Source organism: Gigantopelta aegis, unplaced genomic scaffold (genome assembly GCF_016097555.1).
Source record: "Gigantopelta aegis isolate Gae_Host unplaced genomic scaffold, Gae_host_genome ctg1905_pilon_pilon, whole genome shotgun sequence".
In the NCBI taxonomy this organism is placed as follows: Eukaryota; Metazoa; Mollusca; class Gastropoda; order Neomphalida; family Peltospiridae; genus Gigantopelta; species Gigantopelta aegis.
In genome coordinates this window covers 1-105,282 of record NW_024532804.1, presented here as the reverse complement: position 1 = coordinate 105,282, position 105,282 = coordinate 1, and the positions used below count along the sequence as shown (strand labels likewise).

Sequence of the window (105,282 nt, the reverse complement as noted above, 5' to 3'; positions counted from 1 at the left end):
CTCTGAAATGTTGACTCTAATTCCCTGCACCGAGCAGAAGATGTCTTATGTGTACTGGTATGTAAAATCCGTGTGTCGATCTTTGTTAGGGGCGGGATGTAGCCCAGTGGTAAAGCGCTCGCTTGATGCGCGGTCGATGTGGGATCGATCCACGTCGGTGAGCCCATTGGGTTATTTCTCGTTCCAACCAGTGCACCACGACTGGTACACCAAAGGCCGTGGTATATTTTATCCTGTCTGTGGGAAAGTGCATATAAAAGATCCTTTGCGGCATAAGGAAAAAATGTAGCGGGTTTCCTCTGATAACTACATGCCAGAATTATTACCAAATGTTTGACATCCGATAGCCGATGATTGATTAATCATTGTGCTCTAGTGGTGTCGTTAAACAAAACAAACGTGTGTTTTTTTATCTTTGTTAGTTACGCGTGCGTTAAAGGGACAGTCCTGAGTTTACAACCATTATAAAATGTTTCCGATCAGTAGAGCCTTTTCGATGACGTAACATACGTAAAGTACGTAAAATGACATAACGTACGTAAAATTAAACACATTTTTTTCTTTAAAATATCAGTGTCTGTATTTACAAGGTGTTTGTTGTAGTCCTAATGCTTGTAGTAGTCCAAACCGAATTTTACCTCCCAATAATTTCGTACGAAAAAATATACATCACGAATTATTTAGTAAAAACTGAGTGCTACAGACAGTAGTATACGACCGCAAAAACATTTGATATACAGACATTGGTATTCTGAAACAGAAAATGTATTTAATATAAAATAGTAGTCGCCAACAAGGCTCTGTTATCGCAAACATCTTACAATGGCTACTAACTCAGGACAGTCCCTTTAAATGTTCGATTATTATTCGATTACAAGGAAATCAGAAGTGTCTGTCATCTTTGAAACACTTCGGCTGGTTATATATTCCGTAATCGTTTAATCAATTCATCCATTCATTCATTCATTCCTACATTAATTGGAATAGGAGTGTGGGGCTAAGGATCTCTCTGTCTGTCTGTCTCTCTCTCTCTCTCTCTCTCTCTCTCTCTCTCTCTCTCTCTCTCTCTCTCTCTCTCTCCTCCTCTCTCTCTCTCTCTCTCTCTCTCTCTCTCTCTCTCTCTCTCTCTCTCTCTCTCTCTCTCTCTGTGTCTATTCTCGTTCCAACCAGTGCACAACAACCGGCGAAAGGCCGTGGTATGTGCTTTCCTGTTTGTGGGGAAGTGCATATAAAAGATCCCTTGCTGCATAAGGAAAAAATGTAGCGGGTTTCCTCTGATGACTACATGTCAGAATTACCAAGTGTTTGACATCTAATAACCGATGATTAATCAATGTGCTCTAGTGGTGTCATTAAATAAAACAAACTGTCTGTAGCGGGTTCGGCCGTCTGTCTGGACTGTCTGTCAGTTTTACCAAGTCTCTCTCATATAATAACCGAATCTCTCTCTCTCAATGTGCTCTCTCTGCTCTCTCATTCTCTCTCTCTCTTCTATTCTAATGTATTTCTATATATTTCTCTCTGTCTCTCTCTGTCTGTCTGTGCTCCTCTCTCCTGTCTCTGTCTCTCTCTCCCGTCTCCTCATCTTCTCTCTCTCTCTCTCTCTAATTCTGTGTCTATTTTTTCTCTCTCTTGATTTATATTTCTTCTCTTGTCTCTCTCTGTCTGTCTGTCTCTCTGTCTGTCTGTCTCTCATCTCTCTCTCTCTCTCTACTCTCTCTAATCTGTGTCTCTTCTCTCTCTCTCTCTTTTATTTGTCTCTCTCTCTCGTCTCTCTCTTCTTCTGTCTCTCTCTCTCTCTCTCTCTCTCTCTCTCTCCTCTCTCCCTCTCTCTCTTCTCTCTCTCTCTCTCTCTCTCCCCTCTCTCTCTCTCCCTTAAGGACGGATCTAGGAAATATTTTGCGATAGCCTATCGCAAAATGCAGGGGGAACTAACGGTAAAATGAGGGGAAAAAGAGACACTTGAATTTGTTTATGTGGACGGGTCCCCTGATCACCCCTGGATCCGCCCCTGTTTCTCTCAGTATTCCTATTCCAGATCTTGTTGTTCTTTTTTTGTTTTAAACAAACAGTATTTATTTTTACCTGTCGAAGCAAATGCATGACCAAAATGAAACATATATATATATATAGCTTCATTTACACACACATAAAACTATATCTCGGGTGACCCACTTATCCAAGAGCTATTTCATCTTATCCATAAAATATTCTTTCACGTATTTTATCTGTAAAATATCTTGTCACGTTTAATTATCCACTGATATTATACTTACAAAGAATCTTGCTGTTGGAAACGGAGAACTTGCCCTGCAGCTACTTCGCCGTCTGAAAAGACTGTTCACCGTATCCTTCCGCCGTATGCTTCTCGACAATAGAAACGCATTAAAGCTGCTCTCTCAGGTATATGTTAGACAAAAATGCTCCAAAGATTTGCAAGTCGTACGTTCAGCCCATTATTGCGCTAAATGTATTATTTGATGAATGGATCATGGACATTAAATTGTGATGATCTCGACTTGTTTAGATGTGTTTATAAAAAAAATTCTATTAGAGTTATATTTGCGGTATTTGAAGTATGTTTACAGGAAATAAAACGCTTTGTGTAATGTTTAATGTGTTAAGACATTTGGGTGCTATGACGATTTTTCTTCTTGAAACTAATAAATGCTTGTTCATTCTAAAAGACATTTGCAACAAAAGAAATTAAAGAGGAAGATGATGAAACTTACACACACACACACACACGCGCGCGCGCGCAGAGAGAGAGAGAGAGAGAGAGAGAGAGAGAGAGAGAGAGAGAGAGGAGAGAGAGGAGAGAGGAGAGAGAGAGAGAGAGAGAGGAGAGAGGAGGAGAGAGAGGAGAGACAGACAGACAGACAGACAGAGCGTGTGTGTGAGAGAGAGAGAGAGAGAGAGAGAGAGAGAGAGAGAGAGAGAGGAGAGAGAGAGAGAGAGAGAGAGAGAGAGAGAGAGAGAGAGAGAGACAGACAGACAGACAGAGAGAGAGAGACAGACAGACAGACAGACATACACACACGCACACACACAAATACACACACATATACACACACACCATAATTATATACAGCACACACATACACACAACATAGCACACATACATATAACACAATACACACATACATATGCATACACGCGAGCGCGCACACACTGACAAACGCACGCGCGCACACACTGGCAAACGCACGCGCACACTTACAGTCTGCTACTTTAATATTATATCTTAGACTTATGTTCACGCCACTCGGTCCGACAAGGATGAAACCAGCCGTCACCACATTGTCTAATTCTACCAACTATCAAACAGGGCAACACATACCACGGTCATTTATATGCCAGTCGAGGAGTATTGTATCTGTAATGTCGACAATACTCGATGTTCTGTCACTGTCGACAATACTCGAACACTGTCGACAACAAATGGTGTTGTTCGAGAGCTCCATTTTACGAAACGATCTTAGCGCTAAAATCACCTTAAAGTCATAAAGTTCGATAGTAGAACGTAGTGACTTAAGGTGAGTTTAGTGCTAAGATCGCTTCATAACACGGGGCCCCGGTCAATGTCGGAAGAGCTCTCGATATTCTCGGTCACTGTCGACAACAGTCGGTATTCTCCGTCGACCATTCGTTCAAGTACTCGCCGAGCCCATCATTTGTGAACTTTGAGTATCAGTGACATGGGCGTACATAGGATTTTGAAAAGGGGGGTTCCAATACATAGGATTTTGAAAAGGGGGGTTCCAAAATAGATTGCAAAGATATTGGGCATATATTTCTATGTTGAGTAAATATAATAATGTCAGATATCAATGTCAGATATATTAAATTATAAAAAAAGCGATTTCGGGGGGGGGGGTTCGGTCGAACCAATCGAACCCCCCCCCCCCCCCCCCCCCCCCCCCCATGTACGCCCATGTAACGTGGTTGTTTCGCTGTGGCATATATCTGTAACCAATCATTTCCGTACGATCTCAATATTGTACAAACTGCAATAAAATACACGTGCGTTTGATAAATCGGCTTTGCAAGAGTAGCTCCGAGTTTCGCATATGTGATACCACGCGCCACGCGCGCGCATTTGGGGAGTCTGCACGTGCATGGGAGGTACAGAGGACGCTGAACACCCAGCCAGAACTTAAAAGGCGGGAAAGACCACCAATGAAAGTCGGTACACCAGACACCAAAAAATCACATTCCTATCAGACATCCGGACGGTTCTACAACACTGGAACCGAAAGTGTTCACTCGCTGAAAGCTAAATTAGACCAATTCCAGAAAAACAAGATGTAAAAAAAAAACCCAACAAAAAAACAGTATTCTCGAAACGTTCGCTGATAATACCGACGTATGGTGTTATCAGCTTAGTCAGATGATTCGCGATTTGGAATAATCAAAACCCGAAACCGTGGCTGATAAAACACATGGACACATTTTGCAGAATATATCTATATTTAGTAAACGTTTTCACTGCAATTTAAAGGCAACCGCTTAACCTCGCTATCTTTTTGGCCTGTAAAGTATATTAAGGAGCGCCTTTATTAACAACCTGTTGAAAGGAAGTTTGAACTTCAGTGAATGTAAATCAGGCGAACATTTAGAGTGTGTTAGGAATGCACACTTGTTCCCCCGAACTTAGAAATGCTCCGAGAATCCATTATTTATAAATAATAATTACTAGTGGTAAGGCCACAAGCTACTTATTTGCGTGGGTGTGTATGCTTTGCTCTAGGTTTTTTTTTTTTTTGTTATGTATAACTAGAAGCGTTCTAAGATATATCTAGAAACTATATTTTCTATATTATTTGAAACTAGAATTGAAAAATATTCCAGTGTGCGGTAAAGACATTACCGTCCACATTACTCCACACACCCCGGTTCCGTAGCTGTTTAACGCTAAGCATTGCAAATACATTCATATTAATAATTATAAAATATCTTATTCCATGTATTAGCTATTTTCAGGTTTTTCTTCTTTTTTTACCGTTAAATTAGAGATTATTTGCAATTCCTTGCTTGAATTGTAAATTTTTGCACATTCATTGTGTTTTTGGTCATCCTAATTGTGGCAGTCCAAAATGCATTTTATATCAAAATGAAAAGCTACATACCTCGTGTAACAAGAGTTAGTGACTTTAACGTATTATGTTATAACGTACTTACCTTCCGGAGTTCGACCATCAATAGTTAACCCAACGTTACGTCTGGTAACAAGAAACGTGATTACTATTCCAATACACCTCCTTGCACGAGTGTTTATGACGTCACAATGCTGTTACCTTTAACCTGGGATATCGTCATAGATAATTTGTTTGTTTTGTTGAACGACACCACTATAACACATTGATTTATTAATTGTCAGCTATTGGAAAAGTTAAAGTTTGTTTTGTTTAACGACACCACTAGAGCAAATTGATTTATGAATCATCGGAATATTGAATGTCAAACATTTGATAATTTTGACATATTGTCTTAAAAAGGAAACCTGCTACATTGTTTTCATTAGTAGCAAGGGATATTTTATATACACCATCCCACAGACATGACAGCACATACCACGGCCTTTGCTATACCAGTCGTAGTGCACTGGCTGAAACGAGATATAACCAAAAGGGCCCACCGACGGGAATCGATCCCAGACAGCACATTAAGCGAACATTTACCACTGGGCTACGTCCCGCCCCCGTCATATAATAGATAAATTTACATGTAAAGTATTATATATATAAATAGTATGAATGTATCATACAGGGGCGGATTTACGAGGGTGTTGCTATGGAACGATTACAGGGCCGTAACCAGCAGCATGTCAGGGGGGCCAGTGCCTTCCCTTCAAATATACGAAAACGTGCCCCTATAGTCTGAAAACACCCCTCAAGGTCTAAAGACGACAGCGCACGATACGAGTGTCTCGTACGATAATAGCTGATTGTGACACACGACTGGTATATCAAAAGCCATGGTATGTGCTAGCCTGTATGTGGGATAGTGCATATAAACGATCACTTGCTACTAATGGGAAAATGTTGCGGGTTTCCTTTGTAAGAATATATGTTAAAATGACCAATGTTTGGAATTCAATAGCCGTTGATTAGTAAATCAATGTTCTCTAGTGGTGTCGTTAAACAAAACAAACTCTAGCTGATTGTGACAAGATAACATAATGGTTTCATCGGTAGCTATGACATCACCTTAACTGGATTCTGATTCTTCTTCCTTAAAGGGGCGGGATTTAGCTCAGTCGGTTGAGTGCTCGTTTGAGGTGCTGGCGTCGCAGGATCGAACCACCTCGGTAGATCCATTCAACTGATTAGGGTTTTCTTGTTCCAACCAGTGCACCACAATTGGACAAAGGCCACAGTATGTGCTTTCCTGTCTGTGGGAAAGTGCATATAAAAGATCCCTTTCTGCATTAGGAAAAATGTAGTGGGTTTCTCCTGAGGACTACGAGTCAGAATAACCATATGTTTGACATCCAATAACCAATGATTAATTAATCAATGTGCTCCCGTGGTGTCGTTAAACAAAACAAACTTTTTAACTTTTCTTCCTTAAAAATCGTTTTTGTCTTCTCTTTTTAAAGCCCCTGCGCGTGCTGTAACCTCACCGTGGTGCAGGGGCGAACCATTCTCTTTGAGAATGGCCAATACAGCACAAATCCCGGTGGGTTTTTTAGATATACATAATTTAAATTTTGAGTAAAAGTCAGTATCTATCTATTATATTTGTATTCTTGCACAGTTCTTTACACTGTTTTTACTTAAATTTTGAATTTTTATATTGATGTTGATCATCACTTTATTTGTTTGCATTACCATAGTTTGACACCCAATAGCCGATGTATTTTTCGTGCTGGGGTGTCGTTAAACATTAATTCATTCTCTTTTTAAAGATTTGACACGTCCGTCCGTCCGTCCGTCCGTCTGTGTCTGTGTACATATGTCAGGTGATAATTAGCCAGCGAGCGGTGAAAACCAGGATGTTGAGACTGTGTCGCCGATTTATTTCTGTGTTCTTATATTTTCCTTTCTTAAATGTCTGATGAAAAATCGGGTACTTTTCTCTTTAGTTTAGTTTTGTCTTCGTTTTTGTTAGTGGGCAGGACGTAGCCCAGTGGTAAAGCGCCCGCTCGGCTATTTCTCGTTCCAGCCAGTGCACCACGATTGGTATATATTATGTGGGATGTACTACCCTGTCTGTGGGATGGTGCACATAAAAGATATTTGCTGCTAATCAAAAAGAGTGGCCTGTGACGGTACATGCTCTTAATTTCTTTTCGCCTGTGGCGATATTAATTGTTTTAGAGGGCCGTGTGCAGTTCCAAATGCACTTAGCTAGATGGGCAACTTGTTACGTGATACCTTTGCGCAACGGTCATCGAGCTTTTCTAATACACACCCAGCGCAGGTGTGGAGGCCATGTGGCTAGTAGTTACGTAATATCTCCGGTAGTGCTGTTTATGGCCAGGGGATTGCTCGCGGATGGCGACAGCCAGTCTGACGATCAGAGAAAAATATGCCGGCGTGGTTGTTGTGGAAAATCCACATGATACGTGAGGTACCGCTTTGTACCCCCAGGCGATTTTCGCTGTCTCTGAGAGTTTTGAATAAATAGCTAGGATTTAGATATATCGAGGAGAAACATTTGGAAGTATCCGAGGGGAACGGTCGTCGTCCACTGATCGATCTATATTAGTTCAGACGGGACTTTGGTAAATATATATTTCTGCTCTGTGTATAACCTTGATGTGATTGATGTGACTTTAAACATGTTAATACTGTATTATACCAATATTATTTAGACGGTGCTGCCGGTCATCTGACGCAGTAATCTGTAGGCTCACTGTCCTAAATAATTATATAAAGCTTAGCCAGTCATCCTAGAGGACTGTAGGTTATTGTCTTTATTGTGATAGGTACCAGTATTAATTCTGTATTACAAGGTTATTGAATGAGTAGTTAGGGTTAATTAAAAATTAACCAATTAGGAATAGTGTTGTAATTCCTCCATTATCGCACGTGTGTGTGTGTTAGCGTTTCTCAATTATCACACGTGTGGGTGTTGTGTCACGGTGAAGTGATTAGCATATTGTGTAAACTAGACACCTAGAGATTAACTAATTAAGTGATCAGTTCTGGGTTGTTATTATTGTTGTTATTAATTATCTACTGCGGCAGTACATTTGTCAGCGTAGGTTAATACAGATTCCAAAGTGTATTGTGTTTTTGTTGTGTTTTCTAGTGAACTAAACGTGCTATAATAATATATACTTTGTATAAGATCTTATCTCTGATCATACCTAGAGACGAGCCACAGCGGGTATAACTGCCTGTTACAGAAAGATCTAATAGAGATATTTGGACAATCGTGTTTTATTCAGTTACGGGTATTATAGAATCCCCGTGACATGGCCCATGAAGTGGCGACAGCGTGTTTCCTCTCTCAGTATCTGTGTGGTCCTTAACCATATGTCTGACGACATATAACCGTAAATAAAATGTGTTGAGTGCGTCGTTAAATATACCATTTCCTTCCTTATTTTTAATTTGCCTGCCTTTTTTGTTTTTATTAGCGTATTTTGTGTTAATAAAGCTGTAATGAGATTAACTGAAACATGAATTGTATTGCAAATAGTATATATAATATATTATGCGTATGTTATGGTCGCAAGTTACCTGACGACTGCAACCTTTTAAAATTAATAATATAGACAGTCACAAAATTATATAACTTACGAGACCCTCTCCTATTTACAATATACTATAACAATATCGGCGACCGCAAATATTTACTATTAAAACTACTGACATCCAATGAGTTGCGGCTATATCAGACACCCTCCCCCCTCCCCCTCCCCCCTCACCGTCCCCCGACATCAATGCCCATGTAATAATTTATAGGACAAATTTCCTGACAATTGATATCATCATTTATTCAAAATGCAACAAAGATAATCAGAAGTAACTTGTTTCCGCAGTACCTAAGTTGTTGACAGCGTCAAGGTGTATGAATGAGTCACTGGTCCTACTGATGTTGATACGCCGTTAACATGACACGTGTCAAAATATCATTTTAGAAAAAACTGACAAGCATGCAGTATCCAGACGAAGGAATGTTCCACAAAATAATCAGACAGGGTGTGTGGCAAGTAATATATTTTAAAAATCAATCACCCTCGGAATAAAATAATAATCATATTAATAAAAGACAAAAAATTATATGTTTTGCCATAAACATAATAATGGAGATATCTTTTTAAATATCAGAACTATTGTTTAAATCAACATAATTAATTTCAGTGTGTCCTACTTCCCCATTTATTGAAAAAGTTCATAGGAATGTTGTGCATGCCTAGAAACCGGGGCGTAGGATGACACTTTTATAACTGGATTAATTTTTGGCATTTGTAAAAAAATCGATTCATAATGGTTGCGACAAGGGGCGATACTATCGGTGACGTCATAAATACAGTTAACAAACATTTTACGAATGGGGGGTGGGGGGGGTGGGGGGGTGGTGGGGGGGGGGGGGGGTGGGGGGGGGGGGGGGGGGGGGGGGGGGGGGGGGGGCAGTGGCAACTCCGACTCTGATGCTGAGATGGCCAGGATATGGATTGCTCCCCAGTTGCAACACGACTCCCTGCCAGCCATATATTGATGTTAACGTCGTGAACTGTCGGTGTTGTGGGTTCGAATCTCATTATACTTTTTCTTCTTTGTTTTATTTTGTTTGGTTTTATTATTTTGTTTGGTTTTAATATTTTTATTTTCTAGTTTAGTTTAGTTTAATTTTGTTTTAAATTTAAAAAATATATATATATATATTTATATTTTACTGTACTCTACCACAGTGAATAGGTTTTTTTTAGCTAATGTGTTATCCTTCAAACACACTTCAGATATCTTGGTTGTCTGTCCAAGACAGAATTGAGTGGTTGTTGGAGAATTCGTTTTGGTGAACCTAAACACAATTTGCGCATTCGTTCTGTATTAGACCGGCCTCGGTAGCGTCGTGGCAGGCCATCGGTCTACAGGCTGGTAGGTACTGGGTTCTGATCCCAGTCGAGGCATGGGATTTTTAATCCAGATACCGACTCCAAACCCTGAGTGAGTGCTCCGCAAGGCTCAATGGGTAGGTGTAAACCACTTGCACCGACCAGTGATCCATAACTGGTTCAACAAAGGCCATGGTTTGTGCTATCCTGCCTGTGGGAAGCGCAAATAAAAGATCCCTTGCTGCTAATCGGAAGAGTAGCCCATGTAGTGGCGACAGCGGGTTTCCTCTCAAACTCTGTGTGGTCCTTAACCATATGTCTGACGCCATATAACCGTAAATAAAAATGTGTTGAGTGCGTCGTTAAATAAAACATTTCTTTCTTTTCTTTCATTCGTTCTGTATTAGAGTATGTGGCAGGATGTATCCTGATGCACGGTCGATCCAGTTGGTGGACCCATTACACTATTTCTCGTTTCTGTCGCTGCCCCGCGATTGATGCAAACAAAGAGGCTATGGTATGCAATATCCTGCCTGGGGTGGTTACCTTTTATTTTTAGAACGACCATCAAAATTGCGCCGAAATTCCATCATCAAAATGCGCACCGTTTCTCTTTGGTTTAATCCTGCGGGACATTCCAAATTCCATAGCACCATACCACCCTCCGCCTGTTACCGTCTACGGTCGGGCTGCTGGTGCTCCCTTGCACCTGCCAGTGCAGGCGGTCCCTCCTCCACCCGCCCAACCCTTTCCTGTCCTGGACAGAGGAGCCGGCTGAGGCCGGCACGTGTGCCCAGGACAGGCGTGCGCTACAACAGCTCGCTCTGAATGTGCACGTTAAACAATTTTCCTTCCTTCCTTCCTTCCTACATGAAGTGGCGGCTGCGTGTTTCCTGTCATTATTTGTGTGGTCCTTAACCACAATATGTCCGACGGCATTTAACCACAATTAGAATGCGATGAATGAGTCATTTCTTTGTTTGTTTCATTTTGTATTAAGCCGGAGCAGGTATACAAAACCACAACCTTCCAGCTTAACCAATCTCCATAAACATTTATCCAGTGCATATAAATATATAACACCATAAAAAGTGCTGTGTAGTTTGTTGAAAGGTAAATATGTATATTTCAACCGCATATTTGTTCTGCCAGATTTACATACCACATGCAAGAATTACTGTAATTATGTTTGACTCATACCAGCCACTACTTTAAGGGTAAACATTTGTTTTGTTTTGTTTAACGAAACCACTACGGCATATTGATTAATTAATCATCGGCTATTGGCATTTGATAATTCGAACATGTGGTCTTCAAAGGAAAGCCGCAAAAATTTTCCATTAGCAGCAAGGGATCGTTTTTAAGGACTTTCCTTCAAACAAGACAACACATACCACGACCTTTGATATTCCAAATCTTGAGGAATTGGTTGGGACGGAGGAAAAAAACATTGAAAAAATGAGACCACCTAAAAGGATTCAATCCTACGACCAAAGCACCTCTAGCCATTACTTAAACAATGTGCTGGGGTGTCGCTAGGCAACAATTCCTTTCTTCAGAAATAAAAGTGACTCTGTATAGCTTTGATAGAGAGAGACGACAAGACGAGTTTGTTTTAATGATTTTATTTACACCTCTGTGATTGACATACCCTGATAGTTCTCTTGTGGAGGAGGCCTAGGAAGTAAAAAAACTTGTGCCTAGTCCAGTTGTTTGTCAAAAGCAATAACATATGTTTCAATCAGTTCGAAATAGAGGACCGAACTCTTTAAACCACTTGTGTAGTTTTTTTTAAGGAATCTAAAGTATAAACTGTTGTTATAATAGGCGTTACGAATACCGGGCACTCTTGTTTAGTGTACCAAAAAGAAGCAAAAAGGAAATGAGTTCACAGTGCTTAGAATGACAAATAAACACACGTAATACCGCTAGAAATATGTGATTTTCATTAAATAATAAATTTAATAAATCGTTTAAAACGTTTTGCCCTAGTTATTGGAAGGTGTAAAATATATTGATGGGGATCCCCAAACAAACATTCACCCTAAAATGGCATATTAGGATTGCAAGATAGGCCAATATATAAAGTAGCGCTAAAACAAAATAATACAAAAGAAGAAGAAAAAAAATATATAAAAAATATAAAAAAGAACATGTTTGGGGGACCCCATAAACCCATGACTATGTCAATGATCCGAAGACTCGCCGACACCATGAACCTCCCCCAAATAATAACTTATGTTTGTTGTATTTTCGTATATACTCGGAGTTTTACGAACATTTAGTGTGACCGCGTAAGTAGTAGTTGTATGTCAGTCTCTTGGACTTTGGATCATACCAATAACTTCTCTCTCTGTTCAGCAATCCTTAACCAACAGGCATTCTAAAGTATTGTTTTCTTCTTTTTTTTTTGATTCCCGAGTCACTTCCAGGTTTCAATGCCGCTGGTCATATTTTAAAAAACGCAAAACTGAACAAATGTTGAACTCCCCCCCCCCCCCCCCCCCCCCCCCCCCCCCACCGCCACATAAACATGTGTCTAGATACAGAGACCCAAAGAGCTTAAAGCCAAAATAAAAGAAGACGCTCTTCCCCGTTTGGTTAGCCACAGTGGATGTAATGAAGGGAGAGAGAGCACTGTGCACTCCCGCACTCCAAGTCATTCACACTCCCCCGAAACGTATCCCATCATCACTAAACATGATTTTCATGCCTTATCCTTGAGACCCCATTGTCAAGCCTCTGCCCCATCAAACTGTTGGTAGATGTATTTACCTACAAGCCTTTGCCAGTCGTCAGTGTTGAGAAAGGTATAATTATTCAGATCGACAGTCACCTAACGACAATGAAGGAACTACTATCATAGTACAGGAATTTAAGGTACATGAATAGTATTTTATATAAATTGTTTTGATTTTTGCATTATTTTTGTTCGTGTATGGCCATAGATTATCATTTATAGTCCCTAACTTCTGTGGATGCCCATGATTATTGGCAAAATCGAAAGCTATGTAAACAGACCCTGTTATCCCTTCTTCTAGTTTATTTACAATACATCCAATAATATTATTTATATTACTTTCTTTACAATGGAATTGTGTCTGCCATAACCAAACATAGTCGTTACAAAGGGATACAAAGGAATACATTTAGGGATAACAAATATTAAAGACCAAAATCATGTTTTCAGTGACAAAAAATATTTAATACATTTTTATTTTTTTTGCTAAAGAGAAGAAAATATAAATATTACAGACAAAATGTTACACTTAATTTTGTGCTTTTCATTTATATATTCGAATATTTTTCACATGTATTGCGAAAATAAACATTCAGTATAGAAAATTGTTTTTGACAGAGAAATATTTCTGATTTTTTTTAAACGTAAGAAATAGCTTTAATTGTGTAGAATTTGAATAAAGCCAAATGATGCGACACAATGATCTGCTAATCACAATCTTTCCTACAGCAATGGAACGAGTAATACCAGTATTAGCTTTATTCACCTATGATAATCGAAGTATTGAAGCCTAGAGTAGTATTTCATTTATCACTTTTTATTCAGATTACTTTAATTATAATAATGTAAGTATCCGCAACAGGCTGAATTTTAAAACATATGATACAATAAAAACAAATGCCTATCTGTAATCCCACACTTGAATGACGAACACACCAGGTTTGTCGAACACACCCGAGTATTACCGAACATATCTGAGAATTGCCGAATAAATTGCTGAATTTCCTCAGCTTTTCTGCAACTACAATGAGTTCTTTATTCTCACTATAATTAACAGAACATTTATTCTTTTTTCATTATCATTTTCATGGGTTATTTTTCTTTTTAAATGAACAAAAGTATTGCGACAACTGTATATCGTTGACGATCACAATACCTGTTTTTATTGTACATTCTTTGTTGAATAAAACTGATATTTTTCAGTCTATTGTAAAACAGCACTAAGTTTGTTTCTCAAAATAATATTACATCATTTAATGCGTTTACTAAAATATCATATACATGTACATCAAATATATATAACAAACAAATGACGTAAAATTCAACATAGGTATCAACAAAATTCAGTCACAACAATTCAGGCCAATGAATGTCAAATAACAAACATTTTTTAAATAAATAAAATTTACAAATCAAAAATTAAAATCCTTATAGGCAAAATTAAGACTTACAGCAGTGTTTCCATCAAGTAAGCAAGAATCTATTATAGTTAAAATCGATATACAACTAACGGGCTAACTACGTAATATCCTAAAACACTTCAAAGTACATTGTCCCTTTTCTGGTCTTTGATTATATCCACCAATTTGTTTCAAAATTTACAAAACCACGTACATAAATGGCTTTTTTGCCCAAGAAATTGCTTGACCAACCAATAGATAAAACAATATACTTCCTTTCGTTTACTTTGATAAATGGCTCGTATTTTCGTAGGGTAGATCAGAAGGTAGGGTACACTTTTATCCCGCAAATACATGCACTGAAGGTTCACGGACTCAGACCTCACTAGTGACTGCATATTTTGGTTTGTCGTTGTCCTCGTCCGTTTCAGACATCGCCAATGACTGGGTCCAGGACGAATATATACATTCGCAGGCGCTTGTGCGAGGGGTGAGGGTGGGAGTGGGGGTCGAACCTCCCTCCTTCTTAAATAAATAGTTAAAAAAAAAAAAAAAAAAATCCAGGGGAACATATTTCGACCCGACCCCGCCACCCCTATAAACTTCGCTCACCACGGTCTAAATCTCCCCATGCTAAAATTCGCGCCTGATTAGCTTTGTACACAGAAGTTTTATAAGGAAACTTACAGCCCAGTGGATGATGCTCATACATAACAGACACCCCCTCCCGATCCGCCACTGTTACTAACCGGATCTGACCTACAGTATCTACTGGCTCGAAAAGATATTGTTTGAACACAAAAGATATAGTAAGTAGTACTTTAATCTGATGGTCATAATAACTATTTGTGCTAATACAGACTTAAGTTGATTAACTATTATCTCCCTTGAATTAGGAGTTCAAGCAAACGCTTATTGAATTCTGAACACATTCCATGTTAAATACCAGTTGTAAAATTGTCTGTATTGTTGTGATTGAAGAAGAAGGGAAAAAAAGAGTTATATATACGGAAAACAAAATTTACTCTAACAAAATAATACATGTACATGAATGAACAAGATGAAAATAATAAACGATGAACATGAATGCTTAAATAATAATTATCATCACGTGTATGTACAAAACATATAACAACAATAAAAAAAAGTTCAAAAGTGCCCCAGACGAAAGACTCGTAATATTGTGTCGATTATCATGTACAACCTGAAATATTCAGTTTCATTGCGTATATTTATTAAAGGCGTAGTCGCCGCACGGTAGTTGCCGTTTAAAGGGAGAGTCACACTGTTTATATAAATTATGCTAGGCTCAGACTACGAACTGTCACGGCGGAGCTGGCCAACTCGCCGATCTTTCGACTTCTACGACTATCCAGTTGCTAATCTGAGCACTCTGACAATTCGATGCTCGTCGTATACAACACCTACAACCGAATAGTCGTTAAACTGAGCGTATTCGTTGAAATCTACGGTGGGGGGGGGGGGGGGGGGGGATTACAACACAACTGTCGAGTTAGCCAACCACGTCATGACAGTTGATAGGCTAAGACTAGCATTTGAGGTGCTATATCACAGTTACATGTGCCATAACTTGCTAAAAAAAAAATATTAAAAAAAAGAAGTTTTTTAATAATGTTTTTAAATTTAAACAAGTGACTGCAAATTAATCGAATAAATAAGTGAGGAATATCGAATTTGTAATGCTTATACGCCGTTTAGACTAAGTCGCGTTCAGTATGATAATATTCCTGTCTTATCACTGGGGAACAAATGTTATGAAATTGGGTAATCCAAACAAATCTGGAAAGTTGGCTGGATATGTCTGGCAGGGACAGATGAATTGCACAAAGACAATACATATGTCGGCTTCATCCGCCTGACATAACGTGACGAAATGTTCGCCTCAAACGAACGCTCACATTTCCATCGGTTGCCCACTGAAGAAACAAACATATTTTTCTACAAGTGAATTAAATTATTTAGTTGAAATATTTTACCGCTATGTATATATAGATTAAGGTGAAAAGCTTACATTTGAAAACAAAAATTAATTTTTAAAAAGTTAGCAGGAAGCCGCCATTATGCAACTGTGAGATAGCGCCTTTAAATTAATATATGCACTGTTATTAGATATTAATTCGTTTAAATATGCACGGTGTTTATGTTTCTCTTCAGTAAACACCCGCTATCATAAACCTTGACAGCTAGCGATAGCAAAAATGAACCTGTTTTACATGTATCACTACAAAGCCATATTTCAAATATGTAACACAATATCGACAACAAATGAGATATGAAGATTATGTACCTGGTTGAATAAACTACTTTTCAGGACAATGTAAATGTATATATTATTTTCAGGTATTACTGTTAAACCATTTAGTAGGTCAAATACCGTGCGACCCAACCTTTAAGAATTGTGAAATAAAGTAGTCAGACTTGTTTAACACTAAATGCTGTGCTGTCGTGGTTTAACATATACTTTATTATGACGTCATATTAATATAATTTATTATGACGTCACATTTCCTATTAAACAATACCAACTTACAACAATATATCACAAAGTAAATAAATATTCTAGCATGTCCTTAAAATGCTATGAATATTTACATATTAGATTAAGTATAAAAAAAAAAGGAACATAAAATCTCACAAAAATTAGATCTACCGGTACAGTAACTAATTAGCATACGACAAAGACACTGGAAGCATTAAGTCAGTTATATACTTGACAACCAATGTTACCTCTGAGATGAAATACATTGGATAATCCCGAGTTCAAATGTTCCTTTCACCAAAATGCTACACAATTTGTATACTAACAAATTTATTCGATATTCATATTATTACTATAAATATTTACTTATTTCTTCATATAAGATAACATTTTATTCTCATTGTTTTTACAAAGGGAATTAAGGTCCTCTCTTTATTATCTCATTATTACTCAAATATATACAGATTTTCTTTGATTTTAGAACAATCCTGTTATTTTTCTAAAAAAAATAAAAAATAAAAATAAAAATCACAACCCCCCATCCCAAACCATCAAGAGTATTGTTTTTGGACAGAATATTTTCGAACGATAGTAAATTATGTGCAAAAGTTTTTTTTTTACTAGCCGCCAGGATTCGCCATTGGAAGTATTTAATTGCCCGACGGTGTAAAGCACTAGCCACGGGCGTCGGTCTACCGTATTATAGAAGCCCTGGCAAAACAAAAACTCTCTTATAGAATACACATGTCCAGCAGTTTTTAACACTATCGATTGTCGAACGCTGATTTCTAGTTTACTTTTATATCGTCTACTCGAGTTCTACCGCTGAACCAAACCACACATTAAAGAAACGAGATATCAGAAGAATTAACACCATCCCTACCGACTCCATACTATCATTTAATGAAATTTACTAGACAAACAAAGAAACTCTTCAAAATAGACTACCCTTCCCCCGATATTATGCTACAACGAACCTGAGATAAACTGACATAATATTTAATATATTATATTTATATTTTTAATGGGCCAAGTATTTAACTATCCATTCTACTGTTAATTGTTGTAATGAAGCCTACCCGTTCTCGTAAATTATCGTATTTAAGTTCATCCCTGTCTTCAAGTCATTGGCTTTAAAAAATAATTTTAAAAAAAAGAAAAAAAAGTAAGCTTAAATATAAATAAAATGTTTGAAATGGCCTCTCACTACAATATCCCTTACGTTTGATGGGGAACATGAAAATGTGCAGAAATATGGGTGAAACCAGATCTTTAGCGATAACCAAATATTCTGTATGCACTGTTTGTGACAAATACAATTATGGACAATAAGTAGTAATTACATTCTTTTAAAAACAACAACCCTATAATGTCTCTTTCCGCTTTTATGACCACAGCTTAAATTTGGACATAGAGAATACCCAACAAGCTACGAGGCAATACCCTTTATTTTGCACGAGTAAATTGATGTTGTGCTTTCCCGGGTGCAAGATAAACGGTACTGCCGTGTAGCGAGTTGCGTATTTTGTTTATTACCCATTATCAATCTTTATAATTTTATGGAAGATTTCCAAACGATACTGTTATTGAAAACAAATTTGCAAGTTGAGAACACGACACAGCGTTGCGTCATAGCTGTGACGTACATATCGCTGATGACGTAAATTAGTTATTGACATGACTACCACCATGGAAACTAAGATGTCAAAGCCTAAACTGAAGCACTGATTACGACGTCAAAACGTATCTTGGGGAAGAAATGGATTTGTTTTGCTTCCATAGGGAAAGATAATTTTTCTTTCCCCACTTCTAGTAATAAAAATAGTTCTTCTCTTAAAGAAAGAAAAAAAAATGCAGTTAAGCATAGTGCCTAAATACAAGAATTTCTAGTATGGAAACGATTCACTGGAAACGACGACAATGTAGAAAGGTTATCTAAATAAACAAATTAAATCTTGGCTTCAGAAAATTCGAACAGATATCTTCAGTAACAATTAAGTAAGTTGGCACCAGCAGTGCTTTTGGGGCCAAATGCTTTGAGTTTTCCTTAATGAAGCATCAAAGATGCGAGTAAAAGGGAGAATAGCCAGATTCTGAAATTAGTTCGGTGTGGACTGGTTCGGAACCGATCTCAGGTGTTCTGTTGCGCAATGTGGTTTGTCTTCTCGGTGCAGGTGGGAAACAGCTGTGGATATAATAAAATTCACTGCTATTCCCGATATACATAACTTAATTACATCAACCAAAAAGTTCCAGTTCCTTAAAGGAACCATTAAACATGCTGAGACATATTGAAGCCTGTACAGAAACCGTGAACAAAAAATACAACGTCTTTTCTGCCGAAAGCTGTGTCACAATGATTTGCATCTAGTCCGGAAGTTTACAAACTTGACAGCATGCATAAATACAATATTGCTTATTACACCCAGCAACAAAATATATGGTCCAAAACGAATGTTTTCCCACTCATCTGTTAGTTCTCATTGGTATGTCACAGCTGTGGTTTTGGGTTTTTGCGGTCTTTTTTGGGGGTCAATTGACCTCACATTGAATAAACTGTATTTTCAGAGCCGTTGTCATCACCATAATATCATTATTTAAATTTTACCCTTTCATCATTATAAAGATGTTCATGTCTGCTGTTAAGGGTCTACCATATCTATTCCTTCAAGGAAAATATCAATTATAGCCCTAAGGTTGTAATGCTGAGACTTCTGGGAGTATATACTATTTATTGTACTCGTTCCACCTCCAAAGAAGTTGTTAGCTACGACCCTGGTTTCTGTGATACAGACAATCCTCAAAGAAATAACTACCACTACCTCGATCCTTCAAAGCACAACGAAGTAAAGCCACCCAGACAACACCCATCAAAGGGCAACTTACATCCTAGAGTTTGAAGTGACTCCAATGTTTGTCGAATGTATCACCTCGATGTTGGCGTTTTTAAACAGGACATATTAAATTAAATCTTCCAATCCTCACACGAATTGTTAGCAGGATACACGGTGATTTACCGATCTATATTTTCATGATTTGGTTTCTCGTCTTTTAGCTTGAGTATGCTCTGTTGCTTTTCCGAAATTGTTTTCCTTGATGCAAATTCATTGACAATTCCCATACGATCGATCTGAACAGCAATTCCGCAGACATTGGAAAAACAAACTTTCCGTGTCACCAATTTAAAAAAAAAGGCTGACACTGAATATAAAAAAAGCTTCTTCGATGTCTGTGGGAAGAATATTGCTGGTCTGTATCAGTGTATGTCTGTCTGTCTGTCTGTCATGTTGTACGCACAAAACGATTACGTCATCGTGACGTCATGAGATTACAAACCCTGCTACTTGCACGTATGAACGTCCACAATCCGTTCGCAAGTCTTGCACCGTACATAACAACACCAGTAAAACTTACAGTTACACCGTTCTACGAGTTTTCTCTTGAACGTGTTATAGCCACGCCCACAGCACATTAACGTGCACCCGTCCATGCCCTGCGAGTTCCTGTTACACTCCCTCCCCAGCGTGCCCACGGACCCCGTCTCCGGGTTCGACTCGCAGTAGTCGGGGGACTGGTCCAGGTAAATCATGTCCTCCTTCGAAGCCTTGTTGTATTTTTTGTTCTTGCGCACCAGCTTGGTGCCGCGGCGGTTGAAGCGCACCTCCGTGGCGGCGTCGTAGCGGTCCTTGAGGCGGTTGCCTACCTCCCTGAACGACGGTAGCTGTTGCCAGCAGGTCTTGAGGCTGCACGAGCCGGACACACCGTGACACTTGCAGGCCACCTTGGCGTAGTTATACACAGACTGGAAAAGAGTAAAAAAAATAACAAGTGAGTAATATGGCAAGATAGAACAGATTAAAAACTATCGTCACTACTCTTGCTATCGTCACTACCAACAGTAGTACACAGGAAACCAGGGCCCATATTTTTGAAGCAATCTTAACCTACCATCGTAAGCTATGACGTCACTATGACGCGTGTTGTGGTCTTATCACAGCTTACGGTGGTTTTACGATTTCGTGGGGCTAATATAGCTCCGAAAATATGGACCGTATTGGGGGGGGGGGGGGGGGGGGGGGGGGGCGAATAATACAAAAGTATGCCATTTTAAAAAAATTCAATTGTTCAATTGTTGTTCTTGAAATATGTGCAGGTGACACTAAACGTAGAATCGCAAGTTATACGAGGGACTAGGATAGTGAAGGATGCGTTCTGTTTCATCCACATCTGAATTAAACATCCTTGCTTAAGTGGTTGGGTACACAAACTCCATTGGAACAACTGTTAGGATGGTATGTTGCGGTTATCAACACGGTGGATATTCGGTCTGAAAGTTTTTTTTTACAGAACCGTTTGCATTACTTTCAGACTCTACATTCACCTTGGTGGTGACCCCCCATAAATCCCCCTAAAAGCTGGTAGCCTGTAACCATTGACATTTTTCTACCCGACCAATTGTACCAACTCCTAAAATAGGCATATTTGTCAGGTTTGGCTGGTATAATACCATTTTCTTTGATTAAGGTTTAGAGTCAGGTGTTGTAGAAATTGTATCTATTGTGTATAAAATTAAACGGTTACATGCCTTAAGCGACATATGTCCCCAGTATCTTTTATGCGAGTTTAATCGAGCGCAACTCACCTCGCATTGGTAAAATAAATATGGTGTCTATATTACCACATTTATTCAATATTCTGTAATTTAAACCCAACACTGATTTGTTCTGCCATTATTTTATAGTTACTAAGCTCTCCAACCAAATATACCACTAGAACATTTAACCTCTTTACTCCTTTTGAGAACACGTTGCAAAAACTTTGGCACAAAATGTATCATCAGCCACAATAAATTCAATGGCCACCAAAGACTAAAACGATATGCTGAATTGTACTTCACTCCTTCCCCAATTTCCCTCCTGTCTTGGGCAGAAGAACTGGCCCATGTCAGGACCTGAACCCGTGACAGGCGTGCCATGCGACAGCTGGCTCTGAACGAGCATGTTAAATGATTTCCAAGTCCAAGTTCAATTGTATTTCAGCATTAAGTAGCTTATGGTAATCTGATTTGAACTTAAATACATGCTTGCGTACAATAGCAGCCCTCGAAATTCGCAATGACAACCAGCAGGGCCGCCGCAAAAATTCGTGGCAGAATTGATATTGCAACAGTATCTTATCATTATCGGATATTTACTTCGTTATTACTTGTACAAAATTGCCATTGCAGGATGATCTGGATTTCGACGGATGTAACAGGGACCAAAACACAAGTATCCCATATAAAATAAACAGACCGACTTTAGATGTAACGTCAGTCACAATTTAAAATGCACACTGGTGTATTAATTTAATTTTAAAATGTGTTAGGATATACATGTACTCCCAGAAGTATGTTTTTAAACACCGTATAATAACAAATCCATAAAGAAAGCAAACTGCTACCCATCCCTCGTCTCCCGGACCCATCCTCAAAACCCCTCCCAAACCGAAAAGAAACAAAAGATAAAAAAACACCCCAAGCATCAACAATAGACAATCGAAACTTGTAAAACATACGCAAACACAAACGACTTTGCACACCTGCCACAAACAGAATGATAATTTATTACTTCTGGTTGACTCCGTCCACTGGCACATGGCTAATCTTTTAGAGTTATCTCCCTTTGTATACCAAGTCCATCAAACCTATACAATTTTACAAATAAAAAAGTGAGAAGATAATCACCGCGTTATTCAGATTTGCACAATGAAGAAACAAGAAAAACTTCTGGAATTCAGTTACTACATTTAGCCATCTGGATGATATCCATCCGATATAGCAGTGGCCGAATGGAAGTATTCCGCACCAGTTATCTCCATGAAAGGGACAGCTTGTGGACTTCAAAGGTTTCGCTGGCACGTTATGAACGCGTGGGTTCCCCCTGATCCGATTCTCAAGTTGTGGGGCTGAGTTACGTGAGGATTGCGCCGTCCCGAGCGCTCCCACCAGTAGGGTGTTGATTCAACCGTGTTTTAGTTTGTTCCCAGCAAGAAAAGATTACAAGTCCAGTTCGCAACACAATCTCGAAGATCTGCAAAATATGGGCCGATCGTTTGCGTCGTTGATCTGCCTGTCAGATATGCAAGCCGTGCCAGGGTTGTGGAAAAACAAACGCAAATACAACATGGTGATAGCTCGTAAGAGCATGGATTTTTATCAACAGATCCATAATGCTTCGTGTTTTCGATTTTTAGGTTATTTTGTTCTTTTGATTATATGGGTATTTTTTGTTTGTGTTTTGTTTGTTTTTGTTTTTGTGTATTTTTTTGTGTATTTTTTTTTGGGGGGGGGGGGTGTTTTTGGGTTTTTTGTTTTGTTTATTAGCCACCATAATAGAGAATATAAATTATTATACTGTGTTCGTTTTATTAAAATCAAATTAGTTACATTATTTGATAAAATTCCAAAGTGTGGTACCTCACATTTAATGACAGGTATGGTATTTAGGAGATTTTATTAAAACAGGTTTTACTGGTTGTACCCTGTACTGATTTTAAACCTAGATCCATTGACAGGTGTACACTAACGTCGTCCACAACGTTAAACATGCTTTAACTCGTGAATGTATTATCTACTATTCCAGATAGCCACCGTCTCGTCAGCAGCATCGGCCGACGTTGTACTGCTGTCAACATGCAATACCAAGTTGCCGAGACACATTACTGACAATTTTTAGATTTTCGTGCATGGACCCCAAAGCACATTTTAACGACGTGACAGTCACACATTTCATTTTGTATTGAAAATCTCCTGTTACTTGTACTGGTGTCGGCCCGGGACGTAGAAAATCCTATTTTGTGTAGTACCGGTTTGCCGAATTACGAATGTCCCGGGAAGTAGAAGGAACTAATTGGTTAACATGTTCTGCATTGCAGTGTGAGCCGTGTTTTCTTTACCAACGAAATGAGAAGCGTTTATAGTCTAGCATTACTGTTCGGGGTAGCAATTGAGCAGGCGCTTGTGTGTGTGTTTTCTTTTCTTATATTGTTATTTCTTCTTTTTGTCCTCAGTTTTGTTTTATTTTGCAAGTATTGGTCTCTACTGTTTTAAAGGATTACTGTCCTGGGTAGTATTGTATATCTGCTCACAACGCTGTACGCACTATATTCCCCACCACCATATGAACTAAATAAATATATTATTTAATACTATTTTTTTACGTTTTGACGAGCCCGACTGAAAATTTCACCAGCTAAGTTAATGTTAAATTCATATCCTGAAATATTTTTTTTTTTTTTTTTTTTGTGCATTCTAAACTAATTAATTGTTTAGTCCCCCACTCCCCCCCCCCCCATTACCTTTTGGACTATGGTCATACCATTAAAATTTTCCAAATTGTCCCCATCATCTTAACTGCTCCCCTCCGCCCCCCCCCCCCTCCTGCCCCGGAACTGGCCACTGGCGATGTCAGAGACTAGATCCGGGGTTGGCGTGCCTGAACCTTTAAGAATTTGGGCATGTTAATAAGAGTTCCCAATCCCAATTCCCCACCACACGATTGAGAGGCTGTTTTTTTTTTTTTTTTTTTTTTTTTTTTTTTCCATTAAACTCAGTGTATTTGGCGTTGTACGCGCAAAAAGTAGGACTAGCATCAGAATATATTGAATACGATGATGTATAAAAGGTGGTAAGGTGTGCTTCAGCCCTTCCGATGGTTCCGCTGGACAAAGTTGAGGACGTTTGGGCTGTCACAATTGCTGACAGTCCCCAGAATGAAAAGGTAACATTACTGATGAACTACATCACTTACACCTGGATAGAAGGGGCATGGACTCCAGAAATATGGAACCACTTTGGCAATGACAGCCATCGGAGCCGTTAAAACTTAGGTTGGAGTCGATATTATTGTGTATCATTTTAAAAATTATTTTATTTTATTTATTTGTAATACCTACAACATAACAAATGACACGAATTCTTAGTGCACTGTGGTACAGAATTAGTTCGTTGTTACCTTTTGACTGCACACACCGTCAACCAGGTAAAAAGGCAATTAACGAGTACCGGGACGTAGATAGATCCTAATTAGTACACATCAACAAGTCCCGCGACGTAGAATGTCATGTCATGTCATAGGGTTTTACGTGCACATTCAGAACAAGCTGTTGTAGCGCACGCCTGTCGTGGGCGCAAGAGCCGGCCTTGGCCGGCTCCTCCGTCCATGACAGGAAAGGTGGGGGGGGGGGGGGGGGAGGAGGAGGGACCGCCTGCACTGGCAGGTGCAAGGGAGCACCAGCAGCCCGATCAAATCGGTAGCAGGCGTAGAATTAATTTTAGGACCATTTATACAAGTTTATCTACTTCCCGGGCCATAACCCTTGTACTGACAAATGATGCCTCAATTAAATTAATAAGTTTTCTCTTATTTAAACACATTTACCAAATTGCTAAACCATTTTGGCTAAGTATACATAATTTTATCCAGACAAATAAATAATATATAGATAAATGTAGTGGTGAATGTAATATGTCAGAAGCCGACGTTCACTAAACATTTTCTGCATATTCCCCAATACACACAATCTATTTAAGTCATAACAAAGGTGTATTAGGTCGTTCCTGATACAAGCCGGAAAAAGGTGTCAATTTGATTGTCTTTGATAAGAAAAAACGAAAGCTAAGCTGTCATAGATGAGCAATAAGAAAGTTATACTGTCAGTGTTGGGCAATAAGAAAGGTAGACTGTCAGTGTTGGGAAATAAGAAAGGTAGACTGTCAGTGTTGGGAAATAAGAAAGTTAGATTGTCACTGATGGGCAAATATGGCGGCTAAATCAGATGCAGAGAGTGTACCTTAATGTAAACGGCTGCTGGTCGTTTTATATAATTCAAAGGAAATCTATGCAACACTGCTAGACAAGGTTTGACGGGCAGTGAAATATATACAGACTGACAGTCCTTTGTCAAAGAAGGCATCAATCAAATGGATTTCCGTAAGGAAAACGTGCACGTAGGTTATGACAAGAAGACAAAACCAAGAGTATGTAAAACGTGGATTTTTTTTTTGTCAATACAAAAATACAATGTACAAAGAAATGATATAATAAAAAGGAACCAGTAAGTTACATAAGAATAATATACAATGGATTATTCAAATGATATATATTTGTAGTGCAAAAGAAGAGAGGTTAAAAATGCTAAATTCCTCTTTACTTATCTATACTGGACAACAAAAGATACGCGAGAATATTAATTAATTAATAAATTTAATTTATTCAGTTTGAATCCTATTAATATTTGTGTCTGTTAAAATGTTCAATGTCTTGTGCACATTTTAGGCCCATTTTGACCGTATATTTACCGAATTAACTGTATTATGAAAACAATTTATATACACGTATATATTAATATATTCGAATTTCTTTTGTTGTCTGGTATAGATCATAAGCGTTACACAACATACGTCGATTAAACACACATGTCCTACCCTTGAGAATAATTTATGTATATAACAAATCAATCATCCCTGGTAGCATTTGAAAAATAAAGATACAACTCACAGTGGTAAACCTGGCATTAGATATTGTTCCAAGACATTTCATTTCAACTTATGTTCATGCTTATAATCCAATTAAGGTTCAAGCACGCTGTCCTGGGCACACAACTCAGCTATCTGGGCTGTCTGTCCAGGACAGTGGGTTAGTTGTTAGTGGTTAGTGAGAGGGAAGAGCGTGTAGTGGTCTTACACCTACACCGACTTAATAGTCGTTAAAACTCGCTCTAGGTGGGAGCCAGTACCGGGCTGCGAACCCTGTACCTACAAGCCTTATTTCCGATGGCCAAACCACGACACCACCGAGGCCGGTTGTTTCAATACAAATTGAACATCACATGTGAGACAACTTTTAAAACGGAAGTTTGTTTTGTTTAACGACACCACTAGAGCACACTGATTAATGAATCATCGGCTATTGGATGTCAAACATTTAAAGAATACTGATACTTATAATATAAGTTTCGCAGAAATAACAGTTACATTCCTTTGTACTTTAATCGTTATCGTTATGTTTTTAACATGCTCCTATACCACTAAGGTTTCGAGCATATCCACCCCGGGTTCGACCTCTGGAAGCTTTAATCAAATATCTTTTACTGTGTACTATCAATCTTAGTGCACTCTGCAATGTAGTGAAATCAGATAGCAGTATCTGTACAAATATCCAATATCCTATCACTACCAATCAGAGATGCACTTATTTTCGCTCCTTACAGATTTTTCCGTACATCCCGAACTATGACCCGGAAGTATCTGATTAAATACGATGCAACCTAGCACTTAGAAGCAAAGTAAGTGTTATGTCCTTTCAAAGTTACACAGTGCACCCATTCACTGATACTGTAATCGCAACTCTTATTAGATAATGAGATTAATAACTTTATTCTAACTACATTGAAGTATTCGAGACCTGACATAAAATGTTTCACAACTCGTTCCGGTTCATCGGAAATCCCCGTCCCGTAGCGAAATAACAGCCATTTACTTCAAGGGCTTTTGAAAACTTTTCGCCTAGTTAAAGAACTAAGGCCATTATTAGATCGAGTGCGCGCTAGTGTAAAGGAAACCAATATTGGACGTGTTTTGATATAAATCCTTTCATTCATGCGCAGGGTCAACTGAGTGAGTTCCATGTTAAAAAACTAGAATGGAAGCCTCGGGTTTGCCCATGCTCTTTGATGTATAAATGCCCTTCTCGACCACAGCACAAAGTAAAGACTTGATTGGGGCTTATACTTAGACAAAAAAGACAACAGTTGCTGGCACAAAAACAGCATTTTCCAAGGCAGGACCTCCCAGTAATGTATGAGAAAACCTCGATGGCTCATTGGAGCAAGCTAAAGGGGTTTATGACCGCGAGGTTCTTGGTTCGCGTTACCATCCCGACTCCAATGCAGACTGAGGACGCATCTTAAAGAGGGAGGTGTACGACCAATAACGACTTGTCTCATCCATTAACAAGACACGCCTGACATAGATACCACAACTTCGATTGTTGAGGTTAGTGTCAAGAACGGCGAAAATGAAAATGATATATTTACAAGAACAGAACTGCCGTCGGTCCACTTTGCAAAACATCTAGTAAATAACTTTTTACGTGTTGTTAGAGAGCACCCCCACAAAAAAAGAAAAAAAAAAAAGGAAAAAACCCACACAACCAACAATAGTAAAACACAAAAAATAAAAATAAAAGAAAATCAACAACAAACAAGCAACAATAAAACATAAAGACGAGAAATAGCCAATATGTGCTTGGTCAAGTGCTGTTTGATTACATTAACAAGATTGTTGTTTAAACACAAATACCTTTTATAAATGATTTATTCCTTCTTTTTTTTTTTTTAAATATTAATATCTGTTATACGTGGTTGGCAAATTGACTTGGTCACCACCACAGGTGGTAGGTGTTGGTTTTGCGATAATGAAGATTCCACCGACTAAAAAACCTAACTGCAGGTAATTTTGCAATAAGTAAAAAACCCCTAATATGTATATATATTTTCATTGTTAGGTACTAGGTTTTACAGCGGACGACAGAAGACCTCCCAAAACAAGTATGTGTTTCGGGTATTCAATACGATGACAGGTGAAGCTAATTCCAAGTTTCTGCGAAAAGACGTCTGGGAACTAGAGCTATACGGCACGGAGGAGAACCACAGCTATTCGAGGCATCCAATGATGGAATGGTTGCGGTGCTTCACCTTCACAGCTAGAGAACAAAGAATGCTAATAAACCCATAGGACCAAGATTCCAGCATAATGGAGCCGCGAGACTACAAATGAGTGGGTCTCTTCGGCAGGTTCCGGGACAAACATGCAGCTTTGCGGCGTCAGAACGAAAGGTCGAAGGAACGAAGGAAGGAAATGTTTTATTTAACGACGCACTCAACACATTTTATTTACGGTTATATGGCGTCAGACATATGGTTAAGGACCACACAGATATATAGAGAGAGGAAACCCGATGTCGCCATTTCATGGACTACTCTTTTTCGATTAGCAGCAAGGGGTCTTTTATATGTACCATCCCACAAACAGGATAGTGCATACCACGACCTTTGTTACACCAGTCGTGGTGCACTGGCTGGAACGAGAAATAGCCCAATGGGGACACCGACGGGGATCGATCCTAAACCGATCGCGAAGGAACTAGTCTGTGTCTGTAAAACACACCATTATTACTCCACACGCTGGAAATAAAACAGGATTGTGGCGTGTGGCCTGAGCACTTTTTAAACATTCTTGTCAAACGTCTTAGCAGCTGGAATAGTTTAAAGTTTGTTTTGTTTAACGACACCACTGGAGCACATTGATTAATTAATTAACCATCGGCTATTGGAGGTCAAACATGTGGTAATTCTGACTCGTAGTCATCAGAGGAAAGTCACAACATTTTTCATAATGCAGCAAGAGATCTTTTATATGCACTTTCCCACAGACATAAAATCACATACCACGGCCGTTGTCCGGTTGTGGTGCACTGGTTCGAACGAGAAAAAAAAAAAAGAGAGAAAAAAGAAGAAGATAAAGTTGAAAGGATCCACCGAGGTGGATCGATCCTGCGATGTAAGCACCTCAAACTCAATTGACTGAGCTAAATTCCGCCCACCACCATAAGTGCAAACATAATATTTAAGCCCATTTTTAGACTTGGTGTAATGTAGTGTTGGGAAAATGAACATGACACGCGTGTGTTTTACTTGTCAAAACTGTCAAAATTAGGTCATCATAGACTAGCGGTGATTAATTGATAATATATCACTGAGATCTCACTTGTCAAGATAAGAATCAATGTAAAAAAAAGAGAGAGACAAAAAAAAAAACACCCAAAAAAAGACAAAAAAAAAAAAAAAAAAAACAATGACAAAAAAAAATAAAGACAAAAAAAGGACAGACAAAACTATCCACTACGATTCCGCCGACCTATGGAATGATGGACATGGCGGAACAGAACATAACACAGCGTTTACTCAGGAATGGATAAATGACAGAAAGTTTATTGCCTTGAACGAGATGCTCAGCAGATAGACGTACCCTTCCATTATGAGACCCGTGTCTGGAGCAGGGTCGTTCCTTCTAACAAGTGGTTATGACAGAAGATATCCCAGTGTCATATGTCAGGCGCACGAACAGCAGAACCCGGTCTGAAAAGGGCTCTAGAGTGTTCAGTATTCTTTAGAAAGAAACCAGATTGTCCATAATAGTTTTGACACACATATGACAAAACTCGTTCCGGTTAGATAAGGGTCTAAGGTGTACGGTGGGTATCCCCTAAACACCGGAAGGTAAGCGTATCCAGGTTGGCAGGTCTATTGTCCTCGCCGACTTAATTCAAATACAAAAAAGCGAAAACGACTCATTTTAGTGGGTTATTATATTCTTTTTTTTCATCGACGCGGTTTCAATTTTGTCCCTTTATCTACGTTCTTATGTCCAGTTACGGTTCAAGCACGCGGTCGTGGGTAAAACAGCTATTTAGGCCGTACTGAATCGGAGCTATAGTAGTGAATGAGACGTTGGTATAAATGGTCTTACACCACCTCACCCTCCCCCCACCCAACCGCGGAGCCATTAAAATCTACTTTTAACCGATACTGGTATTCGAACCCAGTACCCACCAGCGTTTATACTGAATGCTTAATTACGCCACCGATGCCGGTAGCAGAAATGTGGTGACCTGTTACAGCTAGCCTATATCAGTCTCCAAACTCTTGGTTTTCATTGATACCACCACAGTTGAAGGAAACAGATACACAATCTCCTCGATGGGGATTCAGCAGCAAATATGTGTCTTTCATAATGTAATTGAATTACATTCTGTGAAAGAAGAAACCCACTTCCGAAACATTAGTTACGGGTTTTCGGCTAGGAACTGAGGGTCTTTCATAAGCACATTTTCGCAGTAGTCACAAACCAACATACGGTAATCATACCCGTCGTGGGGTATCTAATACAATGGAAAAATAAACCTCATTGTCTATCACATATCTATCTACTATCACACATACACCAAGAAGCGATGCCCATTTAAAACCAAATGCTGAAATAATTCTTCAGCGCTGTATTCCAAGAGCGTGGTTTTTGAAGCGGCGCAGGCGCGGGTGAGGAATGCAGACAGTGAGCACATAAAACAGATTCATGACAAATCTCATGACAGAAATTAGTTTCTAATCCGCCACGCCAAAAACCGCGCACGTGGAAAACTGCCTTTAAAGCTGAACATTCTGCATCATGCTCAAGTAAATTAATTTCTCAGCAGGTCAGATCATATCCAGTTGACTTTGAGAAGATTATTTTATTATGAAAAAGTTGAAAAATCACATCCCTGAGAAGTCGAGGAAGAAAACCTGGATGAAAATATTTTAAATGTTTTTGAGATCTGTATTACGTTACAGAGAGAGAGAGAGAGAGAGAGAGAGAGAGAGAGAGAGAGAGAGAGAGAGAGAGAGAGAGAGAGAGAGAGAGAGAGAGAGACTTTTTAACATGCCCCTATACCACTAGGGTTTAAGGCAGTATTATGTGAAGCCAGATGTTTTGGATGTGTGCGGTAGGCCTATATCTGATCCACTGTTACGCTGGAGATAATTTACAACAAGGTGCAAGCCAAGAATCAATCCAGACGTTGATTGATTATAAGCTGTAAAGAAAATTTTGCGTAAAATTGAAATGGGGAATATGTCAGCGAAACAAATATTTATATACTCGAGAGTGAAAAATCCATTAATTTCAACTTTTGAGACTGCCTCTGAAAAATCCATTAATTTCAACTTCTGATACTGCCTCTGCAGGACAGATGCGTTGGCTTGGGGGGGGGGGGGGGGGGGTAGATGTGTGTGTGTGTGTGTGTTACTGTTACCCCATGATGTCATTCGGAATACCTTTTTAGAAGCTATTTAATGAGAAAACGTATCCTATATCGACTGTAAAAAATAAATAAATTACAATTACAGTAATATAGATGAATAGAAGTATCAGATGCATTCATATTTCTTTCAAATTCCGTAGCGTACAAGACCGCAAGAATGTCTTTTCATGGGCTGTTTCAGTTGAGCGAGTTTTCTTGTTTTATCAATAACAGATTAATAACTGAACAAACAAAACCCGGGGCCGACAGTCTGTGGGTTTTGAACCCAATCACCAGCTTCTGGCACTGGCCACCAGATAATAAATGAAAAATCTATTGATTTCGAAAAGCGTTCATATTGTCGCTGACCCCTCCGTTTTAATGCGGCAGTAGCTAATTCTTGACTGTAAACATTCTGAGGGTGAAGTAATTTTGCAAAGTCAACACACGTCCGTCAATTCTGACAATAACGTTGAAAGGTCAGCGTTAAAAATACAGCAGTTTATGCAAAGCAGCCAGCACTGGTTGCCTTCTGTGTGGCCCAAACTGAGAAAGTGGGGCTTAGAATAATCGTTAAAACGGCCATGATTTATAAAAGTTATTAAAATAGACGTTAAAACGGCCATGCTTTATAAAAGTTAGACTTAGAATAGTCGTTAAAACGGCCATGCTTTATAAAACTTAAGTTTACAATAGTCGTTAAAACGGCCATGCTTTATAAAACTTAAGTTTACAATAGTCGTTAAAACGGCCATGCTTTATAAAAGTTAGGCTTAGAACAGTCGTTAAAACGGCCATGCTTTGTAAAAGTTATTAAAAATAGTCGTTAAAACGGCCATGCTTTATAAAAGCTATTAAAATAGTCGTTAAAACGGCCATGCTTTATAAAACTTAGGTTTACAATAGTCGTTAAAACGGCCATGCTTTATAAAAGTTAGGCTTAGAACAGTCGTTAAAACGGCCATGCTTTGTAAAAGTTATTAAAAATAGTCGTTAAAACGGCCATGCTTTATAAAAGCTATTAAAATAGTCGTTAAAACGGCCATGCTTTATAAAAGCTATTAAAATAGTCGTTAAAACGACCATGCTTTATAAAACTTAGGTTTAAAATAGTCGTTAAAACGGTCATGCTTTATAAAAGTTAGGCTTAGATTAGTCGTTAAAACGGACATGCTTTATAAAAGTTAGGCTTAGAATAGTCGTTAAAACGGCCATGCTTTATAAACATTAGGCTTAGAATAGTCGTTAAAACGGCCATGCTTTATAAACATTAGGCTTAGAATAGTCGTTAAAACGGCCATGCTTTATACAAGTTAGGCTTAGAATAGTCGTTAAAACGGCCATGCTTTATAAACGTTAAGCTTAGAATAGTCGTTAAAACGGCCATGCTTTATAAACGTTAGGCTTAGAATAGTCGTTAAAACGGCCATGCTTTATAAAGGTTAGGCTTAGATTAGTCGTTACAACGGCCATGCTTTATAAAAGTTAGGCTTAGAATAGTCGTTAAAACGGCCATGCTTTATAAAAATTAGGCTTAGATTAGTCGTTAAAACGGTCATGCTTTATAAAAATTAGGCTTAGATTAGTCGTTAAAACGGCCATGTTTTATAAACGTTAGGCTTAGAATAGTCGTTAAAACGGTCATGCTTTATAAAAGTTAGGCTTAGATTAGTCGTTAAAACGGCCATGCTTTATAAACATTAGGCTTAGAATAGTCGTTAAAACGGTCATGCTTTTTAAACATTAGGCTTAGAATAGTCGTTAAAACGGCCATGTTTTATAAACATTAGGCTTAGAATAGTCGTTAAAACGGCCATGCTTTATAAACATTAGGCTTAGAATAGTCGTCATGTCATGTCATAGGGTTTAACGTGCACATTCAGAGCAAGCTGTTATTGTCGTTAAAACGGCCATGCTTTATAAACATTAGGCTTAGAATAGTCGTTAAAACGGTCATGCTGTATAAAAGTTAGGCTTAGAATAGTCGTTAAAACGGCCATGCTTTATAAACATTAGGCTTAGAATAGTCGTTAAGACAGCTTTATAAACATTAGGCTTAGATCAGTCGTTAAAACGGCCATGCTTTATAAAAGTTAGGCTTAGAATAGTCGTTAAAACGGCCATGCTTTATAAAAGTTAGGCTTAGATTAGTCGTTAAAACGGTCATGCTTTATAAAAGTTAGGCTTACAATAGTCGTTAAAACGGTCATGCTTTATAAAAGTTAGGCTTAGATTAGTCGTTAAAACGGCCATGCTTTATAAAAGTTAGGCTTAGAATAGTCGTTAAAACGGCCATGCTTTATAAAAGTTAGGCTTAGATTAGTCGTTAAAACGGCCATGCTTTATAAAAGTTAGGCTTAAAATAGTCATAGAAATTACAATGCTTAGAAACGCAATCTTAAGTGAACGCATGACTTTGTTTTAGGAAATTGGTTGAACTTTAAAAAAGAGCGCATACTAAGTTATATTATGTTTACTAGCAGGCAATCTTCCACAGAAACGTGCCAAGATATCATATCTTCCCGCTAACAAGCAATACCCCCTCCCCAGCACACGTTTCTTGGATTCGCGCCTGAAACGATTAAAACAATTTTAAGAAGGCTTCATTCACATGGAAATGACACACAGATTTATTTCACTCCGGGTTTTATTATGAAAATAATTTAGAATTTGCTTTTAATTTTTGATATTTATTTTCCTTTCAAAGATGATATGATCAGAAAAGATCGCAAGCCACTCAACAGAGCCATTGTCACGCTGCCTTATTAGGGTTTTGAATAGTATATTTCAAATCTAAAACATGGTGAAGTATATAGCTTGAACACAGAAGAAAAAGAAGTAAATAAAAATAAAACCCAAAACTTGACACTTTCTATCATTTTAGTATTGTTGTAAAACGGGAGGGGGAGGGGAGTACGCATACCACGCATCCCAAAACTTCCACCATCGAAAAAAGAAACATCCTATGCCGGCGCATATCCAGCTGGAGATCGAGAGGGTCAAATTGTGGTGCACTGGTTGGAACGAGAAAAAACAATCAGCTGAATGGATCCACCGAGGTGGTTCGATCCTACGACGTAAGCACCTTGAGTGAGCACTCAACCGAACAGTAGACAAGAGTATTCCTATTATTGCTTAGCAGGACGTGTAATGCATTTTGTTTTAAATATAGGCTTTCCCACAAACAGTACAACACATACCACGATGTTTGATACACCAGGCCCGGAGCACTGGTTGGGATGACCAGTGAACTGACTGGTATTCGTCAGTACCTGGAGGTTTAACGTCAACAATAATAATGAGCAAATTAAAGTACGGGGAAACCACCTTTTTTCCGCGGAATAACAAAAACTACATAAGTGCACAGTTAAACCTGGATTTATTTTTTGGCGCATTTATACATTGCCCAAAGCTCGTGCATACCTACAAATGCTTAGATCAAACGTGTTTTGTACTTCAACACATACCTCTTTAATTCGGTCCACAATCCTGCAGTGCAAAAGCAGAATCGTCTGCGTGCGCCACGGGTTTCGCGCCATAAAGCAAATATTAATTCTACACTCAGCATGTCAGATGCAACTTCCGGTGATGGTTTGTTAAAATTAATTCAAAGCATCTTTCAATGAATATTTTTTGAAACTTGCCAAGTACGAACCAGCTGTTTTGAAGAATCGTATTGCGTTTTAGTTATTTACTCACCAATAAACGGAAGTCTACCCTTGATTGTTAGTGCATATGTTATCACTACTTCTACTACTACTACTACTACTACTACTACTACTACTACTGCTACTACTGCTACTACTACTGCTACTACTACTACTACTGCTGCTGCTGCTGCTGCTGCTGCTGCTGCTGCTGCTGCTACTACTACTACCACAACTACTACTACTACTATTACTATTACTACTACAACAACAACAACTACTACTACTACTATTACAGCTACTACAACTACTACTACTACACTGCTACTAAAACTACTACTACAACTACTATTACTACACTATTACTAAAACTACTACAACTACAACTACTACTACTACTATTATAACAACAAAAACTACTACTACTACTACTACTACTACAACAATAATTACTACTACACTACTAAAACTACTACTACTACAACTACCACTATTGATGATGATGATGGTGATAATGGTGGTGGTGACGGCGATGATGATGATAATTAAGTTGAGATGATGATGACGATGATGATGATAATGATAATGATGATGATGACAATACAGCGCATCTGCACCCAAAGCGTAGCTAACTATATAAGTGTAACACCGCGGCGTGCTATAAAATACCTATCTTGTTGTAAGGTCCCTCTTGTACCCAGTTTTTTAGTCACTTGTCATACTCTTTTTATTATCAAAACTACTTTTTTATTTTAAATAATACAAGTAGTACAATGTTTTGTATAATCTTAACTTCCGGTGTACGGTAAAAAAAAAAAATATATATATAGAACCAGCCGGGTAGCTTCAAAACACAAATCTCACTGAAAGCAACTTTTGAAATGTTCAAGAAAGAAGAAGAAGAAGGGGGAAAAAAGAAGTAAAAAGGAAAGGATACAAGACCAAGAAAGGAATGTGGCAATGTTTAAATGGATCTATAACTCGTGCTTCTTTCATAACAAGTTGACTTTGATTTTTATGTTTGTGTATTTCATTAGCGATTTCCAACGCGAGACGTCGAGTGTCAAAGTCCTGACAGACCGTGATATTCGAGGCAGAAACGCGCCTTTCTCCGCAAAGTGTTTGGGCCACTTTATTAAGCCGTCAAGTCATTGTGCGGCCGACAATGGCGAAGAAAGGCTTCCTTCGGTGTCACATCGCTCTGTGGTGAGCGGAGATTTCGACGTATGAATGCGCCATTCAGACTCGTTTCTATAGCCCAGACTGCGCTCCCTCTACCCGATTCATTAGCAGCGCTTGCCTTTCTGTCCATTTTCACTAACGTTATTATCGCCCCGACTCGGTACGAAGCACTTGTGACTCCGCCCCAAACACCCTCGTATATTGGCGGCGGCGTCTTTGACTTACAACTTGTTTATATGTTTGTGGCTGACTTACATACAACTTGTTTGTATGTTTGTGGCCTATGTGTAAACATTTTTTTTTATTATTATTAAAAATTACTTCTTTATTTTAACCATCATAAGAAAAGGTAAATGCTGGAGTACGTGTGAACGCGATATCTTGAACAACAATTCTAGAAGAAGTCAGAGATTGTTGTCAAGGCAGGCGTGCTTAAACAGTTCTCTGATGGAAGCACGTAAAGTATATGATGTAATCTGAATTTAAACACCATAGACCACATACTGGTATGCATCATTTTGTAAATGTTTTAGGAAACCGGAGTCTAGTCAAGACAAAGAGAAAATATCAAGGAAGGAAATGTTTTATTTAACGACGCACTCAACACATTTTATTTACGGTTATATGGCGTCAGACATATGGTTAAGGACCACACAGATATTCAGGGAGGAAACCCGCTGTCGCCACTTTATGGGTTACTCTTTTCGATTAGCAGCAAGGGATCGTTTATATGCACCATCCCATAGGATAGGACAAACCACGGCCTTTGATGTACCAGTTGTGGTGTCCTGGCTGGAGCGAGAAATAGAACATGTAAAGGTTCAGTAGCTAGCACAATGAAATACGCATGCAGCATATCAGAGATGATGAATTCCATAATTGTATTACAGCACACTAACCTTGGATGGCGAATCAATAGACATATCACGTGTGCGCATCAAAATGATGCCACTTAGTCATAGAGCGACATTGTCTAGTCATGTTTGATTGATTTAAGTCTTTGTAAGTAACAGTCGTCTGAGTTACTCAATACACGAAACGATTAAGGACACATCAGCAGTGATAAACTGAGGTTATTTGCTGTATCTCGGTCATTTTGATACCGAATAGCCACATTCACATCGAAACATTTATTTATTTATTTCAACTTATTTTCGTGCTTATATGAAATTAAGGTTCAAGCAAGCTGTCCTGGTCACACACCTCAGCTATCTGGGCTGTCTGTCCAATGGCTTAACGACGACACCACCGAGGCCGGTATCTTAACATTAGCTTTACGGTTAAAGGGGTTATCCCTAGTTTGCAGCCACAGTAAAATGTTTTCGACATATTCAATACATTTTAAAATATTTTGTTTAGAATGCTAGGATCTGTATATCCAATGTGTTTGCTGTCGTAAGCTAATGTTTGTAGCAGTCGTTAAGAACAATTCTTCGTAATATACAGTGAAACTCCTCTAAATCGGACACCTTAGTAACCTAGTACACTATCCAGTTTTAAGAGGTATCCGGTTTAGACAGGTTAATTTCTGTACTGATTTTTTTTTTAAAAGACTGTGAAAAATGTCCGATTTATACAGCCACTGCTATTCTAAACAAGAAAATATCTTTAATGCGTAATTGTGGTCATCAAAAAGGCTACGTGTGTCCTAAGTATGTTACAAAGGCTGCTAACTTAGGACAGTCCCATAACAAGCGTACGTTTACAAGTACATGTATTTCGTGTCTATTAATCGCAGAAAGTTACGTGTACTTCCATATGGAAGATGGGTCACGCTAAGGACAAAAGAAAATTCTTTAAATATATATTGAACTGTAATATTTGTAATAGGGCAGGACATAGCCAATTGATAAAACGCTCGCTAGATGTGCGGTCGGTCTAGGACCGTCTGTGGACCCACTGAGCTATTTCTCGTTCCAGCCAGAGCACCACGATTGTACTCTCCTGTTACTGGGATGGTGCATAAAAAAGATCCCTTGCAACCAATTAAAAAAATAAAGCGGTTTTCCTCTCGGAATATGTCAAAATTACCAAATGTTTGACATCTAATGGCCGATGATTAATAAATCAATGTGCTCTAGTGGTGTCGTTAAACAAAACAAACTTTTTTTTCTAATGGCCGATGATTAACAACCAATTATGTTCTAGTGGTGTCGTTAAACAAAACAAACTTTAAGGTTTTGGGCGGGATATGGGAAAATCGCACCCCAGGCATGCATTCTACAACGCAGTTACATACCGCCGCAAACCACGTTTCTGTTTGCACGTTTTCCGTATACGTATTGTGTGAACCCGCAACTCTGTGTCCGTGTTGAAAGTTTCCATACACCCGCAATAAACCGAGCGCGTATACACATCTGTCAAAATGCACCGACAGAAAGGACACGATAAGAACATCGGTCAGTTTCCCATACAAAACAGCTTTCAGCACATTGGTGCTGGTGGTGGTGGTGGTGGTGGGGGGGGGGGGGGGGGGGGGGGGGAGCGGCGTAGTCCATTGGTATAGCGCTCGCCTGATGCGTGATCGATTCCCATCGGTGGGCCCATTGGGCTATTTCTCGTTCCAGTCAGTGCTCCATAACTGGTGTAACAAAGGCCGTGGTATGTACTATCCTGTCTGTGGGATGGTGCATATAAAAGATCCCTTGCTGCTAATCGAAAAGAGTAGCCCACGAAGTGCCAACATCGGGTTTCCTCTTTCAATATCTGTGGGGTCCTTAACCATATATCCGACACCATATAACGGTAAATAACATGTGTTGAGTGCGTCGTTAAATAAAAACATTTCCTTCCTTCCTACAGCACATTAAGATATATCAAAGTTTAGAAGAACTTCTTTATTTTCGTTTACATAAAAATTGTGTTTGTTTCCCGTTCCAGCTAGTGCCCCATGATTGGTATAACAAAAAGCCATGGTATGTGCATATAAAAGATGCCTCGCTGTTAATGAAAGAATATTGGTGGTTTTCCCCCAAGATTATGTTAAAATTGCCAAATGTTTGACAACAAGTAGCCGATGATTAATACATCAATGTGCTCTAGTGGTGTCGTCAAACAAAACAAACTTTAACTTTGAAACTGAATCTGACTCTGATTGTAAACAGAAAAAAAATAATTCTAGATTAAGAACTATGTTTCGTTTCGTTTAATTACAATTACCTGTTTTAGTTCTGTCCTTAACCATATGTCTGACGCCATATAAACATAAATAAAATGTGTTGAGTGCGTCGTTAAATAAAACATTTCCTTCCTTCTTGCAATATGTTCGAACATTACACGTACTCAGATTATGGACCAACCTGGACTTTTGTATCTTTTTCTTTTCAACGTGTAAAGCACGTTGAAATAGTGCTTCTTGAATTAACGTTTTGTACTATACGATCACGTTCACTGTGATAATGTTTAAACGACCGCTACCTTTCGTTTCAACACAACAAGTTGTGATGAAGTCAAACCAAATTACAATGTGTAAGACTAATTTGTCAGCGACATTTCCAAGAACACTGAAAAATGGTCACTACAAAATTGCACCGTGTCATCGCACCTTTAAACCGTTGTACCTTAATGAAAACTTTGCACCTGAGAAACAATTCAGTCATTCTGACTTCAAAGCCTGACAATGCGGTCTAAATTACGAGACAGCAAACGCGCCCAACTTTGATGTGTTTTCAGACATTGACAGTTGTCTTTAAAACATCTTTCGCGGTCAAGAGAGATTTGGGCAAGTGTGACTACCGCAACGTTTGCGTGAACTCTTGAACTTTGGCTAAAATAATGTACTAGTTAATAATATCGTGTCCCGTTTGTCGTTTGTTTCATTTGAAAGAAGATATCTGTATTAACACCATGGGTCATGACATCTGATTTACTACATAACTGGTTATTTCTGTATACCACGGCGGTTATTCAGACCTGTCCAGCAGTGACTTCCGTTGACAGTTATCGATGCAGTAGGTCATGCCAAGCCATAAAAATCTGAACGACAATTTAAAACTGTTAACCGCAATCAAAAATCGTGTCTCTGCAGAAGGCAGAGTCAACTGGAAGTCTGTTACTATATCCCCGCCATTAAATATTTTTCGATATTGCCGGAGTGCAATGTAAATATTAAAGGGACATACCCTAGTTTCAGCCCATGAAAATGCACACTAAGTTTAATATACAAACCTATAAAACATTTGGATAAAGTTACAGTTGAGTGAAACATGAATCTGTGACTTTGAAATGGTGAAATACCCTCTCAAAATAGTCTAGAACTCGACTCTATAACTGTTGATTCTCAGGCGCACGTGCGTTTTTAAAAATATGAGAAATGTATTTTGTGATATTAGAAACACTAGGATCACCAAAAACACTTCGAATGTACGGAAATGGATAATATAAACAATAAAATCTAAGCAAAGTATGATTTTAGTTATTAAAAACGGCTCTAATAGTCAAAAATATTCCGTAGTGTTTAGAAACTAGCGTTATGTTCCTTTAAGATCTTGTGTGATGTACTGGTTGGGTATATTGTTTTGTCTACCCGACATTATTACCAGAACGTGAAGTGTACAAATTTAAAGTTTGTTTTGCTTAACGACACCACTATAGCACATTGATTGATTGATCATCGGATATTGGATGTCAAACATTTGGTAATTGAAAGTCTTCAATGGAAACACGCAGCACTGTTCTGTTATCAGAAAGGGACCTCTAATATACACTTTCACACAGACAAGACAGCAGATATCACGGTCTTTGATTTACCAGTCCTGTAATACTGGCTGGGACGGTAACTAGACAAAAGAGACACCTTAAAATTAAAAAGGGAATTTTTCGTAATTTTGGGGTTGGGCTGGGTGGGAGCAATTGCCCTGTCTGCTAAATACGATCCTGGATATGAGTTGGCTATAACATTATAATCAACATCTAAGGTACTAGTAGTGTACGAATAACGATGTTCCTACACTTTAGTCACATCGCTACCAGTAGAATGTGATGTTTCCTAAAATTGTAAGGTATGCTTTGAATTTATTAGAACTTGAGGTGTAACTCGTGCTGGGGTGTCGTTAAACATTCATTCTTTCTCTCTCTCTCTCTCTCTCTCTCTCTCTCTCTCTCTCTCTCTCTCTCTCTCTCTCTCTCTCTCTCTCTCTCTCTCTCTCTCTCTCTCTCTCTCTCTCTCTCTCTCTATATATATATATATATATATATATATATATCACACACACTCACTCACTCACTCACTCACTTACTTACTTCATCAATTCATTCATACATTCATACATTCATTGAGGTGTAGTTCTACCATGACACATGAGGACTACAAATGATGATTGACTGTCCACTATGAATTAACTGTAACCAAACATGAGAACTTGCTACACTCTAACATAATCACGGGATCGTCACAACTGATGATACTATGTCGTGACCATTGACTACGCATTCGCTGCATTACTGCCATTAACACCTGCGGTGTATACTAAACAACATCTCAAACCCTTTAACTTCGGGTCAAATAACGTACTAGGTAGTATCTATCATCCGCACCACAGCTAAATAATACTGCATTGCACTGAAGATGTCAAAACTTAAGATATCATTTCAGAAACAAATGACTTGTTTTTCCGACAACGAAAATGAAAACTCTCAACCTCACAAATACGGAGCCAACATGAATAGTTTCGTATTTTTGTTCTGGAACGTACACGGTTTTTCGATATGATGTACACACATCAAAGTTAATCAAACATTAACATGCCGCGCTGCATTACAAAGACGATTACCGGGTTGCATTAGGCACGGATGGATATCTCTTAATCGTCTGTTGACGAGAGTATCCGTCTATTCCCATGTCATAAACAGGTGTGACATTTTTCTCTCTCTGAAATGCGACTAAGACGAACGAAAAAAAAGGAATGAAACGTACGACTGTGACTAAATGCAATAGAGAGTTGACATCAAAGAAGAATGGGGGTTCACCAAGGGCAGTAAGTTATAAAGAGTACATGGCTGCTAGATTATTTGTCGAGGTGTCGACTTACGGGTCAGGTTTCATTGCGCAACCAAGGGGTAAATGAGCTAATATTTATTATGTCTGTGGGGTTTTAACTCTTTGTTTATGATGTAGGGCAAAAGACATACCAGTGGTTCGTAAGGTTCACAAACGAAATGTTGTTGTTCATCAAAGTAAACGTTTATGTTTGTGGGGTAACTCGCCATGCATCAACGTGGTCGTACAATGATTGATAGAGCATTGATATAATGAGGTGTTTGAGGATGGCAAATTGGACTCTGATGCTCCTATATTAAAACATTAGTACATTGATAAAAGGAGGTGTTTGAGGATAGCAAATTGGACTCTGATGCTCCTATATTAAAACATTAGTACATTGATATAATGAGATGTACGAGGATGGTAAATTGGGCTCTGGTGCACCTATATTAAAACATTAATACACTGATATAATGAGGTGTACGAGGATGGTAAATTGGGCTCTGATACTCCTATATTAAAACATTATTATACTGATAAAGTGAGGGGGACGAGGAGGATAAATTGGGCTCTGGTGCTCCTATATGTAAACATTAGTACATTGATAAAGTGAGGGGGACGAGGAGAGTAAATTCGACTCTGATGACTCTGTATTAAAACATTTTAGATACAGGAATAATGTCCTTTCCCGCTCCTAGTTCCCCAACTCTGATATCACTCTGTGCTGAACTTGTAATTCTTGGTTATATTAAAATCATTTTTGACAAATGCTCCCCGTTTTATTTTCATTTTGACTTGATTTCTGTAGATATGAAGTTATGAGAGATTATATAATTGAATCAATGGTCTGTTGTTAGTGAATAGTGAGAGAAGGCGGTGTTGTGGTCTTACACCATCGCTAAAACCCAGTTATTGTAGCGGATACCAGGATACAAACCCATCACCTACTTAACATCTAAATCGATGGCATAACATAAACCAACATGTCTCCCTTGGACTAGGGGCGAAATGTAGCCTAGTGGCAAAGCAGTCGCTTGGTGCTGATGATTAACAAATCAATGTGCTCTAGTGGTGTTGTTAAACAAAAGAAACTTTAACCTACTAACATTTAAATCGACGGCATAACATAAACCAACATAATATATGTCTCCCTTAAGACTAGTCAGTGTACTCTAGTGGTGTCGTTAAACAAAACAAACTTCCCTCAGACTAGGGACGAAATGTAGCCTAGTGGCAAAGCACTCGCCTGATGCCGATGATTAATAAATTTTAACTTTACTTAACTTTACTTTACTTTACTTTACTTTACTCTTATATACTGTGCTCTCCAATTCATTGTGAAAGACCAATTTCGTGAACGTCCTCGTTTCGGACATGGCTTCTATAACGCATGCTAACGATGCTAAATGACATGGTTCTTTATTCATTTAAATTTATTTTCGTGCTTATATCCAATTAAGGTTCAAACACGCTGTCCTAGGCAGACACCTCAGCTATCTGGGCTGTCTGTCCAGGACAATGGATTAGTTGTTAGTTGTTAGTGAGAGACAAGAGGGTGTAGTGGTCTTACATCTTCCTACTGAGCCCTTAAGAACTCGCTCTTGGTTGGAGCCGGTACCGGGCTGCGAACCCTGTACCTACCAGCCTGTGGTTGGATGGCTTAACCACTGCACCACAGAGACTGGTTGCGCTCGGCAATTCATTGTGAACGACCAGTTTCGTGGACGTCCTTGTTACGGTCTTGGCTTCCATCACGCATGGGGAGCTCGACGTGACAGGTTTAATCAGCGTGTGGATTTCCAGGGGAACTTAACGATGCTAAATGAGATGGTTCTGCATTGTCCCCTGCTTTCTCACTCGTTGTTGAGCGCATCACCCGATACCCAGAAAGCCGGAACAGAGTGAAAATAGCTTAAATCCTCCTCTAGTGTGAGGACCATCACCCGATACGCGGACCGTTACAAATATCTGACAGGGAGAATGACCCAACAGCTTAATCTTGGGGCAATTTTCTTGTCACATATTCATGATGTCTTGTGAAAATTGACAGAGCATCTTCGCCAGACGTTGAATATTTTCTTCTAGAAATACGACTTGGTTATGGAACACAAAAACATAACAGAATGCGATACTGCTTCAGGCATCGAGTTTTGTACTTGAGGTATTAACACAAAATTTAACTGAAAAGTGTAACCGTGCATACAACTTCGAAAACCTTTTTTTCTAAACAAAAAAATAAATAATAGCCCACCCAGATTAAGATGCATGTAAAGTATTATAGTGTGTGGAGAGAGAGAGAGAGAGAGAGAGAGAGAGAGAGAGAGAGAGAGAGAGAGAGAGAGAGAGAGAGAGAGAGAGAGAGAGAGAGAGAGAGAGAGAGAGAGAGAGAGAGCGAGAGAACGAGAGAGAGGTATTAGTATATCTATGTGTGTTGTATGGTATGTGTGTATGCGTGTGCGTGTGTATGTATGTGGATGTGCATATGTTCACGCAACAGATATCGTATAATCGCTTCCTGATCCAGTGGTTTCGACTTCCCAAGCATTTCCTGTAACCATTGTCACGGATGTCTTAACATGCAATTTAAGATGCCATACCTCTGTATGCCAGACTCTACTTTCACCTACGTCACTGCAGGAGGTGGATCCATTGTCCTCTACCTCTATCCTCTTTTATATTTGAGGATAGGACTAGAGCCTATTTCGTGTTGCAAACTGTCAATTTCGACAACCAGATGTTCGCAGAGTATTGTGTCTAAAATGCACACCGTTTTCTAAATCCCATGTCACGGACCTCTAGTCCGATCATTTTCCGAGTTCACTGATGCCATTAAAGCTACATGTTGATGACTAGTACAAACGCTACAAGAAGAAACCCGACACACCTATTAGAAACCTACTGACTCTATGTTTCCGACAGAGGTTTCGGGTTTCTTCTTGTTGACCAGCCTCGGTGGCGTCGTGGTTAGACCATCGGTCTACAGGCTGGTAGGTAATGGGTTCGGATCCCAGTCGAGGCATGGGATTTTTAATCCAGATACCGACTCCAAACCCTGAGTGAGTTCTCCGCAAGGCTCGGTGGGTAGGTGTAAACCACTTGCACCGACCAGTGATCCATAACTGGTTCAACAAAGGCCATGGTTTGTGCTATCCTGCCTGTGGGAAGCGCAAATAAAAGATCCCTTGCTGCTAATCGGAAGAGTAGCCCATGTAGTGGTGACAGCGGGTTTCCTCTCAAAATCTGTGTGGTCCTTAACCATATGTCTGACGCCATATAACCGTAAATAAAATGTGTTGAGTGCGTCGTTAAATAAAACATTTCTTTCTTTTCTTTCTTCTTGTTGCGTTTGTATCGGTCACTAACACTAACTCAACACTAAGTACTAACGAGTGTTATCACCGCTTATAAACAGGATACAAGACGTTGCATCATCGGTCTTCGTGGTGTAGTGGTTAAGCCGTCGGGCATGAGTAGTAGGTACTGGGTTCGACTCCCGGTAAAAGCTCCCACCCAGAGCAAAATCATCGGCTATTGGATGTCAAACATTTGGTAATTCTGACACGTAATCATCAGAGGAAACCCGCTACATTTTTTTTTTTCATACAAAAGGGATCTTTTATATGCACTTTCCCCACAGACATGAAAACACATACCACGGCCTATGACCAGTTGTGGTGCAGTGGTTGGAACGAGAAATGAATGGTTTAAGCAAATTTCACAATGTAGCGCTTAATATCTTCATTTGATATGGCAGTCAAAAAATGTCCCATTTGGAACATCTTGGACTGGTGCTCGGTTCGGAACGTCCCAATTGGAACATCTTGGGCTGGTGCTCGGTTCGGGATGTCCCAATTGGAACATCTTGGGCTGGTGTTCGGTTCGGGATGTCCCAATTGGAACATCTTGGGCTGGTGTTCGATTCGGGACGTCCCAATTGGGACATCTTGGGCTGGTGTTCGGTTCCGGACGTCCTAATTCAAACATATTGGGCAACTTGGACATTTTAGGCTGCTACACAACACAGATAGTTGAAGTGTGTTCCCAGGACAAAGTTTTTGAACCTTAATTGGACATAAGCACGAAAATAAGTTGAAATGGGATGACGATGCAACACCACTTATGGGTTATATATTCTCTATTAACGTGCCTATATGCAATTAAGGCTGAGATACACCTAGCCGGGGCACCACTCTTGACTTCACCAGTAGCTGTGCTCGGATCCGGAACTCGAACAAATCACATGGTTATTAATGAGATTCGTGCGCTAATTCCTTCGCTACACGGGGCCACACATAACTATGACTATAACGAGAGTGAGTTACCCGAAACACAACGCCATTCTCGTCTCTTGAGATATCTCCGTCACTCGATTCTCTTACACCAATGTCGTGTTCAGGGGGGAGGATGCTCGCGATCAGTACAAGCCTATCATATGTTATCATGTCACATTTTATTTAAAGAGCGACCAGGAACGCTCATCATCCTGAACATGTCTCTATTATTCGTTCAAATAGTTTGTTTGTTTAGTTTAACGACAACATTAGAGCACATTCATTAATTAATCATCTTCTATTGGATGTCACACATTTGGTATCATTTGGTTAGTCATCAGACGAAACCCGCTACATTTCTTTCCTAATGCAGAAAGGGATCTTTTATATGCACTTTCCCACAGACAGGAAAGCACATGCCACGGCCTTTGATCAGTTGTGGTGCACTGGTTGGAACGAGAAAAAACCCAATCAGTTGAACGGATCCACTGAGGTGGTTCGATCCTGCAACGCAAGCACTTCCGGCGAGCGCTCACCCGACTAAGCTAAATTCCGCCCCCGCTTGCGAACAGTACCAGTCTATCATATCGCGAACGCTTACCATCCTGAACATGCGTCAGTTATTCATTTAACTAATGTGAGCGATATATGGAGTTATCAACCTCTCAATTGCCGGGTGTGTGTGTGTGTGTGTGTGTGTGTGTTAATGCGCTTAACGTAAAAGGCATACTGTCACGGATTTAAGGACCATATTTCTCTAAAAATGGATAATAAATAAAAATTATAGCAATTGTTGGAAACCAAATCTAGTTATCGCATCACCTTAACTGAACCATGATGGAGTGAAATCCATGTCATCCCTCTCGGCAATTTTAGTTTTTGAATTATGGACCATTGCCATAATTAAGTTATTTTTACAAATGTCATTAATAAATGGAGTATGGTGGTTATGAAGATGGTTGAATAAAGTACATTTAGGGAGAAATCAAATTATTTGTGTTGAGGTAATACTTTGTTAGACCATTAAATAGGTCAGTGGTCTGTGACAATATGCCTTTAAATGAAAGTTAAAAGTTTGTTTTGTTTAACAACATTAGAGCACATTGACAGGGCTCACCCTGGATCAAAAATACCTGTAGCCAAAATATTAGCCAAATGGAATTTTTATTAGCCATATTGAAAATGCTTAAGCCAACTTTGTTTTACTCAGTACTGTATAGAGTATTTATATATGAATATGAAAATGTATCTTTTTCAGCTAATTGTGTACAAACTGGAATTAATAGGAATAACAAAACCTTAATGGGGATAGGGGCAGTTAATATATTACTTCGAGTTTTTTCAGCGGGGGTGGGGTTGGGATGGGGTTAAGCAATATCTTCAGAGTCTGAAGCCAGTACCCCATACACCCACCCCCACTTCTAAGGCCTATGACATTAAATTAACAAACATACAGAAATATGGGGGTGGGTGGATGTTTATGAATGGTGTTGTTTTTCCTTTCTTCCTTTTTTCCCAAATAAAAATTTGAGAGCTTTCTTTTATATATATATATATATATAGAACTCATTATTTCTTTAAATAGCAATCTTTATGTTAGTTTGGATAACTTTTATTATTATTTTTAATTATTTTTTTTAAATGTTTTAAGTGACCCATCAATTCCCCACCCCAAACGACTTCATAATTTGTGCCATGTTGTTGCTGTTGATTTCAGCGTCGTGTTAAATGCTTGTTGTGATTTCTGCTTACAAAATACCTCAGCTAAGAATGCCGACTTCACCACAGTATACTCCATTTATTAAAAAAAACCCCAATAACAAATCCTTTAATAAAATTAAAATTTACGGTCTTTTTAAAATCCAGCTAACTTATTAAATGTCACCTCACAGTCTTACAAATTTATATCTAAAATTATCTAACAAATATGATTACTGTAAACTAATTTTATTCAGTGTACATTTAACTGCAATTTGTATAATTTAAATACTGCATGTTCATTTCCGGCGATCGCGATCTGCATGCGTGGTCTCGACCATGGGTACGAAACTAACAAAGACAAAGGAATAAACAAAAACTGCAGTTAGGTATTCATTGATGCGAATAACTATTGTTTTTCTGCAAATTTACATCAAGATTTACTTTTGCGTAATCGTATTGTTTAATGTCCGCAGCGATGTCTCTTGACACACGGGTGTCAGCTGACTCTGAAGCGTGACGTATATTCGCACCAAGAGCTGGCCTCAGTTCAGCTAACGAACGTTCTTCCTAGCGTTTACGAACTATTTGATTGGTGTTCGTCGTGTCCATTTGGTTTAACGTGAAGCGTACAAACCAGTCTAGCGAACGTTTTGTTTTCGCTCGGTCTGACTGAACTCGGCCCTTGAGATGGCCTACATGTCTTTTGGCCCTGAAATGGCATGTGTATTCAAATTGACACGCATTGTCGGTCTGTTTTTATTACTTTGATTCAAAGATTTTACAAAGTAAAAATAACAAGTTACAGATCTTCCAGACATTGCTGTCATACATGTTGAATGCATGCCGTTAAAATTAATAACTGTGATTATTAAAATAAGCAAACATTATAAGGCCTACGCTGTATTCTGCATGACACCGTTTGTCGTTACCGGTCGCGAGATCGCTATTACGCTAATTGAATACTTGGTAGTATTATTGTGTTTGAGGTGTCGGATAGATTATGTAACCGTTTGATTTAATAATCATCGGCTATTAAATGAATGCCAGGAAGCCTCAACAAGCAGTTAAATCGTTAGCACCCCACAAGTCAGTATTATTGCACTCGCAACAAAAGAGCTGTGTACGGAACGCAACCTAATAGTTTTCATGAACAATGATGATGCAATACGTTTGTTCCTGCAAAATATTCGGTGAGGGAATGTATATCAATGGTTATGTCCAAAATAAGGTTTAAGCACGCTATCCTAGACACGCCTGAAGTCACTGTCCATAAGAGAAAGGAGAGGAATGTGTGTGTAACAAAACCTACGGCTATTGGGTGACCATTTCTACACCTTAGACGTGACAGCACTTGCCACGGATGTGCTATACTAGTATCAAGCATGGAATAATGGCTGGAACAGAGTTTTAGGACAGACCCGGCATGCCTTTCATGGGGGATATATCATACAACCGATCGCTGCCCAGGCGAGCGCGCTCCTGCATGTGAAAAAGGTTAAAGTTGGAATTAAAACAATCAAATCGTCTATAAAGAAAATAGTTTCTTCTTCTTCTTTGTCGTCGTCGTCGTCGTACGCTCAGACAGGGACCCCCAGTGGCTCGAACAAAAGCTGCTGTATTCCGTAGGTTCTCCAAGGGGCCAAAGAAAATAGTTTTATTCAAAATGTTTCAAAAATCACTGCTAAATACGAAACATCTAATATCAGGTGTTCGAAAAAGGGTGAGGGATGGTGTGTGTGTGTGTGTGTGTGTGTGTGTGTGTTAGTGAGGTCAACCCCCCCCCCCCCCCCCCCCCCCCCCCCCCCAAGTGCTGGAGCAACTGTTCGCATTTGGGCAAAAACCACCGAGATGTACGGGAAAATTTAGCTGGCCTGAACACTTTTTACCATGTAATTCCATCATTCTACTCATAATATTATAAAGAATCCATGTAAAAATGCGTAGTGATTCATTTGGAACCATATGTAGCTGCTTGGTAGTAATGAATGAATGAATGAATGAATGAATGAATGAATGTTTAATGACACCCCAGCACGAAAAATACATCAGCTATTGGGTGTCAAACAATGGTCTGTTTGGTAGTAATGCAAATTGTAATAAATGTTATTACCAACATTCTATCATTTTGGTTTTTACCCCCCCCCCCCCCCGAAAAAAACCCAAAAAACCCATCAGCCTCCACTCTACAAATATGCAGGCGCGGCGGAGCAGGAGGGTGGGGCTGGGGGCTTCTAACCCCGCCCGCCCCAATTATTCTGAATCAAAAATATTATTTGGAGTAAATCTTAAGGCAGAGCATTTCAGGACATCTAGCGTTGAACATTTTACGGGGGTGCATACCCCCCGAACCCCCTATAAACTTTGCTTTGCGTCCTTGACCTCAGTCAGCCGCCCCCCCCCCCCCCCCCCCAATGTCTACTTGCTTTCGCCGTACTTGATACGGGAAGCTGTACGCCTATGCATCTGACATACTGTTGTCTTAGCCTGTTCTTAATACCTGTAAGATTACACCACAGCGTTGTGGGGGATGGTGCTCGACATTTTATGGAGGAAATATGATTTGTGTAGGTTTAATACATGTAGGTTTGTGTTTCTTGTGTTGATATTTTTTTGTAAGAGTGCAGCTTGTACCTGGTGGGGGTAGATCGCAGCACTGTGATAAATGACCGTTAAAAGTAGAAAACAAGATAAAGCAAAGACCTTTGATCAGATCCCATACAACATATAGTGCCATAAAACTGCGGGCTGTATTCCACTATAATGGGTCGCGGTCAATGGATTAGCGTTTAAACCACACGTAACCTCACATCCCAGAATGTCCGGATGCGATCCCATGGGATAAACGAAAATACGTTTCAGAGTGACAGCTATATTTCTCACCGAGACAATAATGTAAAACAAGCTTGTTCATGTATGTCGGCTTGTTTTTGGTTTCTTGTGCATTATGCCCAGAATATGTTTTCAGTCCTACACACTGAGTTTTACTTTAACAATATAAAGATTATATTGATGCAAAGAATTCATTCATTCATCCATTCATGCATGTGTGACAAATAAAGTATCAATATGGAAGGTGGGAAAAAAAGATAAAGAAAGAAGTATTTTTTTTATTGAAATCGCACTCAACGTAATCAGGGACATATGGCGACGGACGTGGTTAAAAACCACTCCATGGGCTACTCTTTTCGATTAATTGGCAACAAGGGAACTTTTATATGCATTATTTCACAGACAGGATAGTACAAACCATGTTACACCAATTGTAAAGCACTGACTGGAACGACAAATAGCCCAATGGGCTCAGCGACAGGTATGGATCCTAAACCGACCGCGCATCGGGCTAGCGCTTTACCACTGGGCTACGTCCCATCTCCAAAAGTGAAAGTAAAAAAGAGACAGATAACAGCCTCGGTGGTGTCGTGGTTAAGCCATCGGACATAAGACTGGTAGGTGCTGAGTTCGCAGCCCAGTACCGGCTCCAAACCAGGGCGAGTTTTAACGACTCGATGGGTAGGTATAAGACCACTACACCCTCTTCTCTCTCACTAATCACTAACAACTAACCCACTGTCCTGGGTAGACAGCCCAGATAGCTGAGGTGTGTGTGTGTGTGTGTGTGTGTGTGTGCCCAGGACAACGTGCTTGAACCTAAATTGGATATAAGCACGAAAGTAAGTTGAAATGAAACGAAAATCAGTATGCCATATACACCTTTGAAATAAAATTAATTTGGAATTATTTACGTCAAGTGTAGTCACGTTAAGTCGAGTCAAATCAAGTGACAAGTCAAGTATCGAGACAAGTAAAGTAAAAAAAAAAATTTTTAAAATACAAATAAAAAATCAAATAAAATAAATTAAATCTATTTTTATTATTTATCGGGTTTTTTCTCTCACAATATTATCAGTCTAGATCCATCTACAAACATTAGACCAAGCCCTGAGCAAAGAAACATGCGAACTGCCATAAACTGATATTCGTCTGATCTCAGTGTGGAGCTTTGACCCCATAAAACCGTATAAAGGCAGTCGACACCGCCATAAATTCACACGTAACTTTTACTTAGTCAAAGTTTTCCCTTGCTCGCCTTACACAATGAGAGAAGGAAAAAAGAGGACCAAGTCTCGACAGGTAGTCTGAACAATTTTGACACACGAGGGAATAACCGAGTGAATATGGAACAGTCGACTTTGCACCGCGGCACCCACGATGTGTTGTGGCGCCATTGATTTCAGATGAGGTTTATTGCGCCATTAAATATAGACGATTGATCAGGCATAAAATACTGGATTGCATCAAAGAGTCCAGAGTATACAGATCGCGACGCGGCTTGTGATTTTACAGGGCTTGTTTTTTTTTTTGTGTCCAAAGAAAACCACCCCGAATCAGAAATGTTCAGTGTTGGCGAGTCATCATACATACTTTCCGTTTTATGTTTGTTTGTCATCAGCTTTTAATCCCAGCGGTTTGAAAAAGTCTTGGGAGGAAACAGCGATTAAGAATGAATTAAAAGGGTGAGATCGTTAACCTGCTATGCCATGAATGACGAACGAAATGTCGCAATGGTGATGTAAGGTTTTTTCCTGCCATAACATAGCACTTATAGTTGAAAATAGTTTAGAGAAGTCGTCTGTGTAGGACGGTTGGAAGAAAAGTTTCCAATCACATTCATCCATGACTAACATCCTTCTTGCTGTAATCCACCATTTCTTCAGGATATTTATATTATTATATGTTTGTACTAGGTGGGTTTGTCGATTATGAATATAGAAAGCGTGTTGCGGAACACAATTTTAACAACACAATTTTATTTAAAAATGACTGTTAAAAACAAGTCCCGAATAAACACAAACACTTCTTCTAGGTTAATATCTGACCGCAGTGGCAATTAGTTGGAGCTTTATTTTGCCACAATATTAGCACTGGAATACGGCAAGGGTGTGTTTTATCTCCAACTCTATTCGGTAAGTTTGTTAATGTTTTATAAAATCACATACGGCTAGAGTTAATTAATTCCATTTCTATCCCAACTGGCTGATTATGAACCATGCAACCCAGAGTAGAATATGAAACCATTACTATCATCGTAATCGCAAGAATACTAAGATCTTATTCATATTCGTATCTATGTAGATGACAAAATTTCAGGAGAAATGATATGTAGTGACCTTGATGAAAAGACTGCTTGCCATAGTGAATGTGTGAGCACCTCTTTGCTACTGACGCCAAAGGTTTAACTCTTTTGTTTGTTTAAAAAGAGGATCTAGTAGAAGAAAAAAAGAAGAAAAAAGAGAAGAAGAATATCTCACATTCTTTAAGAATGTCAAGTTGTACATTTATTATGAACACACACAATAAGACGCGTTATCGACTCATACGCACAGCGGCACTAGACGGGCCCATTCACTGGAATAAACAATTACTCCGCCCATAGCAATAAGGGAGAAGCCAAAATGTCACCAAGGTCAGTGCCAATGTCAATTATTTAGCACACCCGTCAGAGCACTTGCGAAGGTCCGCCACCCTCTTTACTCCTTATTAAGCACAAATAAATTTCCTGTTTCGCAGCTAACAACAGAAGATAATTACACTTGAAAATATTAGCTTCTGGGCAAGATTATGACAAGAGTGGGTCCCCCATGGACCACCAACACACGACAGTCATATACTCTGAAGCAACAACTTAACGGAAACCCGAGATGTCTCATTTGGCGTGACAACTTTACAAATTATACTTCACGCAACACAAAAGTTTTAAAACTTGAAGCAAAAAATCCTTGTTCATAATGGCGCCTTGGCGCTCACAACATCCGTAGTAAGTATGGCCTAATTTTTTTCTCTCTCTCCATAAAACATTTGTACAGATTTCAAAGTCAATTAAACGTGAGCAGAAGAAAACATTTCGAATGGGCAAGTCAGTGGGATATCCACATTTGGATGTGTGAGAAGCGGCGACAATGTGTCGCGAAAGGTGATGTCGTTTGTTCTGTTCTGTAAAAAATGTCGAGGACGCGGGGATTAAACGGTGAAAAGTTGTCGCAAGAGTTGTCAAAAAAGAGAGCCTTTTTGGAGGGGGGAATGTGATTGCATCGTAGGATCAATGTCTCTAATGAATATTACTCGTCGCTTATCTATGTCAGAATTAATACGCCCTTGCGATATCGCTAAAAAGATTCCGGGCCCCCAATCGTTCAAAGAGCTTACTTTAATGCCCTTTTTTAAAAACAATAATCATCCACAATATCCAACATTAAACTGTCATGAAAATGCATTTTTGAGCATCTTCAAAATGTCCAGGATGTATGGCCTCGAACCCACCCGCTGATCTCGGGAGCTTGGCTTATTTGCCTAAAGCAAAATCAAACTTGCCCTTTTCAGAAATGTGACTCCAACGAGCTCCTTCCCATGATTATAGTGTTCTACGTAACATTTACATACGATTGCTCCGGAAATTATCACGCTCGAAGATATTTTTTGACAATACCTACCACCTTGAAAATAAAGGAACGAAAAGAAATGAATATACGTGTAGGCCCTACGTGTAATGATCCCTCTGAAATTATGGGTAGTGGTCCCTTTTTCGTTTCTAATTTACCTAAAGGTGTGCAGAAAATAGGTTTTTTTTTACTTAATAACCTTTATCACCACTACCACAACCAACTACCAAGGAACACACGAAATCGTCTTGAATCAAACATATTACTGGTAGTAAATCTTAAGGCAGAGATGAATTTTACTTGTAGAATACAGGAAATTGCATTTCAGGACATCTAGTTTTCAAAATTGTATGGGGGAGTATACCCCCCCCCCCGAACCACCTAGCAACTTTGCTTTACGTCCTCGATCTCAGTCAGCCACCTCCACACACCCCTCCCCCAATGTCTACTTGCTTCCGCCGTGCCTGATCATATAATAAACATCACGCTAAATGCAAGTAATCCTTGTTGAAGTTAAATTCTAACACTAGTAACAGCGGTAAATGGACAAAATTCTGTGCGTTAATTCTTTAAAACAAGCGTAAACAATTCGTTCTGAAAGGACTAAACTGCTCCAGACTGCGCTTCCGTGGTTATCACTGCGGGCTAGGCAATCGAGACTTAATTGCCGAGATGTGTTATTCAGACGGGCGCTATTAGAAACAAGAAAAGGAATGGACTTCTACTTAACAGTTACAAATTGTTGGCGATGAAAGAGCAGATAATAAGAGGAAGCACTGAAATTACGGGGGAAATTTCGCGATAATTGTCACTTGAAAACTCGTGTACGAACGAACCTCTTCAAACAATCACCGAATCGCCCGGCGGAGTTTGCCGATTATTTGTCCTCGGTAGAAGAGATACTTAATAATCCAGGATAATTGCATGAGGTAGTGTTAAAGGTATAGTCTGCAAGTAATTATAGGAGACAGTGAAAGAGAGGTGCCGCCATTCTAAGAGAGAGTGGGACGAGCATTACTGCTTCTTGTAAGGCGAAATAGGTTAAGAAAGTCTACATGTTTGCAATGTCCTACCTGACATGGATGGAAACAGTTAATCAATAAAAACACAAGCACACGCTCTCTCTCTCTCTCTCTCTCTCTCTCTCTCTCTCTCTCTCTCTCTCTCTTCTCTCTCTCTCTCGCTTTCTCTCTGTGTGTCTCTATGCGTGTGTGTGTCTCTCTGTCTCTGTCTCTCTCTCTCTCTCTCTCTCTCTCTCTCTCTCTCTCTCTCTCTCTCTCTCTCTCTCTCTCTCTCTCTCTCTAACTACCAAATAACACAAAGCAACAACCACGATTAAAAGAAAAACTTTATATAACCCTTTCTTTGTAAATTGTGTTTACTTAGATGTTTAAATAATAATAAAAAAGTCATATTTACTTTTATAATCTTGTATTTTTCTTATTTACTAAAACAAAATTATACCCGTATTTTCTCTGTTAATATTTTGAGACTGAAAACAAAAACCACTTTTGAAACAACACAATACCCCTCCTCCTCCCCCCCCCCCTCCCCCCACACACACACCCGACACACACACCTTCCATCGTATATACAAAATGGACAACACTTATGTCAGTTATGTTCACTGCAATGGCTAGGACCTCTGTTTAACCTCTTGACAGCGGCATGTTAAGGTTACACACAAACTCATATACACGCGTCTCAAGGCAAGTGCAATGTATATTTCAACAGTATCAACCATGCCTCTCCGCTTTAAGTATACATACGCAAAGGCTTTAGGTTCAATATCCAGCAATCGTAAATATTTGCTAACCACTTGGCACGGGTCTGTAATATAAACTACGTGCTGGGAGTATAAATCGCCGTTTATTGCTGGAGAATGTTTTAATAATATCTGCAGTGTAGAAAGCAGTACTGCTAAAGAAAAACCCTACAAATAATAAAATACATTGTATATAAATAAAATAAAAGTTCACGAGCGCTAACGGTCAGGTTGGATTGGCGACGTTGGAGCACTACTATTTGAGGTGTAGAAAGTAGTACTGCTAAAATAATAATAATAATAATAATAATAATAATAATAATAGAAATAAAAAAGACCACGTGCTAACGGTTAGGTTGGATTGACGACGTTGGAGAATGTTTAATAATACTAGTATTTACAGTGTAGAAAGTAGTACTGCTAAACAAAAACAAAATAAATAATAATAAAATTTTAAAAAAAAAAAGACGTCAGGATTGGCGTCAGGTCAGGTCAGAGAGTTTAACGTGCACATTCAGAACAAGCTGTTGTAGCGCACGCCTGTACTGTCGACGTTGTTGGAGAATGCTTAAATAATACTAGTATCTGCAGTGTAGAAAGTAGTAGTACTAAAAACCGGCGCGAAAACGGCCCGCTTGGATTGGCTACGTCTGACAATATGATGGCGTCCTTATCGTGTTCGGCTGCCACCGCTACACCGAGAACAACATTAACAGGCAATAACAAACTCTATGACTGTCGACGGCTATCTTTAACGTCAGTAGTTATTATCAGTTAATGGACATTTGTCATGCTTTATTGGCTCCAAGTTTGTTTTTTTCCCCGTTTAATCCTACAAGCTTTTTGTAATAATATGGCAAGAATGAAGGCATGCGACAGACTTGTAATGGTTGGTACAAATGAGTGGATGTACCGTAAACAGTTGTGGTTGTAATTATTTAATTAAAGTTACAAAAAGCCGCTATCTAAATGGCTAATCTATATCAGTGAGCATTAGTTTATTTCTCGATATATGTAACGGAAAACACCTTTCAAAGTACATGTGGATATGTGGAATCGGGTATTTATTACTTTTATGCATTTATAAACAGTAATAAACCAAAGTTAACAGTATATATATAATGAAAAGCTTAAATGATACTTCGGTTTATTTTGTTGCACGTTGTGTAACAGTACTTAACAGTCAATTTACTTTTTAACTTTGCAGTCGTTAAACTACTTATTTAGCGCATTATTGGGTATCAAAACTGCGTTATAGTGTATAGATCGAATACGAGTCGTAAGTACAACGTACATAATGTTTTGTTAATTCTAATTTAAAAAGTATCATTACCACTGATTTCCCGTTAATTGTGTTAGACTTACAGCTACGAAGTTTATTTTTATTCACAACTCTATACATTCAAAATAATTATTACAATTATTTCCATAGATAAAAACAAATGTTTTCTTAAGCGCTTATTAAAGGAACTACCGTGAATTTTCTATCTAGAATACATTTTGTTTAAAATATTATTTTCTGTATATTGAATGTCTTTCTGATCGTTCTAATGTTTGTAGTAGAACAGGTTTCATTTTACTTTCTAATATAAATGTTTTTGTACGTACGAAATTATTTTGAGATAAAATAGTTTGGGGCTGCTACAAATATTTGGAAAACAAGAAATACAATACATATACATACACTGACATTTTAAACAAGAAAATGTATTCAACATCTACCTTTGGTTGCTAACTATGGGAGAAGAAACCTGTTGCTTGTCATCAGCCAATAATTCTGAATCAAAAATACTATTGGTAATAAATCTGAAGGCAGAGATGAATTTTACGAGGAAGCATACTCCCGAACCCTCAAGAATTTTTTCATTGCACCCTCGATCTCAGTCAGCCCCCCTCCCCCCAATGTCTACTTGCTTCCGCCGTGCCTTGTCATGACAGACTACTTTTGAATAGAAGTAGAGGATCCCACAAAGACGATGACATGGTTGTAAATAATGCAATCATTATATCAATAAAAACAGATCCTGATACATTAGACGATGCTGATAGATGTTGCACATAAACAGTGAATCTGTATCTCCATGCTAAAGGTAGAAAAAGTAAAAGTTGGTTTTGTTGTTGGACGTTGGATGTGCTGCCATTTCCTGTTTACCTGTGCACAGTGGGCTTTTACGTCATGAACCCAGTTCAATTAGCTGCCAAAAGCTGCATTCATACCTTTACGTTCTTGCTGATTTAGCACAATAACGTTTGATATTGGTTTAAGCATTTCATTCTCTTCAAAACATACGGAGATTGTTCGACAAGCGTATAAGCTCAGAGGTTTATACGTAAATCTTATACCAGATTGAATAAATGTTTGTACTAAATTACGTGATTACGTTCAAAGAAAGAAATGTTTTATTTAACGACGCACTCAACACATTTTATTTACGGTTATATGGCGTCAAACATATGGTTAAGGACCATACAGATTTTGATACAGATACAGGGGCTACTCTTTCCGATTAGCAGCAAGGGATCTTTTATTTGCGCTTCCCATAGGCAGGATAGCATAAACCATGGCCTTTGTTGAACCAGTTATGGATCACTGGTCGGTGCAAGTGGTTTACACCTACCCATTGAGCCTTGCGGAGCACTCACTCAGGGTTTGGAGTCGGTATCTGGATTAAAACTCCCATGCCTCGACTGGGGTCCGAACCCAGTGCCTACCAGCCTGCAGACCGATGGCCTAAACACGACTCCACCGAGGCCGGTTGATTACGTTCGAAGAAAGATTGGTATTCCCACCAAGTACTGTGCTGATATTACTACAATACTAGTATTTATTTAACAAAAATAATAAAGAAACAAAAAATAATTTCTAAACGTTTTCAAAACTACATACTGTATTTAGATTTCCCAAACAATTAAAAAAAAATTAACCGGTTTCAGCTAAACCAATTGTATTTCCAAAATGTAATTACCAAAATGAAATGTTCTTTTCAAAACTACCTATTTGTGTTTACATCTTACGTTATTTTCAAAGTTCATATGTATATCAAAATCAAACGGTGTTTTTATTTCTGACGAGGACTACATTGCCTGACCAAAATAAAAGAGAGGTTGTTTGTTTTCTTTTATGTTTCGAAAACGAAATATTTAATAACATACATTTTTAGAATTTTATTCAAAATCAAACTAATTTTATCCAAACTATATACATGTACTGTATTTACTATTTAAACTGTTCAAGCATAACAAAAACGGTTGTCTGTCAAAAACCCCACAAAAAACAAACAAACCAGGAGAACAAATATTTCCAATTTTCCCCCATCTAAACAAAAAAACGTTTATTTTTAACTGCCTACTGTATTTATAAAAAAAAACCCCCAGAGGTATGGTACCATTTCTCCAAACTAGGAGTGAGAACTTCTTTAACAGGAATCATTTTACAAAACATATAATCAGAGTTTATATTGGAACCAAACTATCTACACTAAATCTAGATGTTTAATTCCTGACCATCTTGTATTTCCAAAAAAATAAAAAAAAAGGAAAAAAATATGAGGAAAGTGAAATCTGGAAGTGACCCGGTTATAGCAATACCCGGTGGACATCCATTTAAGATGACCCTGAAAGGATCAGGTCGGAAGAAGCCTGCCACAAAAGCCGTGGATACAATTTGTAAACAGGACAGATAAAAGAGAAAAGCTCGTTAAACAGAAGGCAATGTCAAAGTCAATCTGCCTTCTCAGCTAAAATAACTTTTAGTTTGTTGTTCGCTTATCCCCGTCGAAGGTGGGCATCCGAAATTCAAAACCCCGCATGATAACACATCGCCAGATCCATTAGCCGTACAGAGAAAGAGAGAGAGAGAGAGAACCATACGTATGACATTGCCCACGGGGAAGTAACTGGACAGAAGGGCTAATTCGCATGGTGGTTGGAGGTGGGGGGGGGGGGGGGGGGGGGGGGAGAGAGAAGAAAGATGAGGGCACGCGATAGGTCCAGAAGGATTAAGAAGCCCATTGTTGGGAAGAAGACCAGAGAGAGAGAGAGAGTGAAATTTGACACGCGGCCGTGACTGACCGCCATCTCTTCACAAGCATTTCACACCTTTGCTTTAAACACCTGGACTCTTCTCAGGGCAAACTCAATGACTAGGGGCGGGACGTAACCCAGCGGTAAAGCGCTCGCTTGATGCGCGGTCAGTTTGGGGTCGATCCTCGTCGGTGGGCCCATTGAGCTATTTCTCGTGCCGGCCAGTGCACCACGACTGGCAAATCAAAGGCCGTGGTATGTGCTATATTGTCTGTGGGATGGTGCGTATAAAAGATCCCTTGGTACTAATGTAAAAAAAAAAGTAGCGGGTTATCATCTCTGAGACTTTATGTCAAAATGACCAAATGTTTGACATCCAACAAACCATGATTAATACATCAATGTGCTCTAATGGTGTCGTTAAACAAAACAAACTTTTACTTCCACACCTTTGCCGTAACACATGGACGCTTCTCAGGGCAGACTGAATGACCGGACCAAAAACCTACTCAATCATATTCTTTTTGGGTCAGGAGCTTTTCTCTTCTTCTTTTTTCTTCTTTTTTTTGCGACCAGCGTTGCGGTGCTGGCCACAAGACGTAGAACCCTTCATAATAAACTAGCTTATTGATGCTTGATACACGATCAAGTGCTATTGAGCCTGTATTCGAGTGCTTGTTAATATTGCTTCAAACGAAATCGAGTGGGCATTACTTATGGTTTGAAGTGTCCATATTATTGCTTTTGTGTGAATGGACAGCGTGTACATTGCTTTTGTTTGAATTGATTTTATTTCTCATACAGTCTTTGTTTGATTTCGTACAATTATGAGCGCTGCTTTGGTATGAATTGACCTCAGTGGTTATTGCTGTTGTTCAAATTGACCGCAGTGTGTGTGTGTGTGTGTGTGTGTGTGTGTGTGTGTGTGTGTGTGTGTGTAATTTATTACTGGTGTTTAGGTTGACCTTAGTATAATATTGCTGTTTGAAATGAATGAAATGAATGAATGAATGAATGTACACATATATACATTCACCTGGAAATTAGCTAAACACCATCTAAATAGTATTGCAGTCAAAAGATGCCCAAAAGAAGTTGTGCGTACTTGAGAGATTTAAACCTGATATTGAGATATTTTATATATTCTGTATCTACTGAGTATTTACAGAAATGACGTGAATAAATTACTTAAGAGAAGCACATCAGTGTGATTTCAGCTCCATAGTTAATTATCATACCCTTTCAAAGCATATTTAGGGTTTTTGTCTTTTTCAATAAAGAATTAATTAAATATTGATATAACGGCAGTGTAACTTCATGTCTATTTTAAAATTTCAATATATTTCGCATATATATATTTCATAGTTCAGTATTTTATATCAGAAGGGCTTTTAGAATTTTTATAAAATCCACCAGCCATGGGATCAGTGATTAAAAACAATTACTAGCCACAATTAAAAATTCACTAGCCCTACTTTACTTTAAGTTAATACAATTTTACTAAATAATAGTTATAATCAGATGTCACCTAAAGAAGTAGATAGAGCTTAAAATCACTAACACGATAATCAGATGTCACCTAAAGAAGGAGATAGAGCTTAAAATCACTAACATTATAATCAGATGTCACCTAAATAAGTAGATAGAGCTTAAAATCACTAACACGATAATCAGATGTCACCTAAAGAAGTAGATAGAGCTTAAAATCACTAACACGATAATCGAATGTCACCTAAAGAAGTAGATAGAGCTTAAAATCACTAACACGATAATCAGATGTCACCTAAAGAAGTAGATAGAGCTTAAAATCACTAACACGATAATCGATCACTAACATGATAATCAGATGTCACCTAAAGAAGTAGATAGAGCTTAAAATCACTAACACGATAATCAGATGTCACCTAAAGAAGTAGATAGAGCTTAAAATCACTAACACGATAATCAGATGTCACCTAAAGAAGTAGATAGAGCTTAAAATCACTAACACGATAATCAGATGTCACCTAAAGAAGTAGATAGAGCTTAAAATCACTAACATTATAATCAGATGTCACCTAAAGAAGTAGATAGAGCTTAAAATCACTAACACGATAATCAGATGTCACCTAAAGAAGTAGATAGAGCTTAAAATCACTAACACTATAATCAGATGTCACCCAAAGAAGTAGATATAGCTTAAAATCACTAACATTATAATCAGATGTCACCTAAAGAAGTAGATATAGCTTAAAATCACTAACATTAGGGGTTTGGGGCTGGGGCAGGATATTCATATTTACAAACATCCGACACATTTTTTCACTTGTCGTCGGGCATGGCATTAGTAGTTATGTACTAGCCCAACATTGAATATCACTAGCCATGGGAGTGGGGCTACCATAATCTAGAAGATGCCTTGTTTATTATTATATTCATGATATGGTCAGAGGTACTTGCTAAGTATAAGTCACATGGTCAAAACTAGGCGGTGCTAAATTAATTTCCAGCTGTCTATTACTGCTGTTGTTTGGGCTGACTGTAAGTTGTATCCCACGGATCTGGACACCTGTACCATTGGTTTGGCTTCGTGCACAATAAATATAACTATCACATCGCAAATTAGGCTTCACAGTCCATTTTTTTTTTCGTAAATGGTATCGTTGTAGACACATGCAAAGTGTCTTCACTGGCAAAGCTAAAACCGCGGTTGATTTGAAGGAGTGCGTTATATAATTATGTAGGTTAAAACTGCGTAACAATATACAAAAATAAACAAGTCTTGCTTTTATAGGAACCACTAACATTAAAAACACATTATGCGCACGACCTGCTGTATTCTCGCAACCACAATACAAGTAGTGTATGTCGAAAATGAGGGACTTTGGAGTATAAAGAAGGTAACATTATTTATGCACACTGGATGGTTACACACACGTAATTATATGTTGCAGAAATCTGCTCGATCCCCGCGGCTAGAGACGTGGCCAAGGTAAGCGGCTTTGATCTAGCCGAGGCGCACAATTAAGAGAATTATCGGCCAGAATTCCACCTCTAATGGCGTAATGGCATGATCTTGCTCAAAGTTCGCAACATTATTAAGGGAGTCAGTCACCGCGATGACAAAAAGACACCTCAAGTGGAAGAAGGACCGGCGTTAAGTGTTTTCAATCCATGTCGTACAATTAAAGTTGGCGGGATTAGAGTGAAGGGGGTAGGTGTAACGGGGTTTGTTTTATGGAACACTGTATTTTTCAGTGGGAAGAATCGCCACCACACACCATGACACAGCAACACTGGTCGCAAACAAAAAAGAGATAAAAGATTCGGGCACAGGATGTAGACAGAAAAAAAAAAGGAAATAAAGTGGAGAGAGAGAGAGAGAGAGAGAGAGAGAGAGAGAGAGAGAGAGAGAGAGAGAGAGAGAGAGAGAGAGAGAGAGAGAGAGAGAGAGAGAGAGAGAGAGAGAGAGAGAGAGAGAGAGAGAGAGAGAGAGAGAGAGAGAGGTTTTAAAGCTACATATTTCCATTAGTTGTAAGAGATCTTTCATATACACTTTCCCACAACCTTTCATATACCAGTCGTGAGGGCACTGGTTGAGACAGGAAAAACAACTAGCGTGTCCGCCAAGGAGGTTCGACCATACGACCGGAGGAACAGAGACAGTAAATCAGACAGATACGTTGAAAAACAGAGCCAAAAACCCCTCCAAAAAACAATAAAAAACATAACAACAATACTTAAATTTTAAAGGGACTGTCTCTACCATTGTGAGATGTGTTTCAGACTATCAGAAAGAGAGTAAAATTACACATTAAAGAAATGTTTTATTTAACGAGACAGGAGGTCAGACAGACAGACTGACCGACAGACAGACGTGTTAAAGAGGCAGACCCTAGTTTGAACGCGAGAAAATGGACACTAACTTGGTTATCTACAAACCTGACACATTAAACATTTTTTAAATCAGAGTGAAACAAAACTGTGAGTTTAAAGCGGGGAAATACCATTAAAATAGACTACAATGTCATATCGTCTTCATAACCGTTACTTCTCAAAGATAAACTGATATACACATTAAGATATGTTGCTGTTAAAGTCGCAGAGCCTTGTTTTAGCAATCTACAAACCTGTTACACATTTGGATAAAATTAAAATAGAGTGAAACAAAAGCTGTGCCGTTGAAACGGGAAAATACTTTTTTTAAATGGACTACAGATCGTCTCCACAACCGTTATTTCTCAGAGGTACGTGCGTTTTTAAAGATATGAAAAATGCATTTTGTGATATTAGAAAACCCATGATGACTAGGAACACTTCAGATATACGGAAATGTATAATCTAATCTATAATGTTGGATTTCAATGATAAAAGACGGCTATAATACTGGAAAAAAAACGCTATTTAAAAACTAGAGTATGTCGCTTTAAGAATCAAATTTCGATACAACAGCATAAACATGCTATGTTCTTTCACGATCTGCTAGTTTACACGTTGCACAAATGCAGTTTATGTGAAATCCATGTTTTTTTAAAATGGAAACCTTCAATGTTATCTTTAGCTTAATTACTTTTACACATTTTTTGCATATCCACCAGTGTATAATCAAATGCAATTACGCGTATTAAATGCATATGAAAGTTAGAAATGGGCTAAACAGGGAGTAATCACGTTGTCCCGACTAAGGACATAAAACATGCGAAGTCCCCAAAGGACTTGCGAGCACTTTGCGCGAACCAGAAACTGACGGTTGTGTGTCTGTTGTGGGCATTAAAATACACATGTTTACAGCAACATGGTTTCCACTGCATGTGATAAATATGCTGTTAGTAAGAGATAACTTACAAAACGTTCGTGAGACCATCAGGTGCAAATTTACACCTGGGACCATGATGATGATTTCGATGATTTATTTTCGGACTCATATCTAGTTTAGTACAGTGTCAGCTAAGCAGTTTCGGTTGGATTAATGACATAGTGGCTTAGAGATACGAAAATAAATAAACATAAAGTTTGTTGTGTTTAATAACAGCATTTTGGGAATTCTGATATAATATACTAGTAGTCCACTTTTTTCATTTGCAGTAAGGGCTTTGTATATGTATTTGAGAGAGAGAGAGAGAGAGAGAGAGAGAGAGAGAGAGAGAGAGAGAGAGAGAGAGAGAGAGAGAGAGAGAGAGAGAGAGAGAGGGAGAGAGGGAGGGAGGGAGAGAGAGAGAGACAGACAGACAGACAGACAGACAGAAAAAGAGAGTAAAGTTTGTTTTGTTTAACGACAACACTAAAGCACTAAAAGGCTATTGAATGTCAAACATGCCAGATATATTATCTTTATTTATACATAGTAGGAAAACCCAGAACATTTTTGTGGTACTGTGATACCCGCCCTTCCTCTAACCACCACCCCCGATTCCCACAAAGAGAAACACCCTTTCTCAAATGTCCCAAATATCAACAGTGGAAATTTTTATTTTTTTATTTTTTTAGTTGGGTTTTTTTTTTATTAATGTTCAAAATTATCCATAATTAATGTAAACTCCAACATACTGTAAATCCTGGGTGGTACCAGACAATACGACGGTTCCGAGTAACATCTTAGTCTGTTGATTTCGGTAGATTCCGACGGATACGAGTTTGCCAATTCCACTTAAGCATTGCTAATCCTGATGTAATCACGGGCGGGTGGCACCTCTCTGTAGAGCGAGACGGGAGATTTGCAGGGAGGCCAATCATTCATCCCATAATCAAAGAGAGATCAGAGAAAGCAGCACATTGTGTTGGTATTTTCATTCTGCTAAATCGAAATAACTCACATAATTGATAACACATGTTTTAAACAGTCCGCAATTACAGCAATTTGCTTCAACGCCAAAGCTATGGGCATATTTATTCAATTTAAGTTTACGTTCTATTTTTTTTCATTAATCTAATTGATAAAGACAATATATTAAACATGCTTTAAAAATACTTAAAACATGTTCTGGGTTTTTTCTATTCATGGATAGCTTGGGTTAGGTGTCCTTGACATTGGATTCCTCACATAGAAACAAAAATCCTCCGGATTATTATGGAATTCCGGATTATTATGGAATTCCGGATTTTTAATGCTACCCGAAAATTGTTCCCGTTGATCAAAAGCTCGGCAAACCTTCTGCTTTACCAGACTCAACAAAGTATTTGTTTGTTTGTTTGTGGTTGCCTTTTTCCAAATCTTTACTTAGAGATTTAAATCTGATGACAAAATAAAAAATTATTTTAAAGACGCTAGTCAAGTCCCATAGTAAAAAGAAGAAGAAATAATTACCGGGAGATGATGCTGTAGGGAGGGGGGGGGGGGGGGGGGGGGGGGGGGGGAGTCGTTAGACAGATTTATACGCCTCTCAGCAAAATCACCATAGCCAATTTCTAAACGTTTCTGACGTCTTCACGTTCGTTGACCACACAACCATTTCACACGTTCTGCACCCATTTTTTCTTTCCACTTGACACAACACACACGTGTTTCATAGTCGTATTCGGTGATAGATGGATTCGGCGATGGATAGAATGTTAACAAATTGTACAGTTAAAAGCCTTATGGCTCGACATATTTACTAGCACTAAAATAAACTATGAAAGAATGATGTTGAACATACCAACCATTATTTTTGAGAATATATCAGAGAATGGTCAATTATTCAATTTGGCTGATATTCATTAGTGAATAAATTGAACTTCTTTCTTTTTGGTTAATTTATTTATTAATTAAAAATAACCTAAGGATGGTGTCGATAAATTATTTCTAATTTGGTTTTGTGTTTTGTTTTTTTTCTTTTTTCTTTTCTTTTGTTTTTTTCTTCTTTTTTTAATTTACATATCTTTCTATCTGTCTTTCTTTCTGTTTTCATCTTTCAATCTTTGTCTTTTTTCTTCTCCATTCTTTTTTTTCTTTTTGTGCACTTTAATTGATATTGCAGATTGCAACTCCAAAGTACAAAATGTTTTAGGGTTTTTTTTACAACTAATCATTATGTCCGAAAATAAATATATGTGAAAGGATACAGGAGGAAGACAGCTGCAGTCGTCTGATTGACAGGAAAACCTTCACAACGGATCTCGGAGGAGGTGCGGGGTTCCGCATTCCTCCCTCAACCACCACCAATGACACGGGTGAAGGTCACGGGTCTGTCTAGACGAACGCCCGGGAGAGGGTTCAAACATTGACGCTTCTCAACGGAAACTCTTGTTCCGAGAGGAGATGCTGTAAATATTTTTAGGTGATCGGAATTTCTGATTGTGTCAGGATACGTATATTTTTTCTCTTGCTCTCCCTCGAGGAATAGTTTTGTTAAAGTGATTGTACTTCCACGTGACTCTCACTGAGAGTTGAAACTCATCTCTGGGTGGGAGGCGGTACTGCAGAAATACGGTCATGCTTCTTCGTGTTCCCGGAAGTATATATTCGCGCCGCTTTATCAAGGAAATTAAAGGAATATTTTTAGCGACACCTCGTTATGTTTTTGAACTACAGAAAGAAAGAAATGTTTTATGTAACGACGCACTCAACACATTTTATATACGGTTATATGGCGTCAGACACATAGTTAAGGACCACACAGATTTTGAGAGGAAACCCGCTGTCGCCACTACATGGGCTACTCTTTCCGATTAGCAGCAAGGGATCTTTTATTTGCGCTTCCCACAGGCAGGATAGCACAAACCATGGCCTTTGTTGAACCAGTTATGGATCACTGGTCGGTGCAAGTGGTTTACACCTACACATTGAGCCTTGCCAGCACTCACTCAGGGTTTGGAATCAGTATCTGGATTAAAAATCCCATGCCTCGACTGGGATCCGAACCCAGTACCTACCAGCCTGTAGAGCGATGGCCTAACCACGATGCCACCGAGGCCGTTGAACTACAGATATTCGGTGTCCAATATACTGTTATTAGGCCTACAAGATTTTGGGACAGATAGACAGACAAACAGAAAGAAAGAAAGATAGAAAGAGAGGTGGAGTGGGGGGGGGGGGGGGACACAAAGGGAGTCGGTGTAGAGACCTCAAACCTCCCTGCTGAAAGTTAAATGGGTGGGAGTCGGTATTGAGACGAACTTTACGCTCATAGAGCAAACAAGTCTTATGTAAATGTTTATTGCTACCGTTGTTTTTTTTCTTTCGTTTTTTTTTATATTATTTTTTTTTTTTCGGCCATGCTAGATGTCCTGTTATTTACCATTTAGCCTACCTATTAACAACAATTCGTGTTATCCGTGACTTATTAAAAGTACTATCCTGAGGTTGTTGCCATTTAAGAAGGTTTTCGGCAAAAGATTTTTTTTACATTATTAAAATGAATGTTTACTAATTGTTTTCATGCTTATAATATTAATATCTCGATAAGCAATGACTTTCTGGACATCGTGATGTAATTGTTTTGTAGTATCGCAATATAGACTTTTCTCAAAAATAATATTTTACATACGAATTTATTATTATTTCGTCAAACGGCCAAACGAAATTTGAAATAATTCAGCGAACATATGTATTTATAGGTACACGTATAATGGTTTATATCTAATCATGTTACGGTAAGATAGTTTAAAAACAAACAAACAAAAACAAAGAATCAAAACAAAAACAAAAACAAAAAGCAGGATGTATGGTTATTTGGTGTGTGTGTGGGGGTGGGGGGGGGGGGAGATAAACCGGAAATCATGTTAAGGCTGAAAGAAAATTACCTACATGCACTTAAAAGTAACAACCACTTAAAGAATGTCTTAACATATTGCATGAATATGGCTTCCAGCTCCATCCAAGAATGAATTGTACAAGAGAAAAAAACCAAGAATCCAAGACAAGACACACGTTGATATACGTGATGACTGGCGATTACGTAATAAAGACAGGGCAGCGCGCTGTGTACTTGGATGAGGCAGCCACTTCCCCAAGCCTCTCCAGACACCTCTTAAAGTATTCTTTTAATAAATAAAGTCTTACTGACAGCGCAGTTGTTACATGGCAGCCCAGTTATTTGCCGCCGATTCACCGCCGGCGCCGCGTGATGTGAGTGCTGGGTGTCAGAGTCGATACATTTTTACCTCGTCGGCGCTGTATGAAGGAAACTTTCTAAGAAAACATGGCTTTTTTCTTTTATAAAGAAAAAAAAAAGCCCCAAAACAAACAAATTAAAACAAATTACCCCCAATCCCTCAAAACCCCCCACCTGCAAACAATTCCTTCTCCCCAATTTAAAAAAGAAAGAATAAAAACAAAAAAACAAACAACAAAAACAACAAAAACAAAGACAAAATATCTTTAAAAATCGTCATGATAAAATTATGCATGGCTCAACATTCTTTCATAAGCTCCTTTCTTTTATAAACAAAAAAGAAAAGCCCCAAAACAAACAAATTACCCCCAATCCCTCAAAACCCCCCACCTGCAAACAATTCCTTCTTCCCAATTTAAAAAAGAAAGAATAAAACCAAAAAAACCAAACAAACAACAAAAACAAAGACAAAATATCTTTAAAAATCGTCATGATAAAATTATGCATGGCTCAACAGTCTTTCATAAGCTCCTCTCCATTTTCTTTGTCTTGTGCCGTCTAAAATGAACTTGTCCCACCCTAATGTTTCTGTTGAAAGTTAATGTTTTTTTGTTTAACGACACCAATAGAGCACATTGATTAAATAATTGTCGGCTATTGGACGTCAAACATTTGGTAATTCTGACTTGTAGTCATTGAAGGAAACCACTACATGTTTTCATTAGCAGTAAGGGATCTTTTATATGTACTTTCCCACATACAGGAGAACACATACTGCAGCCGTTGACCATTTGTGATATACTGGTTGGAACGAGAAAAAAACCCATTCAGCTGAATGGATCCACCGAGGTGATTCGATCCTGCGACGCAAGCACATCACGCGAGCGCTCAACCGACTGAGCTAAATCCCAACCCTCTGTTGAAAGGGTCGAACAATATGTATGTTGATTATCAGTTGTATTGTCCGGTGGGACAGTTTGTTAGATTACTTGACTTGTTGTCCTACACCCAAAACCATTTGTCTCAGGCAAGCAAGCACGAATGAATGAATGTTTAACGACACCCCAGCACGAAAAATACATCGGCTATTGGGTGTCAAACTATGGTAAAGGCAAGCAGGCAAGCACCTCATTGACATGTTTCGACAAGCAGTGGAATATTTCAGAATCCATTTTATGAATTTCGAAAAAACCCAACTAAATTATATATAAAACATCTTGGGACCCCACTCAACTATTCCGTAATATAGATGCTAGTATCATTAAAAAAACATTTATTTATGTGTCAGTTGTATACTCCTACATGATATAAATATCGTGAAATCTCAATATACCGTCTCTGCTGAGTGAAAACAACACCTGTTTGCATATCAGAAAAGAAGAAGACCATATGTTGTACCGAGCAGAGAATATCGCACTAAATCTTCTGATATAGGCACAACAAAGAATATATAGCACATCCCCCCACAAAAACACATTAAAGTGGCCCAGTTGATTTAATTTAGTAATCGTGCCTGCTAAATGGGCACAAACTCTAAGCAGTCAAATATCATACCGTCTCAAATTAACATAGTATAAACGAATGGAAAAGTTAAGTTACAGTTTGCTTTGTTCAATGACACCACTAAGACACATTAATTTATTAGTAATCAGCAATTGGTAATTCTGACATAATAATTAGAAGATACCCGCTACATATTTCCACAGTCAGCAAAGGATCATTTATGTGACAGGACAGCACATACCACGGACATTGATATACCAGTCAAATGACATTGGTTGGGACGGAATCATCCAATGGTTCTACGACCTCAGACGAAGGAAGATAATTAAATGTTTGTTCTCATCTTTAAAGTACGACTATCTGGTGTTTGACGTACAGGTATTACTGCACTTGATCCAATGTTAGGGAATCCGCTACGGCCATATACGCTACAATTATCGAATAGTATATATTTAAAAAAAAAATTATATGAGATTTCCAACAGACAGGACATCACGCACCACACAAAACTTCAACAACCCAGTCACGAGTCGGTATAAATGGATGTTTCTCAAAGATGGTTTCTCAAGTCGGTTTTACTGTATGCTTATTTTGTGAAACACCAAGGTGATTGTACTGGTCTTTTGGGTTGGGCGGGCAGAACAGCCCATGTATAAGAGATTTGGTTATTCCAACAACAAAATATTGTACTAATTTAGACTGTGATTTGTCGTCACACATTAGAGACGCAAGAGTTGTTGTGATTCCTATCGACGATGCATCACCAAAGAATCACCACACCCAAAATACTTGGCTTTGTTTTGCATATGACCATGCACTGTCAACCATGATGATCATTTGTATTATATTCGTGCTCGCAAACAATAAAATTGCAAAGTTAAAAATGTTGTTTTGTTTAACGACACCACTATAATACACCGATCGATTAATCATCGGCTATTGGATGTCAAACGTTTGGTAATTCCAATGTCCCTCCTCCGCTGTATATTAGCAATCGGGCGATCGATTCCGTATCGTACCATCGCTTGGTGGTCGTGCGTCATGCGACGAGACCATCAAACCATCATGCCACGCTGGATTCCAATGTGCAATTCAGAAATCATCTCCCGCTGCACGACGTAAATGGACCACAAAATAGTCATGTCCCCCAATCGATTCTGTCGCATGTCGTACGATCGCTTCGTTTAAAATCGTTTTGAAGCGATAATCGTTAATAATTAGATGATGGCTATAATGCGAAGTATTCAGACGAAACCCAATCAAAAATAAATGTTCAATACCAGCAAGGGATCTTATATGCAGGATAGACTGAAACATGTTTGATTGTTGCTTAAAACCCCCCAGTTGGATTAGAAAAAGTAGGAAGGAAGGAAATGGCTTACTTAACGACGCACTCAACACATTTTATTTACGGTTATATGGCGTCAGACATATGGTTAAGGACCACACATATATTGAGAGAGGAAACCCGCTGTCGCCACTTCAGGCAAGTGTTCAATCGACTGAGCGGAATGAATGAATGAATGGATGAATGTTTACGACACCCCAGCACGAAAAATACATCAGCTACTTGGTGTGAAACCCGCTTGAGTTAAACAACGTCCTTGTATCTATTGTTAAAGTTAGGGTTTTGTTTAAAGACACCACAAGAGCACATTGATTAACTAAATCATCTGCTATTGAATGTCAAACAGTTGTTATTTCCAACACGTGCTCTAAACGGTGTCGTTAAACAAAGCAAACGTTTTGTTAATTCTTACAGGCAGTGTTCAGAAGAAACCCGTTACTAGGTGTGTCAACAGGAAGTGTAACGGGGGTGGGGGTGCAGGGTTTAGATTGTGGCGACTGAAGTTTGTTGCAAGGGGGAGAGTCGAGTCAAGCTCTCCCGGAAAATATATTATAATATTTTTATTTTATTGATTGAGCATGGAGTGTGGGTAGGCCCCTGACCCCCCCCCCCCCCCCCCTGCTCTCGCGCCTGGTTACATTCATTATTCCATAAGCAGCAGCAACTTTTAACCATTGATGATGCACCACAAACACACCACAGCTCTGACATACGAGTTTCTTCCATCAATTGACGTCGAGCATGCACAGTTTACGGGGGTTAAAAGCAACGAAGGTACAAATACATCAACATCTGAACAGATATCGTGGTATGCCACGATCTCTTTCGCGAGCACAAAGGTGTCTCGGGGGTTATGCGAGGACTTCATTTGATGTGTTTTCATACGAAATGTGTCGCTGGCGAAAATCGCCTCGCATTGTGGCCCGGACCAGGCGACAACACGTGGCGGAGGTAACGTATACTCTTGAGGCTCGGACAATCACATTCTGACAATTCTAAATACGTTGTGCTTCAATGAAACAATTCGCTTTGATCCGCCTAATTTGCACTGGTCATCTCTTCCCCCAGTAAACAGCTATAGTGAAGATGGTGTTTGCAGATCATGGTGGCTTATATAGTGAGATGCAGGGCGCGTCAGCCTCAGTTTTAAATATATATACATGTATTTTTTTTCTTTAAAAATTAAACAGAAAAAAGTCCACCACACCTACGATTTTACTACGTGATATATCACAAAATTATGAATAATATTAAACGTAGGTGTTTATTGGAAATACTGAATTACAAATATTTCATTTCTTCGATTAACAGTATGCACTTAGCCCTTCCGGAAAGTCACCATGGTCCTTTAAAAGTAAAACAAGAACATTCCTGTTTTCATCAAAGGCTTACGCCCCATTTTTTGTAATGTTTTTGGGGTACTCTAATCGCGAACCAGGGCATAAATAGCTATTTTCAAAAACAAATTTTACCCCGTCTGAACAAGATTATTCTAGAGTACCTAGGACCGGGGATTTGTGTGGGGTGGAGGGGAGGGGGCGGCATTAAAACATAATAATAATAAGTACAAAGTAATATAGTCTTCTCCTGCTAAACAAAAAAGGCACTTTTAACTTTTAAACTAATGAGACTTTTTTTCTGTATTCTTTCTGGAGAGTGTAACTGCCCTCTGCACCTCCGCGCTAGGTTCGGCCATATACAGTAGAATCTCGTTGGGTCGAACTCAGAAAGGTCGAATACACCGCAACACTCGAACCAAAAACAAAGTCCCGAGTTACACTTACACGATGTTGTCCGAAAGGTTAGGTTGAACTACCCGATGGGTCGAACACTTTCTCGAGCACCGACGGGATTCGAACCAAAGGGATTCAGCCATATTCTGAATACGCTCCTGGGACCCATTTCACTAACATCGTAAGTTTACGTCTGTTACTAGCAGCGTTTGGCATCAATTTCACACAGAAAATTACATCATTACGGAACCTGGAGTATTTTAAAGATAAAAGAAAATGAAATATGTGTTCTTCAAACTATATTTGTTTAACTATAACAGTAATAAAAATTGTGGTTTAGTCGTAGATTTACGTTTACGTACAAAACTAGGCTTACGATGTTTTGTGAAATTTGGGCATGGTTATAAATGATAACGCAAAAAAACACAAAAACAGAAAGAAGAAAAATCAACACCAAAGGAATAAAACAAAACCAAAACCACCCACCCCTAAATACAAAATGAACTTACCCTCCTGCCAGCCTCGTTGTTATGGAGATTCATCATCATCCTGGCGAGCCCCCTGGAATGGCGCGGGTGGTTCTTCTCTTTCTCCCGGACGTCGACGAACGCCTTCGAGAACCTGTAGCCGTACTCTATGTTGTCGCCGCACCCTCCCCATATCCAGTCCCTGTGCAGGTTCTTGGGCCGCCGCGCACGACTGCAGCCACAACTGGCCAGCTCCCCGTCACGACACGACCTGCTGACAGCGTGCACGACGCCGGCCGCCGATATTGCATGAGTAAACCCCGCTTCCCTGCTTGCTGTAACAGAGAATAAGAAAATACATAATATAATAAGTTTTGTCAAAACAAAAACTAAAAAAAAAAAAGAGAGAAGAAGAAGAAGAAGAAGATAAACAAGAAAAAAAAAAAAAAAAAAAAAAAAAAGAACAAAAGAACAAGAGAAATTCAATATGAATATAGTTTTATATAGTTTTATAGTGTGGTCGTGTGTGTGGATTTCTTTTAATGGTTTACAGTATTTTGTGATTTAATTCAAAACTGAAATCAGTTGCGGATTCAGACAGTGGCCCAAGGAGCCCAGGACCCACTATATTTGCTCAACGACTAAATATTACAGAATACACATTATAATTATCCCGTCCACCTGTTAAAAAAGTTTATTATGAAAAACAACGGGTTTTGGGCCCCTCTATTAAAAAATCCTGGATCCGCGCCTGGAAATAATTAATTATTGATAAGAAACTAGTTAAGGAAAAGCACGAAAAGTCTGAGTCACCCCCACCCACGACCCCGTACATTATTGGTGTATGCTCCCCACTCCTGTGAAATGAGAAAGTAAATTATACATTTTGGTTTGTTTATTAACTGTATTATAATTTTCCCCACAGCTGCTTACACTGTGGTTTTACATAATTAATATATAAATAATATTTTTATATACTTACTATTTGAGACACCCAATAGCCGATGTATATTTTTGTACTAGGGTGTCGTTAAACATTCATTCATTCATTGTTAAAGTTTTTATTATTATTATTATTATTAGTAGTAGTAGTAGTAGTAGTAGTAGTAGTAGTAGTAGTAGTAGTAGTAGTAGTAGTAGTAGTAGTAGTAGTAGGATTTATTTATTTACTATTAATATATATATATATATATATATATATATATATATATATATATATATATATATATATTTTACAACATTCACCCCTACGTGTCCAGCAAAAATATCATTTAAGTATGTACTCTTTTTACGTACAAATTAAGTTTAAAACATCGGGGAGGTGTGTGTGTGTGTGTGTGTGTGTGTGTGTGTGTGTGTGTGTGTGTGTGTGTGTTGGTGTGTTGGTGTGTGTGTGTGGGGGGGGGGGTGTCTATGTAAATGGTATATATAATGATTAACCCAACCAATCAAACAGCTAAGTGTCGAAGCTTACGCTGGTATCGTCATGACGCCATAAACGAATGACGTACGTGACAATTGTCGTTGACGACAGATCTTGACATATGTGTTGACGTTACTTTTTCGAGTAGTCTCGTTAAGTTTATAAAATATTTTGTAGTGAGAATTTCACTTTTTTGATTTACTGATTTGATTACTGGCACCATAAAAGGTAAGAGCTAGCTTAATACAGACACGGATCCAGGATTTGTTGCAAGGAGGTGTGTGTGTGTGTGTGTGTGTGTGTGTGTGTGTGTGTGTGTGTGTGTGTGTGTGTGTGTATGTGTGTGTGTGTCTACAAGCAATGCAAGATGTATATTAGCGGTGAAAACACCTTCAACTCCTCCTAAATCCGCGCCTGTACTATAACATAATTTGCTTGATGATTTTATAAAGTCATCAAAACTGATGTTTTACAGCACTGTTTCGTGTTAATTTTGCTTAATCAACTTTATTGCTAGTTGTGGCTTCGACAGGTAGACAGGCCTATTATTTTTGATGGAAAGAAATGTGGGATCCCATAAATAGTAAAAGCAAATAGTTATTGCATCCAAAACCCTCAAATGTTACGCGTTTTGCTGTCTGTCAATGTGACATTCAGTCCCATATTACAATCTTTTTTCCTCCTGGTGAATTAAATTTTGTCAACAATTCCATATGTTGGCTCATATATTCAGTGTACAATCCTCCTCTATTAGATAATGGTAAATTCATTTCATTTATAGCAATTTTGCTTATATCCAATACGCTGTCCTGCGCGCACACCTCAGATATCTAGACTGTGTGGCTAGGGCAGAGGGTTAGTGGTCAGTGGTTACATAGTGGTTAGTGAGAGAGAAGTCGGTGTAGTAACCGTAAACCTACCCATCGAGTCGTTAAACTCGCTCTGAGTGGGAGCCGGTACCGGGATTCGAACCCTGTACCTACCATCCATATTTCCAATGGCTTAACCACTACACCACCGTGGCCGGTGATGACACATTTTCAAAGGGAAGGGAAGGGAACTGTATTAACGTGCCCACATCCTTTCGGTTTCTGACCTCGCCAGTGGCCGATTCCATGGCGGGGAGGGGGGAGGGAATTTGGGAGGAGGTAGTATGATGGGGGCATTTTTGAAATTTAAATGCTAAGACCAGGTTCAAAATTAATAAAAAGAGGGGATAAAGAAATATATATATATAATATTTCAGAAGCACCACTACAATTTCAAAGGACGCCTCGATACAGGATTATAACCTATATATGATCCACTTGTTTTAATGCGGGAATAATTAACCAATTAGAGTCATTCACACGGGCCAAAGGTGTTAGGTTTTTTTTATGACACTATACATTCACCAATTAAAGATAAACACTGTTAATGAATGTTGGTGTGTGAATTTTAAAGCTATTCTGTTAGGACGTGGCAAATCAATTTAACCATGACTTATTATTCTGCGACATAAGTCTGTAGACATAATAGGGGTCATGGGGGTCAATAACCAGGGCAGAATAATAGATTACTAGGGGCATTGGGTACATATAAAGGGGCGGCGGGTACATATCGAAAGGGGTGTAAGGTTGACTACAAAATGGATACCCCTTGTATGATGAAATATTTTAATAATAATAATAATAATAATAATAATAATAATAATAATAGCTGTTACCATACCGACAAGGCACCCCTTGAGTGGGTCTATAATCAATATCCGTAGGTGGACCCATTGGGCTATCTATAGTCTGTGGGATGCGTATAAAACATAACTTGCTACTAATTGAAAAGAGTTGCGCATATAAACGTAGATAACATGTGTTGAGTGTGTCATTAAATAAACAATGTCTTTCTTTCTATTACGATACATATTGTTTATATTACTAATTTAACACTAATATGACAGTTTTGTGCGTCATAGAAATCTATGACGGAAACGGATTCGAAACTCAATTTTGACATTTCAGTTACGAATCTACGGCTGTTTTGAGATTTTATATCGATAGGAACTAATAGCACCCCCACGTGTTGCTTTAATGATCTAAAACTTCCAAATCTACATTTTCTTTCAAATCCACATTTTTAATAATTGGAGAGAGAAAACCCCCACCAAAGGCTTTCCTCAAACTCAATACAGCCTGCACGCGCACGACTGGAAGTCAGTTCTATGTGAGCGCGAAGCAACAGCAGCGCGCGCGCGAGAGAGAAATCCATGCAGCACGCGGGTTCTCGCGGAGCAGACGAGAGCATCTACAATTTGTCATCAATGAAATCAGAAGTGGCCCCGAGTGTCAGCATCTAAGGCATGTGTGTTTAGGCTTTCTCCCGCTGTGCAAAACGTTACGAATTTTATTAGCTTTATCGCGCCAGATAATCACTCCACCCAATCTCTTACAGGTGGACACAGTAGGCCCATAATGTTAGCTGGCAAACGGTCTAGTTTATCGCTCTCCCATCGGCGAAGACGTGTTGCGAAGCGCCGCAGGTTTTCAGATGCCTTCGTATCATCAGCCAGGATCTTTTTTTGTGCAATTTTTTTTTTCTTTTTTTTCTTCAGAGTTTTGATAAAGCTATATATATGTATACAATCTGATGATCATTTCGGTTCAGAGATTTATAGATTAATAAAAAGCGTATTCGTGTCGAGGTATTCAATACATGTATTTAATAGTTTTATTATTGTAGTACTCTGTTGCATAACTGACTGTTACATATTAATTGAGGATTCAAGGGTCGGCGTTGGGGAGGGTTTTTTTCTCCCAAGTTTTGAACATATAAAATGTCATTTCATTGGACCTAAGATTTTCACATTTGCAGGCTGTGATTAAACCGTTATGTTCTTGGGTATTGTCAACAATGATATCCATTTTCTTGTTTTCTCGTTCCAGCCAGTGCACCACTACTGGTATATCAAACTGGTATGTGTTATCCTGTCTACGGGGTGGTGCATATAAAAGACCCCTTGTTGCTAATCGAAAAGAGTAGCCATGAAGTGGCGACAGCGGGTTTTCTCTGTGTGTGGTCCTTTACCATATGTCTGACGCCATACAACCGTAAATAAAATGTGTTGAGTGCGTCGTTAAATAAAACATTTCCTTCCTTCCATTAATGACCTGTTTTTGCGTTATATTAACGCCCAGTGTAGTGGATAAGCCATCGGGCTTAAGACGGGTAGGTACTGGGTTCGAATCCTGGTGACCACGCTACAGTTTGTTTTTCGCCAATATTTAAAAATCACGAGGGCAGAGAGAGACGCTGACTTCTGCCTCAGTCAACTTTCTTGTAACAAAACCAACTCGGCGGATGATCCTCTTCTTCCCAACACCGGAATGCAACAATCGCGACGACCATAGACGATTGTGTTTGTGGCAAACAAACGCGAAAAGCACCCGAAAGGAGGAAAGTAAACAACATTATGGGCTTAGGACTTGAATACGGTTGAATGACAAACGCAAGAGTTCCCTCCGGGGCATGTTCCGCGGTCTAACAGTTTGAGCGCGGTTCTGTCACGTCTGTGTCCAGCCCATGCTAAGCTTGGCGCGACCAAGGAGTCGGATTTTTTCCGGGGAAGGTGTGAGTGACACGAGTGTTCTATCGAGGCAGTCCGACAGCCTAGCGCACTGTCATCACACACTAATCCACGCCGAGTGTGGCTAAGGCACAGAGTTCTGCATGCCTCTCTGACACACAGCGTGGCTACTATGGAAGCCGTTTTCTGGCACAGTTGCTACTGATATTAACAAAATCGATCTGTAACGCACCCGCACCGCGCCAAGAACCGTGCTCATGGGGAAAACGGTCCTATAATGTGGGGTGGGACTAGACGTCGCCCTAAGGTGAAGCGCTCGTTTGATGCGTGGTCGGTCTAGAATCGACCCCCATTGGGTTGTTCCTCGTTCCAGCCAGTGCTATACAACTGATACAACAAAGGTCGTGGTAGGTACTATCCTGTCTGTGATATGACGCAAATGAAAGATCCTTGCTGCTAATCGAAAAAGGGTAGTCAAGAATAAGTATTCGTCAAATTCATCTTCAATTCGCATTTGGCGATTTGCCAAACGATACGTCATTAAACCCAGCAAGGTCTCAACGATGTCTACTGTGATTAAAGAATAAGGATTAAGATCCTGCATCCTGACCATAGCTACCATTCTGTTGTGGAATGGGGCCATAGTTCATATGTAGGAAATCGACAGTAGCTCACATATTTCAGCGCTCTCTCTCTCTCTCTCTCTCTCTCTCTCTCTCTCTCTCTCTCTCTCTCTCTCTCTCTCTCTCTGACTAAACCAATAAATTTGTCCTGAAGAGAGTATTGACACTTTACCTGAACAAAAACACGAAATTAAATAGTTCTTTTATGTTGGTGTTGTTGTTTCTGTTAGTATTGTTGTTGCTGTTGTCGTTGTTGTTGGGTTGTTGTTTAGGTTTTTTGTTTGGGGTGAGTGGGTGGGTGGTGTCTGGTCGACCTAATCATGTTTCTAGCAGTGGTTAAATATACTGAGCGATGTAAAGCATTATTATCCCATTTGCTTAACTGAAAACGACAATCAATCATTTTATCATGCGTGTTATTTAAATAAAACAGTTTAATGATATAAACATAGTTAATCGGCATGACTGATATTGGATTTTATAGCAATTTAATAGTCGATTAAAACATGTTTTATGGCTTTTTTTTAAAGAGAGTTATGCAGTTTGTTCAGTTAAAAAACCTTATATTATGTTTGTGCATGCATTGTATCGACAAGGCAACGCGCGCCATGTGATATAAATAGAAAAGAATACTAAAGATTGAAGAACGAAACTTCTATATATTAATAGTGTTGACAAGGTCAATTTATTTAGTATGTCAGAGCCTTTCATTAAATTCATTGGAAAACATAATTAATAAAATATATCTTCATTCGACAGTGAAATCATTAGTTAACACCCCCCCCCCCCCAAAAAAAAACCCAAAAAACCCCCACCAAAACCCCCAACAACAAACCAACAAAACAAACTAACAAAAAAAAAACCCCACAACAAAACCCCACAAAAAACCCCAACCCCAAACACAACAGAAAAAACAATATTACGAAAAAGTTATTTATCTTGCCTTGTTTTTGGTTTTTATAGGCTTTGTTACTGGAACATTTACACACGAAGGAAGGAAGGAAGGAAAGAAGGAAGGAAAAAATGAATGGAAATATTTGTAAACAAAGTAATCGGTAAATGCATAAATTATTGAATCAGAAAATATCACCGAATGAATGAGAATGAGTGTAAGTGAATGAATAAATAAATGGAAAGGTGGGTGGATGGATGGATGGACGGACGGACGGACGGACGGACGGACGGAGGAACAAGTGAATGAATGAATGACTCCAGTGGATGGGTTTGTTGCTTGATTAATACGTTTTGGTTGATTTTAGAAGAGAGAAATGCTAATACCGGATGATTGAATCAGTGAATCGGTGAATGAATAAACCTCAATTAATACATTTTGGAGTGAGTGAATGAATGAAATAAGCTGAACTGATAAACGACGAATGAATAAAAGATAAACGAAAGAAACAAAAGAAAGAACAAGTGGCACTGTGAAATAAATTTTTAAAAATATGTCACGGTTCTATAAATTACACATAGAAACACCTAACATGGCCCACAGTAAACACATGACTTGTGTCTGCACGGTGTTCCTGAAATGTGAGAGGGGCTGTTACCGATTTCACAAGTCATTTATTAACACGGGGCCTGCGCGAAAGACAAGTGTCAGAAATTGGAATTCCTCTTGCCGCGTTACTCGCACCAATGGAAGAACGTCACTGCAATATATTTAATTTCAGCACACCCTCGCTTGTACCGTTTCCAGATTCGTGATGGTCTAGGCTATTCACCTTTAACAACAAAGGCTGTAGTTAGTGATGATCGCGTAATAATGTAGAAATCATCAAACCAGCAATGACAATCCATCTTCATTTAAGATTATTTTTTAAATCACTATGTAAACTCAGGAAACATAAAATGTTTACTCGTGGTTCTTTGTAAGGCTAATTCCCTTTAACGCCTTATGGGAGTAACGTTTCTTGACTTTTGTTTAACAACATCACTAGGGCACATTAATAATGATTAATCATCGGCTACTGGTTGTCAACTATTTGATAATTCTTACATTTAGTCTTAAATGGAAACCCTTTATATATTTCCATTACCACTAATAGCAGACAGGATAGCACATATCACGGCCATTGATTGATATGCCAGTCGTGTGGAATTGTTTGGAACGAAAAAAACAGAAAATCATACAATTTTTTATTTAATTCTGTTAACAGAGGTCTTTTGGATTTAATGTTCATTACACCAATTTTAGAACCATAACGACCACTAACATCATTTTTAATCATTAAAGTGGATAACAAATTTAAGTTAGATGAAAATGTTGTTTATGAACAGGTGCGTAGGCACTGGGGGGTGGCAGGGCCGTAGCTAGAATTTTTCGTTGGGGGGGGGGGGGGGGGGGCAACTGAGTAGTTAATAGCCTAAATCATTTCTTTCAATAGTGCAATACTAGGTTAATTGTGTAGGTGTCCAGAAAAAAATGTAAACCTAAACGTTCACTATGTTTATATTTGACTCCCCCTCTAGATCCAAACTACGCTACGCTCTTGATTAACCCAATACCTAATGCGTAACAGGACGCATGCATTTGACACTGAAACCACCACGACTGGTGATTCTCTTGCAAATTGCATTGGAAATTGGGCAGGAGACATAAACGTCTTGCAACCAGTCAGGTTGGTTTTCGTCAAAGTAAACGAGCGAACCCCGAGCACGCGGTTTGAACACAGCAAGTAGTTGATACATTACGCCAATGGCTGTTTGGACCACAGGAATTTTAATTTGGAATCCCAGTTATTTCGGTTTCTAAAACGATTTTGGCCATATGTTCCCCCACCGACATGTAGCAAGATACACGACTTGCCACTGCGATCCCTCGCAGTGTGTGTTAACCGGTTTCTGGTCCAACACGATTTAACTAGGTATTACTGATTTATAGACGTTTCAAAAATGAGCATGGGTTGGTGGGCGATAGGCGCTTTAATTATTATGGTTTGGGGTGGGTGGGAGTTGTGACGCTTTAATTATTATGGTTTGGGGTGGGTGGGGGTTGTGACGCTTAAATTATTATGGTTTGGGGTGGGTGGGGGTTGTGACGCTTTAATTATTATGGTTTGGGGTGGGTGGAGATTGTGACGCTTTAATTATTATGGTTTGGGGTGGGTGGGGGTTGTGACGCTTTAATTATTATGGTTTGGGGTGGGTGGGGGTTGTGACGCTTTAATTATTATGGTTTGGGGTGGGTGGGGGTTGTGACGCTTTAATTATTATGGCTCGGTGGTGGGTGGGGGTTGTGACGCTTTAATTATTATGGTTTGGAGTGGGTGGGGGTTGTGACGCTTTAATTATTATGGTTTCGGGTGGGTGGGGGTTGTGACGCTTTAATTATTATGGTTTAGGATGGGTGGGAGTTGTGACGCTTTAATTATTATGGCTCGGTGGTGGGTGGGGTTGTGACGCTCTAATTAGTATGGTTCGGGCGTGGGTGATGAGTGGGTGTGAGGCTCTGATTATTATGGCTGTGAGACTGTAAATGGTACAGGCCATTTTTAACGCATTCATATTAAGCTATTTCATTTTATGAATGGATAGTGCTATGGGGAAACAATTCCACAAACAGCCCAGTGGTAAAATGTTCGCCTGATGTGTGGTCGGGCTGGGATCGATCCCCGTCGGTGGGCCCATTTGGGCTATTTCTGGTAACCGTGGTATGTGCTATCCTGTGTGTGGGATGGTGCATACAAAAGATCCCTTGCTATTTCGAAAAATATAGCGGGTTTCTTGTCTAAGACTATATGTCAAAATTACCAAATGTTTGACATCTAACAACCGATGAATAATACATCAATGTGCTCTAGTAGTGTCGTTTAACAAAACAAACTTTAACTTTAATCACGTTACGTTATTTTATTTTACGAATGGATGGTGTTAAGTGGAAACCATTTTACATCACTAAGTATGATCATATTTGGAATTGATCTTTAACGAATTGGTTTTTCACACTTGTTTTAAGCAGACATTTAAGACAGTATTTAAAATGTCCTATTGCAGGTGTGGTTTTAGTTGGGTTTTTTGGAAGTGGGTGTGGCAGTACTTAATGTGAGGAAAACCTATCTGAACCAGAAAGAAAGAAATGTTTTATTTATCGACGCACTCAACACATTTTATTTACGGTTATATGGCGTCAGACATATGGTTAAGGACCACACAGATTTTGAGAGGAAACCCGCTGTCGCCACTTCATGGGCTACTCTTTCCGATTAGCAGCAAGGGATCTTTTATTTGCGCTTCCCACAGGCAGAATAGCACAAACCATGGCCTTTGTTGAACCAGTTATGGATCACTGGTCGGTGCAAGTGGTTTACACCTACCCATTGAGCCTTGCGGAGCACTCACTCAGGGTTTGGAATCGGTATCTGGATTAAAAATCACATGCCTCGACTGGGCTCCGAACCCAGTACCTACCAGCCTGTTGACCGATGGCCTAACTACGACGCCATCTATCTCAACCACAACATATATTTACGAGTATGTAGATCGGACTCATATTTCAACAAATTATAACAGTGACATACATGTAAGTACTAGGAATGCTTGCAGTCTGCCATATTTTGTGAAAATCTTAACTGGAAACTGGAAAGAGACATCTTTATTTATTTATTTATTTATTTATTTTAAAAACACGACTGCTTTGTTTTGTTTTGTTTTGTTTTTTTTGTTTTGTGTTTGTTATTTGTTTCTCGTTTTTTCCCCCTTATTATTATTATTTTTTGTTTGTTTGAGGTCGGGTTTTTTATACAATATGTCGAGTGACCTGGATGGGTTCGTACACCCTATTTGAGTAACAAAGGATCCTTTGTGTACACACAAATTCAACTGACACTGCTTCAGTGTGTCTTTCTCGCATGACCATTTTTTCTTCTCCACTGGTGCGGACATTATCTAGGAGACACATGGTGAACCTGTCACTCTGGGTACGGGAGGTTTAAATGACCTCCCAACAGCACGAGGCAGAACACAGCCCAGTGGGAAAGAGCTCGTATGTTGCGCGATCGGTTTAGGATCGATCCCCGTTGGTGGGATATTTCTCGTTCCAACTAGTGCTCCACAACCCGTGTAACGAAGTCTGTGGTAAGCACTATTCTGTCTGAAAGATAATCGAAAAAAGTACCCTATGGAGATCTGTCCCGGATCGGGCCCCTGGCTATCCAGAGACGGGACCCGGGACAGACATGCTCGAAACCGTAGTGGTATATGAACATGACAAAATTATCCGCTCCGCTCCCTATGGAGTGTCAGCAGCGGGTTTCTTCTCTCATTATCAGTGTGGTCCTTAACTATAAGCCATATAACCACAAATATAGTGTGTTGAGTGTGTTGCTAAAACATTTCCGTCTTCTTTTTTTTCCCCAACAACACTTTAAAAATAATCACATCAGTATCATAATATGTGCTATTGTTCCTCATGCAATACATATATGTATGTTGATGTTGTTTCTTTGAATGTATGTATGTATAATATCATGTATAGATTAAAGAGGGCCTCATGGGAGACCAGTCACCTTGTACTGAATGTGTGTATCCTCTGAAAATAAAAATAATAATATTATTATTATTATTATTATTATTATTATTATTACATACAAGCATCTTGCCATAGTTCAACGCACGTATATGTTAAAGTGTGTTATAAAATTGTGACATTGCTTGTAATGGTCGTGGCAGGCAATCGGTCTACAGGCTGGTAGGTACTGGGTTCGGATCCCAGTCGAGGCATGGGATTTTTAATCCAGATACCGACTCCAAACCCTGAGTGAGTGCTCCGCAAGGCTTAATGGATAGGTGTAAACCACTTGCACCGACCAGTGATCCATAACTGGTTCAACAAAGGCCATGGTTTGTGCTATCCTGCCTGTGGGAAGCGCAAATAAAAGATCCCTTGCTGCCTGTCGTAAAAGAGTAGCCTATGTGGCGAAAGCGGGTTTCCTCTAAAAAACAGTGTCAGAATGACCATATGTTTGACGTCCAATAGCCGATGATAAGATAAAAAATCAATGTGCTCTAGCGGCGTCGTTAAATAAAACAAACTTTTTACTTTTAGCTTGTAATGGAGTACGAAACCTCAAATTCTCTACCATTTAGATACGCCCCTAAAATCCGACGATCTACTGTTTGAAGGTTGCATCGCACTTAATCAGTGGCTTCCGTGTCTAGTACGAGGTGCAATGTCAAATATTTACACTGTAACAACAACTGCAGCTCTCAATCGTAATCTGGTTGTACTACTGTAGTATACTCTCCGCAACAAAATTAAGCACCTTAAGGGTTTGGTTTTCCCCCTCCCATATATCTTTCCAACTGTATGTCGACTTATTTTAACAATATCTATAATGTATCATACACACATGACAGCCTCAAAAACACCCTCAATTTTGTCAGTACCTTAAATGGTACAAGAACAGACATCCATCTGATTGCAACTACAATTAAAACAAATATGTCGATTATATATTGCCTAATGGTTTTAGGAAGGCGTATACAATGACATCAGTATGTTGACATACAAGTATAAGAATTACAGTGTTCATATCTAGTCATGGTTTAAGCACGCCTTCCTGGTAACATACGAATACTACAGCGTGTTATAAAATTGTGACATTTAGCTTTCAAGGGCGAACCATATGTCCGAGGCCATATAACCGTAAATAAAACTGTGTAAAGTCGTTAAATAATTTAAAAAACAACGGCATTTCTTCCTTATTAAAACAAACCTTTAGACTGTCTTTTGTAGCAGTACTAGTCGTTATGGCGGTGCAAGGACATATTGTTCATAATAGGATCTCCTCGGAAATGGTTGTCCTATATATACGAGGCACTGGATAGTTTGTTTTGTTTAACGACACCACTAGAGCACATTGATTTATTAATCATCATTTGATAATTTTGATAGTTTTAGAGAGGAAACTCACTACATTTTTCCATTAGTAGCAACAGATCTTTTATACGCACCGTCCCATAGACAGGATAGCACACACCACGGCCTTTGATATACCAGTCGTGGTACACTGGCTGGAACGAGAAATAGCCCAATGGGCCTATCGACGAGGGTCGATCCCAAACCGACCGCGCATCAAGCGAGCACTTTAGCACTGGGCTACGTCCCGCCACCCGCACTGAATAGAGATCCATGGAGTCAACCACTATTTTGCCAAATACCCGCTCGACTCTGCATTGTACAGAGATACGAGCTTGATCGCAGATAACGACTGAACGTGATAACGACTTTCTCCTTCAGATTATACCAGTTTTATTAAAATGTGTTAACTTTACCGGCAGTGGGAACTGATTTGACGTCAAGAAACCTCGAGAGAAAGGAAAATGAAATGAGAAGGGTGAGCAATGGTTCCACAATTACGGCGCAGTGTGTGCCCGTGAATAGGGATGCTGCGTTGAAACGCGCTGTCACCGGGAAACTTGATACTAATACTAGTAACTGCAGTGCTTATGTAATGTTATCTGCTTAGTGTTCGAGAACTACCCCATGTGTGCAACTAGCGGGCCAGGTCAGGTCGTGTGTACACGTCTCATTACTGTGGCGGGTCTGCAGTTGCACTCGAGGGGTAGGGTGAGAGTGGGGTACTTGAGGTTACCGTATGAATGAAAGTTGTAGTGAATGGGGTTTTATCTTTAACGCGGTTTTATCACCCAAGGCCATCTTATTTGACTGCGATAGCTGGCACCATTGCTTCAAGTCATAAATATACAGTAAAGGAAAAGTATATTCAGTTTGTTTAACAATATCTAATCAAAAACTGCAAAAGTTTTTAAAAAACGACACCACTAGAGCGCATTGAGGTATTTTATCATCAGCTATTGGATGTCAAATATTTGGTAATTCTGATATATATGTTTTCATTATCAGCAAATGATCTTTTATATGCACTTTCCCACAGACAGGACAGCACATACCACAGCCTTTGATATACCAGTCGTGGGGCACTGGTTGATATGGGCAAACTCCTATCAGAGAATTCGATCTTTCAACCAAAGCATATCTGACTGAGCTAGATCCCGCCCCCTAAACTGCCAAAGATGCCAGTCATTCAGGGGGGGGGGGGGGGGGGGGGGGGGGGCAGTAACGTATTAAGTTGAGTGGACAGTCTTCCCTGCCAAACGCGCAGCAAGGATTTTATATTGTATATTGGGGGTGGGAGGTGGCACCGATATTGGGGTTGGGACAACGACATTGTCTATGAGACATGTTACGGGGCGACAGGAACATATATAACGTGGTGGGGGGGGGGGGGTGATTAGAGGACATTGCTCCCATGTCCTTCTCTGGCTACGCCAATGCCCCTGTCACACCCCTACCCCCGCCTCCGACGCATAGGCACCATATAGAGACTACTACTACTAAATAGCAAGGGATCTCTAAGGACATCAAAGGCCGTGGTATGTGTTATCCTGTCTATGGGATGGTGCATATAAAAGATCCCTTGCTGCTAATCCTAAAGAGTAGCCCATGAAGTGGCGACAGCGGGCTTCCTCCCTCAATATCTGTGTGGTCCTTAACCATAAGTCCGACACCATATAACCGTAAATAAAATGTGTTGAGTGCGTCGTTAAATAAAACATGTCCTTCCTTACGTTTTTGTCATGCAAGACAATTCTTTCACAATATGCCAATCGAAGCTACTAGTTGAAACAAAAATCCCAATGGGTCACCACAGAAGATCGATCCTACGGTCCATCGTACCCCAGGAAAATACTCTACCACTGAGCTACACGCCCCTTCCCCTGTCCCAGCAAAAAAATAAGGACAGAGTAAAACGTTTCTAGTTTTGAACTTGTGTTACTAAAGATGGTAATTAAAGTGATAGACCCTAGATTTTAAACACTACGGCATATTTTCCACTATTACATCCGTTTTGTTATCATTTAAATTAGAAGTATTTACATTTTATTATTAAGAATATTTATTTTCGTACATCTGAACTGGTTCTGGCCATCCAGGTTTTTCTAATATACCAAAATGTTTGTGTTTTTGTATAATTCTAAAAACGCACGTTCGTCTAAGAAGTAGTGGTTCTTAAGACAACCTTTTGTTGTTTTAAGATGGTATTACCCCGTTTAAACATCACAGACTTTAGCTTCTGTCTGTTATAACCTTATACAAATGTGTTGCAGGTTTGTAGATTAACTAAACTTAGTGTTCATTTTCACGGGCTGAATCTAGGGTCTGCTACTTTAAGCAGAGAGAATGTATTTAAAACTCGGTGCAGAAAGGACAATAATTTTGGAATACACCTTATAAATGGGTTGTTGTTGCACAGAGTGTCCGTTGCAGAAGGTTCAGCTGTATGACGTTTTGGGTCCTAATTCTGGGGTGAATATTCCTAATCACAAATGTTAAACTTTTTGAACTTTTTGTTTTAAATTATGATTTTAAATGTATTGTAATAAAAGTAAAACACTACGCAAAATTATATCGGAAGTGATTAAACGAACCACATATCGTACTAAAAACCATACATTACACAATAACTATCAACAAAAAAGCACCTAATAAAAAAAAACCGGTTAAACGATCCATGTACTAGTACCCATTTCATTTCATTTCAACTTATTTTCGTGCTTATATCCAATTAAGGCTCAAGCACGCTGTCATGAGCACACACCTCAGCTATCTGGGCTATCTGTCTTGGACAATGGGTTAGTTGTTTGTTAGCGGTTAGTGAGAGAATTTAGGGTGTAGTGGCCTTACACCTACCCACTGAGCCCGTAAGAACTATCTCTGGATTGGAGCCGGTACCGGGCTGCGAACTGCTGTACCTACCAGCCTGTAGTCCGATGGCTTAACCACACCACCGAGACCGGTTACTAGTACCCAGACAAATATTTTAGATTTCTCACTTCCATGTTTTAAAAACACAGCTGAACTGTTTTCTCATACACACGTACAATAAATAACACCCTTGTAAATACGTCTGATTGATGTGTTTTTCCTCCCAGAGTAATGGGCCGGAGCAATATTTTGAAAAGACGGTAAGGAAGAAGTTTCAAACACATACGAAACAGTGACAGAAAATTTCTAGAAAAAAAAAAAAGAGGAAAAAAAAGAGGAAAAAAACAACAAAGAAAAACCTTTTCGTTTAGAAAGATACGGGCTTGCGGGCTTTGCCGCTCGTTACGAAGCCGGGATCTGTCAGGGCGAATTGGAATGACTCGTGTTGCATTTTCCCGCGGAGAGGTTTTGGCAACTCAAGAAGTGATGGTTAATTTTTGCCAGTAAATGAGTTTAGAAACTGTTTAATTTGCACGAGGGTTCGTGACTCGGCGCTAATCACGCAGATAACACGACGAATCATTTGCCGAACAGAAAGTAGTATTTGAACAAAATGTGGTTTTAATAGTGAAATTGTTGAGTAATAAAAGTTTTTATTTTGCAAAGGTTTGAGGAAAGAATGGGAGAGGTAGGGGAAAGGGGGGGGGGGAGAGGAGAGAAAAGGAGGGAGAGGGGAGAGAGATGCAGAGAGAGTGGGAGAGAAAAAGAAAGAGACCTGAGAGAAATAATTAGAAAGAGAAATAGAGAGAGATTGAGATACAGAGACAAAGAGATAATTAGAGATAATGAGAGAGAGAGAGAGAGAGAGAGAGAGAGAGAGAGAGAGAGAGAGAGAGAGAGAGAGAGAGAGAGAGAGAGAGAGAGAGAAAGAGAGACAGGGAGATAATTACAGAGAGAAATAGAGACAGAGAATTAGGAGAGAGAGAGAGAGAGAGAGAGAGAGAGAGAGAGAGAGAGAGAGAGAGAGAGAGAGAGAGAGAGAAATAGACTAACAGCAGGCAGACAGGCAGAGCACGAAAGAGTGGGAAGAAGGGAACAGATCGAAAAAGGAAGAGAAACAGATTTAGAGAACAAAGAGAAGAGTGACAGGGCTCGAAATGGGAAGTAAAATATGACCTGCTGTTATATTTTCAAAGTTGCAGGCCAAACGAAATATATCCTGCAAAGAAAATATATGGCCTGCTGAAAATATGACAGTAAGTGGTGTGAAGAGAGAATGATACGCTGCGTCATCTTTTTTATAACACGTTTTTTCTGCATGAATTTAGAAAAAAATCGCGTTTTGGAAATGAATTATTTTAGTCTTTCGATGTTTTGCCATCTGCCACTAAATCATTATTAGTCCTGAAGCTATAGACTGAGACATAATATTGGGATCGTCTCCAGCTCGAAAGATCACCTAAATGGAACATACTGTTCATTTAGGGCATTTGAAACAATTAAAATACATTGCACTAAGGTCTGTATTCAAAATTACCAAATCTTTCACATTCAGTAGCCGATGATTAATGAATCAATGTGCTCTAATGGTGTCGTTAAACAAAACAAACTTTAATTTTACATACAATTTTTTTTAAATATCTGTAACCTGTTCAAGAAAAAAATGCCTAAATTAATTTTTAAAATTAATAACGCCCCCTTTCCACTACCCACAGAACTGCCTAATCCTTAATATCAATTTTGCCCAAAGAAATGAAGTTATGAATGAATGAACGCGAGGTTGGTTTAGAGAGACAAATGATAAACGTGTTTAGCAAAACACGACATAACGATAAGATATCTGCACGACCCGCCGAGTGAAACGATCAAGCGGACTCACATGGGAAGACCGCGGCTACCAGCAGGCGAATTACAAACGCAATAAATCTTTCTTCTGGGAGAAATTTAGGGTCGTATCTAGCTTAAAATACCTAGGGTGCGGGACAAAAAACCCTCCACCCCCCCCCCCCACACACACACACACAACACACGACACAACATGGTTCGGGGTGCAATATTATAAAATCTTCTCGTTTTAAATAAATAAAAGGTACTTTACCCCCCTCCCCCACCACACACACACACACTATACACTGTGGTTTTACATAATTATATATAAATAATATTTTCATATACTTACCATTTGTGACACCTAATAGCCGATGTATATGTTTGTGCTGGGGTGTCGTTAAACATTCATTCATCATCATCATCACCCCCCCACACACACACACACACACACACACACACACACTTTTAAACTAAATAAAATAAGACTTTTTCATATTTTGTTTGGGGGGGGGGGGGATGCAACCCCCTGCCCCCTATATTAGGTATGGCTCTGATTACTGACGTAATAAAACTTTGTTCAGGGAAATTAGGGTCTAGCCTAAATTAACGGGAAGTGACAGTAAAAACAAGAATCAGACACAGTAATGTGATTATGGTCTTCTGTTGGAGAAAAAGAACACTTTTTATATAAAAAGGACACTTTTCAATTGGGTGCGGGACGTAGCCCAGTGGTAAAGCGCTCGCTTGATGCGCAGTCGGTTTGGGATCGATTCCCGTCAGTGGGCCCACTGGGTTATTTCTCGTTCCAGCCAGTGCGCCACGCCTGGAATATCAAAGGCCGTGGTATGTGCTATTCTGTCTGTGGGATGGGGTGCATATAAAAGATCCCTTGCTACTAATGGAAAAAATGTAGCGGATTTCCTCTCTGAGACTATATGTCATATGTCATAATGACCAAATGTCTGACATCCAATAGTTGAGAGAGAGAGAGAGAGAGAGAGAGAGAGAGAGAGAGAGAGAGAGAGAGAGAGAGAGAGAGAGAGAGAGAGAGAGAGAGAGGAGTGTGTGTGCTTGTGTATGTGTGCGTGTGGTTTTTCGTTTGAGAAAGGAGCAACTGCCCATCCCTTGCCCCCTATAGACAGGCCCTGACTGCCAACGTGGTAAAATAGTTATCCATTATCTACACCGTGTCGTGTTAAACTCGTTAGCAAGTGTTACGCACATATTTCTAATTTGCCGGTTCATTAAAATAGCCAGTTAAGATTTGAAACGAATTCGCGATGGTATTATGATCGTTGGCGGATTTGTGGGTCGTCTGGAGCATAACATGCCATAAATTACAGCTAGTCTGTTATAAAGTACAGTCGTTAATAAACCTCGTAAAACTTGCAGGAGTCAGTTAAGACATGTGGGGGTGAAACTCAAAATCACCTCCAACCATTTTTGGCAGAGCAATCAAATAATTTTTTTACATTTGGCCTCTAATTTTACGTCCGGTAGTAAAATTGGTATTTTACTAACATTTATTCCAAATTCCGCCCACTTGAACTTACCCTCTCTCTCTCTCTCTCTCTCTCTCTCTCTCTCTCTCTCTCCCCCTCCCCCCAACCTTTTTGCTCTGGACTCAGTCCCTGACAAAGTCAGAGGTTGTGCCCAGGGTGAACGTGTCTGAGCCATAATTGGATATAAGCACGTAAAAAGTGTTTCCCAAACACAACTTGATTTTTTTATATCACGTTTTGAGTTTAGTCGTAGATGGAAAAAAAGAGAAAGAAATGTTTTATTTAACGACGCACTCAGCACATTTTATTTACGGTTATATGGCGTCAGATATATGGTTAAGGACCACAGTCGTAGATGGATTACATGGATTTAAAGCGTTGTGTTGCTTCATACTTACAATATCTTAATTGTGTATGTACTTAGTAGTTTTGTGTATTTCGTTTATCTTTTTTTTGCTGGTAGTTGTTATAAAACTCTTGTTGTTGTTGTTGTTGTTGTTGTTGTTATAGGGGATAGTGGTGCTTTTTTTTCTTTTTAATAATTTGTTTAGCTCTTTATGTATGTTTTAATTCATTTTATTATGTGAATCCTTCTCTAGGTAATATACACCCAATAGCCGATGTAGTTTTGTAGCTGGGGTGTAGTTAGACATTCATTCATTCATTCATTCATCATTCATTCATTCATTATAAGTTCTATGCGTTTGGCATACCCATGGATGAATGGAAATGAAGGAATGAATGAAAGAATGGTTATTCCAGCATGAAAACCCCCATCAGTTATTGGGTATCAGATACAAATCAATAATCTATTGAAACATTCGAAGCACAATGTATGCAACTACTATAAACCACACACCTAATGCACTTAACTATAACGACAAAATGTCCAAACACTAAAGTAATGAAGAAAAGAATGTTCACTCCAACAAAATAAAAACACCAAAAAAAAAAAACCCAACATTTGAAGCACAGTGTATCCAGCTATGATAAACTATATACACCTAAAGTAAGTACTTACCTATATTTACAATAGGTCCAAACACTGAAGTATCGTCCACCGTGCTACAGTTCCACCTCCTGAATCGAAACTGCCACTGACACTCCCCTATCCCCGCCTGGGCCCCCCTGCCTATACTGGGCATGTGGTCGTGGTACAGTTGACAGAAGCGCGTCTGTCCGGCTGACAGTCCCTTTAACTGAGTACATAGGGGCTGTGTTCCAAGAATATATAACTGCGGGTTCCTCCAAGTTTCAAATCTGTGCACACCGAGGTTCCTGTGGTGAAGATAGAACACACATGTAGATAGATATATCGCCAGTTCACTGAAAATTGGTACAATATAGATGGATTTTGAATGGATGGATGGGTTTTGGATGAGTGGATGGGTGGGTGGATGGATGGAGGGTGGATCGGTGGGTAAATATACCAATAAAATGCACAGTAATGCATAAGAAAAAAATGGCATCATAAGATACCCTAATCCTGGTCAATTACGTTATTTTAGGCGTATGGACGAATGTAAGAATGGATGGATGGATTGGTAAATATACAAATAAAAATGCAAATCCACTGTAATGTATAAAGAAAAACAATGTTCCCTTAAAACTCCCTAATCCTGGTCAATTATGCGAGTTTAGGCATATGGATGGATGAATAGATGGATGAATAGATGGATGGATGGATGGATGAATAGATGGATGGATAAATGGATAGGTGGATGGAAGAATAGATGAATAAATGGATGGATGGAAGAATAGATGAGCAAATGGATGGATGGATGGATGTGTTAATATACAAATAAAAATACCAAAACACTGTAATGTATTGTATAAAGAAAGGCATATGGATGAATGAATGGATGCATGGATGGATGGATGGGTGGGTGGGTGGATGGGTGGATGGATAGACGAATAGATACACTGAATAAATTAACAATAAAGGAAACATAAAAGACAGAAAAAATAATAAAAGTCAATCAAACAAACAATACATTTCTGATGTCAATATTATTGATATTATCAGTTTTATTGATTTTGGTAAACAAAACACACAAAAAAACCCAACATCATCGTTCGATGGGTCTACCATGTAATAGAAATAATTTACAGCAAAAACAAATTCCATAATGCTAACGTTAGTGTATAAAACTCGCATACGAATAAATACATGTTAATCAAACCATCGAACGAATGAATTAATATATAAATAATGTTTTTGTACCCCAGGTTATCATTAAATCATTATTATGCTTTTGAACATGAAATTCCAAGGCGATTTCGTAGTCTTTGTAACCTTCTAATAAGGTGAATTCTTTAGGGTAGTTAATTTCACATTGAGGCACACACAAAATCAGATATATACACTCCCATTGCCTATTTCGGCGTTTGCAATTAACAGCAAACGTCAGAGGTTTTTATAAACTTTTTTTTTTGTTTACAGGGTACGAAATCACATTCTTTAGATTAGATATAAAATCCGCGGCAACGATTTTTTTTTTTTCGCTGAAACGATATTGATGTAATTTTGTTTTGGGTACAGAGCCATTTTTATATGATTATGACGACACATTTGCACGTGCACTGAACGCCTTAACATAAAAAGAACACACTAACATATGTTTCCACTACAATTTTGTTTTTATCAACAAAGTGGAAATAGGATATTTATGGTGGTAAATACTAAAGACATTTTGATATATTTCACGAAGTACGGATCGACTAGCACACAATAACAAGTACTTTAGTTGATGATTTGTACAAATTTATAACCAGAAAGAAACATTTTGTTGTGATATATACAAAATACGAGGAAAAAATCGCTCATTTTTTGCCGATTCATTTTAAGCTTAAATGAATTTAAGTTTGTTTTGTTTAACGACATCACTAAAGCACCTTGATTTGTTAATCATCAGCTATTGGATGTTAAACATTTGGTAATTGTGACATATAGACTTAGAGAGGAAACCCACTACATTTTTCCATTAGTAATTAGGGGTCTTGTAAATGCCCCATCCCACAGACAGGATTGCACATAACCGCAGCCTTTGATATACCAGTCGTGGTGCACTGGCTTGTAAGAGAAATAGCTCAATGGGATGACGGGGGGTGGGGGTGGGGGCTTCTGTTAGGACGAAGAAAAGCAAAGAAAATAGCATTAGCTATACTGTACAAATTTTATATTTTACAATTTTCTTATTTTCTTCTTTTGATTGTAAACATTTTTATTTTCATTTAGATTATCATTTTAATTAAAGAAACATTAAAAATATCTCATGGTTCAATAAAGTTCAGATGAATGTCACTGATTTTCCAGAATATGTGATTATAATACAACTAATAAAATCTAGGGTGGGAAAGAGGGGGGGGGGTTGGATGTAGGATACTTTCATGTTTACATAATTATTCACTGTCCTCTTTATGATGACATAAGAGTCGATCTTTTTAAAAAGGCAGTAGCTGTCGTCGTAAACTTTAATAACCTTTTACATAAAGAAAAAAAATGTCATTACTTTTAAGCCACCCGGATACTGTTAAAATTACAGCCAAAAGTTGACATCTTATTTTATTAAGTCGTCAACTATTTTTTATACATATATACATATACATTTCCGGGTGACTTAACCATAAAAAAAATGTGTTGAGTGCGTCGTTAAATAAAACATTTCCTTTTTTATGGCTTTTAAGTTTTATTTCATGTAAATATAATACTTTTTAAATATTTCTGATTGTCTTTTAATAGTTCTAAAGTCTCGCATAACTTCATAGGAGAGGCTTGTGTACGTTTATAGCTGTATTATTGTATTATTACTATTGAACTATTATTTTTATTTTAATCTATACACAATGTGAGACGTAAATAAAGTATATGTCTATCTGTCTGTCTGTCTGTCTGTCTGTATATGTCGAAAGAATGGACAACAAAACATTTAGCTGTGGCTAACCACACAACTGGTTTGATTTAACCCTTCTAACCATGTGACTTAAGAATCTCAGGCGTGAAGAAACATAGCTGTGTAAGGGTTAATATAGCCCACCATACGCTGGGCGGTAGTTGTTGGTAGACTTTTAAACAAAATATACGTACATAATATTATCTTGAAAAAACCCACCGAATAAAAGAAGAAAAAATTATAATTATTTAACGATTTTTACGAGTCATTTGGGTGACACCAAACAATAGGTTTTGTTATTTAAAATTTCGTTCTGGTTTGTATCTGTATATAAAAACTAAAATAGTCTATATTTAAAAGCCAAAACATAGTTGTTGTTGTTGTTTGTTTTTGTTTTTATCCTGGTTAGTGTGTATAACAAAGAGGAAAATGAATAGTAAAAATAATATAAGTTTAAAAACGCCACTTAGTTACTAGAGCACATTGATTAATTATTTATCGGCTATTGGATGTGAAACTTATGATAATTCTGACGTATAGTCGCTACATTTTTTAACTAGCATTGAACAGCAAGGAAGTTTTTATATCTGCACTTTTCCACAGTCAGGAAAGCACACACCATAACCTTTGATATACCAGTCGTTTGGCACTCGGTGGGACGGGAAAAAAAGCCCAGAGAATGGGTCCACGGCCTTTGATATAGAAGTCGTGAGACTCTGGATGAGAAAGTTTGTTTCAGTTTGTGTTGTTTAACGACACCACTAGAGCACATTCATAAATTAATCATGGGCTATTGGATGTCAAACATTTGGTAATTTGACAAATAATTAGAGAGGAAACCCGCTACAGTTTTCTATTAGTAGCAAGGGATCTTTTATATGCACTATCCCACAGACAGGATAGCACATACGACGGCATTTGATATATCAGTCGTTGTTCACTGGCTTGAACGAGAAATAGCCCAATGGGCCCACCTACGGGGATCGATCCCAAACCAGCCGCGCATCAAGCGAGCGCTGTACCACTCCGAGAATGGTTCCACTGCATGGATTCGGTCCTACGAACCAATCACCGCAGGCGAGTGCTCTACCGACTGATCTAGATTAGTAAACAAACATAAGAGTGCGGAGACACCTTTGATATACTACTTTTCCTGGTGCACTGGATGGGGTTAAAAAATGGGTCCACTGTGGGGGTTCGATCCTACGACCCAATCACTATAAGACGAGCGCTCTACTGACTGATCTAGATTATAAGTAAACAAACATAAAAGTGCGAAGACTGAGAAGCAGTAAGGGATTCATCGACGCACTATCATCTTTAAGATTACGAGTCTCACAATTAAACGTGTGTGTTTTCGTATGTGTGTGTGTGTGTGTGTGTGTGTGTGGGTGGGTTCGGGCCTGGAACTTGTAGAAAAACACAGCCAGTGTATCTGAGGAACAACGAAACAGCACGCTAACAAACGAATATAAAGATACAGGCCCGGCCATAGGAAATCTACTACTGGCGCAGACGTCAATCAAATTTGAAAGACACGTCATTTCTGCCACTTCAATTGTGACCCGGGTAATCTTTCGCGCTCTCCGCATTATTTATTCATTGATAAGAAATACTTCACACGGAGCTCTTCTATTATTAAAGTCGATAAAACATTTATATCTCCAGACATGTGCCACAGTGTGTACCCATTATGACAGGCGACTTTGAACCGCAGCGGTGTTACCTGTCTTGCAACAAAGACATTTTTACCCTTCAAACCTGGTGTTGTTTTTCGTCAAGGTACATTTTTTACATACCTTTTTCATTTTTTTATTATTATGTTGGGTTTTTTAACATTATTTTTTTTTTAGAATTTTAAATTTAAATTAGTTTTTTAGACTTTTAAAATTTAATTTTGTTTTAAATGAATATTTTTTGTATTAAGCAAAGATATTATTTTTTCTCTCTCTCTCTCTGAAGACTGTATATCAGAATTATCAAATGTTTGTCATGTATCCAATCAACATTGATTAATTAATCAAAATGCTTTAATGGTTTTATTAAGCAAAATAACTCAGTACCCAGTTTTGTGGCTTTTTGTGTAACAGCAGGAACCCACCTAGAACAAAACTATATATACAGTAAAAATTACCATGACATAGCAATAATAATATGCTAAAAAAATTCAAATAATAATAAAGAAAAAATAAACAAGCAAAATAACAAAAAAAGAAGAAAAAAAGTCCGTCCTTGCCTCACCTATTAATTTATATTATTTTTTACAGTACTATTTTCCTAAAGAAAAAATATGTTTCATTTTAATGACACATTGTGAGCGAGTTTTAACCGCCGTGTTACTTTTGCCACCTGTAATCAGTTTGTTTAGTGTAACTCCTTCTGTATTTTGTTTTATAATTTTATGATATTATAACGAAAGTTTGTATCTTGTTACTATCTGAAGATGTTATGCTGTTTATCCCCCAGGCTCTCTATAGAGGCGACTTTGAACCGCCATAGATATTGTTTCTCTGTCTCTTTCTCCCTCTCTCTCGCTCTCTCTCTCTCTCTCTCTCTCTCTCTCTCTCTCTCTCTCTCTCTCTCTCTCTCTCTCTGCCTGTCTTATTATATCTCGTTCTCTCTCTCGTTCTCTCGTTCTCTCGTTCTCTCTCTCTCTCTCTCTCTCTCTCTCTCTCTCTCTCTCTCTCTCTCTCTCTCTTTCTTACACACACACACACACACACACACACACACACACACACACACACACGCCGCATTCATGTAATTAATGGAAATAATAAATCATTTTAATGTGTAGTTTATGAATGTAATATACAAAAACACAGTACACAATATTTATTTTCACTATGCAATACAATATTAAACCTCCCCTTATTTATCTGTGCTAATATTTTTTTTTTTTTATTAAAAACCAACCTTTCCAATAGTCTAATTTTATGTACATATATAACGTCTAACGTACCGTTTTATATTTAGGTTACCTCTAAAGTGTGTACTATTTTATTGTTTTAAGATACACGTTGTTTATCCTTACAATCTTGTCTAAATAAACCTATTGCATTTAACTACATACAAATCTTGTCTAAACACAGGATATATCTGTACATAACCTTTTTATAGAAACAGGCAGATATAATAATACAGACTGCAGTGACAGAATCTTTGTAACGTGAATATTATAAGAAACGAACACCATTTATCCTAGTCTGCCCGTTGTACAGTACTATAACAGGCAGATACATTAAAACACATTAACCATCAACTTTTAAATTAATTCACCTACTACTGTCCATTGATAACACAAAACAGTTGATTAGACTATGTACATTTCTCATTAATGTCCGAGGCAGGACGTAGCCCAGTGGTAAAGCACTCGCTTGATGCGAGGTCGATCTAGGATCAATGCCCGTCGGTTTCCCCATTGTCCCAGACAGTGCACCACGACTGGTATATCAAAGGCCGTGGTATGTGCTATTCTGTCTGTGGGATGATGCATATAAAAATCCCTTGCTACTAATGGTAAAATCTAGCGGGTTTCTTCTCTAAGACAATATGTCAAAACTGCATCCAATAGCCGATGATTCATAAATCAATGTGCTCTAGTAGTTTCGTTAAAAATCAACGTCTGCCCGTTTTGCAAGACTATAAGAGGCAGATATATTAAAGCATATTTTGTTCAATAAACTCTACAATTAAACTAATTCAACTACTATCCATTCATAAAACAAATCACTTGATTAGACTGTGTACATTTCTCATTAATGTTACAAAATACAAAAGAGATAAAAACGAAGTATATATTATGTTTGTAAGTATTATTATATAAACGTAAACCTAACATCTGTTACTGGTGTACAAAATAATAGTCTATGTATGTTTATCATTCCCTGTCTATGAACATTATTATAGTCTGTAAATAAAATGTACATGTCTATGTTATGCCTATTAACTGTATGTGTTTGGTAAATAAATAATAATAATTAATAATAAATTACCACTTGTTTGAGAATCTGATACGCCTGTGCTGTATCAAAAACCTTTTCTATTTCTGTATCATTTAAAACACAATAAAGTGTTGTGTTAGTTTTTACTGAAGTTATTTTTAAAATTGTATATTGCTGTTACACGTTACACACGTATTTGCTTGTCCCCTCCCATTATAACGGTAGATTAGAAACCTCCGCTAAGTACCTGTATTGCAATAGACATTTTCCTTTCGTCTCATTTAATGCAGTTTAACGACTTTCATACGTTCTTACTAAAGTTATTTTTAAATTGTATGTTGCTGTTATATTTTTATTCCCTCACCTCTCACCACCACCGTTTATGACAAAACATTACTGCCACTGATTTACCTGTACTATAATAAAGACCTTTTACTCTCCTGCCATTTAAAATACTGTGTACCGTCTTACGTAACATTTAACAAAACTTATTTTAAAGGTGTATTATTTTATTTATCTACCTGTAGATACGTTATAGTGTTTACTCCTTATGATGACAGATTCTGAACCGCTGCTGAAACTTTGTTTTACCTGTATGAAGTAAAGCTTTGGTCTTGTATAACATTGTTCAAAAATATTTATAGATGTATATATTTAGCTATAGAGTTACATATCACCACGTACCACAGGCGGAGACCAGTGTATGCTAATATTATTTGTTTACCTGTATATACATTATAGTGTTTACCCCTATTTTTTTTTTACCTGTGTTAAGCAAGGCTTTGGTCTTGTATAAAATTATACAAAACTAAATATATTTAGCGATAAAGTTACTTGCAACAACATATCAAGGGTCCCCCTATTATGACAGATTCTGACCCGCTGCTGAATTATTTTATTTACCTGTGTTAAAGAAAGTTTTGGTCTTGTATAACACTATACAATATATATATATATATATATATATATATACACATGTATATATATATATATATATATATATATATATATATATATATATATATATATATATATTTTTTTTTTTTACCTGTGTTAAGCAAAGCTTTGGTCTTGTATAACATTATATAATAATATAAATATAGATGTATATATTTAGCTATAAAGTTACTTACTACTGCATATAAAGAGCGGAGTACAGTGTATGTTATTATTATTTGTCTACCTGTAGACACGTCATAGTGTTCACCCCCTATTATAACAGATTTTGAACCGCCGCTGAATTTAGTTTTTTTTAAACCTGTGTTAAGCAAAGCTTTGGTCTTGTATAACATTATACAAAAATATTTATAGATGTATATGTATTGGTTTAAAGTTACTAACCACCATATATCAAGGGTCCCCCTATTATGACAGATTCTGAACCGCCGCTGAATTATTATTATTATTTTTTACCTATGTTAAACAAAGCTTTGGTCTTGTATAACATTATACAATAATATAAATATAGATGTATATATTTAGCTATAAAGTTACTTACCACCATATATCAAGGGTCCCCCTATTACGACAGATTCTGAACCGCCGCTGAATTATTATTATTATTTTTTACCTGTGTTAAGCAAAGCTTTGGTCTTGAATAACATTATACAATAATATTTATAGATGTATATGGTTAACTATAAAGTTACTTACCACCACATATCAAGCGCGGACACGAGCGTCTGTACACACACTAAAAGCAACCCGAGACTGTACCAGCGTTGCTTCTTCGCCATTCTGTCACATCACCGCCGCTACGTTCGTACGTCTACACAAGAAAAAGAAACAGAGGCGTGAGGCAGCTACACAGAGGTCTATCAAGTCGCAGGACGAGTAACGATCCGTTAGTCCGCACGTGGGAAACATCGTCGTGTAACACCGCGCCACATAGAAGACACTGAACGCACAATAAAAACCACCGCCGCCACCAACCACAAACACAAACTACATCTCAGCCACAGAGTCCGCGTTTTACCCCCTTACGCCGGTCTTTCGTTTCATTATGCTTTTCCCCAAACACGCCGAGCGGTACTTTAGCTTTTTCTTGATTGAAAGAAACAGATACCGGTACTGTCAATCAAAAGCCCCATGAAGGCTGTCCCGCGTTTTGATTGGTCGGTTGTTTTGACACCATTACAGTCGATTAAAAAAAAAACAGAAGAAGAAGAAAAATTCAATCTTGCCTTTCGAGCTAGGTTTTTTTTTCAACCCGGCGATTCCTGGGTTCATTGTTCCCCGAGCTAGCATAACCCCTAGGGTTTCTTCTCTAAAATATCGCCACGGGTCGCACCCTTGCTTTTCTCGGTTCGTGAACAGTAATACAGGAGTCGATTTACTTTAGATTTCACGTCGACAGTAAGCAGGTGGTATTAAGTGCTTTCAGTTTATTATTAAAATGATAGTTGAACATGTATATCGCATATCTTTACTGCCACAACAATAGCACGTGTACAAATTGTCAAATGATATAAGTAAATTCCAACGATAATTAGATATGCTGGAATTAAAACACATTAGTGCAAACATATAATTCCAAAAACAAGTTACATAAGTATATATATATATATATATATATATATATATATATATATATATATATATATAAAGCATTAGTAAATATGTTAGAGTTATAATACATAATTATTACGATTAAAAAATGTACTTAATATGTACCTAAATATAGTGATTAACAAAAGAAAAGCGACTATTTTAATATAGGCCTATATATTTTTTCGGTAAATAGACTGTCAAAAAAGGGCCTAAAACGTTCACAGGACATTGATAATTTTAACGGACATTGAAACTAATGGGAATAATTTAAAATAAAATTACAGAAAACTAAATGAATATTCGCGTTTCGTTTGTAAATACGTGTACTTTAATACATTGAGTGAAATCAGAATATACTGGAACTAAAGACAAACTATTAATTTAGTAGACTATTAGGTGTACACCTGTAAACATCTATTATATTATAAGGTGAAACACATTTCCTTACATACTACAGCCTAATACATTTGTATAACAGTTTAGCACTAACACACGTATAGATAATGGAAGTTGATAGAATCTACTTAACTCACGGTATGAAAATTGATAGAATGTACTTAAACTGACTGTATACATTCATTCTTATTACGTGTGGATTACTGGTAAGTACTGTCAATGAGCCGCAGTTAGAATCCTTTAGTGTTACAGATAGCAATTCTTGTTATCAAGACAAATTCAGTTAAAAGTATTGTTACTTTCATCAGTCATTCAAGTATCTGGTTTTTGTCCACAATTTTGTAAATCTTCAAGAGTAGTAACTATTTTTAGATATTTATGACTTTCGTCATAATGTGCTCTCTATGTTTTGTTGTTGTTGCTGTTGTTGCTGTTGTTGTTGTTAAACATTTCCCATTTCTGGATTTTCGGACAGTGTTTTATTTTTGGACATTTAATTCAACAGGAAATTCATATTTTCTAATTTTATACTACAGAAGATATAGAGTATTAATTGTTTAGTCAATAAAACGAAGGATTTAGTTTGTTTGTAATGGTACGAATCAACGAATTCGTTATTCGTTTAATGCGAAAAGAGACGACGACGACAACAACAACAACCAACCGACAAATAAACACAAAACAAACACACACACCCCAAAAGAAACCCCCTCCCCCCAAAACCCAAAACAACAACAACCCAAAAACAACAAACCAGCAACAAAAACAAAAACAAACAAACAAAACAAAACAAACAAAATGTGTTATTAACTAATTTACGTCCGAATATTTTTATTAATCTGATTTATAATAGTCAAAATTAATTTAAAATGATATCCGACACTAAAAGCCAAACATTTAAAAATAATTTATAACTGTTTTTCTCCATGAACAAAAAGAAAATCAGTTTTTAAATCGAGTATTTTTTTTAAAAAAGAAGTCTAATTTGATGAAATACGAAGCCACACACTGTAGAAAACAACAGAATATGTAAACATTACAGTTAAAACACATGTACTAAGGTATCAAAAACAACACAGTTAATATTTACGTTAATAATATCTGGATTAAATAGCCTAACTGGGTATCAGAAATCAGAGAAAACGTCATTAAATTGAATAAATAATAGAATGAGAATAGAAAATTAATGAATACGACAACATTATTTTTAAAACACAGAATTTTAACCCTAAC

The 105,282-nt window shown here is 38.4% G+C and overlaps 1 protein-coding gene across 1 annotated transcript; it reads right to left on the bottom strand.

The window, feature by feature from the left end:
• Window positions 1-11,621: 11,621 nt before the first annotated feature.
• LOC121391184 (protein Wnt-5a-like) lies at window positions 11,622-103,070 on the bottom strand. Its single transcript, XM_041522893.1, has 4 exons — window positions 102,757-103,070; window positions 94,288-94,544; window positions 74,642-74,934; window positions 11,622-20,454 (listed from the first exon to the last, which is right to left on the bottom strand). The coding sequence occupies exons 1-4, from the start codon at window positions 102,837-102,839 to the stop codon at window positions 19,993-19,995; spliced, it is 1,095 nt and encodes a 364-aa protein (XP_041378827.1). The 5' UTR covers window positions 102,840-103,070; the 3' UTR covers window positions 11,622-19,992.
• Between the last annotated feature and the right edge of the window lie 2,212 nt (window positions 103,071-105,282).

Bases quoted from the DNA above. Each gene is read 5' to 3' on its own strand.
- LOC121391184 (XM_041522893.1), bottom strand. From the start codon at position 102,839: ATGGCGAAGAAGCAACGCTGGTACAGTCTCGGGTTGCTTTTAGTGTGT. The intron at 74,935-94,287 runs GTAAGTACTTAC...TCTCTGTTACAG, and splicing joins TGGACCTATTGTAAATATAG to CAAGCAGGGAAGCGGGGTTT. The intron at 20,455-74,641 runs GTAAGTTCATTT...ACTCTTTTCCAG, and splicing joins ACAACGAGGCTGGCAGGAGG to TCTGTGTATAACTACGCCAA.